The sequence below is a fragment of the Oncorhynchus masou genome, chromosome 10 (genome assembly GCF_036934945.1).
Source record: "Oncorhynchus masou masou isolate Uvic2021 chromosome 10, UVic_Omas_1.1, whole genome shotgun sequence".
Classification (NCBI taxonomy): Eukaryota; Metazoa; Chordata; class Actinopteri; order Salmoniformes; family Salmonidae; genus Oncorhynchus; species Oncorhynchus masou.
In genome coordinates this window covers 20,354,561-20,492,457 of record NC_088221.1, presented here as the reverse complement: position 1 = coordinate 20,492,457, position 137,897 = coordinate 20,354,561, and the positions used below count along the sequence as shown (strand labels likewise).

Here is a 137,897-nt window from a genome sequence, read left to right as displayed (position 1 = left end):
CTATTTCTCTATGATGTTACTAGTAAACACAATATCAATTTCACTGGCTCCGACATAACAGGTGGGTTATCGTAAGCAACATCAGGGCCCAAACTGTGGCCCAATAGCCAGACATCTTCCACATTTCTAGCCCAGTTGGGAACACTTTCACTGGCCGCCAGGTCAGACAGCATCCCTGTGTGAAAACAGAATGACCCACATATATCCCAAGCATCCATCCGTACACTTGCCATGTGGTGCTGAATGAGGCAGGTATTTGGGGTTGAGGCGAACACATATGGACCAGGCATTTTGAGTAGTACAGATGTGGCAGGTATTTTGAGTTTTGGTTTAGGGCACATATCCTGCACTATGTGTCAGGTATTTGGGGTTAAGGGGAGAGAGGAATACATAGAGTACAGTACGATATGGGGCAGGTGTGTTGTTGAGGGGAAAAAGGACTACATACAAATGTAGGATCTTAATTTTAGCCACTTTGCTACAGCAGGAAAATAATCCTGCAGCAAGAGGAAATGTGAATTATTATGATGATTATATTTAATGGACGTTTTTGTAGGGGTTGATGCATTGATACAGTCTGAAATTTCAGTTGCAATTACAAACTTCAGAAGCCTTTTCAAACGTTTTGCATGTTCTTCATTTCAGCAATGTTGTTCTGCAACAGGGTGATCAAATTAGGGACCTTAATCTGTATGGGTCATGTATTTATGGTTGGGAGAAGATAAGAGTATATATGGGGCAGATTTATCAAAGAAAAGAAAGGAGCTGATTCATCAAAGACACTGATTCATCAAACCTAAATCTAGCCCTCAGACTGCCTCAGGAGCTGCTGGACATATGTTGTCATTTTCTCTACCAGGACTGAACACATGAGAAAACACCAGACGCCTATGCTGAGGGCAGCAACTGGAGGGGTGAATGGGCTGAATCTATATGTGGTGTGTAATCTAGGAGTGTAATAACATGTTGTTGAATATTAATTAATTAATTATGTTTTGGACCATACAGAATAGATCAAGCTATATTGTTGACTCCAGTCTGTTTCTAATTTCCAAACCCACGGTCTCTAAAAGCCACTGAATACAGAGCATTCATATGACTAAATATGTACCCCTGGCAAAAACACATGCTTGTCTCTTAAATGTACAGAGTACATAATCTAATGTGACAACTCAGGGCTTGCCCTGCTAAGACCTAAGGGGATGGAAAGAGCACTTTTCATGAGAGACCGATGATGGGACAATCCCTCTGTAGCACTTGGCTGAACATTGAGTTTTTGCACCTCCGTGTGTGTGTGTGTGTGTGTGTGTGTGTGTGTGTGTGTGTGTGTGTGTGTGTGTGTGTGTGTGTGTGTGTGTGTGTGTGTGTGTGTGTGTGTGTGTGTGTGTGTGTGTACCTTGGTGATGAGAGTAGGCGTGTGTATGAGTGTGTGTATGTGTGTGTTTATGTGCCTGTTTCAAATCAAATCAAATGTTATTAGTCACATGCGCCGAATACATCAGGATAACCAACAATGAAGTTTAAAAAAATACAGATAAGAATAAGAGATAAAAGTAACAAGTAATTAAAGAGCAGCAGTAAAATAACAATAGCGAGACTATATGCAGGGGGTACTGATACAGAGTCAATGTGTGGGGGCACCGGTTAGTTGAGGTAGTATGTACATGTAGATATAGTTATTAAAGGGACTATGCATAGATGACAACAGAGAGTAGCAGTGGTGTAAAGAGGGGGTGAGAGAGGGGGGGCACTGCAAATAGTCTGGGTAGCCATTTGACAAGATGTTCAGGTGTCTTGTGGCTTGGGGGTAGAAGCTGTTTTGAAGCCTCTTGGACCAAGACTTGGCACTCCGGTACCGCTTGCCATGCGGTAGGAGAGAGAACAGTCTATGACTAGGGTGACTGGAGTCTTTCACAATTATAAGGGCCTTCCTCTAGCACCGCCTGGTATAGAGGTCCTGGTCGGCAGGAAGCTTGGCTACAGTGATGTACTGGGCCATTCGCACTACCCTCTGTAGCGCCTTGCGGTCGGAGGCTGAGCAGCTGCCATACCAGGCAGTGATGCAACCAGTAGAAACTTTTGAAGTTCTGAGGACCCATGCCAAATATTTTTAGTCTCCCTAGGGAGAATAGGTTTTGTCGTGCCCTCTTCACGACTGTCTTTGTTTGATTGGACCTTGATAGTTTGTTGGTGATGTAGACACCAAGGAACTTGAAGCTCTCAACCTGCTTCCCTGCAGCCCCATCAATGACAATGGGGGCATGCTCGGTTCTCTTTTTCCTATAGTCCACAGTCATCTCCTTTGTCTTGATCATGTTGAGGGAGAGGTTGTTGTCCTGGCACCACACAGCCACGTCTCTGACCTCCTCCCTATAGGCTGTCTCGTCGTTGTCGGTGATCAGGCCTACCACTGTTGTGTCAGCGGCAAATTTAATGATGGTGTTGGAGTCGTGCCTGGCCATGCAGTTATGAGTGAACAGGGATGGGACTGAGCAAGCACACCTGAGGGGCCCCTGTGTTGAGGATCAGTGTGATGGATATGTTGTTTATCACCTGGGGACGGCCCGTCAGGAAGTCCAGGATCCAGTTGCAGAGGGAGGTGTTTAGTCCCACGGTCCTTAGCTTTTTGATGAGCTTTGAGGGTACTATGGTATTGAAGCTGAGCTGCAGTCAATGAATAGCATTCTCACATATGTGTTCCTTTTGTCCAAGTGGGAAAGGGCAGTGTGGAGTGCAATAGAGATTGCATCATCTGTGCGGTGGTATAATCTGTTGAGGCGGTATGGGAATTGGAGTGGTTCTTGGGTTTCTGGGATGATGGTGTTGATGTGAGCTCTGACCATCCTTTCAAAGCACTTCATGGCTACAGACGTGAGTGCTACGGTTCGGTAGTCATTTAGGTAGGTTACCTTAGCGTTCTTGGGCACAGGGACTATGGTGGTCTGCTTTAAACATGTTGATATTACAGACCCGGACAGGGAGAGTTTGAAAATGTCAGTGAAGACACTTGCCAGTTGGTCAGCGCATGCTCGCGGTACACGTCCTGGCATTCCGGCCATCGGCTGCGGAGAGCATAATCACACAGTCTTTCGGAACAGCTGGTGCTCTCATGCATTTTTCAGTTTTATTTGCCTCGAGCGAGCATAGAAGTAATTTAGCTCGTCTGGTAGGCTCTTTTCACTGGGCAGCTCTCAGCTGTGCTTCCCTTGTAGTCTGTAATGGTTTGCAAGCCCTGCCACATCCAACGAGCATCAGAGCCATTGTAGTACGATTCGATCTAAGTCCTGTATTGACGCTTTGCCTGTTTGATGGTTCGTCGGTGGGCGTAGTGTGATTTCTTATAAGCTTCCGCTCTTTGAAAGCGGCAGCTCTAGCTTTTAGTTCAGTGCGGATGCTGCCTGTAGTCCATGGCTTCTGGTTGGGGTTATGTACGTACAGTTACTGTGGGGACGACGTCATCGATGTTCTTATTGATGAAGCCAATGACTGATGTGGTGTACTCGTCAATGCCATCGGAGGAATCCTGGAACATATTCCAGTCTGTGCTAGCAAAACAGTCCTGTTTGTATCTGCTTCCTCTGACCCCTTTTTTATTGATCTAGTCACTGGTGCTTCTTGCTTTAAGTTTTGCTTGTAAGCAGGAATCAAGAGGATATTATGGTCAGATTTGCCAAATGGAGGGCGAGGGAGAGCTTTGTATGCGTCTCTGTGTGTGGAGTATAGGTGGCCCAGAGTTATTTGTCCTCTGGTTGCACATTTAACATGCTGATAGGAATTTGGTAAAACTGATTTAAGTTTCCCTGCATTAAAGTCCCCGGCTATTAGGAGTGCCACCTCTGGGTGAGCATTTTCTTATGGCAGAATTATTTTACCTTGATTTATTTTACCTTTATTTAAAACCTCTTTGGGCTAGGGGGCAGTATTTTGATGTCTGGATGACAAGCGTGCCTTAAGTAAACTGCCTGTTACTCAGGCCTAGAACCTAGGATATGCATATAATTGGTAGATTTGGATAGAAAACCCTAAAACTGTTAAAATAATGTCTGTGTGTATAACAGAACTGATATGGCAACCGAAAACCCGAGGACACACCATCCAGAAGAAAAAGAAATTCAAGCCACCATTGATTCCTTTGGCTTTCATCTTTAATGAAGGGAACACCTCCCAGATTGCAGTTCCTATGGCTTCCATTAGATGTCAATAGTCTTTAGAAATAGTTTCAGGCTTGTTTTTGGAAAAATTAGCAAGAATTTGTAGTTTTTCTAAGTGGCTCCCATTTTGGCTGTAGTGTTTTTTATAGGTTCTAGTGAATGCTTTGTTGTTTAATGACAATAACGATTCTCCGTCTTAAATTTGATCGTTTATTTACATATTATGGTACCTGTGGTTTAATTATAAACATTGTTTGACTTGTTTGGAGAAGTGTATTGGTTTGGGATTCAACATTTGGGATTCATCTTGTATGCATTTTGAAGGAGGGAAACCAGTGAATTATTGAATGACGTGGGTCAGCTAAACTGAGTTTTGGGGGACATGAAGATGGACTTTATCAAACAAAATGACCATTTGTGATGTGGCTGGGACCTTTTGGAGTGCCAACAGAAGAAGATCTTCAAAGGTAAGGGATTTGTTTTTTAACTATTTCTGACTTTCGTGGCGCATCTGCCAGGGTGGAAAATGTTTTTAATGCTTTTGTGTGATGGGCACTGTCCTCAGATAATCTCATGGTGTGCTTTTGCCGTAAAGCCTTTTCGAAATCTGACACAGCAGCTGGATTAACAAGAAGTTAAGCTTTTAATTGATGTATGACATTTGTATTTTCATGTATGTTAAATATGACTATTTCTGTCATTTGAATTTCGTGCTCTGCAATTTCACCGGAAGTTGTCGAGATGAGACGCTAGCGTCCCACTGATCCGCAAGACGTTTTTAACTAGGCAAGTCAGTTAAGAACAAATTCTTATTGACAATGAAGTCCTAGGAACAACTGCCTTGTTCAGGGGCAGAAAAACAGATTTTTACCTTGTCAGCTTGGGTATTCGATCTAGCAACCTTTCAGTTACTAGCCCAACCCTCTAACCACTAGGCTACCTGCCGCCCCATTCACTGCTATCTCTGACTGTGGTGGTATGTAAACAGCTACAAAGAATACAGATGAAAACTCTCTCGGTAGGTAGTGTGGTCTACAGCTTATCATGAGACACTCAGTCGAGCAATAGCTCAATATTGTGCACCAGCTGTTGTTTACAAAAATACATAGACCGCTGCCCCTTGTCTTACAAGATGCCGCTGTTCTATCCTGCCGGTGCATCGTATAACCAGCAAAATGTCTGTTGATGTTGTTGTCGTTCAGCCACGACTCCGTGAAGCATCAGATGTTACAGTTTTTAATGTCTCATTGGTAGTTTAATCTTTTGTGTAACTCGTCGATTTTATTGTCCAAAGATTGCACATATGCTAGCAGGATGGAGAGATCGCCTACGAATTCTCAGAAGGCAGCACAATCTTCGGCCCCTCTTTCTCTGCTTTTTCTTCTCTTCCCATGGAAGCAGTGTATCCTTCGCGTCGGGCTCGTCAGAGTCGTGAAAGGAAAAAAGGGATTCTGCTAGTCCACGGTGAGTAATCGCAGTCCTGATGTCTAGAATTTATTTTCGGTCATAAGAGACATTACGGGCAACATTATGCACAAAATAAGTTTAAAAAAATAGTTACATACAATGCACGTAAACAAACAAAAAAAACACAATCTGCCATCTTCTCCTGGGTGCAATGTTTGCCTGTTTGTGTGGGAACCTTGGTGACTTGCATACATTTGTGTGTTTTCTCTTCCTTCTCTCCTCTCATTAAGATGGTATTAGGGCCCCATTCACTTTTCACAGACATCAGTCTGTATGAGTGGAGTGACCTATTCCCCATGGGCCCGATTCAGACAGAAATGTACACCTTCCCTATGCAAACCTTTCCTAAAAGCGTCTCAGTAGTGGGTATTCAGACTTACCTTATGCAGGTGAGTAATGGGTTTTACAGACATGGTTCCCTTACGTGTGTTGAATACATGTAGCCATTTCCTGCCGTCAAAGGACCAAATCACCCTCCATGGCATCATGGCTGTAATGTTAATAATATTTTTCATAATTTCATAATTAATACACTTTTTTTATTATGCAGAACAGCCAGTGTTTCTATGTCAAACGGCTTTGTTATATTTCAGTCATCTGTGATGTACGTAAATAAAGTGTAATTCTGGGATGTAAACTCAAAATGTAATACATTGCAACTCTATATCTGACATGGTACAGGTCTTATTTTTTAAGCCCATAACCATGTGTGTGTGGTGTATACGTATGTTGCAATGTAGAGTTGTTTAAAACTACCAAGAAACACTCTGTGTGACTCTGATTTAGCCCACTGCAGTAAAATGTTAATTAAACAGTTGAAAACCCTCCAACTTGCTGGCAAACAGATTTTCTTATGGCGTTTTCATTCAGTATGGCTTTCAGTACATTTATCTAAAGCAATACCTCTAAATGGGAGTAGTTTCAGGAAACTAGGCATATGTCGCATGTCACATGTTCAAATGCACAGGAGAGGCATTTGAACATAAACCTTTTTTTATGTATTTTTTGGCAGAAATGCCTTCTGGAACATGTGAACTTTCATGTGCCTTAATCACACATTTAAATTCCATCTGTAAATACAAATACAATTGTTTACAAGCCTAGTTGCTCTAGCCACAGAAAAAGCCAGGAGCCTTCACGCTAGCCCTGATTGGATTGGCCGGATATGCCGAGAGACGAGTTCGGATAGGTCTGCCATGTAGCATGCTTCTGTCTATAACATGAGCTGCTCATTATGTGTAGGTAATCATTTCTAACGCAGCTTTTTTTTTTTATATATCACAAATAACTGCAAAAGTTTTTAGAAATCAGTGGAATACCTGGTGGAAGCAGAGAATGATAGCTAAGGAGATTTAGAACATTCTGGCGTTTGATTGCAAATATGCGGAGGGAGTCAATAAGAGAACACCTGTCTCCGGATTACATCTTCCACGGCAACCGTGGCATCCATGACAGAGAGGAAGAAGCGTTCCTCCATGTATATGGGTAAGCGAGTCTAGCTAGCTACATTTTCAGATCTTATACATTTTCAGTGCAAGTTAAACGTGTCTAGCATTATGTGTATGATCTGTGGAGTAATATTATTTATATCTCATAAAGCCATTTGCATTGCTAGTTATAGCCTAATGTTAGCTAGCTAGCTAACATTAAACCTAGTTGGTTAGCTTTAGCTTCCTGCAGATTCATGCAGGGTAGTAACGTTATGAGTTGGGATTATGGATCATTGTTTAGCTAGCTAGCTACATGTCTAAACAAAAGACTCCCCTATATAAGTAAACATTTCACTGTAACATTTACACCGTCTGTGTCCTGTTCATGTGACAAATAAACAGATTTTATTTGATATAGTGTGTGTTTACCAGAGACGGTAATGTGAAGAACATGACCTGCACCAAAGTCAAATTAGGATATAACGTTAGGCCAATGAGACAGTGTCCAAGTTCTAGAATCCTCTGGTAGAATGCCCTGATTTTATTTTCATCACACTCAACAGTCAGCTATTTTCTTTAATTATCTTGCCATTAACTTGTAAATAATGATAGTGTTGTTAGTTTATTTTCCTGTAATAATGAATAGAAATTAGCTCAAATGAAGATGTTGTCAGCTATGATATGATCATTATTTAAACTGGCCAGCCAGCTAACAAGCTAGAAACTAACCAAAACATTGTTTAGAAAGTTGCTTTTAGTTGCCTGGTTTGCTAGACTGACATGTAATAAATTCATTTTTAAATGGATGGGTTTATTGCCGTTAAAATACACAAGTTATGTTATTTTGGACCCCCAGGCTGCTGATGTCATGCACAAACATATTAATCTCATTTTCAGCATCGATTGGTAGATAAAAGGACTGCTGGCCCATGTTGTCTCCAATGCTTCCCACAGTTGGCTGGATGTCCTTTGAGTGGTAGACCTTTGGTTGGTGGACCATTCATGATACACACGGGAAACTGTTGAGTGTGAAAAACCCAGCAGCGTTGCAGTTCTAGACACAAACCGGTGTGCCTGGCACCTACTATCATACCACGTTGAAAGAGATTTACATTTTTTGTCTTGCCTATTCACTCTCTGAATGACACACATACACAATCCATGTCTCAATTTTCTCAAGGCTTAAAAATCCTTCTTTAACCTCTCATCTACACTGATTGAAGTGGATTTAACATTAACAAGGGACATCAATAAGGGAGCATTGCTTTCACCTGGATTCACCTGGTCAGTCTGTCATGGAAAGAGCAGATGTCCTTGATGTTTTGTATACGCAGTGTACATGGAGATAGTTTAGTGCCTAAAATAAGGAGTTAAATACATGTTTCCTGATCTTTCTTATATCGCTCAGATATAGACAAGACACTTCAGAACAAACGTCCTTTAGATTTTTTGTTGTTGACTATCTGTTTATCCATGTTTGAAGCTGTTATTCAATGTTTTTCTATGGACTAACAGCAATAACGACAAATTAAAATTGTCATCAAATAATTTAAAAAAAATTAAAAATTTGATACCTTAAGGGGTCCTAAAACTCCAAATCAAACAGCTAAATGATCCTTGGTATGACCATCTTAAAACAATTCCATGTTAGCTTTGTAAATTACAGTGCATGTTATTTCTATCAGAAAGAAAGAGAGTAGATGTTGTTCCACTTGGAACCCACAGGTTGCTCGACCTTATTGATCATTTCATCACGCTTAAAGGTGGTGGAATGATGAGGGAATTAAATCAAGGTCAGAATATGGCGTATCTGTAGACACACTTCCACCACACTTTAATTTCTTTGATCTCCACACCCAACAAATAGTGGGTGAATAGCACGATATTCTCATTCTTAAGAGTAAAACGAGGAACACTGCAACATAGTAAAATCTTGAACACGTTCAGAAGTGTTATTTTAACACCCGTACAGTGTGACTCATATGTTCACTGAAAATAGTGTACATTTGACACTTTCAGAGTTAAAGGTACACCATTGATGTTTTTCTGTGTGGGGCTCTGGACTGGCCTGGGCAAACAGATCATACTTAATCCGCCTCAAAGTCAAACTGTCATCCTTCACCGGGATTGTTTTAAGACTCTGGGAAGAGAGTGTGTGTGTGTGGTGCAAGCGTGTGTCCGTGTGTATGTGTGTGTTTGATCCCCTTCAAAGTAAACCTGTCACTGTCTGATGAGTCCTCAGTTCACACCAGACAGGAAGAGAGTGTCAGTCAGCAACCCCCTTCCTCTGAAATGGTTAATGTGGTCGTTTCTATATAATGTAAATAATCTATATTTATTCTATATTTGACATTCCTTTTGAACGTTGTGGCTATGGTGGAAGGAAAACACATGAAGCAACAAGCAAATATATGAGCATTTTAACAAGTAGCCAACATACGCTTGGTCAACATACGGTTCTGTAGAGAGGGTGAGACTTTATATTTTCACATCCTTTACACACACCCTAAAAATGTTTACTTTTACTGTGTTTTTAGTTTGTGTACCCAGGCCCTGCCAAGCAAATGCTACTGAGAATAAATAGGCACTCTGAAAATGGCTGCTGTTATTGTTTCTCTGGCACACACATAAACACCCTTACAAAAAACACACGAAAAGAAACATGTGCAAAAATCATGTGTGAAAAAGCTTGTTAGAAACAACATGTGGTTTACAAATCACGTGAAAAAAAAGATTCACGATGAAGAAAAAAAGACACGTATGAAGTTTCACATAGATTTTTTTACATGCGAACAAATCACTTGATGAATGTCATTTGGAAAAAACTTTACATTTTTTTCACAAGTCAGACATGTGGTTTTCCGAATGTCAAGAGCCGTGCCTCCTCCAAAACACAACCCAGCCAAGCCACACTGCTTCTTGACACAATGCCCACTTAATCCGGAAGCCAGCCGCACCAATGTGTCGGAGGAAACACCATGCACCTGTGTCAGCATGCACGGTGCCCAGCCCGCCATAGGAGTCGCAAGTGCAAGTGCATGATGGGACAAGGACATCCCAGCCGGCCAAACCCTCTCCTAACCCGGACGACGCTGGGCCAAACACGAATCTGACCATCACCCATACTGAGACAAAACCGCTGCTCGTCAGTGAAGAACACATTTTGCCAGTCCTGTCTGGTCCAGCGGCAGTGGGTTTGTGCCCATAGGCGACGTTGTTGCCAGTGATGTCTGGTGAGGACCTGCCTTACAACAGGCCTACAAGCCCCCAGTCCATCCTCTCTCAGCCTATTGCAGACAGTCTGAGTACTGATGGAGGGATACTGGTGTAACTGGGGCAGTTGTTGTTGCCATACTGTACCTGTCCCGCAGGTGTGATGTACCGATCATGTGCAGGTGTTGTTACACGTGGTCTACCACTGCGAGGACGATCAGCTGTCCATCCTGTCTCCCTGTAGCGTTGTCTTAGGCGACCTGTTCACCGGACGTGCTACCTGTCCCAGACCTGCTTTTTTCAACTCTCTAGAGACAGCAGGAGCGGTAGAGATACTCTCAATGATTGGCTATGAAAAGCCAACTGACATTTACTCCTGAGGTGCTGACTTGTTGCATCCTATACAACTACTGTGATTATTATTATTATTATACCATGCTGGTCATTTATGAACATTTGAACATCTTGGCCATGTTGTGTTATAATCTCCACCAGGCACAGCCAGAAGAGGACTGGCCACCCCTCATAGCCTGGTTCCTCTCTTGGTTTCTTCCTAGGTTTTGGCCTTTCTATGGAGTTTTTCCTAGCAACCGTGCGTCTACACCTGCATTGCTTGCTGTTTGGGGTTTTAGGCTGGGTTTCTGTACAGCACTTTGATATATCAGCTGATGTAAGAAGGGTTATATAAATGCATTTGATTTGATTTGATAATAGCACAATTGGTTAAGCGCCCGTAAAAATGCTGCCAATTTCTTCTGGCACCATTTTAATAAATATAGTTTTCCTGAATAGTTTTTTTTGTGTCTTGAAAGGTGGTCTGTTTGAACATTGGCCAAAAAATGCTTGGAAGAGGTCAACATGCTATATGCTCTGCAGGAAAGGTTTTTGTTGTTTTAATAACATTTTTAGCATGGTCTGTATTTTAACCTCTTTCAACCCATCTGTTTTATAGTGTAATAAATATTTATAGAATGTTGACAATGTTTATCAGTCCAGTTATTCTTATGTGCACCAGGCACAGCCTGTGAAACTCCATATCTGTCACCTTCTGACCTTAGTTCCTTTGTTTTTGTCTTTGTTTTAGTATGGTCATGGCGTGAGTTGGGGTGGGCAGTCTGTTTGTTTTTCTATGTTGGTTTTTGAGTTCGGACTAGTATGGTTCTCATTCAGAGGCAGCTGTCAATTGTTGTCCCTGATTGAGAATCATACTTATGTAGCCTTTTTCCACCTGTGTTTTGTGGGTGTTTATTTTCTGTCTTTGTGTTACGTGTGTATGTCACCAGACGGGAATGTTTTGTTTCATTCATTTTGTTATTTTTGTATTGATTCAGTGTTCAGTGCTTTCTTTAATTAAAATGATGAACACTTACCACGCTGCACTTTGGTCTTCCTCTCCTTCCCCAGACGACACCCATTACAATATCCAATTTTCTGTTTTGCATGTTTTTCTTTTGTAAGGGTACACACATGCATACACCCTCGGCGATGACCTGTCAAGAAGACAGAGGTGAACTATGAAACATGAATGAGCAACAGACAGGCAGAGGCCAGCTACCAGGTCCTCCATTTGTCTTCCCATTTGTGCACAAGCCCAGACCGAAAGTTTCCAGACCGAAATGAATTGGAGAGGGATAAGCAATAAAGCAGAAGATCTCTAACTCTTATTGGAAGGGTAAGTGGAGCATCACCATTGTACTTACACCGATCAAGTTCTTTCATAATTACACACACTGACCAATGTCATGAAAAAGTAATATCCTAAGTGGTCAAGTGCACAAGTGGCCAACGACTGCTAAAAATGTCTAGCTTACTATTCCATATGGACTGTGTAAACAACCTCTCACTATATGTGGCAACATGCTTGTGTGTGTGTGTGTTACTGTGAAAGTGGCCTGTAGGTTGGTGGTTATTGGGGTGTCCGTGGTCAGTCCCCCAATAGCTGTGCATGCAGGGAATGTTATCCTTATTCCTGGCTGTGGAATGTCCTGTTTAAACACTGTAGTCCATAGGTACGTAAACACACAGACACCCGTGTGCGCACACACGTATGCAAGTTTTAAATACTGTCATGGTTTTGGAACTCTTCAAATGTCCTATTTCAATATTAGTTGTCTTTCAAGGTGGTCTTTACATCTGACCAGTGAGTACAGATCTACCACAGCTGAAAATTCCCTCTCGCTGTAGGCCATTCACTCTAATGACATGATATCTGTCTCAAAGAACCAAGTCCTCCTTTGCTTCTCCCAGGTCCACCTCTGAATTCTACAATGGGTGGGTCAAAACAAGCATTGTGATTGGTTGATACGCTCTCTAAGCCATACTAAAAATTATGTTTAATACGGGTAAGCCTATGATGCAAAAATTGGCATTTTGTTTTCTGTTCCATCGGAGAAATCCCTGAGCATCCACTGTCCTATCAGCCCAGCTAGCGAATTCATTCATTTGATTTACACTGTAAAAAGCATCTGGACATTATTTCCCCTTGATGAAATGCAGCTACTTTGCTGTTATTCGAGTTGCACGGTTTGACGTGACTGTGTTAGCCGTAGTTGGCTATCTAGCAAGCATGAGATAAGAGCGTTGCCAGTCAGCATGGCAACGGAACAGTTAGAACCAGTTATTGGGTTGCGTCCATAGATATTGAACAAAAATACTTCACAAAAGGGTCGCGTCTCTGGCAACCTAACCCCCAAAAAATGAACGGTCAGCTGGCTTGGCTAGCAACCATTGGACAGATGAAATAGTAGCTTATGAATACATTTATCAAAATAACATTTTTATTTAATTGGTAACCCATTGTAGAAAAGCAATTGTACACTCAAGGTTGTGCAAAACAATTATTTTTTTAGCATGGCTGTACGGATCTACGGTACTCAGCTCTGCCTCGTACCTATGACCTATGACCTATGACCGCAGCACAGCCTTGTTAAAAATGTATTTTTAGCTCACCCTCTCAATTGTGCCACCTGTCAATAATTTTAGAAGGCTATGGCTTCACTGTCCAGATCCGTCTACACTTCTACAATATCCTGACACCATGCATGCCCGAATACCTCCAGAGTTGGTCAAGAAGATCTGATCACAATGTGTCTTTTAATGGTCTAGACCTGTCTGACAATGTGGGCTCAATCAGAATGTGGATAAGATCAGACCAAAGGATGTATGTTCGAACCAGGCACAGTGCCTTCAGAAAATATTCATACCAATTATTATTCCACATTTTGTTGTGTTACAGCCTGAATTCAAAATTGAGTTTTCTCACCAATCTACACACAATACCCCATAATGACAGAGTGAAAGCAAGTTTTTAGAAATGTTTGCATATTTATTGAAAATTAAATACAGAAATATCTAATTTACATAGGTATTCACACCGCAGAGTCAATATGTTGTAGACCTTGGGCAGTGATTACAGCTGTGAGTGTTTCTGGGTAAATCTCTAAGAGCTTTTCACACCTGTATTGTGCAACATTTGCCTATTATTTCCAAATGCTTTAAGTTCTGTCAAATTGGTTGTTGATCATTTCTAGACAAACATGTTCAGGTTTTGCCATCCAGTAGATTGAAGTCAAAACAATTAGTGAAAACAAAAGGTGAATTCATCCCTCAGTGTCTGGTGGAAAGCGGACTGAACCAGGTTTTCCTCTAGGATTTTGCCTGTGCTTAGGTCCATCCCATTTCTTTATTATCCTGAAAACTCCCCAGTCCTTTAAACAAATGTTTTTTTTTAAATGTTACCTTCATTTAACTAGGCAAGTCAGTTAAGAACAAATTCTTATTTTCAATGACGGCCTACCCCGGCCAAACCCTAGTCCGTTCGACGCTGGTCCAATTGTGCGCCACCCTGTGGGACTCCCAATCACAGCCATTTAGAAACAGCCTGGAATCAAACCAGGAACTGTAGTGACGCCTCTAGCGCTGAGATGCAGTGCCTTAGACCGCTGCGCAACTCAGGAGCAAACGATTACGATCCTTAACGATTACAAGCATACCCATAACATGATGCAGCCACCACTATGCTTGAAAATATGGAGAGTGGTACTCAGTAATGTGTTGTATTGGATTTGCCCCAAACATAACACTTTGTATTCAAGACAAAGGGTGAATTGCTTTGACACATTTTTTGCAGTATAACTTTAGTGCCAATGTTAAAAATAGGATGCATGTTATAGAATAGTTTTTATTCTGTACAGGCTTCCTTTTTTCACTCTGTCAATTAGGTTAGTATTGTGGAGTAACTACAATGTTGTTGATCCATCTTCAGTTCTCTTATCACAGCCATTAAACTCTGTAACTGTTTTAAAGTCAACATTGGCCTCATGGTGTAATCCCTGAGCGGTTTCCATCCTCTCCGGGAACAGGGTTGGGAAGGACACCTGTATCTTTGTAATGACTGGTTGTATTGATACACCATCCAAAGTGTAATTAATAACTTCACCATGCTCAAAGGGATATTCAGTGTCTGCTTTTTTAATTGTTATCCATCTACCTATAGGCGTCCTTTTTTGCGAGACATTGGAAAACCTCTCTGATCTTTGTGGTTAAATCTGTTTGAAATTCACTGCTCTGCTGAGGGACCTTACAGATATTTGCATGTGTGTTTTGAGAGAAGTGAGGAGTGGGGAGAAAGAAAGAGAGAATAAAAGAGGGGGGGTTGTAGCTAAAGAGCGACCGTATGGATTGAATAAAATAATCACTGAATATTGGACACAGACTGCGACATTGATTGGGGTTGGTTAAGATTCCTCTCTCAAAATTAGGCTACTTTTGAAACTTCCTCTCAGCTTTTGGTCCAGCGGCATGGGCAGAGGGAGAGAGAGAATTGGGTACTACTCAGTCATGCTTTGTGGTGGAAATCAGATGGCGTTTATGAATAAATGGAAATGTTTTACAGTGAAATCATACATCATTGAGAGAGAGAGAGATTATTGCCAGTAAGAATCTGATAGCTTTTAGCTGCTAACAGTAGGCCTAATAACAACACATATTCTGTCACGCCCTGACCTTAGTTATCTTTGTTTTCTTTATTATTTTGGGTCAGGTCAGGGTGTGACTAGGGTGGATGTGTTAGTTTTTGTATTGTCTATGGTTTTTTGTATATCTAGTGGTTTTGTAAGTCTAGGTATATGTAGGTCTATGGTGGCCTGAATTGGTTCCCAATCAGAGGCAGCTGTCTATCGTTGTCTCTGATTGGGGACCATATTTAGGAAGCCATTTTTCCATAGGGTATTTGTGGGTTCTTGTTCTATGTTTAGGTGCCTGTCTGTACTACTCATATTAGCGTCACGGTTTGTTTTTGTTAGTTTGTTCAGTGTTCTTTCTTTATTAAAGAAGTATGTACACATATCACTCTGCGCCTTGGTTTCATCCATACAACGACCGTGACATTTCAACTAACAATTTAGTTTTTCCCTTCAGTTTCCTCTGTAAACGCAGACATGGCTGTCTGCTGAGGATCATTAGTAACAGTTGATCATATATTAAAATATTAAAATATACTAAAAGACAAGTAGGCTAATTAAATCGTTATGGAGCGCAGAGCAGCGCAGACCAGTTCGAGCCTGATGCATGGGGCAATACTTGGCTGTGTCATCACACAGTTCCATGGTTAGTGCAGGCAGTAGACAAGTGTATAGCCTACTATTGTACACTATTCTCCCTATTATAATTCTATATACACGAATCCAACATTACCATGGGTTGAATAACTGAATGTGGCAATTTTCAGAATAATCAAAGAACCGTTTTCTTTCTTTAGTGTGTAAAGGCTCTCCAAACCTGTTTTTTATGATTCATAGCTACTTTCCTGAAGCTAAATTATCGACATGATCAGAGTATTTTCAAATCTACCAATTGGTGCTGAAACGGAGACGAATATGCATCTACTGTGTTTAGATGGCTTTCTTTCATTGGTCCCTACTATTCTGAACCCGTTCTCTCGAATATATTCTATTGAGTCTGTCGATAAAATTCTAACTCAAAGGTACACCTTATTTTAAAGGGATGCCTTAAGATAAATGTACTGAAAACCCTATTGATTGAAAACTCCACGAGAAAGTCTGTTGGCAGCAAGTGGGAGGGTTGATTTATTCAGCGTGCTCACGAGAACCACGCCTGCAAAGCCTGCTCCTTCAGAATTGTATTATTATAAGGAATACATTTTGATTTGATATGTGTTTGGTGAAATATGTATAAAAGAAGAGTAAATGCCCATAATTCTGCACCTGTGGATAGATGTACTTCCAATTTTGATCTTCTTGTTTCAGTGACTACAACGAAGATGTATTGATCTACTGGGATTTAACTAACTTTCTGTTTTGTCTGTTAGCACTTGACAGGCAGTCCTGTCATTTTCATTAATTGATTTGCAATTTTGTCTGTATAATATAGTTCTGATGAATGTATTTATGTTTTGAGAAGACCCAACTACATTTTTTAAACTAATTTACTGTTTTGCAAAAGGCCACAGAGTTCTGTGTTTTGTGGACTCACCTTGACCTCTGACCCCAAAATGCCATCAACAGGTTATGGTTATGGTGGTCAAAGCCACAGGCTTCTTTACTGCACTCAGTATTTTTCCACCCAGTAAAGGTGGTGAGGGGAGAAGTCTGTGTTGGCTTGCTCCTGGTCAGGAAATTGCCCTCTGACCATCTGACCTCTTTATTGATATTAAAATGGAAACAAATAAAAGGGAAGAAATCCATGTGTCCTGAACTATAGTCACCCCAAAACCCTGAACGTGGTTAACACATTTACAGAGCTTTAAAAGAGCCCTACTAAAAAGTATTACACTCGTATTCAAACAACTAACAAAGCAGTCCAACCTGGTACTTCTTTGGCCTCTCTGACTCCAACTAGAGCACAGTTTCCCAAACTCTGTCCTCGGGACATCAAGGGGTGCACTTTTAGTTTTTTTCCCCTAACACTACACAGATGATTCAAATAATCAATTAATCATCCAGCTTTGGTAATTTGTATCAGCTGTGTAGTGTTATCAGCTGTGTAGTGTCCCCAGGACCGAGCTTGCGAAACGCTGAGCTAGAGAGCTCTAGCTATACAGTGTGTGTGTGTGTGTGTGATGTGTGTAGGACCCCAACCAGACAGTTTATGAGTTGGTAAATCTGACCACAATTCAATCCTCCTGATTCCTGCTTACAAGCGAAAATTAAAGCAGGAAGCACCAGTGACTCGGACAATAAAAAAGTGGTCAGATGAAGCAGATGATAAACTACAGGACTGTTTTGCTATCACAGACTGGAACATGTTCCGGCATTCCTTCGATTGCATTGAGGAGTACACCACATCAGTCACTGGCTTTATCAATAAGTGCATCGAGGACTTCGTCCCCACAGTGACTGTACGTACAGTGGGGCAAAAAGGTATTTAGTCAGCCACCAATTGTGCAAGTTCTCCTGCTTAAAAAGATGAGAGAGGCCTGTAATTTTCATCATAGATACACTTCTATGACAGACAAAATGAGGGGGAAAAATCCAGAAAATGTAATGAATTTATTTGCAAATTATGGTGGAAAATAAGTATTTGGTCACATACAAACAAGCAAAATTTCTGGCTCTCACAGACCTGTAACTTCTTCTTTAAGAGGCTCCTCTGTCCTCAACTCTTTACCTGTATTAATGGCACCTGTTTGAACTTGTTATCAGTATAAAAGACACCTGTCCACAACCTCAAACAGTCACACTCCAAACTCCACTATGGCCAAGACCAAAGAGCTGTCAAAGGACACCAGAAACAAAATTGTCATAGTTGAAGTGTACCTATGATGAAAATTACAGGCCTCGCTCATCTTTTTAAGTGGGAGAACTTGCACAATTGGTGGCTGACTAAATACATTTTTGCCCCACTGTACATACCCCAACCAGATGCCATGGATTACAGGCAACATTCGCACTGAGCTAAATGGTAGAGCTGCCGCTTTCAAGGTGCAGGACTCTAACCCGGAATCTTGTAAGAAATCCAGCTATGCCCGCCGACGAACCATAAAACAGGCAAAGCGCCAATACAGGGCTAAGACTGAATCGTCCTACACCGGCTCCGACACTCGTCGTATGTGGCAGGGCTTGCAAACTATTTTAGACTACAAAGGGGAGCACAGCCTCGAGCTGCTTGCTGACACAAGCCTACCAGATGAGCTAAATCACTTCTATGCTCGCTTTGAGGCAAGCAATACTGAGGCATGCATGAGAGCATCAGTTGTACTGTACAACTGTGCGATCATGCTCTCCGTAGACGACGTGAATCAGACCTTTAAACAAGTCAACATTCACAAGGCCGCGGGGCCAGACGGACTATCAGGACGTGTGCTCCAGGCATGTGCTGACCAATTGGCAGGTGTCTTCACTAACATTTTCAACATGTCACTGATTGAGTCTGTAATAGCAACATGTTTCAAGCACACCATCACAGTCCCTACGCCCAAGAACGAACACTAAGGCAACCTACCTAAATGACTACAGACCCATAGCACTCACATCCGTAGCCATGAAGTGCTTTGAAAGGGTGGTAATGGCTCACATTAACACCATTATCCCAGAAACCCTAGACCCACTCCAATTTGCATACCACCCATACAGATCCACAGATGATGCAATCTCTAATGCACTCCACACTGGCCTTTTCCACATGGACAAAAGGAACACCTACGTGAGAATGCTATTCATTGACTACAGCTTAGCGTTCAACACCATAGTATCCTCACAGCTCATCACTAAGCTAAGGATCCTGGGAAAAAACACCTCCCACTGCAACAGGCACAACTCCAACACCACCATTAACTTTGCAACGACACAACAGTGGTAGGCCTGATCACCGACCATGACGAGACAGCCTATAGGGAGGAGGTCAGAGACCTGGCCCGGTTGGTGCCAGAATAACAACCTATCCCTGAACATAATCAAGACAAAGGAGATGATTGTGAACTACAGGACAAGGAGGACCGGACACGCCCCTATAGAATAACTATCTTCAAAGTAATGACTTGGGACGTCGGGTTTGATATGAAAGCTTCTTTTAGTAATAGTACTTGTTCACGTTACATTTAACAGAGCAATGAAAGTAAGTTGCTAGCTAAAAGTCAGGATAATCACTTGTCACTTGCACATAACTGGCGCATTCTCTCTCTACATCCTGTCGCAAGGCATTCTGGAACTTGCCGTCAAAAGCGTAATTCAATACTAACCAATACAACAAAATATGTATGTAGTTCTCTCAATCTCCAACACACATATTCTAAAACAATTACATATGTAAATAACTGTAAGGAAAATATCTTTAGATACAGCTCAATGAATTAACTTAAACATTAACTCTGTAACCCATTAAAGTTACAACAGCCCCCACTGTCGTCGACGGGGCTGTAGTGGAGCAGGTTGAGAGCTTCAAGTTCCTTGGTGTCCACATCACCAATAAACTAGAATGGTCCAGACACACTAGGACGGTCTTGAAGAGGACACGACAAAGCCTATTCCCCCTCAGGAAACTAAAACGATTTGGCATGGGTCCTCAGATCCTCAAAAGGTTCTACAGCTGCAACATCAAGAGCTTCCTGACTGGTTGCATCACTGGCTGGTACGCAACTGCTCAGCCTCCGACCGCAAGGCACTATAGAGGGTAGTGCATACGCACCCAGTACATCACTGGGGCTAAGCTGCCTGCCATCCAGGACCTCTATACCAGGCGGTGTCAGAGGAAGGCCCTAAAAATTGTCATAGACCCCAGCCACCCCAGTCATAGAATGTTCTCTCTACTACCGCATGGCAAGTGGTACCAGAGCGCCAAGTATAGGACCAAAATGCTTCTCAACAGCTTCTACTCCCAAGCCGTAAGACTCCTGAACAGGTAAATCAAGGGCTACCCAGACTATTTGCATTGTCCACCCCCCCCAACCCCTCTTTTATGCTGCTGCTACTCTCTGTTTATCATATATGCATAGTCACTTTAACTACACATTCATGTACATACTACCACAATTAGCCTGACTAACCGGTCCCCCCGCACATTGGCTACCCGGACTATCTGCATTGTGTCCCGCCACCCACCACACGCTCCCCCCCCCCTTTTACATTGCTACTACTCTCTGTTTATCATATATGCATAGTCACTTTAACCATGCCGACATGTACATACTACCTCAAAATCAGCCTGACTAACCAGTGTCTGTATATAGCCTCACTACTGTTATCTTTCACTGACTTTTTACTGTTGTTTTTATTTCTTTACTTATCTATTGTTCACCTAATACCTATTTTTTGCTTAATAATTGCACTGCTAGTTAGGGCCTGTAAGTAAGCATTTCACTGTTGTATTCAGCGTACATGACAAATTAACTTTGATTTGATTTGTTGATCATCTGCCTCACACATCTGCTGATAGTAGTTTCAGAGGTGTGCGTGTGTGTGTGTGTGTGTGTGTGTGTGTGTGTGTGTGTGTGTGTGTGTGTGTGTGTGTGTGTGTGTGTGTGTGTGTGTGACTACAACCCAAGGTTAATAATTTCAGTGATCTGAAGTCATTATTCGATCTGTGCAGCAACATAACTATTCTCCTGGGCATAGACACAGAATGCCTAGAATTAATATCACCATTTGGGGAAGCGTTTGATTGACTGTAAGCCTAAGGGCCAATTTCAATGGAATAAATTGGATTCCAACATTGTCTGGACAATGTCTTTATTTTATTCTATTCTAGGATTTTCATTGTGCCACCTTGACTACCAAGCCCTTAACACCACACATGGAATATATCCTGTAACTACAGTATCTTTAGTAGTATTTCTATACCAGAGAGATATCCAGCAACAATAACATTCTCGTCCTCTTCCTTATTCCCACTTAATGGAATTCAGGAATTGTCCTTCCATGTTTTGAGTTACGGATCATAACATTAGTGTAAGTATTTTACACACATGCACAAAACACACACACACAACAAACACACACAAACACACACACACACAAACACACACACACTTTGTTTGAGAGACGGATCATAACATTTGTTTTTTCTGTTTTCCTCCAGCTGTATTACAGTGGCCAGGGGAGGTCATTCAGATGACACGGTACTTAACTAAGTTATTCCTCTGTTATTGTTTTTGGTTTTACTATCCTTGTGGGGATCGAAGTCCTCAAAATGATTGTAAAACTAGGAACATTTTGACATTTTGCCGTTCCCCACAAGGAAAAAGTAGCGAGGCTATAACAATAGCGAAGCTATATACAGGCACAAGGTTAGTCGGGTGAATTGAGGTAATATGTACATGAATTTATACTTAAAGTGACTATGCATAGATGATAAACAGAGAGTAGCAGCAGCGTAGAAGGGGGTTTGGGGAGTGGCGGGACGCACAATACAAATAGTCCCGTAGCCATTTGATTACCTGTTCAGAAGTCTTATGGTTTGGGGGTAAAAGCTGTTGAGAAGCCTTTTGGTCTTAGACTTGGCGCTCCGGCACAGCTTGCCATGCGGTAGCAGAGAGAACGGTCTATGACTGTAGTCCACAATCATCTCCTTTGTCATCTCCTTTGTCTTCCTTTGTCTTGGCGTTGGTGTTCCTTTTGTCCAGGTGTGAAAGGGCAGTGTAGAGTGCAATAGAGATTGCATCAGCTGTGGATCTGTTTGGGTGGCATGCAAATCTGAGTGCTTCTAGGATTTCTGGGATAATGGTGTTAATGTGAGCCATTACCACCCTTTCAAAGCACTTCATGGCACCGGACGTGAGTGCTACGGGTCAAGGTCTCAGCTTGGAGAGAGGAAGCCTCGTGAGGTATTGGTCAGTCATATGCATGAACCAAACGTTAATGATGAATTAATGATTAATAATGAATCATGTAAATCATGCAAATATAACTTACCTGTGTAAGCAGTATATAAGAGAACTAACGGGACTGCCCCGGCGGAGCTCCCGACCGACGTGTGCTATGGTGCATTAAGTTTGTTGGTACCAGCTTGCTGATAATAAAGAACGATTCATTTAAGATTGACTGGTGATAATTTCCATGACAGTAACTAAATGGGTTATACCTAATGTTCTCCTGTCTCCTAATTTCTCCTGGTTCGCCTATTGTATGCCAAAAGTTGTTACATTGTAACTACAAAGGTTGTTACACTATAAATACATAGTCATTATAATGGTTATACCTTACTGGGTTTCACTTTACATTCAGTCGCTTGATCCTGGGGAGGTACATGATAATTACAAGTAGATCCTATGTAACTGCATTGTCCTTACATTACACTTGATTTGGTATAGCCTTTGAGCCAGGTCATAACATAGATATAAGATCATTGAAAATGACTGTTGTGTGCCTTGTTACAATTGTTGTTACCAGATCCTAGCCTATTTATCAACCCTGGTATTACATGTGGATTTGACGGTAGAGTTGTCAACATGGTAATTCACAGGTGACTTTCAAACGTGTAATTACAAAACATGAATTACATTAGGAATATACTGTAAATTAGATTACAGTAACATTTTTGGTAACAATACCATAAAATGGATTACAGTAGCTGTACCCGTAAGATAAATTACAGTAACTAACTGGCAAATTGCTGCCAGTAAGTTACTGTACATTTAACAGGAAATGTTTTACAATGTGCCTTTCTTTCAATCCTAACAGTATTGAAACATTCTCCAACGACACACCTAGCAAACGTTCTTTCTGTGTCTTCAGCCGTTGTTGGAAAGATGTATGTTAAAACACTCGTAGGTCTAAGTTGAATCATTATCAGGAAACCGGGCACAGAACCCTTACAGACACTTAGCAAACACACACACATACAGTATGCATCAGTAACTACAGCTAATGAAGTCACTGAAACCATTAACAAAGAGTTGCAGTCTGTTTGGGAATGGGTGGCCAGTAATAAACAGGTCCTGAACATCTATAAAACTAGGAGCATTGTATTTGCTACAAATTATTCCCTAAATTCTAGACCTCAGCTGAATTTGGTAATGAATGGTGTGGCTGTTGAGACTAAATTAGTTGGTGTTACCTTACATTGTAAAGTTTAGATTGATGAGGAAAAAAAACAATTTAATCAATTTTTGAATAAGGCTGAAACATAACAAGATGTGGAGAAATTAAAGGTGCCTGAATACTTTCCGAATGCACTGTATACACACACACACACACACACACACACAGCTGTTCTGTGTTCCCACATGAGGTCATCTGCAGAAGTGGAAAAAGTGTAACACACAGATTGAGTTAGAAAAATAGGGCAAGATTACTCCGATGAACAATGTAGAAAGTGAGAGGGGGGGAAGAGATGAAGATAAATATATGGAGAGCGAGAGAAGGGGGAAGATATGGAGAGAAAGATATGGAGATACAAAGAAAAAATAATGAGAGAGAGAGATCCCCCTTGATCTTTGGAAATTCCACAGATGTCTAAATTGATCAAACTGTGCAAATTTCTAATATAAACCAGAATGTTTAATGCTGAGATCTACAAAAGGATGACATATAGAAAAGACCAGGGGGTATTTATTTAGAAATGCATACATTTATTTTATTTCTTTAGTTTATAAATTATATATATAAATGTATAAATTTTTTCTCTTCATTTGTATTCTTTTTTCTTTTTTGGGTGGGGGGTAATCTTGCCCGAGACCCGACGACTTGTGTTAGCACCCCAAGCTAATGCCTGGGCTTTAGCTCCCCGGGCTAACACTGTCATGTGGTACGCATGTGACCCTGTTTCAAACCCAGTCAATCGCACAATGCCCCATTGTAGGTGGATGATGCAGTAAAGTATCTTTGGATGCAGACAGCAGTAAAATCTGGATAACACACACACACACACATTTAACAGCAGGCAGACTGGCACTATAAACGGACTGATAATTTTACAGGGTAAATACCCATCTGTACTACTCACTGTTATAGCCCGGTGAGCTGGAAAAAGCTGCGTTTGTGTGTTTTATACTGAAAGTAGTCCCCTCTTACTGATGTGCCAGGGGTCAGGTTGGACAGCAGGAGAGGTCAGGGATTAAAGAGTGAAATGAAAGTTCATAATGTATATGAAAGAGACATGCTGGGTCAACAAAACCTAATTACTGCTGTTGATGTGTTAGTGCAGATCACTGTGGATAACTCAAGCTGATTGGACACTAAAAAAGTCAACATGTCGCTGGCTGCTTCCAAAATTACATCCTATTCTCTATATAGTACACTCAATTCCATTTCAGAAAGTGAGTCTGTGGATAGCAAGTCAACCTTGACACAGGCCAGAAGGCCGTATGTTTGATACAATTACGGGACAACCCATATGAAAGCTTTCATGTTGCTGTGCTGACCTGTTGAAAATCCAAAAGCCAGTTTCCTTCCTCCTCTTTAGAATCAAACATACGCAGACCATCAGGAGAACTCCCCATGCCTTACTCTGTAATTACAACCAGCATGTAGTCGAGAATCGCTGGGTTTTCAGCCCACTAAAAAAGACTGCAAACACACCTTGAATCAGCCTATATCGACTCCAACTGAACGACTCTGCTCAAAAAATAAATAAAGGGAACACTAAAATAACACATCCTAGATCTGAATGAAATATTCTTATTAAATACTTTTTTCTTTACATAGTTGAATGTGCTGACAACAAAAATCACACAAAAATGATCAATGGAAATCAAATTTATCAACCCATGGAGGTCTGGATTTGGAGTCACACTCAAAATTAAAGTGGAAAACCACACTACAGGCTGATCCAACTTTGATGTAATGTCCTTAAAACAAGTCAACATGAGGCTCAGTATTGTGTGTGGCCTCCACGTGCCTGTATGACCTCCCTACAACGCCTGGGCATGCTCCTGATGAGGTGGCGGACGGTCTCCTGAGGGCTCTCCTCCCAGACCTGGACTAAAGCATCTGCCAACTCCTGGACAGTCTGTGGTGCAAAGTGGCGTTGGTGGATGGAGTGAGATATGATGTCTCAGATGTGCTCAATTGGATTCAGGTCTGGGGAATGGGCGGGCCAGGGCGGAATGGGCGGGTTCCTACAAGCCTGCCTCTTGTAGGAACTGCTGACACACTCCAGCCACATGAGGTCTAGCATTGTCTTGCATTAGGAGGAACCCAGGGCCAACGGCACCAGCATATGGTCTCACAAGGGGTCTGAGGATCTCATCTCAATACCTAATGGCAGTCAGGCTACCTCTGGCGAGCACTCCGTCTCATGCTCCCACTAGAGTGAAAGCACCGCCAGCATTCAAAAGTGACCAAAACATCAACCAGGAAGCATAGGAACTGAGAAGTGGTCTGTGGTTATCACCTGCAGAGAACCACTCCTTTATTGGGGGTGTCTTGCTAATTGCCTATAATTTCCATCTGTTGTCAATTCCATTTGCACAACAGCATGTGAAATGTATTGTCAATCAGTGTTGCTTCCTAAGTGGACAGTTTGATTTCACAGAAGTGTGATGGTCTTGGAGTTACATTGTGTTGTTTAAGTGTTCCCTTTATTTTTTTGAGCAGTGTATGTACTTGAATTCCCATCCAGTCTTTATTACAGAGGTTACAAGCACACACACAGCACATGCATGCGCATACACACATGCAAACGTGAATATGTACACAAAACATAGGGCTGGAAACAGATGGATCAAGAGCTTGAGCAGAGGTTTAGGGACTGATTCCAGACTAGTAGTGCATTGGCTACTAGTTCAGACTAGTGTACACACACACTCACACATGCACATGCACACAGGCTGACCAAGCTTGGAAAAGGCCAGTCAGCATTAGTCCAAGTCAGGAAAATAAAGGTGTTACCTCAGCTTGACCTCAGATGAACTCTGACCCCTAGTGAGCTGAAAGACAAGATCCACTTCGAACTCCGACGTCCATCCAGGTACCCAGGACATTGGGAGATACCTTCAAAACTGGCAACTAGAGGCAACGGGGAGCGCAATTACCATCAAGAAGGCTTGGGTTTTGCTAGGGCGTTGTGGATGCAAGCTCCATCTCCGAGGGTTGAGTGTTCAAGCTCAGTGATAGGGCTAAAACTAAAAAGAGTGCCTATCACAAACCTTAATCCTTAACTTACCCGTTTAGATTTAATGCTAAAACTAAACTACAGAGTTGTTGTTTTTAACCCTATCCCAAACCTTTAATGAGATTCGCTGGTACTTTTGTATGCTTTTTAGCGAGTAGTTCTAAAAGTAAAAGCATTGCTGTGTGTGCATCTTGCTAGCAGATGTTTAATCAGTCATTTGAAATAAAATAATTAGGCATTAATCTATGGTTTTCACATGACTAGGAATACAGATGGGCATCTGTTGGTCACAGATAACTTTTTTTTAAAGGTAGGGACAAAACCAGTCAATATCTGGTGTGACCACCATTTGCCTCATGCAGTGCGACACATCTCCTTCGCATAGAGTTGATCAGCCTTTAGATTGAGGCCTATGTAATGTCGTCCCACTCATCTTCAATGGTTGTGCGAAGTTTCTGGATATTGGCCAGAACTGGAACACAGTGTCATACGTCAATACAGAGCATCCCAAACATGCTCGATTGGTGACATGTCTGGTGAGTATGCAGGCCATGAAAGAACTGGGACATTTTCATCTTCCTGGAATTGTGTACAGATCCTTGCAACATGGCTGAAACATGAAGTGATGGAGGCGGATGAATGGTATGACAATGGGCCTCAGGTTCTCATCATGGGATCTTTGTGCATTCAAATTGCCATTGATAAAATGCAATTGTGCTCGTTGTCCGTAGTGTATGCCTGCCCATGCCATAATACCACCGCCACCATGGGGCACTCTGTTCACAACGTTGACATCAGCAAACCACTCACCCACACGAGTTACTAAGGTAACCTGCCTAAATGACTACTGCCATCTGTCCGGTACAGTTGAAACCGTGATTCATCTGTGAAGAGCAGACTTCTCCCACGTACCAGTGGCCATCAAAGGTGAGCATTTGCCCACTGAAGTCAGTTACAACACCAAACTGCTGTCAGGTCAAGACCCTGGTGAGGACGACAAGCACGCAGATGAGTGGTTACACGTGGTCTGCGGTTGTGAGGCCGGTTGGACGTACTGCCAAATTCTCTAAAACGAAGTTGGAGGCGGCTTATGGTAGAGAAATTCAATTAATTAAATTCTCTGGCAACAGCTCTGGTGGACATTCCAGCAGACAGCATGCCAATTTGAGACATCTGTGGCATTGGGTTGTATGACAAAACTCACATTTTAGAGTGCCTTTTATTGTCCCCAGTACAAGGTGCACCTGTGTAATGATCATGCTGTTTGATCAGCTTCTTAATATGCCACACCTGTTAGGTGGATGGATTATTTGGCAAAAGAGAAATTCCTACTAACATGGATGTAAACAAATTTGTGCAAAGAAATTGAGAGAAATACGTTTTTTGCGTGTACAGAACATTTCTGAGATCTTTTATTTCAGCTCATGAAACATGGGACCAGGACTTTACATGTTGTGTTTATATTTTTGTTCAGTGTACATACTAGTCACCAAAGTTCCGGAGCATGTCTTTAACTTAACCCTTTGGAATAATGCCACCCATGGTCCAGCAGGAGGAGCAACCCAGGGTGTCCAACTACGAAATGTGACTTTAGGAGAAACGTGGACAAACATCGGAATCTGAAGTAAAATCTGTCAAACCAGTGAAGCCAGGGACATGGCATGATTATCTTTCATTGGTTCCGGGTCAGGTTCTCTAGGTAAAGTCTTTAGAAATGGAGTGAAACAAGAAGAGACCATCTGAACTTCTCTTATAATGTCAGACTGTGTGCGCAACTGGTTAACATGAGTCAGGTGCAGGAGAGCAGAGATGAGTGAACAGGCACACTTTAATTGGCAGAAGCAAATCAGTCGGACGCAGCAGCATCACAACACTCCAGCCAAAGGCAAAAGTGAATAACGCACTGGTCACACAAAATACAATACCACGGGTTCAAAATACACAATACAATACCACAGGTTCAAAACGATACCCAGAAAGAAACAGCTTGACGAGTCACACAACAAACGTAACAAACAATTACACACACAGACATGGGGGGAACAGAGGATAATATACACGTAGAGTGAAGAGGGAATGTAAACCAGGTGTGCGGGAAAACAAGACAAAACAAATGGAAAATGAAAGGTGGAGCGGGGTTGGCTAGAAGACCGGTGACGTTTACCGCCGAGCGCCGCCCGAACAAGGAGAGGAACCGACTTCGGCGGCGTTTTCCATTGTGAAACGTTTTGCTACGGTGTGCCCAAATGAACACTACCCTGTAATGCTTCCTTTCCTGCTATTCTCTTACATCTCGGTGTGCTCTTTACATCTGTGTATGTTCTGGTTGAGATAATGTAGGTGGATGAAGACAGTATTTTGGTTGGCTTCTCTCTTCTACAAATCCTGTGTTAGAATCAAACTGTTCCCTACTACTGACACCACACATAAATCACACACACCACCATCTGCGCTTCTGATGTTTTACTCAGGGTCTTTCATGTGTGTGTGCGTGCTTGTGTGTGTGTGCGTGTGCATGCGTGTGCGTGCTCGTGCGTGCGCGTGCGTGCTGACATCCCCAGTTCTTGCTTAGATTTAGTGCTGGTGTATAAAACTGTTAGTCAGCATACTGATAGTCTCCATTCATATCCTCTATAAAACGTTTACACTGGTCAGCAGAGCATGGGGTGTGTGTGTGTGTGTGTATGTGTGTGTGTGTTTATGTGTGTGTGTTTATGTCGGTCTTGGCTCAGTGGATGTAAAGGTGTGTTTGATGTGGACCACAAGATCAGGTCCCCTCTCCTTTCCAACCCTTAAGGAATGTGTGTTTTATGTTTACTTATACTGGACTGGGAACACATTGGGTTATAGACTGTACATCTGAGGTTTAAGAGTAAGGATGGAGTTTGGTGGTTCAGTGTGCTATCCATAGTATAGATGTTTCACCAAACTACATTATCACATCATAAGTAACCTTGCTTGAGAACCAAGGACTCAATGATAAAGTGCTCTATATTTTCCCGTTGCCCATCCATCTGTGTGTGTGTGCATGTGTGTGTGTTTGTGTATTGAGGTTCAGAGTGGTCATATTGGGGTATATGTTTGGCCCATATCAAACAGTTCACTGGGAGAGTTTTAATTAGTTCAGCATCAGTGGAAAAGACAGGAGACTAATGTTCATCATTCCCAGCTGCTTCCCCCTTTGTCACGACAATGAGCATCGGAATTCTTAAACAGATAAAGTCCTATTACTATTATCAGGAGAAATAATGATAGTGAACATCTGCCTATGTGTTTGTACTGAGGTCAATAATTGTGTTCTTTGCTATAAAAACTCTGTTGCTCTTTTATACTGTCTGGTGGAACAGGTTATGGAAGTATAGATGGCTATAGTCAAATTGCATATCTAAGGGATTTGTGAGAAGTAAGGCTAAGCGTGGCTACAAATCCGGTTGTTCAATGAGCTGAGCGGTTGGAAAAATGATTGTGGAGTAAATGAGAATCATATAAAGAGGTTATAATGCACTGTAATGATACTTTATCATAACTATACAACTTGACTCGGTGTATGCCTACAGCAATAATGTATACCGTTTAGACGAGAAAAGATGAACTGCCAAAGTTTCAGAGTCTAAACTTACCACAGCTTTCAGTTCTTAGATGACCCAAGTCCATCCAACTTTAATGCATCGCTTATTTATTATGCTACCATTTGGAACAAGTCCTGCAAGGGGAAAGCACCGGCTATTTTGGAACATTTCAAAGGGAATGGATGTTGTGGGCAAGGGGAGGGAATTACAAGCTGTTCCTTGTTAGAGTTTATGGGAGGAACTTGACTCTGAGATTTGTATGGAAATCAAGTGATCCTCTACTGTTGTGACTGTGGAAGAATCAAATGCATTATTATTTGAATATTGAAAGGGTGTGGGAGACAGAGAAGGGATGAGTAGGCCTTTGGAACAGAGTCTTGCAGGTGCTGGAGATGGAGGAGGTGGGAGCATGTGGGTCTGGGCAGGGGTGATGTCGTTGATGTTTGTGTGGGTCTGTCTGTTGCCTGTTGTCTTTTGTCTGTCTATGTTAATATTGTTTGGAAAAATAAAATCATACCAAAACAAATAAATTGTTTCTCTATGGTCAGTTATCTTCCCAGAGAGCTTTCTCCAGTGGGGTTGCCAGTTGTGGTAAAGTCCCAAACTTTAAATTGAATTAAATTTAGCAATAAATGTAAACTTAATTCATAAATTAGAAATTGCATTTTGTGTATCATTTGGTGTTTTATAAAAGTAGTTTTTTAAATTAAGGACTTCCTAAAAGACTAAAAGAAAGACTGCAACATTTCCAGTGAATGGAATTTAGACTGCTACTGGCAACCAGGTGTCCAGGGGCTGGTCCTGTATAGCCAACCTGGACTCATGGGTAGATGTAATATAGTAAATACATAGCTAAATATAAATATATAGATACATAGTATACCCGGAACACTCCAATTAGTATGATATGTTACCATACGAAACGTATGTATTCATTTTTGGACATCCATCATCCATTTTGTATATGTTACTAATTACAATTCATATGGTATATTACGAATTTGAAAAATATATGCTTTTTTACAATTCCCTTTTCGTTGTGGCTAACGTTAGCTAGTAGCTAACGTTAGCTAGGCTACGGGTTAAGGGTTAAGGTTAGGGTTAGGGTTGGGGTTAGAAGGTAGGTTAAATGGTTAAGAGTTAGGGGAAGGGTTAGCTAACATGCTAAGTAGTTTCAACATAGCTAAAAAAGTAGTAAGAAGTTGAAAGGTTGCTAATGAACGAAAATGCTAAATTCCATGATGAGATTCAAACTCACAAACTTTAGATTGCTAGAAGTTCATGTTATCCTGTTACGGCTGCGATACCTGTACAGGCATCAAAATCAGCAAAATTCCAGAACGCCAACTAATAGTACTCCATACAACTCAAACTTTCATTAAAACACACATGCCGGGTACTCAATTAAAGCTACACTCGTTGTGAATCTAGCCAACATGTCAGATTTGTAAAATGCTTTTCGGCGAAAGCATGAGAAGCTATTATCTGATAGCATGCAGCCCCCAGAAACACACGAAGGGGACGTAAACAAAGTAATTAGCGTTGCCGGTGCTACACAAAACGCAGAAATAAAATATAAAACATTCATTACCTTTGACGAGCTTCTTTGTTGGCATTCCTATATGTCCCATAAACATCACAATTGGGTCTTTTTTTTGATGAAATTGGTCCATATATACCCAAAATGTCCATTTATGAACACCGTGAAATCCAGGAAAAAACTCAGTTTCCAAACGCAACGTCATTTTTTAAATTAAAAAAGTTGCCTATAAACTTTGACAAAACACTTCAAACTACTTTTGTAATCCAACTTTAGGTATTAGTAAACGTTAATAAACGATCAAATTGATCACGGGGCGATATGTATTCAATAGCAACAAGTTTGGAAATCGTCGTCCACTTTCCCCCTTCCATAACTTCCTGCTGTGTACCCGACGACAGGATGTGTCTATTACTCATCTGACCAAGGATTAACTACAATACAATTCACAACACTGGCGACATCGTGTGGAAGCTGTAGGAACTGTAAACCGGTCGCTATCTATTTTACTTTGTCATAGACAACACAGAGACTGGCAGATTGATATTTTTTTCTTCAAAAATGTGAACAGGTTTCCTTGGGATTTTGACTCCGAAACACGTTCTGTTATAGTCACAGACACCATTTAACCAGTTTTAGAAACTTCAGATTGTTCTCTATCCACACATACTAATCATATGCATATACTATATTCCTGGCATGACTAGCAGGACGTTGAAATGTTTTGCGATTTTTTACAAAAAGCTGCGAAAATTCGCAGCATCCTTAACAGGATTTATATGCTCTGACCAACCACCCTACTTTCGTTTTTGCCTTATGTAACCATAACAAACATAACATATTATATGTGATCGCAAGTACATACCCCAACCAGAAGCCATGGATTACAGGCAGCATCTGCACTGAGCTAAAGGTTTGAGCTGCCGCTTTCAAGGAGTGGGACTCTAACCCGGAAGTTTATAAGAAATCAAGCTATGCCCGCCGACAAACCATCAAAAAGGCAAAGCACCAATACAGGACTAACTTCGAATCGTACTACACCAGCTCTGACGCTCGTTGGATGTGGCAGGGCTTGCAAACCATTACAGACTACAAAGGGAAGCACAGCTGAGAGCTGCCCAGTGACACAAGTCTACCAGACTAGCTAAGCTACTATGCTTGCTTGGAGGAAAATAACACTGAAACATGCATGAGAGCACCAGCTGTTCCGGAAGACTGTGTGATCACGCTCTCCGCAGCCGATGTGAGTAAGATCTTTAAACAGGTCAGCATTCACAAGGCCGCAGGGCCAGACGGATTACCAGGAAGCGTAATGGGAGCATGCGCTGACCAACTGGCAAGTGTCTTCCCTGACATTTTCAACCTCTCCCTGTCCGTGTCTGTAATACCAACATGTTTTAAGCAGACCACCATAGTGCCTGTGCCCAAGAACACTAAAGTACCCTGCCTAAATGACTACCGACCCGCAGCACTCACGTCTGTAGCCATGAAGTGCTTTGAAAGGATGGTCATAGCTCACATCAAAACCATCATCCCAGAAACCCTAGACCAACTCCAATTTGAATACCGCCCCAACAGATCCACAGATGATGCGTTCTCTATTGCAAGCCCTACTGCCATTTCTCATCTGGACAAAGGGAGCACCTATGTGAGAATGCTATTCATTGACTACAGCTCAGCGTTCAAAACCATAGTTCCCTCAAATCTCATCAATAAGCTAAGGACCGTGGGACTAAACACTTCCCTCTGCAACTGGATCCTGGACTTCCTGACTTACCACCTAGGGTAAGGGTAGGTAACAACACATCCGCCACACTGATCCTCAACACAGGGGCCCCTCAGGGGTGCATGCTCAGTCACCTCCTGTACTCCCTGTTCACTCATGACTTCACGGCCAGGCACGACTCCAACACATCATCAAATTTGCCGATGACACAACAGTGCCTGATCACAGACAACGATGAGACAGCCTATAGGGAGGAGCTCAGAGACCTGGCCATGGGGTGCCAGAACAACAACCTATCCCTCAACGTGATCAAGACAAAGAAGAAGATTGTGGATTACAGGAAAAAGAGGATCGTGCACATCCCCATTCTCATCGACGGGGCTGCAGTGGAGAAGGTTGAGAGCTTCAATTTCCTTGGTGTCCACATCACCAACAACCTAACATGGTCCGAGAACAGCAAGACAGTCATGAAGAGGGCACAACAAAACCTATTCCCCCTCAAGAGACTGAAAAGATTTGTCATGGGTCCTCAGATCCTCAAAAGGTTCTACAGCTGCACCATTGACAGCATCCTGACTGGTTGCATCACTGCTTGATATAGCAACTGCTCCCTTTGTCCAACTGCTCGGCTACAGAGGGTAGTGCTTACAGCCCAATACATCACTGGGGCTAAGCTTCCTGCCATCCAGGACCTCTATACCTTGCGGTGTCAGAGAAAGGCCCTAAAAATTGTCAAAGACTCCAGCCACCCTAGTCATAGACTGTTCTCTCTGCTACCGCACGGCAAGTGGTACCGGAACACCAAGTTTAGGTCCAAGAGGCTTCTAAAAAAATAAAGGAGAGCCGCACACTCTAGGAGCTCAGATGCAAAAAGTATTTACGTCCAACGTTTTGACAGACAAGCTGTCTTCATCAGGGTATAATGACAAACACTGCGGGATGACTCATTTATATAGTGTAAAAAGACACACAGGTGTCTGTAATCATGGCCGGGTGTGACCTGGTATCATTGGTTGATTCTCATATTAAAATAGCATACAAAAAACATAAATGGATAGCGTATGATCATAGATACATTTTGGCTACATAAGCCTATAAACATTCTAAACAGCTCCAACCCCCAAGCCATAAGACTCCTGAACATCTAGTCAAATGGCTACCCAGAGAATTTGCATTACCCCCCTCCCCCTCTTTACACCACTGCTACTCTCTGTTGTCATCTATGCAGAGTCACTTTAATAACTCTATATACATGTACATACTACCTCAACTAAGCAGTGCCCCCGCACATTGACTCTGTATCAGTACCCCCTGTATATAGTCTCCCTATTGTTATTTTACTTTCTGCTCTGAATTACTTGTTACTTTCATCTCTTATTCTTTTCTTTATGTTTTTTTTACTGCATTGTTGGTTAGGGGCTCATAAGTAAGCATTTCACTTTAAGATCCACAACTGTTGTATCTGGCGCATGTGACTAATACAACTTGATTTGATTTGTCTTGATGTTACACAAATGTTTGTCACCTAGATTTACATTTACTATGTTACGTCTAGTCTATGAGACCAGGCTGGTATAGCGCCACTGCGCCAGCGAGGAGAGTCTGAGGCAGGGCAGGCTTAAAGGTGTCGACATTACTAGCTTCTGTAGTTTAGGTTGGGGAGTCGGGAGAAAGAAGAGGGAGACGCATTTCCCATACAGAAGAGCCACTCTGTGCAGGTTTTCCTCTTGAAATCGGACTAGGTTTGCTATGCGTAAAACGCCCTGCCTTTAAGTTGGATTACTTTGATAGTTGGAAAAAACTATATTTTTAAATAATGGTCAGGTCCGAGAATAAAATAACACGGATTTGTTTTCGAGACCGTGCTGTATATCTGTTTACTTGTGGATGTTAAAATGTCGCGTACACTCGGAGTTTATAAATGGTATGACATTTTTTTCCAGAATTGCCAAAGTCTGCGTATATTCCTAATTTGTGTGGTTATTTTGAGAGCTGAAATTGGAAGTTTGGATTAACGGTTTCTAAATACCCCGAATGTTTTTCAGGAATTGCTGACTCCGTCAATTGGTGCCTGGTTTGGATATTTTAGAACCTCTCTAGTGAGTTTTCCTGTCTGCGTTTTCACGCTTCTCTCAGGTTGATCGCAGGCTGGTGAAGTGGGGTTTGGCTGGTGTTCCACTGCAAAAAGTAAAGGCATGCTTTAAAACACAATAATAAAGTGTTGGCCTCTCTCTTGCACTCTGTTTTTTTTTACTGCGCTGGACTTTATTTATTATTTATTGAACATAAATGCTCTAAAGACGCACACAGGTCCCATGTCCACTATTGGATATTCTTCTCTCTTTCTTGTTGTTTATTGTAACTAACAGTTTACAATAATGCGGGGAGAGTTTGTCCTGGGTCTGTCCCTGCTGTGTCTGCTAGCGTGGGCAGTACATGCCGACAAACAGGCCCACCTCAGACGGTTTCCCTTGCGCCAACGCACCAAACTCAATACCGGGCGTCTGCAGCTCGGCGCAGCCGGCAGAGAGCGCACTGTCGGCGTGGGAGGAACCCGCCCAGGACCCGGCTCCCCCTCGGTGCCCTCCGGGATCAGCGCCAGGCTCGACGAGGACATGCAGGCGGACCAGGTCTCTGTTCTTCAGCCCAGGACTGGGTCTGGACAGGGCAGGAGAGGTGGAGCGCTGGCAAGGGCAGCAGGGAGGAGGGTAGCTGGGAAGATGGCTCCCCTCCAGTCTGGCATGCTTCAGGATGAAGGCACTCCCGGGGCGAGGGCCAGACAGACTCGAATGCCAAGCAGCGCAGGCTCGCCTAACCTCCTGGCAAGCTTTGCAGGGAAAAACCGAGTCCTGGTGATTTCTGCTCCACATGACTCAGATGGTTACTACCGGCTGATGATGGCACTGCTGAAGCCAGACGTGTACTGCGAGCTGGCAGAGAGGCACGTGCAGCAGATCGTGATATTCCACCAGGAGGGGGAGATGGGTGGGAAGGTGAGGCGGATCACCAGCGAGGGGAAGGTGATGGAGGAACCTTTGGACAAAGTGCTTATCCCCCGCCTCATGACCTTCCTCAAACTGGAGAAAGGTAGGCTTGGCCCACCTGGAAACATCCCCTAGCCCTACTCCTTCAGTGTTAGCTGATCTGAGAGAATCTCTGTGGGGGGCTAGATTGAACCTGCTTGGTGTTAGGAGTGGGGGTTATGGGGGTACTTGGTGTGATGTTGGCTATTTGTATGTTTACTGCATGATTTATGCTGACAAGCAGTGAAAATGAATTTGTGAGGGCAATAACATAAATCTGAGTCTTTACAGTTAAGTTTGGGATGCTTACAGCGTGCTTCGTGAGTTTTTCTCATTTCGGCATGTTGCTTGTGGCCAAAGCCATATTAGCTAGTCTACTTTACTCAGTAAATTAAACCTGTCACCCTGTTCTGTCCAGGTAAGTTCGGTATGGTGCTCCTGAGGAAAACACTGCAAGTGGAGGAGAGGTACCCCTATCCAGTCAGGCTGGAGGCCATGTACGAGGTCATCGACCAGGCACCAATGAGGAAGCTGGAGAAGATCCGACAGAAGGGATTCGTCCAGAAGTGTAAAGGGGCAGGTGTAGAGGGCCAAGTGGGTGGGGGGGGTGGAGACTCAGGGATGGAAGTTGAAACAGGTGGACAGGTAGACCCGACCCCAGAGAGGAAGCCGCCTGCGAGGAAGCCAATGAGGAGACCCACAACAACCACCACCATTGCCACGAGGTCAACGACAACGAGGCCAATGACAACTTCGATAACAACAAGACCCACGACGACCACGACAAAAGCCACCATGACAACAACGAAAGCAACAACCACACCAAAGCCCACAACAACCACAACTAAACGTCCTGTGACCACACGACAGACCACCACCACTACCACCAGAACCCAGAGACCCACAAAAGCCCAAACCACCCCTCACTGGCTGCCTGCCCCTAGGACCACGCCTGAGCCCTATAACCGCAGAGACAAGGGGAGAGACAGGGCGAGGTACCCACCCAAGACCACCACGTCTGGGGACAACCGAACAGACAAGGAGGGGAAGGACCACAACAGCCGTAAGCCGGCCGGAGTGATACCCACCAAAAGGAAGCATGGGAAGGTATGCAGTTATTTTTATTTTACCTTTATTTAACTCGGCAAGTCAGTTAAGAACAAATTCTTATTTTCAATGATGGCCTAGGAACAGTGGGTTAACTGCATGTTAAGGGGCAGAACGACAGATTTGTACCTTGTCAGCTCGGGGATTTGAACTTGCAACCTTTCGGTTACTAGTCCAACCACTAGGCTACCCTGCCTCCCCAAAAAGTTGACTTATTACATTGATGTTGAGACAGAATGTTGCTGTATGTTGTTCTCTGTTGCTTTTGTTGCACCAGGCTTGATTTTGGTGATCAATAAAGTCCTCTTCTCTCCTATCCTCTCATTTTCTCCTCCCTCCTCTCCTCTTCTCTTCTCTCTTCTCTCCAGGTGTTGAATAATGAGTATGAGGAGAATTATGAATCAAGCCGGCCCACCTCCGGCAACCCAGAGACAGAGGTCAACACAGAGGTCAGCCCAACCAAGAGGGGCAAGGGAAAACACGACAATACTGAGAAGAAGAAGAAAAAGAACAGCAAACCAGAAAAGGCCACCAAGAGGGGCAAGGCAGAGAGGAGAGGAGCGAAGGTGGGGAAGGAGGGAAAAAACAATGGGAAGAAGAACGGAAAGAAGGCGTTGAAGAATCACGAGAAAGAGGCGTACCACAAACCCACCAAGAAGCCTCCGCCTCCTAAGGGTTCCCTGGCATCCTTCCTGGACTACTTTGAGAACAGGAGACGACTTGTGGTGAGTACCAGTGTTTTGCAGCCTGTCTAGATTCTTATCACAGTAGTGTTGCAGAGGGCAGGGTAGTAAAATCAGTCCCCCATCCTCTCCCTCCCCGCTGTCTATTATAAACACAATCGCCACAGCAGTGTGTGTGAGTGTGTGTAACACAGTCTAACCCAGTCTCTTTCTGTGTGTGTGTGTGTGACTCCAGATCATAACAGCCCCCAGTGAGGAGAGCACTATGTATGTGCAACAGAGGGATGAGTACCTGGAGACGGTGTGTGAGATGGCCATCAGGAAAGTCTCCATCATCACCATCTTTGGCTCTGTCAACTCCACCATGAAGATAGATCACTACCAGCTGGGTATGTACACATCTCTACTAACACACTATTGCAGGAAAGGAAAAGTGTAAGTGAATTTGGGTCCTTAAACTCTATATAAATGCAATGTATTATTATTGTTACGACACGTAGCCTGTACAGGACAGAACAGTCCGCATCAGCTACAGTACACTTGAAATTGAAAGGTCATTTCTGATTTAGCCCACATATACCTGTAAATGCAGTCTCCGCGAACGTGGGAACATTGCCTTTAGATTTCAAACGCGCTATAGCCCTGAACTTCGGCGATACGGATTGAATTGAGCCCTTAAGTTACAGTAGGTGTCCTGTATTGCTGTTACTGCCCTGTCCTGATTTTACCCCTGCTATCCTAAACTCCTCTCTCTGATAGAACAGAAGGCTAGCAGGTGTCTGGAGTGAGTCTGCAGCAAACAATGAGAGGCTCGAACAATAACACTGTGAACAGGATGACACAACCATTGCAATGACATTTTGGTGAGACACAATGACAAAGCCTCCTGAGTCCCAGATATGAAAGTTAATGGTGCACAAAGGCTTTCACAGCTTCGCCATGAGTGCTTCGCGCATGTGACCACACGGATCGGGGGGGCTTTGTGTTTGTGAGAGTCTCACCTTTCCATAGAGGGGGCATAATAATTTATTGGCCAAACCGTTCGATCGCTACAGCCGTTTTCATGAGAAAAAGCTACAGAGAAACACCTCTGTAGCTTTGCAACCTTCCACCACCGATGCGGAAGTCAGACATCGGCGTTTGCCGTGGATTAGGATCCAGCCCATGCACATCTCTAGCTTACACAGACAGCTTTTGAAGGGGATTTTTATTATTATGTATGTATTATGCCTCGAGCGGAGCATGAGGGGGGCCTCAAGCAGAGAAACTATTGTAATATTTGTATATATATATTTATTTTTATTTTTTATGCCCAGGTCATGAGGCCCCTTGATAATGTGAGACCTGAGGCAATTGCCTCTTCTGCCTAATGGTAAGTCTGCCAGTGTGTATGTGTGGTGTGGGGCGATCCCGGCTGAATACCTTCCGAGTTTATCATTGGTGAAAAGGGGAAAGTCTGCTTCCTCTGCAGCTAATGTGTAAGCTAGAGAGTTAGGTCACCTCTTTCACTCACACACACACACATGTGTCTTGGGTTAGCTTACATGGCTTATCTTCAAGATGAATTAGAGTCTCCCTTTTGTTGATTTTCTTCAAAGCTACTTATTCAGATGGCTCAAGATTACAAATGCGTCTTATGAGATTTGCTTTGTAAATTGGGCTTGGCAAGCGACAATATTTGTAGTTTTATGGAGATTTGAATCGTGCCTCTAGCCTATAGTTAGGATGTGTTAATGTCAGGACACAGCCCTACTGTATAAAATGTTATTATTCTCTCTGATTCTACACAACGACATGTTCCAGAGACGGAATGCCAGAAAGTGATGAGGTGATGTCACACACACCCATGTTATGAACCAGACGGTGGTTAGTCTTATGTTCCGAGCATCGCTCCAAGGGTTAATGTGTGTTCGTGCGGGTGAGCGTGTGTTCGTGCGGGTGTGTGTGTCTGTGTGTAAATGGTCTTTTCACAGCTGTATGCTGGAAAAAGGTTCCCTGTGTTGGATGACATCATCCTTACCTTTGAGTGTAACGTGCTTCTGTGTGAATTTCAGTACTTCAGCATAACTTTTTCTGCAGGTTTCCTCGTGGTTCTATTTAAAGAAAACATCCCATAAAAAACATTAGTAACTTTCAAAGAACATTCTAAGAATGTTATTTAAAAACATATACCTGTACATTCCGTTCTAAGTGTCAACAAAACTCTCTCTATCCTCTGTGTATCTTGTTAAGTGTTTCCAGGTGTGTTTGCCGCGCCCACTTATTGGCCACACCTGATCTTAATGAGTGCTTGTTCCTTTGACATTGGTTCCGTTTGAATAGACAAAAATGAAGAGCTTTGTATCAGTTAAAAGAAACATGGCATGCTAGCTTCATCCTGGTGACGTAGTGGAGTATTTCCATGAATAGAGAACAGACGATTGTATGTTTGTATCTCACTGAGGCTTTGATACAATAAAAAATACATGGGTTTGCATGATTAATCCCTAAGTTAATGAATTTCCATGTGTCCTAACTGTGCTTGGAGTTCAAAACAGTTAACACAAATTAAGCTAGCAGTGTGTTCTCAGAACGTTATTTAATTACCTTCAAATAACTAAGCATTTTCGTCATCAGAATATTAAGAAAATTTCTCAAGAAAACCTTCAGGGAACCATAGTGAAACGTTCTCAGAACCTCCTTGCATCCTAAAAAGTCAGGAAACTTATGGCTTCATTCTCAGTACAAATGGAAAACCAAAAACATACGTTCCCACAACTTCCAAGGAACCAAATGTGCTAGCTGTGTTAGCTCCTCTAAGCCATGTGATCAAGCCAACTTCCTGCCTGAGCATATTCCTGTTCAGGATAGATAGATGGATCACCGCTTTGCCTTAGAAGCCATGGTGCTACAGATACTGTATATGTAATCCATAGGAAGACGCCATTTGTTTTCTGTAGAAAGGAGGATGGTTGTGGATTGAAAACATCTTCATGTATGTTGCTGTATGCTTTCAAAAGGTGACCAGTTCTCTTTATAGTACAAAGCAGACATGTGGAGTCCTTATCCTCTCAATCACATCAGGAAACATTGGGGTTTAAAAAATAATCCTTGTTGTGTAGACTGATGGGTTTCCAGTCAAAACATACAGTAAGTCAACAAATGGCCTCTGTCATTACCCTCATGTTGAGGGAAAACAGAGCGAGATCTGGAATGCAGTCTGAGATGCAATCCGGTCTGCCTCAACAAGCATTCGGGAATCAGGAGAAAATTATGGTTGAATGTTTTTTTTTAAAACATTTTTTTTAAAGGAATATCCATGTTGAAAGGGAGTGAGACATTCCAAAGAGTTAAAGGAAATAAAAATAAGACAAACAATCTAGATTGGCTTCTTCCTCCTCAGCCATTTCCCTCTCACTCTGTTTGATACAGATTATTGCCAATGTTTGGTAATAAAGATGGCCTCAGTGTGTGTGTGTGTGTGTGTGTGTGTGTGTGTGTGTGTGTGTGTGTGTGCATGCGTGCACACTCGTGTGTGTGTGTGTCTTCTCAGAGGAAGCAGTAAGCCTAGAGTAAACACACCATTGCCCTCATTTTGGGTGGTAGATCTATTTTACCTCAAACAGACGCTCGCCCAAAATCAACCGTCGATTCCCCCAGTAGTCCCCTCCTTACCCTACCTCTATGTTGGCAGAACTGAAGAGACAGGGATAGGTGTAACCAATAACAACTAATAAGGCCACGACTCCACCTCTCCTAAATATTATGAGGGAAACACGCCTTCTGGTCGTCAGTCATGTGTCAACCCATTCAGTCTCTGGTAGGAAGTGGGATGCCCAATCCCTGTTTCCCCATGACTGGTTGTACTATGCAGTTGTTTTAGCTTCCTTATCTGAAAATGCACTCATTATTGTAAGTTGCTCTGGACAGGAGTCTGTTAAATTGTACTAAACAACATTTTAATTGGTTGTCTGTTTCTCAATTTTCTCTCGCTCTCTTCTTTCCCTTCTCTTTCTCTTCCCCTCCCAGAGAACGACAAGCCTATGACGGGTCTTCGCCAGGAGGACCTGGTGAACCAGGATCTGATCACAGAGCTCAGGAAGGAGTTTTATATGACATTTAACGACTTCTACATGGTTCTCACTGACACTGACATGAGAGCCAAGGTGAGTTTTGTCTCTCTCTCTATTTTTTTCTCTGTCTCTCTGTCTTACTAGGCGTGCATTATTTTGCAATCTGACACACTGGATTGTAGGAGGCTGCACTTTTTGGACCATTCCGTTTAGAACTAAAGTCTACAACTCAACCCAACCATTTTGCCAAGTGAGCTAAATGGAGCACAAACACTTAACCTCTCTGTTTGGCCAATTAGACATAGACTCATGTTGCCTGACCTGCCTTCGCCATACTGTAAACATCCTGCCGTGATTAAACACTGGTTTAATTCACACATCATGACGTTCTCCCAACAGCTGTGTTTGTGTGTGTGTGTGTGTGTGTGTGTGTGTGTGTGTGTGTGTGTGTGTAAACCACCAGGCTGTTTTCAGACAGATTAAACAAAGACGCCAGTGTGCAAGCAACCCTCTAATGCTGTCAGTACAGACAGGAAATTCTATTAACATTACAGGGCACATGGAGGGAGGGAGGAGTGACAGGGAATGCAAAAAACAATGAGGGAGACTGTATCCATGGCAGCAGACCCTCACCTGATCCATTAGAAAGTTTGTGTGCCTGTGCTTCTGTGAGTGTGTAATGCTGCATTGGGGAATATCACATTCTGGACTGAGCAAATTTGAGATCAGAATTTTAATGCCCACAGTGTTAAATGCAGCACTTTCTTAGTGTGTATATGACTAACACTTTTCAAAGTGTTGATGAACTAAGACCCCAAGAGTGTTGGGTCTCCTAACATTATGGGTGTTGCAAATTTGGACTTAAATTAACACTTTATTAGGGCAGATGCTGTTACACTTCCTCAGTGTTAGGGCATTAACACCTGTGGTGTTACCGTAACTATTTTTTGTTGTGATATAAGACTGTGGGGTGTAAAGCCTTATTTACATATTTATTTCACAGGGTGCCACTCAAGTTAATTTTAGAGGTACCTGTACCACCCATGACTGTGTTTGCTAGTGACAGAGACATGATTTTTGCATTCGATGGCTTTCAGTCCCGTAGCTTTCAGTGAGTGCCTACATTTATATTTTATCATCCAAATGTCATTATTTATCACAATAAATGACTTTTTTTGACTATACCATACTTCAACATTCAAGTTTCACCCGAACACAGTTGTCTGAAACTCCTGGTTTGCAGGCCACATCAACAAGTCATATTATGCTGGCTTCCAAAGTGTTACATAATTCCTATTCAAATCCAGCCATAGGCTATTGAAGAATTAGAACTTTTAATCCCCCGCAACCAGCAGTTAAAATGACTGCCAAGGTAGGAAAGGTTGATCAATGAGACTACCTAAACCATCTCAATAACGGGTTAAATAAATCCAACCACTTACAGATTGGATTTGCTTAGAAACATTTGTTATTTATCTTTGTGTAGTATAAGATCAATTAATCAATCATTGTGCATGCAGAAACATAGATATTAAAACTATTCTAAAAAGCAACCTGCAACAAAGCATGCTGGAAAATATAATGTCCCATGTCTTTTTCACTCTGAGGGAATTAACGGAAATGAACTCAACAGTTGAGTGACAACACCACCTGGTTAACACTTAATTTATTAACCACAGGTGGTGTCAATTTCAATCCCATTTATTCACTGCAGGTGGTGTCAATATCAATCCCATTTATTCCCTGCAGGCGGTGTCAATTTCAATCCCATTTATTCCCTGCAGGCGGTGTCAATTTCAATCCCACTGGTGTTAACCCCACTCGAATCAGATATAACACTCACAACACTTTTTTAAAATCTCAACTCCAATAGTTTAACACCCACAAATCTGCTGTGTGTGAAGGGACTCTGATTGTCATCGAACACATGGCTCAGTGTCTTGTTTCATTTGCATTCAGATTTTTTTTAGGAATAAAGGATACACAATTTTCTAGGAATACTGGGATAGGTATAACAAAGGAGTAGCATTTCTTATGTTTTTCTCCTGACAACTTAAAGAATCGAATAAGGATTGTACACTCAAATCCTCCAATGCTTATCTTTTTGGTCCATTGTCTTTTTTTCTGTCTTGATGATGTGTGTTTGTCCCTCTAACAGCAATCCTACGAGGTCCCGATCGCCATGAAGGCTGTGTTTGATTACATCGACACCTTCTCCTCTCGCATCAGAGAGATGGAACAGCAGAAGAGAGACGGAGTTGTCTGCAAGAAGGAGGACAAACCCAGATCACTGGAGAACTTCCTCTCCAGGTAGTGTGTGTGAACGTTACTCTTGCTGATGGCTGTGGCAGCGTCTGGAATTTTAAACAGTCATTAGCTCATAGCCAGTGAGAATATTGTCTCAAACCAGGCAGGGGTCTTGTTGAGGAGGCTGTAGTCAGAATTTGTAGTCAACATGAATATTCACACTAAATCACCTGCACCACAAATTCAACAGTTCTTTATGAGCTAAACTTGGCTCTGATGGTGGACAGCATGCGCAAGCCTGTACTTCTAGTACTCTACGTTAACACCATTGTCTTGGATTGATTGACTATGGTCCTATATTTCTATCTTTAACAGATTGACTGTGGTTTGTTGCAATAGAGACTAAATTCCAGTCTGATGACAGTGAGCCACAGGGTCTGGAGTTTGGACAGAAAGTGACTTGGTTGATGACATGACTGTATAATCTTCCTAGATCTTTCATCCTAGTTCCGTCTTTGGGTTCTCAGGTTCCGTTGGAGGCGTCGCCTGTTTGTAATCTCCGCCCCCAACGATGAGGAATGGGCCTATCAGCAGCAACTCTATGCACTGACCAGCCAAGCCTGCAACCTGGGTGAGTATAAGAAGGAATTGTTGAGTTATTATCATATTCCTTAAACAATATTTATCCCATCTACAGGAAGTGACTAGTCTAGTACCTAGGGGTTGTTACACACACACACACACACACACACACACACACACACACACACACACACACAGTGCTCCCTGTGGTTCAAAGTTTGTGTAAATCATATTAGATTTACAACAGCCTCCACTCAGACCCGACCTCATACAGAAGAACATTAGGCTCTCTATCCATTTGTTTCATTTTAGATTGATAGGTAAACACCTATACTTTAGTAGTCATAATAAAAGTGTTGGCAGTCACTGAGATTGAGGAGGACCATTATAATTGTTTCTCACAGACATGTGCATACGCATTCACGACCTGACCGTAGACAGACTTTTTTATTCTCTATTTGATTAGGTCAGGGTGTGACTTGGGTGGGCAAATCTATGTTTCTATTTCTTTGTTGGCCTAGTATGGTTCCCAATCAGAGGCAGCTGTTTATCATTGTCTCTGATTGGGGATCATACTTAGGCAGCCCTTTTTCCCACCTTCAGTTGTGGGATCTTGATTTTGTTAGTTGCTGTATATCCTGCAGAACTTTACGGTCGTTTATCTTTTGTTGTTTTTTTGGTGTTAATCAAAATAAAGAAAGATGTACGCTTACCACACTGCACCTTGGTCTCATTCCAACAACGGATGTAACAGAAGATCCCACCACAAACGGACCAAGCAGCGTGTTCAGGAGGAGAGGACACAATGGAAACCCGAGAGGCAGCCCCCCCAAAAAAATGTTTTTGGGGGGGCAGATGACGTGGGCGTCGGTGCTGAGGGGTGAGTCCGAGGAGGAATTCTTGGACCGTTTGAGGGAGGAGTGGTTGGTAGTAGAGAGGGACGAAAGAGTTTGGAGGGGTTTTAGTCTGTAGCAAGACAGTCGCTTTGAGGAGCGTGTGATCCTTCAGGCACCATGCTTTGCGTTTACACGTACTGTGTCTCCGGTACGCATCCACAGCCCGGTGCGCTCTGTGCCAGCTCCCCGCATTTGCCGTGCTAGAGTGGGCATTCAGCCAGGACGGATTGTGCCGGCTCAGGGCTCCTGGTCTCCGGTGCATCTCTTCGGCCCAGGGTGTCCTGTGCCAGCTCCACACACACGGTCTCCTGTGCGTCTGCCCAGCCTGGTAAGCCCTGTGCCAGCTCCACGCACCAGGCCTCCAGTGCGTCTGCCCAGCCTGGTAAGCCCTGTGCCAGCTCCACACACCCGGTCTCCTGTGCGTCTGCCCAGCCTGGTAAGCCCTGTGCCAGCTCCACGCACCAGGCCTCCAGTGCGTCTCTCCAGCCCGGTGCGTTCTGTGCCAGCTCTATGCACCCGGGCCTCCAGTGGTGATCCATGGCCCGAAGCCTCCAGTGGTGATCCATGGCCCGAAGCCTCCAGTGGTGATCCATGGCACGAAGCCTCCAGTGATGATCCATGGCACGAAGCCTCCAGTGATGATCCATGGCCCGGAGTCTGCGGCGACGGTCCCCAGTCGGGAGCCTCCGGCGACGATCGGTGGTTCGGTCCCGCACTGGAGCCTCCACCGAGATGAGATGCCCAGCCGGACCCTCCCCTATAGGTTCAGGTTTGTGGCCGGAGTCCGCACCTTTGGGGCGGGGTACTGTCACGCCCTGACCTTAGAGAGCCTTTTTTATTCTCTGTTTGGTTAGGTCAGGGTGTGACTTGGGTGGGCAAATCTATGTTTCTATTTCTTTGTTGGCCTAGTATGGTTCCCAATCAGAGAGAGCTGTTTATCGTTGTCTCTGATTGGGGATCATGCTTAGGCAGCCCTTTTTCCCACCTTCAGTTGTGGGATCTTGATTTTGTTAGTTGCTGTGTAGCCTGCAGAACTTTACGTTTGTATATCTTTTGTTGTTTTTTTGATGTTCATCAAAATAAAGAAAGATGTGCGCTTACCACGCGGGCGTAACAGTGTGTCCAAATTTTTGACTGGTAGTGTATGTCAGGCTAGGAATGACCATGCAAAAACGTTTTTCTGGGATGCATGAACAAATCAAATCTAACTTCATTTGTCACATGCGCGGAATACAACAAGTGTAGACCTTACTGTGAAATTCTTATAAGGGTCTGTAAGGGCTTACTTACAAGCCCTTAACCAACAATGATATTTTCAGGGATTTCGATAACAACCTATGGCCAAATGTTCAAGACAGGCTTGATTTCAAAATGTAATCAAATGAAAGAAACAAAGTTTAGCCAGTATTAGTTTATACTTGTTTAACATTGTTTCTTTCATTTCTTTCATTTGATTACATTTTGAATGATGTATTCAATGATCACACCTTTCATCACATATAAGATGGAAATTATGGACATTTGATGTTGAGTCAAATATGATGGGTAGTGCAAGTGTATTGCCTAATGTGAAAAGTGTAATGTACTGTAATTTAATGTTCTTTAGCATACTACATTCAAAGGGACATTTTGAAACATGGGTCTTAAATGTGTTGCTACTGGGCTAACTGGTTGGTAAAATAACTACATTGAGAAGATGTCATTATGTTGTGTTTTGGTGATTCAACCAATGTACTCATTATATTTTTGGTGTGTGGTGAAACATGCCTGCAAACAAAATTAATGCACAATGAAAGGTTTTGAATGTAAGACACCTGAAACCCCACCTCTTCAAGGAATACCTAGGATAGGATAAGTAATCCTTCTCACCACCCCCTTAATGATTTAGATGCACTATTGTAAAGTGGCTGTCCCACTGGATGTCAGAAGGTGAATTCACCAATTTGTAAGTCGCTCTGGATAAGAGCGTCTGCTAAATGACTTAAATGTAAATGTAAATGTAAGATTGGCTGTGTTACCAGTTTGGAGTTTTGTACTAAGAGTTTTGAAAAATCACCACATGAAAATAGCACCAAAGCGATTTAAAAAAATGAACAATCAGGGGTGCACGAGAACTTCAGTATTGGTGTTAATAACCAGAGTTGATTGTGAGTGTGTCAATACTCTGTGTAGAGTAAAACACTCAAAACCATGCACATCATTATCATATTTCCCAGCAAGCTCTATTGTAGGTTGATTTTCAGAATTGTTTGTTTCAATATCTGTGTTTTTGCATGTATATTGATTGGTTGATTAATCTTAGACTACATAAAGATAAATAACATACATTTTTCTAAACTAATCCAATCAAATTGTATTAGGCACATGTGCTGAATACAACAGGTGTAGTAGACCTTAAAGTAAAATGCTAACCAACAATGCAAGCCCCTAACCAACAATGCAGTTTAAAAAATACAAATAAGATATTTTTTTTTAAAGGAACAAGTAATTAAAGAGCAGCAGTAAAATAGCAATAGCGAGACTATATACAGGGGGTAACGGTACAGAGTCATTGTGAGGGGGCACTGGTTAGTCGAGGTAATTGAGGTAATATGTACATGTTGGTAGAGTTATTAAAGTGACTATGCATAGATAATAACTGAGAGTAGCAGAGTCAAAAAAGAGGGGGTGGGCAATGCAAATAGTATTTTGTTGTTCTAATGCGCTATTATGTACTCTCTGCTGTTTGTTCATCTATGTGGTGGTGGTTTCCATGGTGACCCAGGCCTGAGACACATCTCCGTCCTGAAGCTGGTTGGCATGGAGGCAGTGGACCAGGGAGGAGTCCTAGAGCTCTATCCAATCAACGGTAAGAACCCTGTTGTCTCCACACCACCTATATGTACAGTTGAAGTTGGAAGTTTACATACACCTTAGCCAAATACATTTAAACTCCGTTTTTCACAATTCCTGACATTTAATCCTAGTAAAAATGTCCTGTCTTAGGTCAGTTAGGATCACCACTTTATTTTAAGAATGTGAAATGTCAGAATAATAGTAGAGGATTTATGCTGATTTATTTCAGCTTTTATTTCTTTCATCACATTCCCAGTGGGTGTAACGGCGTTCTTCGTTTGTCGAAAGAGAGTCGGACCGAAATGCAGCGTGTTGGTTACTCATGTTTTTAATGGAACAAATGACGATACACGAAATAACTTATAAATACAAAAAAACAACAAACGGAACGTGAAAAAACCTATACAGCCTGTCTGGTGAACACTAACACAGAGACAGGAACAATCACCCACGAAATACAAAGTGAAACCCAGGCTACCTAAATACGGTTCCCAATCAGAGACAACGAGAATCACCTGACTCTGATTGAGAACCGCCTCAGGCAGCCAAACCTAAACAACACCCCTACTCAGCCGCAATCCCAAATACTACAAACCCCAATACGAAAATACAATATATAAACCCATGTCACACCCTGGCCTGACCAAATATATAACGAAAACACAAAATACAATGACCAAGGCGTGACAGAACCCCCCTTAAGGTGCGGACTCCCGGACGCACCTCAAAACCATAGGGCGGGTCCGGGTGGGCGTCTGTCCATGGTGGCGGTTCCGGCTCGGGACGTGGACCCCACTCCATAAATGTCATAGTTCCTCCCCTTCGCGTCCTGGGATGATCCACCCCACTGAACTGCCGCCGACCATGGCCGAATAGTCCTCACCCAGAACCCCACTGAACTGAGGGGCAGCTCGGGACTGAGGGGCAGCTCGGGACTGAGGGGCAGCTCAGCACAAAGAGGAAGCCCAGTACTGAGAGGAAGCCCAGTACTGAGATGAAGCCCAGCCAGGCAGTTGAATCCGGCAGATCCTGGCTGACTGGCGGATCTGGAAGAGTCTGGTTGACTAGCGGATCTGGAAGAGTCTGGTTGACTGGCAGATCTGGAAGAGTCTGGTTGACTGGCAGATCTGGAAGGGTCTGGTTGACTGGCAGATCTGGAAGAGTCTGGTTGACTGGCAGATCTGGAAGGGTCTGGCTGACTGGCAGATCTGGAAGGGTCTGGCTGACTGGCAGATCTGGAAGGGTCTGGCTGACTGGCAGATCTGGAAGAGTCTGGCTGACTGGCAGATCTGGAAGAGTCTGGCTGACTGGCAGATCTGGAAGAGTCTGGCTGACTGGCAGATCTGGAAGAGTCTGGCTGACTGGCAGATCTGGAAGAGTCTGGCTGACTGGCAGATCTGGAAGAGTCTGGCTGACTGGCAGATCTGGAAGAGTCTGGCTGACTGGCGGCTCTGGCTGCTTCATGCTGACTGGCGGCTCTGGCTGCTCCATGCAGACTAACGGCTCTGGCTGCTCCATGCAGACTAACAGCTTTGGCAGCTCCTTGCCGACTGGCAGCTCCTTGCCGACTGGCAGCTCCTTGCCGACTGGCAGCTCCTTGCAGACTGGCAACTCCATGCAGACTGGCAGCTCTAGCTGTTCCATGCAGACTGGCAACTCTGGCTGCTCCATGCAGACTGGCAACTCTGGCTGCTCCATGCAGACTGGCAGCTCTAGCTGCTCCATACAGACTGGCAGCTCTGGCTGCTCCATGCAGACTGGCAGCTCTGGCTGCTCCATGCAGACTGGCAGCTCTAGCTGCTCCATGCAGACTGGCAGCTCTAGCTGCTCCATGCAGACTGGCAGCTCTAGCTGCTCCATGCAGACTGGCAGCTCAGGCTGCTCCGAACAGGCAGGAGGCTCCGGCAGCGCTGTAGAGGAGGAAGGCTCTAGAAACGCTGAACAGGCGGGAGACTCCGACAGCGCAGGAGAGGGAGAAAGCGCTGGCTGCGCTGAACAGGCGAGGCGCACTGAAGGCCTGGTGCGTGGCACAGGATGGACTGGACCGTGAAGGTGTACTGGAGAGCCTGAGAGCAGGACTGGCACAGGACGTGCAAGGCTAGGTAGGTACACAGGAGGCCTAGTGCGTGAGGCTGGCACATTTTTCACCAGCCGACTAACACGCACCTCAGGACTAGTATGGAGCGCTGACCCAGGTGCCATTAAATCCCCGACACGCTCCGTCGGACGAATCTTATACCTAAAGCACCAAACTAGCAACTCCCTCATTACTCTCTCCTCCAATTTCCCCATTAACTCCTTCACAGTCTCTGCTTCGCTCACCTCCAACACCGGTTCTGGTCTCCTCCTTGGCTCCTCACGATAAACAGGGAGAGTTGGCTCAGGTCTGTCTCCTGACTCAGCCACTCTCCCTCTGAGCCCCCCTCCAAGAAATTTTTGGGGCTGATTTTCTGGTTTCGCTCTGCGCCGCCGTGTCACTCTTTTCGACTCCATTCTCCTATAGCCCTCTTCGCACTGCTCCAGCGAATCCCAGGCGGGCTCCGGCACTCTCTCTGGGTCGGCCGCCCACCTGTCTATTTCTTCCCACGTCGTATACTCCAATCCTCTGCTGTCCATAACGTCCTCCCTTCGCTGCTCCAGCTGCCTGTTAACACGCTGCTCGGTCCGTGTGTGGTGGGTGATTCTGTAATGGCGTTCTTCGTTTGTCGAAAGAGAGTCGGACCGAAATGCAGCGTGTTGGTTACTCATGTTTTTAATGGAACAAATGACGATACACGAAATAACTTATAAATACAAAAAAAAAAAAAACGGAACGTGAAAAAACCTATACAGCCTGTCTGGTGAACACTAACACAGAGACAGGAACAATCACCCACGAAATACAAAGTGAAACCCAGGCTACCTAAATACGGTTCCCAATCAGAGACAACGAGAATCACCTGACTCTGATTGAGAACCACCTCAGGCAGCCAAACCTAAACAACACCCCTACTCAGCCGCAATCCCAAATACTACAAACCCCAATATGAAAATACAATATATAAACCCATGTAACACCCTGGCCTGACCAAATATATAACGAAAACACAAAATACAATGACCAAGGCGTGACAGTGGGTCAGAAGTTTACATACACTCAATTAGTATTTGGTAGCATTGCCTTTGCCTTTAAATCGTTTAACTTGGGTCAAACGTTTTAGGTAGCCTTCCACAAGCTTCCCGCAATAAGTTGGGTGAATTTTGGCAGATTCCTCCTGACAAAGCTCGTGTAACTGAGTCAGGTTTGTAGGCCTCCTTGCTTGCACACACCTTTTCAATTTTCTATAGGATTAAGGTCAGGGCTTTGTGATGCCCACTCCAATACCTTGACTGTTATCCTTAAGCCATTTTGCCACAACTTCGAAAGTATGCTTGGGGTCATTGCCCATTTGGAAGACCCATTTGTGACCAAGCTTTAACTTCCTGACTGATGTCTTGAGATGTTGCTTCAATATATCCACATAATTTTACTTCCTCATGATGCCATCTATTTTGTGAAGTGCACCAGTCCCTCCTGCAGCAAAGCACCCCCACAACATGATGCTGCCACCCCCATGTTTCACGGTTGGGATGGTGTTCTTCGGCTTGCAAGCCTCCCCCTATTTCCTCCAAACATAACAATGGTCATTATGGCCAAACAGTTCTATTTTTGTTTCATCAGACCAGAGGACATTTCTACAAAAAGTACTATCTTTGTCCCCATGTGCAGTTGCAAACCGTAGTCTGGCTTTTTTATGGCAGTTTTGGAGCAGTGGCTTCTTCCTTGCTGAACGGCCTTTCAGGTTATGTCGATTTAGGACTCGTTTTTACTGTGGATATAGATACTTTTGTACCTGTTTCCTCCAGCATCTTCACAAGGTCCTTTGCACTTTTCACACCAAAGTACGTTAAACCCTAGAAGACAGAACGCATCTCCTTCCTGAGCGGTATGACGGCTGTGTGGTCCCATGGTGTTTATACTTGCGTACTATTGTTTGTACAGATGAATGTGGTACCTTCAGGCATTTGGAAATTGCTTTCAAGGATGAACCAGACTTGTGGAGGTCTACAATTTTTTTCTGAGGTCTTGGCTGATTTCTTTTGATTTTCCCATGATGTCAAGCAAAGAGGCACTGAGTTTGAAGGTAGGCCTTGAAATACATTTACAGGTACACCTCCAATTGACTCAAATGATGTCAAGAAGCTTCTAAAGCCATGATGTCATTTTCTGGAATTTTCCAAGCTGTTTAAAAGCACAGTCAATTTTAGTGTATGTAAAGTCAAACGACTTTACATACATTGCTAAGTCAAACGACACCGCTGGTTCTGCTCACACTGCCCTACCCTGTGCTCTGACCTCTTTCTCCCCTCTCTCTCCAGATGAAATCTCGCTTCTTGTGACGGCCGGCCGCCCAACAACCTGCCCGCTCGACCCTATCCCCTCCTCTCTTCTCCAGACCATTTCCGGGGACCTTCTCCCTTACCTCACCTCGCTCATCAACTCATCCCTGACCGCTGGCTACGTCCCTTCCGTCTTCAAGAGAGCGAGAGTTGCACCCCTTCTGAAAAAACCTACACTCGATCCCTCCGATGTCAACAACTACAGACCAGTATCCCTTCTTTCTTTTCTCTCCAAAACTCTTGAACGTGCCGTCCTTGGCCAGCTCTCCCGCTATCTCTCTCAGAATGACCTTCTTGATCCAAATCAGTCAGGTTTCAAGACTAGTCATTCAACTGAGACTGCTCTTCTCTGCATCACGGAGGCGCTCCGCACTGCTAAAGCTAACTCTCTCTCCTCTGCTCTCATCCTTCTAGACCTATCGGCTGCCTTCGATACTGTGAACCATCAGATCCTCCTCTCCACCCTCTCCGAGTTGGGCATCTCCGGCGCGGCCCACGCTTGGATTGCGTCCTACCTGACAGGTCGCTCCTACCAGGTGGCGTGGCGAGAATCTGTCTCCTCGCCACACGCTCTCACCACTGGTGTCCCCCAGGGCTCTGTTCTAGGCCCTCTCCTATTCTCGCTATACACCAAGTCACTTGGCTCTGTCATAACCTCACATGGTCTCTCCTATCATTGCTATGCAGACGACACACAATTAATCTTCTCCTTTCCCCCTTCTGATGACCAGGTGGCGAATCGCATCTCTGCATGTCTGGCAGACATATCAGTGTGGATGACGGATCACCACCTCAAGCTGAACCTCGGCAAGACGGAGCTGCTCTTCCTCCCGGGGAAGGACTGCCCGTTCCATGATCTCGCCATCACGGTTGACAACTCCATTGTGTCCTCCTCCCAGAGCGCTAAGAACCTTGGCGTGATCCTGGACAACACCCTGTCGTTCTCAACCAACATCATGGCGGTGGCCCGTTCCTGTAGGTTCATGCTCTACAACATAAGCAGAGTACGACCCTGCCTCACACAGGAAGCGGCGCAGGTCCTAATCCAGGCACTTGTCATCTCCCGTCTGGATTACTGCAACTCGCTGTTGGCTGGGCTCCCTGCCTGTGCCATTAAACCCCTACAACTCATCCAGAACGCCGCAGCCCGTCTGGTGTTCAACCTTCCCAAGTTCTCTCACGTCACCCCGCTCCTCCGCTCTCTCCACTGGCTTCCAGTTGAAGCTCGCATCCGCTACAAGACCATGGTGCTTGCCTACGGAGCTGTGAGTGGAACGGCACCGCAGTACCTCCAGGTTCTGATCAGGCCCTACACCCAAGCAAGGGCACTGCGTTCATCCACCTCTGGCCTGATCGCCTCCCTACCATTGAGGAAGTACAGTTCCCGCTCAGCCCAGTCAAAACTGTTCGCTGCTCTGGCCCCCCAATGGTGGAACAAACTCCCTCACGACGCCAGGACAGCGGAGTCAATCACCACCTTCCGGAGACACCTGAAACCCCACCTCTTCAAGGAATACCTAGGATAGGATAAGTAATCCTTCTCACCACCCCCACCCCCCCTTAATGATTTAGATGCACTATTGTAAAGTGGCTGTTCCACTGGATGTCAGAAGGTGAATTCACCAATTTGTAAGTCGCTCTGGATAAGAGCGTCTGCTAAATGACTTAAATGTAAATGTAATGTAAATGTAAACTTCTGACCCACTGGAATTGTGATACAGTGAGTTGTGAAATAATCTGTCTTTAAACAATTGTTGGAAAAATGACTTGTCATGCACAAAGTAGATGTCCTAATCGACTTGCCAAAACTATATTTTGTTAACAAGAAATTTGTGGAGTGGTTGAAAAATGAGTTTGAATGACTCCAACCTAAGTGTCTGTAAACTTCCGACTTCAACTGTATCAAACTGCATACGGGAAATAGCTGTATGAAGATTAAACCAAACAAAACAAGACAAGTGGAAGGTCAATGGGGCTGTATGTGTTATGTTTAATCTTCAGTTCATACAGCCACGATGTTGAATTTCGGATGTTGTTTTATTGACACAGCAGGCAGGTATGCCAGCCTCAGCCCTAACTCTTGCTGTCTCCCCCAGTCCAAGTCCCTATCGCCCAGCTGCGTCTCCTGTATTCTCCCCATGCTACCTGTTTGATGTCTCCTCTGTGGTACGGGACCCAACCCCCAAAAACTTGCTGATGCTGCTGCCTACACCACACACGGCCCTCCATCCATTCACCCCTGACTGCTGCACAAGCACGCAGACAGCTCCTGTGGCCGGAGTGTTAGGGAGGAGATATGTAAACCCTCCCTTTAATTTCTCTAGCCTGCCAAATAGTTTCCTTGTGTGCTCTTTCTGGACTTTTCCTTTAGTGATGGGTCGTTTGCGAACAAACAGCTCTTTTTGACCTGATCTTTTTGGTGAACGTCGGGAAACGACTCGCATCTGTGAGAGCCATTCAATTGGCTCCCTTATTTACATACTGTTACTACTGGTTTTTGAGCTCCCGATAACGATTATCTTTCTAGCTCTAGAGAGGCAGCTTGGCCATGGAGCGAGAATGCCTCTTTTAAGTCAAAGATATCAAACACACCAAAGCCTATTGACTGACTCTCTCCCCCTTTCAGGCAGCGCCACGGTGGAACGTGAGGGCCTCTCGGCCGCCTTGGTCAAAGACATCCGCAACTACTTCCAGATCAGCCCAGAATACTTCTCCATGCTGCTGGTTGGAAAGGACGGTAACGTCAAGTCGTGGTACCCGAGCCCTATGTGGTCCATGGCCAACATCTACGACCTGGTGGACTCCATGCAGCTCCGCAGGCAGGAGATGGCCATCCAGCAGTCACTGGGCATGCGCTGCCCCGAAGACGAGTACGGGGGCTACGGATACCATCACAATGGCTACGACGGTTACCAGGACGCTTATCACCAGGGATATGGTTACTAAAGAGGTCGTTGAGAGGGTGTCAATGGTCAATAGTCTATCAGCAATGATATGGTTACTAAGGAGTATGTTGCCTTATCTCATAGATGCTTTTTGATGGCCCTTTGTAGATTTGAATGGATCAGATAGGTGTAAGCAAGCCCTCTGGTAGTCTAGATGGGATTGTCACCATGTTGCTTGAATCAGATCTACAAGTTAGCAGTAAGTATCTAGAGCTATGGGAAAGGGATTGAATTCAAATTGGGCATGTGTGTGTGAGGGGCATGGGTATAAACTTTGTCTCGCCTCCTTATTAGTGGATTGTGTTTTCAGGAAGTTTATGCACAGGGTTAAAGGGTAAGGGGTTAGCTCTGTACTTCCTGGTTTTGTACTAGAAGGAAATAAAGGATTGGATAGCGATGTCATCAATCTCAATATTTCTTTATATCAGTCTTGTTCTTGTGTATTAAGAATTACAATTGAAAACACTTCAACATTTCACATTTTCCATCAGTCTACTTCAATTTCATTCCTGACCAAATGTTAATTTTCACTGTCACAGTCTGGACCTTATTGTAGATACAAGTGTAAAGATAAGTCAAAACTTTTGTAATTATTGGATTTATTATTTGAGGCGGTTTTATTTGAGGCTATCAAAATCAGAGCTATAACTGTCTGTTTCTAAGATGAATTTTTAACTCGTTTGTAAAGTTTCCTGTTGCTACACAGTTCTTATTTATACTCTGTGGTGCTTTATGACAAATAAAACTTTGTTTACTATCAACAGTTTCTCGGAGTTAATACACATCTCAGTAATTTGTATAAATGTCGAGTCAGAGGTTCTTTATGCACACAGTAACCATTTGTTATACTACACCTCCCCCTGTTGGTTCAATTCGAACATTACAACAGATCAACAGAATGGAAAAAATATGGTCAGTAAACTAGACAAAATATGGTATTTCTGGCAGTTTTTAATGTTCATTTGATATGTTGACTGTTTAAGAAATTGTAATTATGCACTGTCATGAATAATAATAACGAACCAGGTGTAAATTGCCTTAAATGCATACAGAATAACATCATTTTGTTATGCATAACATGATTTCATAAACATAACTTCACAAGAAGCTTTTTTGAATACATGATAGAAGTGTAAATTATATGGCACAATAAGCATGGACAGGAGAGGAGTAACACCGTTGAACACATATAAACCACTAGAGAAGCTAATTCTTTTTCAGTGAGTAATGTGAAACACAATCTTACATGTTTTACCGTCAGATTGGGTTTTCTGTACGTAACATGGACTGAGACCAGAAGAAATCACATGGTCCGTGTGCTAGTACTGTATGGTCTTTGTGAGTACGTAATAACGTTAAGACAAACCGAGTAGTTGGCCATTAGAAAAACTAATTTAGCTCCCAAACATCCAACAGCCTTGAGTACATTTCTTAATAGACACCAACATAATGCAAACAAATGTATAATAAAAACAGAGACCATACCGGCAGATATCAACTTCTCAACATCTGACAGCTATAACCCTTGCCACTGTGTCAATGACAGCAATAGCATTATTTTGAATACAACAACATCTACAAAATTTAGCATTTATTCCATTACAATATTATTTGTATATCATTTCATACACAAACAAGCACATTTCTGAATAGATGTGGTAAAGAGGTCAATGGAACGCAGACCTTGGGGGAAAGAAGGATGCCGGATTGGCGCACATTCAACAAGTCTGATCTAACAAAGTGAATATTTGTGGACAGGCCCACAATGTGGCTACTTAAATTTGATTTTGATATATTTGCCAGTTTTCGCAGAATAACATTTAAAAGTTGTTTATTTTCAGGTTAAGAAGAAGTGACTGCTAAATGCTAACTCCTGTTCGTATAAGCGCATAGCTAGCATATAGAAATCGGTCATGGTAGTCAGTCGTTTTTAACTGTAATGCAGTTGATTGGTGTTGACATGAACATGTATTGGGGTTGACATCCATACACGCATTATACTCAACATACCGTAGTGTGGAATACACATATAAACAATAGCCTAAATGTAGGATCATTTTGCTGGGGGGCAATGAAGAGACTCAGGATCTTTTCCCCCATGCATTTCCATGGCATTTCCATGTTTGTGTCGAGTTCCATTGACCTCTTTACCGCATCTATGATGTACAATAAATTATGACAATCACAATAGGCCAACAACACCACAGGCCAAGCCGCTCTGATGTCATAATACATAGCATGTCCATTCTGATGTCACAGGCTGATGATGTCACAGGCCAGGTTATAGCAAGGACTGACAGTTTGTCCATTGTGATGTCACAGAGTCAGGCATTCTGATGACATCACAGGGATGAGTCATTGTGAGGTCATAATGGGAGGCTAGACAGACTCCTCCTCTGATTCACTGTCTGTGTTTGGCTTGGTCAGCCTCTCCAGCTCCTCCCCATCCTACACAAACACAAAGGAAGCATGGTGGAGATTAGAGAGGAATAACACCAGAAAGATGAACGTCTTTCGACACCCAGCATTTACCTGCTGGGTGTCGATGAACAACGGCGATTAAAAACCATGTAGAATCTAGGGAAGGGCATTTTATATTATTTCACTATTCAAATAATATCAGGATATTTTGGGGAATATCCAGACAATTATGGATGACTCTCTTGATCAATTAGAATGAAGCAAATGCAGAGGTAAAACAACAGAAAGCTGTTTTTCTCCGTAGTTTGGGGTTCAAAACAACAGTAAAAGAGACAATAGAACTGATTGTCTTACAAAAAGGTTCTGGTGAGTGTTTTGCATTGATCTGTGTCAGTTCTTCTGGAAACTCTTAGGGCCTCGCCAGTAATTGCTATTTGAAGTGGCGAAAAGTGGCAACGCACAGTTATAAGAACAATATTCAAAAGTTTATTTTATTAAGTATTTAAAATGTCATGGTATATCCTTTACAATAAATAAAACATGTAAATGAACACTCACTCAAGTAATCGAATGCTAACGTATGTTCAGATATCCTGATATTCGATTAAATTGTGCCCATCCTTAATAGAATCGACAGGAAATTAACGGCCAGAGGCAGTGTTCTGCAGTCAGGGGCGATAGGACAGCCACACACTGTTTTTAAGTACCCTAACCGTCCGTTACTCTGGTGTGCTTCCCCTCTTATGGGGGATTCTCCCAACACAGTCTATGTAATGTCACTATCTTTTCACATTTCTGACTGCGTTTACCTAATAGCCATTTCCACACTAAGAATTTGAGGAAGGTTTGCTGATCCTAGATTTATGTCTACAGGCAACTTCCACACAGAGCCTCCAAAGACCGACAACCTCCTACTTATCATCATACTCTAACCAACCTAATTTAATACATCTATGTACCTACTGTAATGCAGTTACCCAGGGCTAAGGCTGTGGTGGGAATCTAAACTCTGTTCATTACACAGAATCACATTGGTTTCCCCACAGTCTAAATCATTATTACATACAAATGAGAATCATGGTTGCCCTCAGTGTGCATGTGTGTTTGCCTGTGTCACACTGTATATGTGTGAGAGTGGGTTCTGTCTGTCTGTACACACACACACACACACACACACACACACACACACACACACACACACACACACACACACACACACACACACACACACACACACACACACACACACACAACCGGTCAAAAGTTGTAGAACACCTACCCATTCATGGGTTTTTCTTTATTTTTACTATTTTCTACATTGTAGAACAATAGTGAAGACACCAAAACTATGAATTAACCCATATGGAATCATGTAGTAAGCAAAAAAGTTTTAAAGAAATAAAAATATATTTGAGATTCTTCAAAGTAGCCACCCTTTGCCTTGATGACAGCTTTGCACACTCTTGGCATTCTCTCAGCTTCATGAGGTAGTCACCTGAAATGCATTTCAAAAAACAGGTGTGCCTTGTTAAAAGTTCATTTGTGGAATTTCTTTCCTTCTTAATGCATTTGAGTCAATCAGTTGTGTTGTGACAAGGTAGAGGGGGTATACAGAAGACAGCCCTATTTGGTAAAATATCAAGTCCATACTATGGCAAGAACAACTCAAATAATCAAAAAGAAACAACAGTCCATTATTATTTTTAGACATGAAGGTCAGTCATTACGGAACATTTCAAAAACTTGAAAGTTTCTTCAAGTGCAGTCTTAAAAACTATCAAGCTATGTTGATACTGGAAAGGAAAGGAAGACCCAGAGTTACCTCTGCTGCAGAGGATAAGTTCATTAGAGTTACCAGCCTCAGAATTTGTAGCCCAAATAAATGTTTCACAGAGCTCAAGTGTCAGACACATCTCAACATTAACTGTTCAGAGGAGACTGTGTGAATCAGGCCTTCATGGTCGAATTGCTGCAAGGACACCACTAGTAACAGGACACCAATAAGAAGAAGAGACTTGCCTGGGCCAACAAACGCGAGCAATAAACATTAGACTGGTGGAAATTTGTCCAAAAGCCATGTTTTTGTGAGACGCGGTGTGGGTGAATTATCGGATTATCGGATTATCTCCGCATGTGTATTTCTCGCCATAAAGCATGGAGGAGGTGGTGTGATGGTGTGGGGGTGCTTTGCTGGTGACACTGTCAGTGATTTATTTATTTAGAAGGCACACTTAACCAGCATGGCTACCACAGCATTCTGCAGCGATACGCCATCCCATCTTATTTGCGCTTCGTGGTACTATAATTTGTTTTTCAACAGGACAATGACCCAACACACCGCCAGGCTGTGTAGAGGTTGTTTTACCAAGAAGAAGAGTGATGGAGTGCTGCATCAGATGATCTGGCCTCCACAATCCTCTGACCTCAAACAAATTGAGATGGTTTGGGATGAGTCAGACCGCAGAGGGAACGAAAAGCAGCCAACAAGTGCTCAGCATATGTGGGAACTCCAAGACTGTTGGAAAAGCATTCCAGGTGAAGCTGGTTGAGAGAATGCCAAGATTGTGCAAAGATGAATCTCAAGTATAAAATATATTTTGATTTATTTAACACTTTGTTTACTACATGATCCATATGTGTTACTTCATAGTTTTGATGTCTTCACTATTTCTATAATGTAGAAAACAGTCAAAATAAAGACAAACCCTTGAATGAGTGCATTAGGAAAGTATTCAGACCCCTTGACGTTTTCCACATTTTGATAGGTTATAGGCTTATTCTGAAATTGATTTTAAAAAATGTAAAAATCCTCATCAATCCACACACACAACCCCGTAATGACAAAGCAAAAACAGGTTTTTGAAATTCCTTATTCACATAAGTATTTAGACCCTCAAGATTGAGCTCAGGTGCATCCCGTTTCCATTGATCATCCTTGAGATGTTTCTACAACTTGGAGTCCACCTGTGGTAAATTCAATTGATTGGACATGATTTGGAAAGGCACACACCTGTCTATATAAAGTCCTACAGTTGACAGTGCATGTCAGAGCAAAAACCAAGCCATGAGGTCGAAGGAATTGTCCGTAGAGCTTTGAGACAGGATTGTGTCGTGGCACAGATCTGGGGAAGGGTACCAAAAAAATGTCTGCAGCATTGAAGGACCCCAAGAACACAGTGGCCTCCATCATTCTTAAATGGAAGAAGTTTGGAACCACCAAGACTCTTCCTACAGCTGGCCGCCCGGCCAAACTGAGTAATTGGGGGAAAAGGGCCTTGGTCAGGGAGGTGACCAAGAACCCGATGGTCATTCTGACAGAGCTCCAGAGTTCCTCTGTGGAGATGGGAGAACCTTCCAGAAGGACAACCATCTCTGCAGCACTCCACCAATCAGGCCTTTATGGTAGTGTCCAGATGGAAGCGAATCCTCAGTAAAAGACACATGACAGCCATGAGAAACAAGATTCTCTGGTCTGATGAAACCAAGATTGAACTGAATGCCAAGTGTCACGTCTGGAGAAAACCTGGCACCATCCCTACGGTGAATCATGGTGGTGGCAGCATCATACTGTGTTTTTTTTTTCAGCGGCAGAGACTGAGACTAGTCAAGATCGAGGGAAAGATGAATGGAGCAAAGTACAGAGAGATCCTTGATGAAAACTTGCTCCAGAGCACTCAGGACCTCAGACTGGGGTGAAGGTTCACCTTCCAACAGGACAATGACCCTAAGCACACAGCCAAGACAACGCAGGAGTGGCTTCGGGACAAGTCTTTGAACGTCCTTGAGTGGCCCAGCCAGAGCACGGACTTGAACCCGATCAAATATGTCTGGAGAGACCTAAAAATAGCTGTGAGGCGACGCTCCCCATCCAACATGACAGAGATTGAGAGGATCTGCAGAGAAGAATGGGAGAAACTCCCTAAATTCAGCCTTGAGGCTGTAATTGCTGCCAAAGGTGCTTCAACAAAGTACTGATTATATGGTCTGAATTCTTATGTAAATACCTTATCAGTGTTTTTAATACATTTGGAAATATGTCTAAAAACCTGTTTTTGCTTTGTCATTATGGGGTAGTGTGTGTAGATTGATGAAGGGAAAAAAAGGGGCCCTCACCCCTCGCGACCTCTGCAGCACCTCTCCGTTAATGACGCGCAGCTTCTCGCGCTGCAGGACGTACTCAGGGTCTTTGGGCCGGCTAGCGTTGTAGACAAAGATGGCGAGCAGCACCACGGGCGCCTGCAGGAAGAAGTCCAGCGAGGGGTGGAAGTCAAAGAGGAAGAGGGACAGGGCCGTGACCAGGACTGTAGTGATCTGGCCTGTCAGCACGTGGAACATGTTGTCTCTGAACTTCAGGATGAACGCCACCGACAGGCCCAGGGCAGCTTGGGATAAAACATTTGATATATTAATAATGTACATACTGATAATGATGGATCAATAATAATACATTTATAATAATCAACCTCAGGATGAACGCCACTGACAGGCCCAGGGAAGCTACTGATACATTTCGTAATGTATTAATAATAATGTTTATATTGATAATAATGCATTCCTAATAAATCAGCCTTAGGATGAACGCCACCGACAGACCCTAGCTGTCAGGAATAACGGATCAATATATTAGTAATGAATAGTGAATCAATAATAATGCATTAACCATATGCACAGTACATACTGTACCTATTCATGCTAATGAATGAACCAGTACTTTACATTGTATGGGGTTAATTCAACAACAGTAGCACCAGTGTGTACGTGTGTCCTACCAGTGACCAGCACCAGTCCCAGTGAGTAGACGTTGTGACCGTAAAGGAGGCCACAACGGACGGTTAGGCCCCTCGCCTCGCCCCCGAGACCCAGAGTCAGACCGTTGAACAGCATGCCAAACATGTACCTGCAACCACATACACTGATTTTTAGACAGATGGGGTGTGGGTGTTTGTGTGTAGTTCGGTGGTTATTGGGATGTTTGATAGCTGTGTGAATATGTGCGTGTGTGTCATATGTCTGCATTCATGCATGTGTGTGTGTGTGTGTGTGTGCCAACATTCACATGAGTTCTTACAGTTTGCTGTTCTGGATGAAGATGCTCTCTTGGAGTTGGTCTCCCTCCTTAAGGATCTTCTCATTGTAGATGTTGGCCATGGAGGAGATAAAACACTGGAGCACCAGGAGGATGTGACCCATGCCCAGAGAGCGCAGGGTCCCCATCAGCCTCCCCCGCCACACCTCAGCCTGTCCCGGCAGCACTGAGCTCCATGTGCTGGAGTTACTGGGAGGGAGGGAGGGAGGGAGGGAGGGAGGGAGGGAGGGAGGGAGGGAGGGAGGGAGGGAGGGAGGGAGGGAGGGAGGGAGGGAGGGAGGGAGGGAGGGAGGGGAGACAGCAGGAACACTTACTTAGACTGACTTATTGACAGGGTTAGGAGACTTGTGGTGTCATGCAGGATGTGTGAAGATGTCCTAATACAGACACTGTACAGAGGAGTGCTGAATTCCACATTGACTGCCTCCCTTCCTCCTTCCCTCCCATCCATCCATCGCTCTGACAACCTGTCGTTCCTTCGTTGCTCCTCTAGCTGTGTGTAGAGCAGGCAGCTGTTGGTGGGTGGGGAGAGGGGGCTGGGGTGGAGGCCCGGCATCGCTATGGCCCGTTGGCTTCCTCCCGACCCCGTCGTCAAGGAGACAATGGACAGGAAGAGGATGACCAGGGAGGCCCACTGCACCCAGGACAGGTGTCTCCTAGGGGAGAGGAGGGGAATAGCAGCGGTCAGAGTTGAACCCTTTGACATAGGCTGACCCTAAATGCTGATCTGAAATCAGTTTACGATTTTTCCTCAATAATGGTTAAAGCTGTTATTGTTTTTGTTAATGAAACGGAAGAGAGGTGCATCCAATATTGTGGTAAAAAAAATATATATATATATATATATATATATATATATATATGTTGTTTAAAATAACTTTTGTTGTTGTAATATCGCAAACGGTGGTGACAGTTTCACAAAGTACAGATTCCAGCTTTAAAAAGGACCAGTGCAGTCAAAAACATGATTTTCCTGTAATACTGTGAAAATGACGATAATGCCCTTTAAGTGTAATTTTTTTAATTAACTAGTCAAGTCAGTTAAAAACAAATTCTTATTTACAATGACGGCCTACCCCGTCCAAACCTTAACCCGGACGACACTGGGCCAATTCTGCGCCGCCCTATGGGACTCCCAATAACGGCTAGTTAACGCTCCCGAGTGGTGCAGCGGTCTAAGGCACTGCATCTCGGCGCTAAAGGCATCACTACAGACCCTGTTTCGATTCCAGGCTCTGTAGTGATGCCTTTAGCGCCGAGATGCAGTGCCTTAGACCGCTGCACCACTCGGGAGCGCTACTAAGATCTGTTTGAAAAGCGCCTGAAATTTCAGCCAGTTGTGGTGGGATGTAGTTTTGAACTATCTAGTGACATCATCAGGTGGTAAATTAGTTAATAGACCAATAACAAAGAGTACCAAACCTCTCTGCCAATAACAGCTAGGTTCCCCCTCACCACTCACACACAGTCCTAGTTAAATTGCTCCTTGCTAAGAAGCCATTTTTGTTTCTTTTTGACCATTTTAATAGAAAACAATCACAGTAAGGTACTTAATTGTTACCCAAGAAATGATTTAATATTGAGCTAAAAACAGATGCATTGGTTAGGGTTGTGTCAGTGTAAGCTGATCCTAGATCATTAGTTAGGGGGAAACTTTTACCTCGAGTGCCACTATCAGCTATGTAAACAAACATATAGGTCCAGTACAGAACACTATGTCCAGAACAAAACTGTGACTTACTTCAGCACAACTCTGAACAGGATAGCTGTGGTCAGGATAACAACATTGGAGAACAACACTGCCATGGCCTGTGGGGGAAAGGAATCAGAGACAACCAAGGCTTTAACATTAGCATTTAAAACACTGCAGTGTGTTATTATTAAACTCACAGGCTGTAGGTAGGTCATGACGTAGAAGATGATGAGGTTATCCAGAAAGTAAAGGAAGGCGGGGACGGACCACTTCATGAAACTCAGGAAGGCAGAGCCCGAGGAGCAGCCCAGCTCTCGACATGAACGACCGTCTGGAATACATACACTTTTATCTCACCTTCTCTCAGTTACATTCTTGCTCGACAACAACAACTCTAAACATTCTGAATTGTGACATTGGACAAGATGGCGCCCTCTCCCTCAGTGCCCATCTCTTACCTCTGACCATGACCCTCAGAGACATGCCAAGACAAAAGAGCAGCTTGAGCCCCTCTGCCAGTAGGTTGACAGACGCAGGGAGGAAGTCATACTTGTTCTCTATTGGTCAAAGAAGAGAAAAAACAGTTACACAAGACCATCGATTCAAACTGAAGTCCATGAATGATAATGTAGTACTAACGTGTGTTGGCAGAGAACTTGAGCAGCAGGATGCGAGAGGTGCCCAGGGTGACGAAGCCCAAGCCCAGAGCCAGAGTGTACGCGGAGGAGCGGGAGCAGAGCCTGGGACACAGTCTGGAGCACAGCCGGCAGCACGCCATGGTGTGGGCTCACACACACGCAGGGCTCCTGGCTCACTGAAACACACACAACAAAACCACTGTGAGCTGGTATATGAATGCAGGCCAAGAGCTGACATGTAGGCAGAGCACTCAGAGGAGGGAAAATAAGAAGGGAAAATAACAGTAAGAACAGAGAAATCAAATACAACAACAGTAAGCTAAGCCTTCAGTGTCCGCAGCACACACCCCAGTTCTGAGAGAAACTGTTCACAGCCTAATCCACCCTACTCGAACCCTGCTAGTTTCACATCACTCTCCATACAGTTGACTACAGCAGTACAATTATGCCCAGATAGTAGCCACATTTAACTCCTTCCACTTCCACAACATCCCAAACAGGTCTAACTATTCTGCTCCTCTCTAAAAGCCACAGGACATGACCTAGGCTATATACAGTAACTAGTTTTGTCCTTAAAGTAGCCACGGTTATCACCTCTTCGCAGAATCTTCCTGTTTGTCAAGCTGATTAGAAGCATGTGAGAGCCAGACAGGGCCAAACACAAGAGACACACACAGAGGGTTTTCTTCCCGAGTATAGTTACACAGTTCAACTGCAGTTATTATTACATTATCTGAAATGGTTGCTAAAGTCATGTTTACCAAAACAAACAAATGAACAAAAGGTCACATTGTGGCTATTTTAAATTATGAATAGAGGTCATGCTACATTTTCATTAAAACACCCTGTTATAGGACAAGTTGTATTTGAAGACTAATGTGTGCATGGCATGTTTGCATATAGCCAAATGCAAAGGCAATATGTAATGGCAATAGGCTTACTGTACTTTAGGACAACATGTTAAATGCAGGCAGTACTATACTAGCTAATGCAGGTGCATGGGCAAGTCATCAAACGCCTATCACAAACTAAAAGGGATAGTTAGCTAGCCTAGTCATACATACAAGTCATACATTTATCAAGCTGTATTTTGATTCACATAAACTGTCACCACAATAGAAATTAACTAGATACGTTAGTTAGTTAGCTTCCTCCAGCTGCTTGATTGCTTGGTGGTGTCTCAAGAATGTAAACAACGCACACAGCACTGCCACTATGTCACTCCCTCGAAAATGTCCACAAAAACTAACGTTTCTCTATGAAGAGTAGGCTACGAAATCCTGCTGTTAAAATTCAACCAAAAGCAAGAGCTTGTACTTAGCTACTAGAAATCGTACATTTTCTACAGCTTTCTGTCTACACATTGTAGACAGTGAAACTGCTTTGGGTTTGCTTCCTGGTAGCCTTGGACGCGCGCAAGCGCAATGGGTATGAAACGGGGATTGGCGACGTCATGTTTTAACGTATTTAGAAGATGCGCGATTCAGAAATCACTCGCCATGTCCTGGCTGCTAAAATTTTAATAGTTCACCTATTTTTAGTTTATGTGATAAAATAAGCAAGTATAGTGTAGAGAATCATTGTATAATCCAAACCGATGGCAAATATATTTTCCGTAACCAAAAATATAGTATTTTCAGTTGTTTAACGCTGGTGTACAAAACCATAAGTTAAATACGCAAAACCGAATTTTAAAAACGGGAGGGATAGAAATACCGCACATAGAACAGATCTACCGCTTTTAGTACTTGCTTTCAACGATAATGACATATCTATAACTACATTTATATGAATTTTGTTTGGTCACCCAAGAAGGTATGTATTGCAGCTTAATTGCATACTATGATTGGTATACTGAATTAAAATTCAGATTTATGCCTGTGATTATGCAAGCCCTTGTTAACACTGTGTTGTTTAGTAGGTCCCACTGTCTAGCAAGAAACAAAAATAGTTATACAAAGGTATGAGTGCAAGTTTGCCATTGTCTTTCCTTTTGTTAAAAAATATATGACTGATTATTCAACTTTAGTAAGTTCTGTATACTCATTGCATAGGAATTTGTGCAGGTAGTAACACAGGCTCAGGTATAACACAGGTATGACAACTGGAGGAGAAATCGCAGGTTGCCTTTTAGTTGAATTTTGACCTGGTTCCCTACACTTGCCATTCTTCCCTTTTTCTCCAACCATTGTTGTGCATGGGCTATTGCTGAACTATCTTGTCCCGGGTGATGAATGAACAGGTCCAGGCTTATCATGGAAACTTTTTGGGAAAGCATCTGTGGGACACCCATGGTGCACAGTAAGGAATGAAATATTATCTTAAAGTCTGAGGTCTGGAACAGTTCTGAATAAATATCAAAACAAGAGCGTCATCTCCAGTGCGTAGTAACATGTGTGAAGGAAATTGCTTCGCTCGGAGTGACTAACAGTAAATCATGTGGTTTCAATTAACAAGATTGAAAAAATACGTTGGAACACTGCGCAATGCCCTGGCTGGGACTTGTTTGTTTGTCTGTGTGTGTGTGTGTCTGTGTGTGTGTGTGTGTCTGTGTGTGTCTGTGTGTGTCTGTGTGTGCGTGCGTGCGTGCATGCGTGCTCTTGTCTGTGTCCTGTGATAAAGCACAGAGTGGACTCTTCTTGTCAGATAACAGTTTCCTGTCATCCAGAACAGACAGACTGTCCACACCTGGAGTTCCAACCCCAGATATGAGGCTTCGTTCCTGGGAATGGACCCACCGTCTCCTGCCTCTCCTGGTGCTCTTCTCGGTTCTACTGTCCCACACTACAGCAGAACAGCACTCAGACAGAAAGAGATACTACTATATTGCTGCTGTGAACATAGACTGGGACTACACATCTAATGGACCACAGAGGTAAAACTAAAAACTAGTTCATAGCTTTATATGAGATTTACTATATTCCCTTTTTTTCTGTGACCTTTTGTCTTTGTATTGGGTCCTGCATGTGAAGTTGAATCTTTTTGACCTCGCTAAAAGCAGTGTCAATTCAAGTGTTTGGCATGTGCTGTTGACTATATTACAGATTTACTGAGTTGATTTGGCTCTTGTCTTCTTGGAGGGTGTATCGTGTAATTGTTTGATCAGGTGGATAGGTCATGGCAGCACCACAGTGCTCTCTCACTTGTGTTCCATTGAATGGAACATGGGACAAAAATTAAAACGTACTGTTCTTTCTTTATATCATTATGTGTATGTCATGTATCTCCATCAATTATGTGACGAGTACAGTCTGCTTAGAAGGCAATATTGTCCTCATTGGAAAAAGTTAGGCTTTAATAATTATGTTTTCTGTTTTAATGTAAAGTCAATACATTTACAATCTCCAGCCAAGTTCTTGATTATTATCACCTTTATGATGTGAACCTAGACTAGGGAATATAAAAGGATGTACATGATAATTATGTATTTAAGTTACTGAATTATGTGTAGAATTTGTCTTTCTATATCATCCACTGTATGTTTTATTTTGGGTCCTTTTCTGTTCATTCACCGTTTGTGTTTATCCATTGTTGTCTAGGTCTGGCCCCTCCTATAGGAAAGCGGTGTACAGGGAGTATGAGAAGGGATTCAAGCAGGCCAAGACCCATCCTTCCTGGCTAGGTAAATTATGTTTATGCTTTGGCATTTTCACTATTGTCGGGTAAATTATGTGTATGAGTCTGGGCTATCCAACATACAGACTGTCTTTCATTAGTGAATGTTCCTGTTTCCCCATACAGTCACAACTCCACCTCAAGTTCCCTCATGACTGATAAACATAATAAACATGATAAGATACATTTACTCCTGTCTGCATGTACTGTATGTGTGTCTTTCAGAGTGGTTGGAATAAAGAGGACATTACATTTTCATTGGAACTTCTACTCCATCTTCTTTTCTGACCCAATGACAATGTATCATGTTGAATGATGAACTGAGTTTCTGTAATAGCACCTTTAACTGCACAGCAAAATCAATGGTGTTAATTTAACTCTGAAAGTGTCAAATGTACACTATTGTCAGTGAACTGAACTGGTATTGAAATAATAATTTAGAAATTTTTAAAGATTTAACTCTGTTGCAGTGTTTCCCATTTTACTTTTAAAGTTTTCAAAGGAACTCGATTCTGGTGTTTGCTTAGCTCTTCTGTAGCGTAATACGCAACACCTACAGTGTAAAGTATAACACTTGATTTGGCGTAAAATGGACTCCCTTTGCTAAATGCTGACTCTGTTACACTTTTTCAGTGTAAGAAATGAACACCTGTAGTTTTACAGTAAATCATTTTTGGCTGTTGTTTTAACACTGTATGGTGTAAAGCCTCATTTGCACATTTCTCAGGGTTCCTTTTCTTTTTGAGTAAATTGTAGAGTTAACACCCATGACTGTACTTGTTAGTGACAGAGACATTTGTAGAATTATTTCCTGCTAAAGGCCTGTGGTTTTCATCAAGTGATTTCCTGGATAAATGTCATCATTAAAATTAAACTATAACAATACATTACATATATCATAAGCACTTATTTATTGGCTTACTTGATTACCTAGTTTTAACACAGTGGTGTTATGAAACCTCTGGTTAACAAGCCACAGCAGGCCTGCAAGTCACATTATGCTGGCTTGTAAAGTGTTACTTAATACCTATAGGAATCCAGCCAGAGTTAAGATATCCAATGGTCGGAATTTTTATTCACCTGCAATTTGCATTCAGAACAACTTTCAGGATTGGACACACCTACTCATTCCAGGGTTGTTCTTTATTTTTACTATTTTTGACATTGTAGAATAATAGTGAAGACATCAAAACTATGAAATAACACATATGGAATCATGTAGTAACCAAAAAAGTGTTTAAAAAAATCAAATTATATTTTATATTTGAGATTCTTCAAAGTAGCCACTCTTTGCCTTGATGACAGCTTTGCACACTCTTGGCAGTCTCTAAACAGGCCAAGATAAAGCATAGCAATTCGACACATACAACAACACAGAGTTACACATGGAATAAACAAACATAGTCAATAATACAGTAGAACAAAATAAAACAAAAAGTCTATATGCAGTGAGTGCAAATGAGGTAAGATAAGGGAGTTAAGGCAATAAATAGGCCATGGTGGTGAAGTAATTACAATATAGCAATTTAAACACTGGAATGGTAGATGTGCAGAAGTTGAATGTGCAAGTAGAGATACTGGGGTGCAAAGGAGCAAGATAAATAAATACATACAGTATGGGGATGAGGTAGGTAGATAGATGGGCTGTTTACAGATGGACTATATACAGGTGCAGTGATCTGTGAGCTGCTCTGACAGCTGGTGCTTAAAGCGAGTGAGGGAGATATGAGTCTCCAGCTTCAGAGATTTTTGCAGTTTGTTCCAGTCATTGGCAGCAGACAACCAAAGGAGGAATTGGCTTTGGGGGTGACCAGTGAGATATACCTGATGGAGCGCATGCTACGAGTGGATGCTGCTATGGTGATCGATGCACGGCGATTCAGACAGTTAGCAGGCCGATGCTAACACGCTAACAGTTAGTAGAAAGGGGCTAAACAAGCTAGCAGTTAGCAAACCGAGTTAGCAAGCAAGCAGTTAGCAGGGGCTAGCAGTTAGCAGACCGGGGCAGGCAATCTAGTAGTTAGTAGACCGGGGCTAGCAAGTTAGCCTTTGGGGGACGTCGCGATTGTGGTAAGTCTGTTTTTGCCTCTTCGTGCGGTGACGTCGATAGACCGGTCGGGGAGTTAGTAGGGTTCCAAGTAGCTCTAGGTAGCTAGCAGGCCTAGCAGGTTAGCAGAATGTGCCTTCAGTGGGCGTCGCACCTGAGGGGCCTGTTGGAATCCCCGGGCAGATTATTCCAGTCATAGAGGATCGGTGAGGTTCCGTGCCCCGTACCGGCAGTAGAAGAGGTCGGATATTGTAGCCCAGGAGTGAGCCGGGAGATGGGTCTAGCATGGGCTAGCCCCAGGCTAGTTGGTGCTAGCTCCGGGACGGAAACGTTAGCAGATAGTCACCTGAAATGCATTTAAATTAAACAGTGTGACTTGTTCAAATTTATGGAAAAGCAGCCAACATGTGCTCAGCATACAGTATTTGGGAACTCCTTCAAGACTTGGAAAAGAATGCAGAGGGTGTGCAAAACTGTCATCAAGGCAAAGGTTGGCTACTTTGAATAATCTATTTTGATTTGTTTAACACTGTTTTGGTTACTACATGATTCCATATCGGTTATTTCATAGTTTTGATGTCTTCACTATTATTCTACTATGTAGAAAATAGTAAAAAATAAAGAAAAACCCTTGAATGAGTAAGTGTGTACAAACCTTTTACTGGTACTGTACATGCAAAAGCACAGATATTAAAAACAATCCTAAAAAAACTAGCTGCAGTAGCATGCTGAGAAATATAATAATGATAGGTATGGTTTTGATGGGACTGTTTTAATCTCCACAGTATAAAACAATAACTATGGTAATTAACACCAACACTGAGTATTAATGTCACTCTTACAGTGTGAATTTAACTCCTGAATGAAGACGAGAAATGTTATACTGAAAAATAAACACCAATTTGCTGTGCTATAGCGCCTTTAGTCACAAAGTGCTTTGCATTGTACGGGATGATATTGAGTCCACCACCACAAATGTGTAGGCTTTTAAAGGTCCCTCACAGCCATTCTGATTCCCAAGTAAAACAGAATTTTGAGTGACTAAAATATCACCAATAATATTGGTTTGGATAGTACTTTTTCTTCAATGGCTAACTACCAGGAAGTTCAAAAGACTGGCTGAGTGGGCAGGGAGCTTATATTCATGAGCTCTATGAGACGCCTATGTCAAGCAACTTGGATGAAGTAAGTAGTGTTGCGGTAAAATCATCATGTAAATTTGGTGATGCACAAAGCAACTCAAACATCTCCCATTTCACATTTCTCTTGTGATTCGGCTCACAGAAGCACTGACGGATGTGTTGACTTGACAACTTTTTGAATGACCCCCGCCCCCATTTGTTCCATGCTGGCTGAAGACCTAGCTAGCCAGTAACTAGCTAACACCAGACACAGATGAAGACCTAGCTATCCAGTAACTAGCTAACACTAGACACAGTTGAAGACCTAGCTATCCAGTAACTAGCTAACAGTAGACACAGTTGAAGACCTAGCTATCCAGTAACTAGCTAACACCAGACACAGATGAAGACCTAGCTATCCAGTAACTAGCTAACAGTAGACACAGATGAAGACCTAGCTATCCAGTAACTAGCTAACACTAGACACAGTTGAAGACCTAGCTATCCAGTAACTAGCTAACACCAGGCACAGATGAAGACCTAGCTATCCAGTAACTAGCTAACACCAGACACAGATGAAGACCTAGCTATCCAGTAACTAGCTAACACCAGACACAGATGAAGACCTAGCTATCCAGTAACTAGCTAACACCAGGCACAGATGAAGACCTAGCTATCCAGTAACTAGCTAACACCAGACACAGATGAAGACCTAGCTATCCAGTAACTAGCTAACACTAGACACAGATGAAGACCTAGCTATCCAGTAACTAGCTAACACCAGACACAGATGAAGACCTAGCTATCCAGTAACTAGCTAACACCAGACACAGATGAAGAACTAGCTATCCAGTAACTAGCTAACACTAGACACAGATGAAGACCTAGCTATCCAGTAACTAGCTAACACCAGACACAGATGAAGACCTAGCTATCCAGTAACTAGCTAACACCAGACACAGATGAAGACCTAGCTATCCAGTAACTAGCTAACACCAGACACAGATGAAGACCTAGCTATCCAGTAACTAGCTAACACTAGACACAGTTGAAGACCTAGCTATCCAGTAACTAGCTAACACCAGACACAGATGAAGACCTAGCTATCCAGTAACTAGCTAACACCAGACACAGATGAAGACCTAGCTATCCAGTAACTAGCTAACACAAGACACAGATGAAGACACAGATGAAGACCTAGCTATCCAGTAACTAGCTAACACCAGACACAGATGAAGACCTAGCTATCCAGTAACTAGCTAACACCAGACACAGATGAAGACCTTGCTATCCAGTAACTAGCTAACACCAGACACAGAAGACCTAGCTATCCAGTAACTAGCTAACACCAGACACAGATGAAAGGGGAAACATATAAGTATCTTTGCCAGATATGAATAATGTCAACTTTTATTTTGCTGACACCCTACAGTCAAATTTTGACACCAGTAGGGTAGCTATAGAACTATATAAACCACTTCCCTCTGCAAAGACGCATTCTCTGATGTTGGTTACAAAGTGTTACTTATTTAAATTAGGTAAGAGAATATCATGTTACCATAGGTGTATTAAAATGTCACCCTGATAATGAACCCAAGTGTTTGACATGGGGGATGGGACCAGTAACTTTATCGTCAAACTTGATCAGTTTAGAAGCAACAGTCATTTTTCATACTTTGCTCATCATACTTTGATCTGGTTTCATCCAAATATCATCCAATTTCATGAAAACACGATTTTGACTGTTCAGAAAAAATAACTAAATTAGCAGCAAGAACATCCCTCTTAACCAATGTGTTTTTGTTGTGTTTTGCAGGGCTCCTTGGGCCCACCATCCGTGGTCAAGAGGGAGAGACCATTGTGGTCATGTTCAAGAACATGGCGGATTGTCCTTACAGCCTCCATGCCCACGGGATCGCTTACGGGAAGCAGTCAGAGGGTGGGTAAACCAATGATGTCGTCTGTATTAACTGGCCTATCCGAGCTCATTGGTGGTTACTTTTAAATTGGGATTTTTTTTGACAGGTATTCCCACTAAGTATAATTTATCTGTAAATGTCCAACAATTTACAAGTCTAGCCATGGTTGTTGTCATTATGACTGTGGTAACTATGTGGAAACAGTGAGGTATTCTATCCCAGACAGATTCACCCATCCTGTGGCCTAGACAGTCATTGATGTGGTTGGAAGAGGGGGATTTAGGGCATTTTGAATGTTATTCATTCAGTTAAGTACACATGTTGTGCAACACAAGCAGCTGTGTTTGGCCTTTTCATTAATATTAACCAGGACAGACAGATTAACATACAAGCCAGTCCTAAAGTCCAAAGGATACTCCCTAAAACCTGTGGAAATCCATGATTTCCCCTAATAAAGCCTTGGGGGGGTTGAGAGATGAGTTTTGTAAATGCACAGGATGTAGTGTTATTACTCTTTAATTCATACTTAACTCAAAATTAATTGTGCCATTGCAAGGTTAGGTAACATTGTAACAAGATGGCAGTGAATAGACCTCTTAAATTCCCCAGATTTTCCTAGATTCTACCATTTTTTCTGAAGATGGTTTGCATATTTTGTAGATTAGCCATTTGTTAAATATTAACTGGGGTCACTGTAAATTGTATGTTTATTTAGAGTATAGGCGAATCAGGCCAGGTGACAAAGTTTTAACCTTGTACAACATCAAGACAAATTCTGATCATTTAATGGCAATTAAGTTATTTCTCATTCTGCTTTATTTTATTATTATGAACCAAACATGTCTCCCTTTAGGCTCTCTGTACTTTGACAACACTTCTCAATTTGAGAAGGAAGACGATGCGGTGCCCCCTGGAGGTGAACACACGTACTACTGGGAGGTGACATCAGACATTGTCCCCCGGGCCGCAGACCCCTCCTGTCTCACCTACACCTACCTCTCCCACTTTGACATTGTCAAGGACTACAACTCAGGACTGATCGGCACCCTGCTCATCTGTAAAGCAGGTATGTAAATGTAAATGTGAAATGTATGAGACCTATTCCTGACACAGTGGCATACGTACCAAAACAACCATGTCAGTAAGTAACCAGAAAGAAATCAACTGAACCACCCTCTGTACCTCCCTCCAGGTAGTCTTGACGTGTCTGGAGAACAGGTGTTGTTCCACCAGGAATACGTCTTCCTCATGGGAGTGTTGGATGAGAGTAAGAGCTGGTATAAGCCAAAGATGGACAGTGCCACTGCCACCCAAAGCCACATCAAACACACAATCAATGGATACACCAACGGATCAGTGCCAGGTCAGTCAGTCAGATCATCTCTCATCACTCTGAGTTCTGCTGATATCTACAGATAATGGTTGTTGTGCTTTAAGTAGTTTAGGTTGTCTGCTTTAGTTGTTCCATCCCAGCTGGTTATTGCTTGGAACTATTGCTTCCACCTAATCCTTTCTCAGATTCTATGGGTATAGGGCGTGTAGTGGGCTCATTCCTTCCTCAAGTCTGTCCCCCTCCCAGTCTTCTCTCCATCTCCTCCTCCTGTCCCTCCCTTCCCCCCAGGTCTGACTGTCTGCGCCCACACCTCTGTCAGCCTGCACCTGGTGGGCATGAGTTCAGAGCCTGAGCTGTTCTCGGTGCACATCAATGGGCAGGTCCTGCAGCAGGCTGACCATCGGGTCTCCTCGGTGGGCCTGATCGCTGGCACTGCAACCAGCGCCAACATGACCGCCGTCAACACGGGCCGCTGGCTCCTCTCCTCACACACCAGCAAGCACCTGGAGGGTACGTGTCAATGGCTTGATGACATTCATATAACTGAGCTACACTCTTAGAAAAAAGGGTGCCAAAACAGTTCTTTGGCTGTCCCCATAGAATAACCCTTTTTGATTCCAGGTAGAACTCTTTTGGGATCTATGTAGAACCCTTAGTGGAAAGGATTTTGCATAGAACCGAAAATAGTTCTACCTGGAACCCAAAAATATATATTTTAAAGAGTTCAGCCGAAGAACCAGTTTAGGATCTAGATAGCAAAAGAAAATTCTAAGTGTGTATTATATTTGCATATGGGTTCTGAGAATATGTGTGGTGTGAGATTTACTGTGATGGACCACAGAACAGATTGAGGATTATTCAGATATATTGTAGTGTATTGACATTTTGAAATGCACTTTGAATCAAGTTTGATTGATTGAATGTGTAATGTTCTATTCCCAACATGTTAAATCAACATGACCCTCCTGAACAAACTAACTTCTCTGCTGTTGCAGCTGGTATGCATGGCTTTGTCGAAGTGAGGAGCTGCGAAGGCTTTAACCCTCCCAAACGTAAGCTGACCATCAAGCAGAAACGAGAGAGCCAGGAGTGGACCTATTACATCGCAGCTGAGGAGGTTGTCTGGGACTACGCACCAAACATGCCAGAATACATTGACGGGTGAACAGCTTTACAGATATTTATTGACTTACTCCTTTCGCTTTACTTTAGCCCACAATTATTTATCTATCTAAACTAAATTCAGCCAATTTAGAATTGGGAACAAATTCAGCTTAATACAGTAATAGATAATACCATTGTTGTATTTGTGACATGATCGCCACTTTGACATTCTCCATTAATCTGTTGACTAATCTCAGTGTGACCTGACTCCCTGAGACATCACATCTGTTTCTCTTCCTGTTTCTCTCAGAGACTTCAAGTTCAAGTATCTGAAGCGAAGCCCAGAGCGTATAGGCCAGAAATATAAGAAGGCAGTGTACACGCAGTACAAAGATGCCAAGTTCACTGAGAGGGCCGAAAACAAACAGAGGAAGATGGAGGTGGGCATCATTGGCCCTGTCATCAGGGCGCAGATCCATGATGTCATCAAGGTGAGATAAAAATGTTCTATTTTCAAATGCCCACTTTTTTTATGTGCCCAATTCTTAAGTTGTTAAGATGTGTATTCTACCTTCTTCTCCATGCATGAACACTAAACTGTGTCCACAATTGTCTTTTGCCAGTGCCTTCTCAAGCAACTGTTCCCCACATTCACAGATTGTCTTTAAGAACATGGCCACACGGCCGTACAGCATCTACCCACACGGACTGACCATCGACAAAGTAGCAGAGGGGGCCAACTACCCGGCAGGAGGTAACCAGACCCATGGGGTTCAGCCTGGCGAGACGCATACCTATGTGTGGCAGGTGATCGAAGAGGATGAACCTTTGGCGGGCGACTCGCAATGCCTGACCCGTATGTATCACAGTGCTGTGAACACACCCCGAGACATCGCCTCAGGCCTAGTTGGACCTCTGCTCATCTGCAAGAGCCAGTCCCTCAACAAGAGGAATGTGCAGGTACTACATTGATACAACTTCTACTCAATTACTAATACATCACTTCTAAGGAACATGCAGGTACTATACTACTGCTACTTCATTACTACTACTGCACTACTATAACATTTTACTACTACTACATAGGTACTGCAACTGGCCTCTCTCCTCTACTAATGCCAGAACAGAATTTAATACAATGTACTTTTACAGATTTTGGATGTACAGTGTTAAATGAAGCTTTGTCTCTGCAGCTGAAATCAGACAAAGAACAGCACGCCATGTTTACTGTTTTTGATGAGAATAAGAGCTGGTATCTAGATGACAACATTGTATCGTACAGTGAACCAGCAAAGGTCAAGAAAGAAGACCCAGAGTTTTATAAATCAAACGTTATGCATAGTGAGTATCACTTCCCTTCATCAAAACAATTCATACATTTTAGAGACAGGAATGGTCTGGGACAGCCAGAAGATTATTGAAATTGAGAAAATGTATCATATACTAAATCTTTCCTCCTATCTAGAATGCACTCCACATAGAAGAATCACATTCATAAAAATCAACTGCCTATCACTATCAAAAACTGTGCTTCATATTCAGAATAATAATTCTCCTCAAATCTGACCACCTCCTTTATTGACTTAAATGGTATAATTTCCTCCCCCAGCGATTAACGGTTACGTGTTCGAGAGTGGTCAGCTGCTGGGCTTCTGCAATGGTGAGATCGTGACGTGGCACGTGTCCAGTGTTGGAGAGCAGGACTACATCCAGACTGCAACCTTCTACGGTCACACTTTCGACTTGAACGACCAGACAGAGGACTTCCTCAGCCTGTTCCCCATGACTGGAGAGACCATCACCATGAACATGGATAACATTGGTGAGTCAGCGGTTAATGGGTTAACTGGCCATACACTCCTCACACTCAACTTCCAAACCTCTAACCCATAGTTCTACAAGAAGATAGGTTAGTGGTGGAAAATGCATTTGGGTCTTCAACCGTCAACTCTACAGCAGGCACAATACAGGATTAAGATGATGTAAAAAGGTTTCCTTTTGTTAGGATTCAAGGACTAAATATGGTCTGTTCTTTTGTTAGGTGTTTGGCTGCTGGCTTCCATGAACTCCCATGAGACCACCAAGGGGATGCGTGTGAAGTTCAGAGACGTGGAGTGCTTCCGAGACTACGTCTATGAATACGAAGACGAGACCATGGCGGCGACAGAGACGGATCCGAAGGTCAGCGCTGACTTCTCCATCTGGAAACCCATGGACATTAACGAGGCTAAAGATCAGGAGAAGATGGACGAGGTGAAAGAGCAAAAGAACGCGGTGGAGATTGATGATTATACAGCGGGCTGGGCTGTTTTTCTGGATCTTAGGTCAATCAAGAAAAAGACGAATGAGACGGACGTGGAGATGTTGGATCTCTCTCCGTACGACTACGATAGCGTTGACGTGCCTGATCCCGACGGAGACGCGAATGCAAACCACACCTCATCCTCTTACGATGCACCTACAAACACGTCATTGGCCGAGAGGGAGACGATTGACTGGGGCAACTTTACGACGAAGGCTTTGTTGAACAAGACCATAATTGAGAATGCAACAGAAGCGCTGAACTTTACCACAGATCAGTTAGACTCAAATCTTAACAGCTCCTCAATGGCTGAGACTGAATCAAAGAACATAACAGCTCATAACAACAGTTTATCATTTGTCGACAGCAACATCACTTCAGTAAGTACCAATAATACAGAAGTTACAGCAACCAAAGATTCACCAGGTCCGTTCAACAATAGCTCAAAGGCTGAGAGTGAGAGAGTGATGCAGATCAGAGGGGATTGGGCCACTGTGAATAGCACCTCAAAAGTTGAAGCATTAGTGGGAGAGTTAGAGGGAAAGATTACACGAGGCGATGTCTTCTCTTACTCTGTGCCTCTTCCCGACCCCTCTTCCAACACCACAGAAGAGAACAACGGGATTGACGCCAACGATATTGTACTCCTGGCCAGAGAGTCTACAACTGCTTCATCCAATGAAAACGGAACAGCTTCAAATTCATCTCAGAATATAACCAACCAATCAGAGAGTGTGGTGAGTGCTGAAGTTGCAGAGTTCATTTTTACCTTGGTGGAAGAACACAACATGACCAATTTTGACCTTGAAACTGAGGATAGTGGTAACATAACCGTGAACGGTTCATTGGACACCAACACCACCACTGAGCAAGGAAATGGTACCTATTTCTCTGACCCCACGTCCACACCTGGCAATGTCAGCAGTGTGGTGCCACAAAATGGCAAACAACCATCAGACATTGAAACATTCTCTGACATAGTGCCCAAACAAAATGGCACAGCAAACACTTCTGGTTTGAACCACTGGAATTCATCAGAGGAGACTAGTTCTGAGAGTGAAAAGAACGCCGCTGTGCCGGATGCCGTTGTAGAGTTGTCCTCAGAAAGCTCAGAATTCTCTAACGAGACTACTGACGCTAATCCTGCTGCAGCCAATCTGTCACTGTCAACCAATCAGCAGCCAGACAGCAGCTCGGAGGAGATTCTATCCCAGAGTTCTGAGAGCTCCAAGGAGGAAGTGGTAATCTACCTGAGAAACAACAGGAGTGAGGTCATCCGCACCATCTCTGTTGACCTGCAGGGGGAGCACTGGGGCTATGAGGGGACACACGGGATGGTCCCAATGGAGATGCCAGATCACATGACGAAATACATTGGAAACGAGCTCCCAGAGCCGCCAAATACTCTGGAACCAAGCCCAACTCCGGAAATGCGGAAACCCAACATCAAGGTCGTCCACCGTAGACAAAGACCCCGTAAAGGCTATGCCATGAAAACCAAGAAGAAGAAGGAGTACAAGCCCCAGCCTCCGAGAGGCCGCAGTTTCTCCCCCAGGGGTTTCAAACCCCCTCCTATCACCGGTCAAACCCCCAGAGGGACCCGACCCATTTCCAGCGAGGAGGACTTCTCAAACAAAGCCATTGTGATTGGCGTCCCACGACCCGACTTCAGCGACTATGAGATTTATGTCCAGAGTGACGGCAGTGATGACCCGGATGCTGTCCTAGACATGGCAGCGGTTAACGCTAGAGAGGAGTATGAGTACGTCGACTACATTGACCCATACAAAGAGAAGGAGGACATGCATGACCTAACTCTGGATGAGAATGCAAAATATTTCCTCAAAATGGCGGGTGATAACGTGAGGACATACTTCATTACTGCGGAGGAGGTGCAGTGGGACTACGGGGGCTATGGACAGAAGTAAGCACAATAGAGCGGATGGGGCTGAGGTGTGGGATGTGTTGGGAAAACATAATGTCCCTTGTTTATTGTTCTATGTGCTCAGATGATATTTCTTCTGACTGGAATTATGCGTACCTACTTTTTTGTTCCATAAAACCTTTTGTCCATTGTCTCTCCACAACAGGAGGATGGATAAGGCACAGAAAGCCGACAGGTCCACAAGATTCACCAAGGTAGTGTTCCGAGGTTACCTGGACAGCACGTTCAGCACGCCAGACATCCGGGGGGAGATGGACGAACACCTGGGCATCCTGGGGCCAGTCATCAAGGCAGAGGTTGGACAGACCATAATGGTAAGACAGGAAACCCTGGCGGCTACCTTTTGCATGGATCTACTGTAGGTGCGTTTTGCCCGTGATCATGAATAATGGATCATGTAATCAAACTGATGTTCCTGGTCTGTAGGTATTACGGTATTTTTCAGGAAATGAAATGTGTGTCCTTGGTCTGTAGGTATTTTTCAGGAACCTGGCCAGCCGCCCGTACTCCTTGCACGCCAATGGGGTTTCCTACACCAAGCAGACAGAGGGGTTGTCCTACGAGGACGAGTCCAAGTACTGGTACAAGTATGACAACGAAGTCCAGCCCAACACCACATACACATACCTCTGGAAGGTCAACGCCAATGTCGGGCCCACCGGAGACGAGTCAGACTGTCGCACCTGGGCCTACTACTCTGGGGTTAACCCTGTGAGTAAACACTTACCTTCTGATGGTTTAGTTAATTAATGTAGCTGACACAACATCACTATTTTCTATGTCTAAGTCCTTTTTGTGCTTCTGAAGTATTTGATGTGATAACTTTGTGTTGACGTGTGATGTCTCGTCCTCTGAAGCATCTCCTACACTAACCTGTTGTGTCTTTGTGATCTGTTGAGGGATATTCCAATAATCTAGTGTTTGATTGTTTGTTTTCTCTCGTCTCATCCAGGAGAAAGATATAAACTCTGGTCTGATTGGGCCATTGCTGGTGTGTCGTAAGGGCACTCTGAGCATGAAGGCAGTGGACATGAGGGAGTTCATGCTCCTCTTCATGACCTTCGATGAGTCCAAGAGCTGGTACTACGAGAAGAACCATGAGATAATGGAGAGGAAGAACAAACGAGCCAGGGTGATGGACCATGACTTCAGCGATAACCTCAAATTCAGCGGTAGGCACCTTCTAATCTAACACCATTTGGACTAAATGAAAGGTAATGGTGGATAACTGACTAGTGGGTCATGGCTGGTCCCTCCTGGATCAAGTCTTGATTTTGGATTTTTGGTTGTAAAATCATGATATGCGTAATGAACAACAGAGACAAATTGACAAAACAGAGATTGTTCAATCGTTAATTTGTTGGGGTTTGTGTGTATGTGGGGGGGGGCAGCCATCAACGGAATCATCTTCAGTCTGAAGGGTCTGAGGATGTACACTAACCAGACGGTCCGCTGGCACCTCTTCAACATGGGATCTCCCAGAGACCTCCACAGTGTCCACTTCCACGGCCAGACCTTCATCCACAAACAGACCAGGGACCACACCCAGGCTGTCTACCCACTGCTGCCTGGTGAGAACTTAACTGGATGGATAGATGACATGTTTTGTCACATTTAGGGCAAAACGGTTCTAATGCTATGTAAATGCTTGAGTTGAAAAGTGTTATATGTACTGTGTGTATTTGAGTAGGAAAACACTGTTGTTTCACTTAGTCGCGTAGGCTGTGAGAACTGATTAGAACCTGTTCTTGTTTGTACAATGCTTGAAAGAAGTGGCGCCAAGTCCTGCTATCTCTCGTGTAACCTTGCCTCCCCCTCGGAGAGGCAAGCAGCTCTTTGTGTAGAAGAAGTATATAATGACTGTGTGACTCTGTATCCTTTGAGTTCCTCTCCGAGTGTGATCTCGTCTGCAATTGCTTGAATAAACTCTTAGTAACTGGATAATTATCCGTAGTTGATCCTTGGAAAGAGTTTTCCTCAACACTACTAACCTGCTCTGGTTTTGTTTCCCAGGGGGCTTTGCAACTCTGGAGATGTTGCCTTCCAAGCCGGGGCTGTGGCAGCTGGAGTCAGAGGTTGGACTCTCCCAACAGAGAGGGATGCAGACCCTCTTCCTGGTTCTAGATAATAGTACGACCCACTCAAAAGCACTTATGCTAATGGTACCAATTTCTCAATGCCACATGTAACAGCAAAGGTGTGATGTCCATCTCAACTCCCAGAGAGTCGTTTTTACTGCTAGTGTCAATGCTTATTGAGTGAATTGACTCAATCCAAGTCATATCAACGGTCATTATCCCAAAGAATCAGTCCCATAATAAAAATCTATTTGTGTTTTCCAGAGTGTTACCATCCACTGGGTCTGATTTCTGGGAGCGTCAAAGACAACCAGATCACAGCGAACGACAAAAGAGGTATCCTTACACTCAGTATCCCTCCGCCCTCTAGGGTGCCAAATCAGAAATAGTACTACCAACTGACATCTAGCCTTCCAAGTTAGATGTCCTTCAGTGATGTTTTAAATTTTACTGTTGCAAAAGCAACATTCCAAGTATAAATACAGTATAAATACTAAAGGATTTTTTTTTTAAGTGTTTTGAGCAAAATAGTGTTTTTTAGACACTTCAAGGAATTGGTCTGAATCCATGATGTCATCAGCCTCCCCGCTTGCTTGAGGAACAATAGATCACAAAAGAGGGATTGCCCATCCCCCACTTGTGCCATGACATACCTGGACCACCTATTGAGATGTGCCTTTTGTTTAGTAAATGGGCTAATCAGGGTCACACTTAGTAGTCTTAAACAAATCTACTTTGAAACAAAAGTGAACACCTCACACACATGGTTATGGGCTTAAAACGAAGACGACACCTGTATCATATTAGATATGGAGTTGAAAGGTATTACATTTTGAGTTTGCATCTCAATATTACACTTGATATACATCACAGAAGACTGAAATGTAACAAAACCGTTTGACACAGAAACACTGGATTTTCTGCGTTTTATTTTATGTTTACTAATGATGAAATTATGAAAAATATGAATAACATTCCACCCATGAGGTCACTAGGTCATTTGACTGCAGGAAAGGGCAACATGAAGTGAAAATGAGTCTGGAGTGCCACTTAAACAGTTGCAGTGTTTTACCCAGAGGATGCTGGTGGGAGGAGCTATAGGAGGACGGCCTCACTGTAATGGCTGGAATGGAATAAATGGAACGGTATCAAACTCATCAAACATATGGAAACAACATGTTTGACTCCGTTCCATTTATTCAATTCCAGACATTATATTGAGCCCATCCTCCAATAGTTCCTCCCACCAGCCTCCACTGGTTTCACCCTCTAACTAACTTGTTTCTCCTTATGCAGGCTACTGGGAGCCCCATCTGGCCAGACTGAACAACCAAGGCAAATACAATGCATGGAGTACAGACAAGACAGGCAGCTGGATACAGGTACATAACCTCACCTCCCAGGGAATACATGTGGTGTCTGCAATATTATGTAGCTGGTGAGCAGTGAGCATGCATTCCTCAGCGTTTCCTCCAGGTGGCAGCATAATCATATCATTACAGCGTCTTTGTGAGGATACACTCTGTTGATGTGGGGTGACATGAGTGTCATGCCTTGGTCCTGAGTATTTCCTGACACTGTAAACTCGATAGGTGAGGTGTTATGTGTCTCAACTTAAGCCTGGGTGGTGATACCTATTTGGTGACACCTGTAGTGATGCCTACTGTGACCATTGACCTGTAGGTAGACTTTCAGAGGCCCGTGGTGATCAGTCAGGTCGCGACACAGGGCGCCAAGCAGATGTTCTCCTCCCACTACATGGTCAACTACACCATATCCTACAGCACGGACAAGAGGAAGTGGATCTACTACAAGGGAGACAGCAACGAGTTCAGGATGGTGAGGAGTACGTCTATAGAACAGCGTGGTTGGAGAGCAATGGAACACGTGTGGCGGGATTATGTGTTTACATACTAACATTGCTGTTATTCTAGTTATATGCACTGCGTTATATTTACATTGTCAAAAATCAGAGCTACTTCTGGTAATCTGAAATTATACTTTTGATAGATACTTTTGAATTTGTTCATTGCTATGACTGCTAAATATACAGAGATACAGTACATATGACTATATATGTTTTTTAATCCAAATGTTTTTCTTCCATTCTCCAGACATTCACTGGTAACGAGGAAGCTCATCAGGTGAAGGTCAACACCCTCTTCCCTCCCCTGATTGGTCGGTTTATCAGACTTCACCCTCTCCACTCCCACAACTCGCCCATGGTCCGCATGGAGTACTACGGCTGTGAGCTGGACGGTGAGCGATGAGAATGTTGTTGTTGTTGTTGTTGATGATGATGACGATGGCAATGATGATGATAATGATGACAGGTAGCATTCCTAATGTTTAATGTTATGTTAGCATCCAAGCCTATGTTCGAGCACAAATATTTCCCAATAAATGTGCAATAAAGTGAAAGTATTCTAATTCCCTCCATCAGGTTGCTCAGTGCCCCTGGGTTTGGAGAGCGGGCGGATAGAGGACCATCGTATCACTGCCAGCTCTACAGCCTCCAGCTGGTACTCTGGTTCCTGGCAAGCCTCACTGGCACGACTCAACACACAGGGCACCATCAACGCATGGCAAGCCAAGGTACGATAACACACACAGATCCATGTAGGCACATGTGCGCGCGCACACACACACACGCACGCACGCACACACACACACACACACACATATATATATATATACTAATGTGGGCACACTCACCATTCCAGGTCAATCATCCCTCTGTCCCGCCTGTCTCTCCCCAGAATAACAACATGAACCAGTGGCTGCAGGTGGAGCTGGCCCAGGTAAAGAAGATCACAGGTATCATAACGCAGGGGGCCAAGTCCCTGGGCACAGAGATGTACGTCATCTGCTACACTCTGGAGTACAGCGATGATGGACTACACTGGATGAAGTACACTGACGATGATGACAACATGTCAAAGGTAGGAAAAGTCAGGCAAAAGGGTTATGCGATGGTATTGAGGGTTATTTTACAGTCCTGCTGTTACTTCTCTACCCAAGCTATCGCTAATAAGTATTCATCTGATAATACTATTACATGAAGAGTTCAAAATACTGACATGCTGTCTGTCTTCCACTCTCCCGGCAGACTTTCCCCGGCAACACGGATAACAATGGCCATGTGAAGAACTACATTTATCCTCCAATCTTCTCTCGCTTTATCAGAGTCATCCCTCAGAGCTGGAAGACCTCCATCACGCTCAGGATAGAACTGCTGGGCTGTGACTTTGAATGAGGGACACACACCCATCCAAGATGCACAAATCACATTTCTACTTTAAGATCTTCATGCACATCCAAACGTCAGGTGCGTGCAGTATTCATAAATGATGAATTGATGTCAAAGGGAAATTTAAGGGAAATTCGAGGGAGATATGAGTTATGTGCACATTTCTTAGATTGGGATTCAGCTCTTAGCTCATATAGGATACAGACAATAATATGGCTTTATACATAAGAAAGTAGCCAAAAGCTTAGCAGATAGAGCAATATACATTTTACTATGTCTTCTTTATACTTTGTATGTTGTATCATAATTGAACATGAATGTAATGTAAATAATGTAAGTAGTACTCAGAGTATTTAATTAGTTTTTGTCAATAAAAAAATCTATTATTGCTCACATTTTGTCAGTCACTGTGCCTCATTCTAGGATTGTGGCACGTGGTATGAAACTGTGGAAGCATAAAACATACAGTACCTCCTATATAATAAAACATGCTTTTTTCCAAATACTACATTCTACCATGCTATCATTTGGTCAAATTCTGAATTGACCCCGACCCTGAGGGAGTGAGTAGACAGAGAAAAAAGGTGGATGGTAGAGGCTCCCTGTCATTGTAGGCGTGTGAACAGGAGAGATCTCCCAGCCCAGTGGGGTGAAGGTGTCACCTTTTGCACCTCTGATAATCCCCTCGGTGGGGGTGTATGTCACACCTCGGAGCCCCAGAGTCAACAGCCAAGTGCAGCTGCAAACACAGGGCCTGTTTGTCCGTTTGCCTGCCTGCTAAAAGAGACACCAGAGGTGTGAAAGTCTCAGCAAGAGCTGGGTCTGCAAAAGAACCCGACAGGAGAGAGCTTTGTGAATGTCCAAATCAAATTGTATTAGTCACATGCTTCGTAAACAACAGATGTAGACCAACAGTGAAATGCTTCCTTTACAGGCCCTTCCCAGCAACGCACAGAGAAAGAAAATAGAGAAATAATAGAAAAGTAATAACCCATAATAATAAAAGTAATAATAAATACATAATGAGTAATGACAACTTGGCTATATACACAGGGTACCAGTACCTAGTCAATGTGCAGGGGTACGAGGTAATTGAGGTAGATATTTACAGTACATATAACTAGGAATAGAGTGACTAGGCAACAGGATAGATGATTAACAGTGTGTGTTTTTGGAATACTTCATGTGATATTTCACATGAAGTTTCACGTTGATTAAAGCATGAGATTTCACAGATGATACCCTGCAAACAAAAAGCTGTTATGATACACACAGTGTTTTCAACTTAAAGATTTGACTACATCGTGCATGTTTTTTAATTCAGTAATTATTATTCAACATGTCCTTACCTGGGATTTGAACTCACAACTCCATGGTTCACTGCAGTCAAATTGTCCTGCTACGCCACAATGTCTGTGTCAATGACTAATTTCAGCTGTATTCCTACACATCTCAGCTTTATTAAAAATACACTCAAGAATAACGAGTATATTTATCGTAGTGATCCAGGTGTAACATTAAAGCAGAATAATATGCCCCAACAACATTAGACAGAAAACACTCAAATTGCTGAAATAAGTAAATGTAATCAATGATGAGAGATTAGTCAGAATAAAGTTTTCACTATATATTTTATCTCTTGGTGATGTCATTCGGAAATATAATGTTAACGTCACTGCTATTCGGATGATACACAGCTGTACATTTCGATGAAACAGGGCGAAGCCCCAAAATTGCCCGTGTTTCAGACATAAGGAAGTGGATGGTGGCAAATGTTTTACTTTTAAATTTGGACAAAACAGAGATACTCGTTCTAGGTCCGAAGAAACAAAGAGATCTTCTGTTGGATCTGACAATGAATCCTGACGGTTGTATAGTCGTCTCAAATAAAACTATGAAGGGCCTCGGCTTTACTCTGGACCCTGATCTCTCTTTTGACAAAAAAAAATCAAGAATATTTCAAGGACAGCTTTCCCCATCTTTGTAACATAGCAAAACTCTGAAACTTTTTGTCTAAAAATGATGCAGAAAATCCATGATTTTGTCACTTCTAAAATAGACATCTGAAATGCTCTACTTTCTGGCTACCCGGATTTTTTATTTTTTTTATTTCACCTTTATTTAACCAGGTAGGCTAGTTGAGAACAAGTTCTCATTTACAACTGCGACCTGGCCAAGATAAAGCAAAGCAGTGTGAACAGACAACAACACAAAGTTACACTTGGAGTAAACAATAAACAAGTCAATAACACAGTAGAAAAAAGAAAAAAAATAGTCTATATACATTGTGTGCAAAAGGCATGAGGAGGTAGGTGAATAATTATAATTTTGGAGATTAACACTGGAGTGATAAATGATCAGATGATCATGTACAGGTAGAGATATTGGTGTGCAAAAGAGCAGAAAAGTAAATAAATAAAAACAGTATGGAGGTAGATAGGTAACAGAGGTAGGTAAATTGGGTGGGCTATTTACCGATGTACTATGTACAGCGATCGGTTAGCTGCTCAGATAGCAGATGTTTAAAGTTGGTGAGGGAGATAAAAGTCTACAACTTCAACGCACACCCACTTCTGTTTAGCAGCTAGTGCTAAAATCACAATCCCAGTGGGTCAGAAGTTTACATACACTCAATTAGTATTTGCTAGCATTGCCTTTAAATTGCTTCACTTGGGTCCAACGTTTCCGGTAGCCTTCCACAGGCTTCCCACAATAAGTTGGGTGAATTTTGGCCCATTCCTCCTGACAGAGCTGAACCGAGTCAGGTTTGTAAGGCCTTCATGCTCGCACACCCTTTTTCAGTTCTGCCCACAAATTTTCTATAGGATTAAGTTCAGCGCTTTGTGATGGTCACTCCAATACCTTGACATTGTTGTCCTTAAGTAATTTTGCAACAATTTTGGAAGTATCCTTGGGGTCATTGTCCATTAGGAAGACCCATTTGCAACCAAGTTATAACTTCCTGACTGATTGAGATGTTGCTTCATTATATCTACATAATTTTCCTCCTCATGATTCCATCTATTTTGTGAAGTTCACCAGTCCCTCCTGCAGCAAAGCACCCCCACAACATGATGCTGCCACCCCCGTGCTTCACAGTTGGGATGGAGTTCTTCAGCTTGCAAGCCTCCCCCTTTTTCCTCCAAACATAACGATGGTCATTATGGCCAAACAGTTCTATTTTTGTTTCATCAGACCAGAGGACATTTCTCCAAAAAGTACGATTTTTGTCCCCATGTGCAGTTGCAAACCGTAGTCTGGCTTTTTTATGGCGGTTTTGGAGCAGTGGCTTCTTTCTTGCTGAGCGGCCTTTCAGGTTATGTCGATAAAGGACTTGTTTTATTACTGTGGATATAGATACTTTTGTATCGGTTTCCCCCAGCATCTTCACAAGGTCCTTTGCTGTTGTTCTGGGATTGATTTGCACTTTTCGCACCAAAGTACGTTAATCTCTAGGAGACAGAACACGTCTCCTTCCTAAGCCATATGATGGCTGCATGGTCCCATGGTGTTTATACTTGCGTACTATTGTTTGTACAGATGAACGTGGTACCTTCATGCATTTGAAAATTGCTCCCAAGGATGAACCAGACTTGTGAAGGTCTACAATGTTTTTTCTGAGGTCTTGGCTGATTTCTTTTGATTTTCCCATGATGTCAAGCAAAAATGCACTGAGTTTGAAGATAGGCCTTGAAATACATCTACAGGTACACCACCAATTGACTCAAATGATGTCAAGAAGCTTCTTAAGCCATAAAATAATTTTCTGGAATTTTCCAAGCTGTTTAAAGGCACAGTCAACTTAGTGTATGTAAACTTCTGACCCACTGGAATTGTGATACAGTGAATTATAAGTGAAATAATCTGTCTGTGAACAATTGTTGGAAAAAGTACTTGTGTCATGCACAAAGTAGTTGTCCTAACTGACTTGCCAAAACTATAGTTGGTTAACAAGAAATTTGTGGAGTGGTTGAAAAACGAGTTTTAATCACTCCAACCTAAGTGTATGTAAACTTCCTACTTCAACTGTATGGGTAATCCATGTCGTTGTTCAGCCACGACTCAGAGAAACATATTACAGTTCTTCAGGTCCCGTTGATAGGATAGTCTCGAACGGAGCTCCTCCAGATTGTTCTCCAGTGATTGTACATACGCCAATAGAGTGGAGGGTAGAGGCAGATTATTTATTAACTTAAGGTTATTTTGTCAGGGTGCCCACACGTCGGCCTCTCTTACATCGTATTTTCCTTTTACGGGTTTTGGGGATTAGAAGCTGGTCTGTTGTGAGCAGTGTATCATATGCTGCCGACTCACTGAAGTAGAACATTATGTACAAAAAAAGTTAAGATCAGTGCAAAAAAATACACAAAATAGCAGAATTGGCCAGGAACCCGTAAAACGGCAGCTATCCATTGCAGTGTCATTCTATATACAAGCCTCAGGGGCGGACTGGGACCAGAAATCGGCTCTGGCATTTTTATTACACCGGACCATTTATTTCCTTGAGGCCCCACAATGGCCCATATTTTTCTCAAGTCCCCCACACCAGCCAATGTTATTTGTTCAGTCCCACATTATTATCCAGATAATTATAATTTTTCTAAAAAATACAAGTAAGACAGGCCCACTAGGCTAGAAATGGATCAGCCCATCTAGCATTTGCCTGAAATGCCAGATGGCAGTCCGCCCCTGGTCAGCCTGGAGATGACAGGGAGTTACTATAGCACAGCTGTCTAGTTTGCATGGCTTGGGCTCTGGACACAAGGCCAGATTGTGACATCATTTCCTTAGGCAAGCTCTCAGAAATCATTTGACATGAAAGGGAAATAGGATCAAATCAAACCGTGATACAAAACATAAGAAACCACAAAGGAGAGTTTTTGTCAAATGAGAGCCTAATTTAACAGAAGAATAGCTTGGCACACATAAAACACTTTAATAGGCAGACCGAACATGTTTTTTCTCCTACATTATCATAATTGAAATCCCGAATTCTGTTTGAGAAACAGTTTATTGCAGGTTTTTCGAAGGACAGCGTTTGCCAAGAAAGTGAAAGTCTGTAAGGCTTAGTGAAAGTGAAAGTGTGCCAAACTATTTGAGAGCTGCCATAGAAGCATATGAGCGTACAGAAAAATATTGAACACATTCAGAACCATGGTAAAACTGTGTTTCTTTTGGCTTTTTCTTTCATTTTACACCATCATAAACGCAGGTAAGATTAACTTTTTAATTCTCTGTCATATGTCATTTAGTATTGATTCTAGGAGCAGTGTGAGCACCAGCGTAGGTGGTGTTTAGTACCATACTGTAGAAAGTGCACCATTTTGGAAAAACGAGTCAAATATGTTCAGGAGCTTTTCAGACATTGTAAAAAATATTCACTGATCTTGTTTTCACCTTCACTCACATTCAGGATCTCATTCTCTGTGGGCATTCGCAACTTGTATCTCAGGAGAAGCACCTTTCCCTGAGTGTAGCGTTGTGTTGATGCAGGATGACATTCAAGTTGGCTACTTTGACTCCAACACGGAGCAGTTTATTCACAAGGGACCTTACGCCCCAGACGAAACAGAGGTTGACGTAGCCCAAGATGCAGCTAATGTGTTTGGACACATGTTCCTCAGCATGAAAAGGCGACTGTCAGACCTGAGGTATCGCTTTAATTCCACAGGGAGTATAGATGTTCAGCAGAGAATAGCTGGCTGTGAGATGTTGGATACTGGTGAACCCGGCCGTATTCTGTCCACAGATGCTTTCAATGCAATTTTAGCTGATTTAATATATTACAACATGACACATTATTCATACAATTCCGGAAACCTACTGACGCCATGGAGTGAGGTGCATCAAACATATGCAAAATGGCGTTATCAGACCATTTACCTACCCATTTGCATAAAAACATTGAAGATATTTCTGGAGAGATTGAAGAACTTTGTGAGGCGTAAAGTGCGTCCCAGAGTCAGGGTCACACAGAAAGCCATGTCTGGAGGAGCCCGTGTGAGCTGTCTGGCGTATGGTTTTTACCCCCGCCACATCAATCTGACCCTGCTGAGAGACGGCCAGCCAATAGTAGAACAGGACATGACTGGGGGCCAGTTGCTGCCCAATGGAGACGGGACCTACCAGCTGAGAAAGAGTCTGGAGGTCAACACAGAGGAGCTGAGAGAGAGACACAACTACACCTGCACCACTTCCCACCTAAGTCTGGACAACAAGCTGGATGTCAGCTGGATACCTGAGTCTGGGATCGACAGAGTGGGTCTTTATGTCAAGTCAGGTCTACTGGGCATTGTGGCCATAATTATTCTACTCAGCATTTTCGTTTGTGTAAGGAGGAGAAACGCGGCTGGCTCCCAGACATTGTCACAGCTCTCCAATGCTAATGATGCCCAAGTGGCTGAGCAAATGAGCCTATCTTCACATTCTGAGACCTGATATATTTGCTGCTGCCACTCATGCAAAGACTTCAAAGTGAAAAGCCAATACAATGAATGCTGATCTAAATTATACAGTATATAGCCTAATAAAGACAAGTCTTTTTATGATGCAGTGGTGTATAAGCAATCCGAAAATGTGTACTGACAGTGCTATGACGTATGCATTGATTTGATATGTAAAAAAGTGTTTTGTACTGTATTAAAGATCCATAAAAAATCACCATGACACAAAAAGATCATTGGAGTTTGGTTAAGTACAAATGAGGAGCCAGATACCATAGGATATGAATATTCGGTCAGATTCTTGATGTACTGTATTTTATTAGAGGGGCAGCAGACATCAGCCAGCTCCAGGGGCTGCAACTCTACTTCACACCACATGGTGTCGCTCCATATTAAAATTAGCCTACTACCAGAAACTCAATTAGGTTGCCGGATTTATGTGTAATTCCAGTTCCCAGTCCATTCTGACATAGACTACACAAAGATATTGAAAGGGGATATCGCACAGAGACAGTAGTCTATTTTATGAATAAATTTCATGCTATGATAGGCTACAAGATGAAACTTTTTTTTAAACTTATGAATGAGACTATTAACAATTATTGAATAAGTTCGGCATTGTCCACATTTCAAATAATACATAGTTAAATACATGGTTAATTAGTTTAATTAGCTAACAATGTTTTACCACATTCTGTTCAAAAACTGCCCAGTGATAGAAGACGGAAATATCAGGGTCAGGGATATAAATAAAACGTAAAAGTATTACACGTACTGTATGCCCGGTAAGCATTACATCGCTGACCGTTTAGAGACACACACAAGTTGTTTACAAACACATAGCTACCGGGCATGACGCCAGCCAGCGGAGCATCATCCTAGGAATAGAAAACGGTCAATGATAGGCCCTTACCGTAAAATCATGCACAGTGCGTTTTCTCAATTCATTTCAAGGTGCTTTATTGACATGGGAAACATATGTTAACATTGCCAAAGCAAGTGAAGTAGATAATATACAAAAGTGAAATAAACAATCAAAATGAACAAACATTACACTCACAGAAATTCCAAAAGAATAAGAATTTCTCTCTCCCTTTCCCTCTCTCCCTCCTCTCTCTCTCTCCCGCCTCCTCCGAGTCACCGCCCCGGCTGTGGGACGGGGAGACTTTAAAACCAGTCTTGAGACGCCGGACACTGTCAGAGGGACAGCGCTTTGGCTTTAGCAGACTAGTAGCGGACAGAGCGCGCAGAGTGCAAACACGTTGTTATTGGAGATACCCGCGGAGTTTACTTCGTCCCGAACAAGTTCATTATACTGGATACTTTTGAGATTCACAAGACACGAAAAATGAAGTCTCCAAAGTTGAAGTCTCAAGGCAAATGTAAGTTAGACCATCTCATTTGTTGTTCTGTCGACTTCCACTGGACAATGCACTGAACAACTGACCAGGCATGGCGTTATTGGACCTTTCAGAAAGGGAGCCATGAAGTTGTGAAACTGTGCAAGTGTGGTTCTTATTCAACAGCTGTTACAATGTAAAAAAAATTCAATTTAACATTTGTGTTGCGCATATTTCAATGGCACAAAAACAGACTGTCGATAGGTTGCATGGGATAGGCTAAATTAATAGAGAGCTATTTATTTTATTAAGTGAAATTAAGTAAAGAAAAATATATTTTGACTGAGAATGGTTGTGGGATAGGCATACCAGTCCAGTATAGTATAGTAACACATGCTTATTCCCTCCGTTATTTCAGCTAAATTCCTTGAGGAGGATGATCTGTCTGACGTGCTGTGTGAGTTCAACGCGGTGATCGAGGATTTCACTTCCCCGATGGAGAAGAGACACTTCCAGTACGACGAGCACCTGAAGACCGTGAAGAGACGGAGCAGTGCCAGCGTCAGTGACAGTGGCATCAGCGACTCAGAAAGTAAGTGAACCTTGCACGCACAGACACACACGAACACACACACACAGTTGTCCTAATACCCGAAAGACAGTGTAGCAATTGTGCTGGAATGCCTGCAACAGGGTTTGAACCAACGACCTCGCAGCTACAACAGAGGCTACAATTACATAGCCTACAGGGCGGCAACAGTAGCAGTACACACATTCTCAAGTAGTGACAGTACCTATCAGTAGCCTAGATATGTTACTGTTTGCACTTTGAGGCTCACAATTCCTTTTACTCCGTATAGTGCCTGACATAATTGCCATTCGTGCTAGATTATACATTGTCATGTGTCCCACAAGTGCTCTTCCCGGTCTGCTGAAAACCTATAGCAGGCGGGAACACACACACACACACACACACACTCCCTACAGCCACACACTCCCTGATAAGCATCAATGTTTGACTTGGAACTGGAAACCTTCAATTTCTCAGACAGACCATGCCTCGGTGGATGCCTCTGTCTCTGGAAATGCTTTCTCTAACCCTAACCATCCTCACTCAGTGCAACTGAATGAGTGGTCTCTCTCTCTCTTTATCTCGCTCTGTCGCTCTGTCGCTCTCTCTTTCTCTCTCTCGCTCTGTCGCTCTCTCTCTCTCTCGCTCTCTCTCTCTCTCTCTCTGTCGCTCTGTCACTCTCTCTCTCTCGCTCTCTTTCTCTCTCACTCTCGCTCTCTCGCTCTGTCGCTCTTTCTCTCTCTCTCTCGCTCTGTCGCTCTCTCTCTCTCTCGCTCTCTCTCTCTCTCTCTCTGTCGCTCTGTCACTCTCTCTCGCTCTCTTTCTCTCTCACTCTCGCTCTCTCGCTCTGTCGCTCTTTCTCTCTCTCTCTCGCTCTGTCGCTCTCTCTCTCTCTCTGCGCTCTCTCTCTCGCTCTGTCGCTCTCTCGCTCTCTCTCTCGCTCTCTCTCTCTCTCTCTCTCTCTCTCTCTCTCTGTCGCTCTGTCACTCTCTCTCTCTCTCTCTCTCGCTCTCTTTCTCTCTCTCTCTCTCTCTCTCGCTCTGTCGCTCTCTCTCTCTCTTTCTCTCGCTCTCTCTCTCTCTCTCTCTCTCTCTCTCTCTCTCTCTCTCTCTCTCTCTTTCTCTCGCTCTGTCGCTCTCTCTCTCTCTCTCTCTCTCTCTCTCTCTCTCTCTCTCTCTCTCTCTCTCTCTCTCTCTCTCTCTCTCTCGCTCTCTCTCTTCCCAGATCAGAGTGTCTGCCAGCCTCTCCTCATGTTCAGAATGCCTTCTCACTAACCGACATCACAGACTGACAGTTCTGCTATTGTTGCCCACTCTGGGGTGCAGCTCTCTTTCAGCCATGCATCCATCCATCAGTCCTTACACACAATAGCTCTCCCCTGCATGAGACAAGTCACTCGTCAATGGACTACCATGGAGAGGACAGGACCCACACAGGAATCCTGGACCTAACGTTTTCACACTCGTCTGTAGATAACATGTTCTGGTAACCCTTCACATTAGGTTCCTCTCAAAATCTGTGTACAGTAGTTATGCTATAGTTATTCTGTAATTACTCAATTAAAAACGTTAAATGGACCTATTATTACGTAGTCTTTTAGTTGTTACTAAAACAGAGAAAGGAAATAGTAACTCTCTCTGTTAATGCCAGGCCCCGGTCTTAAACATGCAAAACTGGACACTACCCTTCCTAACTCGTTCTGAGGACGTGAAGTTTGTCGAACACACTACAGAGCACCATGAAGTTATCCTTTCACCTCTTCCCACAGAAATCCCAACCCACTCACATGTGGTTGGGAAATTAAATCAATGTTCACTTGGGGAGCGGGAGCATATTTCTGTCGATGTGTAACTGTGTGAGGTTATCACATTTGGGTTAGGGCCCGAGGCATAGCGCAGACACACACACACAAACACCCCGTATGCTAATGCACAGCTTGATGTCTGGGACACTTCATAGCTGCTTATGACAATGAAGCCTGTACGCCAGGGGTGTCAAAGTCAAATGGACGGAGGGCCAAATAAAAAATTTAGCTACAAGCCGAGGGCCGGACTGTTCGAATGTTCATTGAAAAAATTTTAAATGACGCATATAGTCTAGTGAACCTAATTGAACCTACTGAAAACCTAACAAATATATTCCAATATGATCAGATAAATAAAGCAATATTTTCTTATGGCTCTGTCAGTAATCTTTAATTTTCAACAGACACAAAAGACAAATTTCCTTTATATAAAAATCCCCATAACATGAACATTAAATGAAAGAAACCGGTATTCAAGGCACCATCAGTAGCCTATATTTTCTATTTTAGCAAAAGTGGGCTAAATTTACTTCAAAGAAAAAAACAATAATAGCAATTTTCTATCATCCACTCAACTGAAATATTTTTAAAATATAATTGGATTGAAATACCTTGTGATTTGGCTTTTTTGAACAGAGCCTGTCGAGATTTGAGGCCTCGTTTTAATTCCTCTGCCTTTTGTAGCCTTTGTTCCATGTCCATATTCTTGTTTTTGTCCGCGTGTTTCGTTTCATAATGTCGTCTCAGATTATACTCTTTCAGTACCGCCACACTTTCTCCACACAGAAGACACACAGGTTTTCCAGCTACCTCCGTGAACATATACTCCGACTCCCACCTTGTTTGAAACCCCGGTTCTCAGTGTCCACCTTCCGTTTTGCCATTTTTGATGGGTATCTGAAAGTTAATTTTACTGTGATGCTGACGACTGCTGTGCCAATAAATATTGAAATGAAGCAGCCTACTGCTCGGTGCGTCACCGTTGCATTGTGGGAAATGTAGTATTGGTGCGTGTAAAAGATCTGCGGGCTGCCGGCTTGCTGCGGTCTGCGGGCCGGTTCTAATAATAAATCAAGATCATCCCAGGGGCCGTAAAAAACCTTCTCGCGGGCCGGATGTGGCCCGCGGGCCTTGACTCTGACATATGTGCTGTACGCGCTTAGATTATCACAGAGACATGGCTGGCTTGGAATATGGGGGCTTGTGTGCCAAATATGCAGCAGTAGCTCAATCTAAATCCAAGATCTCTGGACCTAGATCAAGGTTTTGTGTGTGTGTGTGTGTGTGTGTGTGTGTGTACTTGAATGTGGTGCTGAGAGGTGGAGGTCAGGGGTTACTCTAGGTATGTGCTGTACATCAGAGCCACTCTGTCAGGGTCCAGTGGAACTCTTGAGTGAGGAGAGAGAGAGAGAGAGAGAGAGAGAGAGAGAGAGAGAGAGAGAGAGAGAGAGAGAGAGAGAGAGAGAGAGAGAGAGAGAGAGAGAGAGAGAGAGAGAGAGAGAGAGAGAGAGAGAGAGAGAGAGAGAGAGAGAGAGAGAGAGAGAGAGAGAGAGAGAGAGAGAGAGAGAGAGAGAGAGAGAGAGAGAGAGAGAGAGAGAGAGAGAGAGAGAGAGAGAGAGAGAGAGAGAGAGAGAGAGAGAGAGAGAGAGAGAGAGAGAGAGAGAGAGAGAGATATTTTGAGGTTGATAAGCTGCTTATGCTATAGTAGTTAGCCTCTTACTCCTAGTCAGACCTGTCAAGAGTGTTAATACAAGGATTAAGTAGCAGACCAGCAGACCTCAATCTAAGCAGGATTTGAGAAAGGGGTTCCATTACCTTTGAATTGGAGACTGCACAGGGAAGTGGATTCATTTCTGTTGAAAATGGCCACAATAAAACAACTCGTTTTTGGGACATCCATCCATCTCCAGTACCCATCCTGACTTTATAACATACTTTATAGTCGGACAAAACTCAGCTGTGTAGAATTGAAATGAATTCCACGGTACTGCCCATTTCTATACTGTACGGAGGAGAAACAACTGTTCTCTTACTCTCTCCTTCTCCCAACACCATTCCTTTCCTGGAAAAAAAACAAACAGTGATACAGATCTGTCGTGTTCTGTGGCCGGCTGAAATATCTACTGGCGGAATCAAAGTGTTCATTATGTCACTTATGCAATCACACAGCCAATGCTTTGACCACATAGAGCCTGACTTACCCAGTTTTACCACTGTGGGGGAATGCAGGAGTGAGGGTGGTAACGTGTGTGTGTTTGTGTACTAGACGTGGCAGAGTTAAATCAAGCACACACTATTTATCACACAGGAGAAATATGTCCCTCTCTGAGTTAGGGTTAGGGCTACATCTCAATAGTTATAGAGAGAGCCAGAGAAAGAGAGAGAGAGAGAGAGAGAGAGCCCAGCTGTTAAACAGTGGTATTTTGTTTTGTCCCTGTTTGAGGGGCCCTCATTGACTTCCCACCACCCTCTACTCATGTCCCTGCTCTGACCCTTTCACGCTAACCAGATGACTTCTGTCAACTTATGAGTTAGGGAACCCTGTGTGTGTGTGTGTGTGTGTGTGTGTGTGTGTGTGTGTGTGTGTGTGTGTGTGTGTGTGTGTGTGTGTGTGTGTGTGTGTGTGTGTGTGAGCATGTGTGTGTGAGCATGTGTGTGTGAGCATGTGTGTGTGTGTGCAAAACATATGGATGTGGCAATAGGCCCTACAGCTACTTCGGGCATATAGAAAGGTGATCAGTCTTTTAATCTCTCCCTTTCTCTCTCGCTCTCTCCTCTCTTTCTCTCTCAGGCGCTGGGTCGCTCAACAGGAACAGCTTCAGTTTCAGTGATGAGAGACTGAACTCTCCCAATGTCTTTTCTCCCTCTCCCACCTCCCCCCCACCTCTCACATCACCCAAAGGTGAGCCTCGACACACACACATATGCACACACACACACAAAAATGCAAGCGTGCACACACACAACCATCAGCATTCTCACGTCATTCTGCCTACAACTTTTCTATACTGTATGCAAAGTCTTGTCCCAGTTTGACAACAGGAGACATTTGCCAAAATGCAGCTCAGTATCACTCCTGTTTAGACAGAAGGATAGATGCAGGATTAAACATGATGTGTGTTTTAGGAGAATGTTACAATAGGCAGGCTTATTGCCTTAGGCTTAGAGCACTTCAGCTATCCTCAGCTATTCCAATACGTCACCTATTAACTAGTTAGCGTTCAAGTGACTCACTCTTCTTGTTTACTATTGTAGTAGGTATGTATATATTTGTAGTAGATAATGCCATGTAATGTTCGATTCACATAATATATGATGCATGTTCATTTGATGTTATGCAATTGCAGGTGGACAATACAGTTCTACTCTGTTCTATTCTATCATCTGACCCTCTTTCTATGTTGTTTACAGCCAAACTGGGAGACACTAAAGAACTGGAGGACTTCATTGCTGACCTTGACAAGACGTTAGCAAGTAAGCGCTAATAGCTTACACCATTCACAGTACACTGTAAAAAGTAACTCATTAAAGACATTAGGTAGTGGCAACTCAAACCAATGGTCAGTAGAACTCAAATCATAAAAGTAGTACGAACTCAGATATCAAAAAGATTTGTTATCACTTCACGTTTTTGAGAACTGTTAACGAATATTAGGGGATTGAGAGAATATAACCGCATTTATTTATGTTCCGCTAATCTAGTTATTCCATTTCTAGAAGTTATTGTGATTTAATATTTTAAAGTCAATATAACATTTATTCAAAACTGTAAGTTGTTCTTACTTGATTCTATTATGTTTTACGTCTTTACTTCAAATAATAAAGTAATAGTCAGACACATTGATATTTGCGTAAAAAACACAATTTATCTGTGTTGTGCTGATATTGTCACGGCTTTCGTTGTGGGAAGGAGGAGCGGACCAAAATGCAGCGCAGTTGTGATTCATTTTATTTAATAAGGAAACTATACACGATAAACTAACAAAATAACAAACGTACGAAAACCGAAAACAGCCCTATCTGGTGCAAAACACAGAGACAGGAACAATCACCCACAAACACACAGTGAAACCCAGGCTACCGAAATATGGTTCCCAATCAGAGACAATGACTAACACCTGCCCCTGATTGAGAACCATATCAGGCCAAACACAGAAATAGACAAACAAGACATCCAACATAGAATGCCCACTCAGATCACACCCTGACCAATCAAAACATAGAAACATACATAGTAAACTATGGCCAGGGCGTGACAGATATAGAATGACTACGTTTTTGCAAGTTATGAATACTTCATAGTGCCCCACGGCTTTGTTTTTAGAGGATTTATGATACTTGCACACAATGCTGTAGGCACGTTCGAAGAAAGAAAAATATATTTCTAGTATATAGTATTAAGCATTTTTTTGTGCTACGAGATGTAATTGATCATGATGAACAGATATCAAAGCCGTCGGACAAATTGAGGTTCAATAATGAGACAAGCCATTCCCACCATTAACGAGGTCATGTGCGCCGGTCTTAATGACAGAGGCGAATGCAGCATCCTGTAATGCTTACAGCTCTATATCCAGTTACTGCTCTGAGTACTTGTGCTCAACAATGCTCATACTCATGTTCAAGTAACTGCAAGCGTTCTAGTTCAGAATACATAACACCATTTAATGCCAACAAGCTCATAAAACACAAAACAGTTAAGTATTTACAACATAAAAAGATAACAATATGGGCGGTGATGATGTGACTTTATTACGTTAAGTATTGAACACTGAAATACTTTGAGTTGGTTTTAGGCAACGGGTTTCCACAAAACAAAAATGTTACAACAAATTACATTATTTTTTATTTTTTTTACAATTTACTCAGTCAAGGGTGTGTGTTCTCTATGCTAACTATGTTAGATATGTTAACCACCACATGATTGTCACGCCTTGCTGTTTTTCCGAAACAATAAGCTCTTAGCTGTCAGCTCTAAAGAGGGTTGGGGTATGGGGATGTATGCGGATGTATGGATAGACCATGTAAGGCCTCGAGGGAAAGGGAAGATATCCCTTTCAGCTGTCACTCATGTCATTATGTCTTGACACACACACACACACACACACACACACACACACACACACACACACACACACACACACACTCACACTCACACTCACACTCACACTCACACTCACACTCACACTCACACTCACACACATACACACGGAGCAGCCTATGTACGAATGTAACCAGAGAGAGAGCCTAGTTTATGTGGCGGGTACAGACCAACATAGCTCAGTTGATTTGTTTTGGACCAATCCTTTACTACAGTAGTCCAGGGTGTTGGAACTTGCATCAGGGCGGTTACATTGGAATGTGCCAGCGTAAAACCTGGGGTGGAATATCAACTGTAAATGTCAGCTTCGGAATTGGAATTACCAATGGAAGTGTTATGATGCTTTTCTTAACAGAGAAGGCCAGGCGGTTAGAGTACTGAATGTTCCTCATTCAAACCAATGGGACGGTTATTCATTCAGTCACATCACGCGATGGGACAGCAAGTCACGTAAAGTAAAGGGACAGTCAGTTATTTGTCATTCAGGTTAAGCAGAGCCTGGCATTTTTATTAGGGTCTACAGTGTTAATGATGGCAACCAAGTAAAACTGCCCCACACCTCCAAACTAAGAATAGTGTTGGACTGCCAAGGAGCCAGAGAGGCTATTGCTAAGCACTGTGTGTGTGTGTGTGTGTGAATTTGTCTATCCGTCTGTCCTGAGGTACGAAGAAGAGTCTACAGTCCATTACTAATCAAACGTCTGTCTGTCTCTCCTTAGGCATGTGACACGGAGCCGAAGAGAAGTGGCAGAGACCCTTTTTTGGAGAGTAGCCATCGTGAGGAAAGGACACCCTGTCCAGCAACCCAGAACACACACACACACCAGGAGTGCTGTGAACATAGCACAGGGAGAGTCACAGTGACCGTCAGACTTGCTGAGCAACTTCTGTGTCCCAATATTATAAGACAGCGTCATCTCCTTGTCTCCTTTCCCTCTCGTCGTCTCATTTCCCTCATGATCTGAGCTGATTGGACTGGATAGTTTTTTCTAGGTTTGCACGGTAAGAATGGGCTAATCTGAAATGGAACCTCATGTTCTATTGCACTATATGGCATAGAGTGATATTTCGTACGCAGCCCCAGTTTATAAACTATTAGCAGTCATGGAAGAGAGGAGACTAGGGGAGGAGATTAATAAGGAGACAAGGAAAGGAAGCTTTGTAACAGTATTGGGACACTGTTAGACAGACAAACACCATCTCACATACATGGGACAGGCTGTGCGTCCTTTATACATAACTTGAGCTGGAAGAGTATTTTAAGAAATGTCTTTTTACAATATAAGTATATTTGTAATTGTATAGAGCTGGTCATTGTAAATGTATCAATGCTACTTTTTTGTGGAATATATTTTTGTATCTGTGTAAATAATAATTGTTTCAAATTCTATTGCCTTGGTATTAAAAAGCGTATGATAAGTTTAAGGTTTGGCACACGTTGACTGAAGTTGAGATGTTTGATATTTCTAACGAATGCAAACTAAAATCTGGATTAGCTCTGAAAAACTGGAATGCAACAAAATGTATTGAATACAGCTAATATAAATTGCCTACCAGAGAATATTAAAATGAAATATTGTTTTAAAATATCTCTTTTCGTGTTTACCCCCTGCTTGCTTTATTGGTCTCCCTTTTAACAGGGCTATATTGGGGGGAGTTTGAGTGACAGCTGGTCACTGGCCACCGCCTTGGCACTGAAGGACTGTGTCCCTCTGTGTCCCTGTCTCTATGACTTCTATGAGTGGTAGTCAGTGACCTGCTGTTGGTGTCTGTGCAGCTCTGTACACAGCTCTGTGGGGCGTAAACAGACATACTGAAATAGACATTCCAATTCCCAGGGCTCTTGTGATCATTACTCAACCCTTCAGCAAAGCCAGTGGTTATGAAACTATGGCTATTTATAGACTGAGGTTGGTGAATGGCAGGTGGGGTTAGGAGGTGTCTATAAGGGATGTCCTGTTGGTCAGGGTCACAGGTCGTTGAGAAAAGACAGACTTCCCCCCCAGCGGCTCCACAGTAACATTAGAGCTAGCGATGATGAGGAGTTCACCTCTTTCTACTGGGATCTTTTGGCTAATTTTGTTTTCATATCAAATGACTCACGAAAGACCAGAGTTAAAGAGTTTGGAGACTCTCCTCTGACTGCCATCCCGATCTGCATGTTACTGAAGCAGCCAGATATCTACCAGTCTGTGTTGCTGCAACCATGTGAGCAGGAAGCTGGCAGAGACCCACCCTCCATTTTGTTTCTTTAGTACAGTTGGCACAGGGCAAAGCAGAGCCCACTACAGCCCAGCCGCAGTCCACCTGTTGGCATTGTCCTGTGCCAGGGAGAAACTGGGTCCGGGTAGACATGTTGACACAACACATGATCCCTCGGGGCCCGATGGTCTCTTGGCTTCTAAAACAACGCACCCTGCCGGCAGCGTCGGCCGCCTTTTTGGCTAGCATGTTGGAAATGGCGCTGCATGGGCTTGGCAGTTGGCAGTGGATCCCAGAGAGATGCCAGCCGCATCCAGGGGCACTGGGCTGGAAGTGTGGGAAAGACGAGGGACATGGATCAGGTAAGGGGGCAGTGGGGTAGATGGCAGGGTGTGGACGTTGGGCAAGCAGAGGTATTAGTTGGGTAGAGGTCTCGGATGGTTATTCAATGGGGGATGGTGGTGAAATAGGTAGGAGGAGGAGATGGCAACATTTGGTCTCTTACAGTTCTCTACAATGATGCATGGGGAAGCGTCAGCTGGTTTGGACTGAACTGAGAAGTCTAAACCATTCACCTTATGATTATGCAAGTGTTTTCAATGCACCTGTCAAAGCCAGTTTGGTCATTGATGTTTCACTATGAATATGCACGCACATACACACACACACGTTGTTTTCATCAGAAGAGAAAAGGTTGCAAATGTGTTCAATGCTTCCGGTAATCAGTACATAATACTACTCAAAATTGTATATAGTAGCTTTATCTGTAGTCAATCAGGTACATTATAGGGAAAGATCTAGGCAACAGAGACTGGCAAATCTTTATGATTTTTGACAACATTTGGGCATGCAGAGATGCAGAGAATGAAGTTGGGTTACTTCTACGTCATCATATCCAACATTGTGACCTTCCATTATAGAGCTTTCCTTTGGTGTGGATTGAGGTGTATACAATCGTGGCCAAAAGTTTTGAGAATGACACAAATATTAATTTTCACAAAGTTTGCTGCTTCAGTGTCTTTAGATAATTTTGTCAGATGTTGCTATGGAATACTGAAGCATAATTACAAGTATTTCATAAATGTCAAAGGCTTTTATTGACAATTACATGAAGTTGATGCAAAGAGTCAATATTTGTCAATACAGCAGTCCAATCCTTGTACCTTTTGCTGAATATCAGTCTGTCCCTGATGTTTTTCCTGGAGAGAAGTGGCTTCTTTGCTGCCCTTCTTGAAACCAGGCCATCCTCCAAAAGTCTTCACCTCACTGTGCGTGCAGATGCACTCACACCTGCCTGCTGCCATTCCTGAGCAAGCTCTGTACCGGTGGTGCCCCGATCCTGCAGCTGAATCAACTTTAGGAGACGGTCCTGACGCTTGCTGGACTTTCTTGCGCACCCTGAAGCCTTCTTCACAACAATTGAACTGCTCTCCTTGAAGTTCTTTATGATCCGATAAATGGTTGATTTCAGTGCAATCTTACTGTCTTTATTCTTGCCTGTGAAGCCCTTTTTGTGCAACACAATGACGACGGGCACGTGTTTCCTTGCAGGTAACCATGGTTGACAAAGGAAGAACAATGATTCCAAGCACCACCCTCCTTTTGAAGCTTCCAGTCTGTTACTCGAACTCAATCAGCATGACAGAGTGATCTCTACTAACCTATGAGACCAGTCTTTGTAATGAATACATGGAATTGGAGTGTGATGATACCGATGAATGATTCCTGCACACAATGTGTTTATTTTCCATTTTCTTTTTGACCAGGAATTCTATTTGATTTGTTGTAGGAAATTGTTTGGTGAAAAATGCATAAAATGAGAGTAATTTCACATAATTCTGAACCTTTTGATAGTTGTACTTTCAATTTTGATCACCATTATTTAGTGACTGCAAAGAAAATCTATTGATCTACTGGAGAAAAAAAAAATGTTAAATCGAACTTTCTGTTTTGCCTGCTTGGACTCGAGAAATGTATGTTTGTGTTAATCTTTTTGCAGATAGCCGTGTTCTTGTGATTAATGTATTTTTGACAGTATCATACAGTGTTGATGAATGTATTTATGTTTCGAAATGGCAACTACATTTTGAAAATGCATTTACTGTTTTGCAAAAGGCCACAGAGTTCGGTGTCTTAAGAACACTGTTTTGAAAATCGACAACATTGCTCAAAGAAGTGCTTGTATGCGATCTAAAAAAACTGCAACATGATATCTACAAATGCAAAGCAGTTCTTTCTACAGTTATTCAGTTACCGTGTCCTACTGTGTAGTTTCTCACGTTTCACATTCATTATGATGAAGCCATGTTCTTTTAAGTCAATTTGACAGACCTATGACCTAACAAGACATCTGTGTGACTATCATGACTCACTCTGCTATGAGGAAATGATGATGCAGACAACTACTGCTATGTTTTGTCTAAAATGGACAATTAGCTAAAGATTCACCTCATATTTGTCGACGAATGGATATTAGTCAGCATGGCAAGAGATGGAGAATACTCCAATGAAAGGAACCCACCCACATCTCCAATCTGATTTCACACAATCCCAAGACTCCAATGACCTCCCACACGCACGGACACACACACACATACACACACAAAAAAACACACACACGTCTTACTATACTTGTGAGGAATGTTTGGGGACCAACAATTGATTCTCATTCAAAATCCTATTTTCCTTAACCTCTAACCCTAAATCTAACCCCTAACCCTAACCCCAATTCTTACCCACTAACCCCTAACCCTAATTCTAACTCTAAACCTAACCCCTGAACCTAACCCCTCCACTAATATTGGCACCCTTGGCAAAAACAATGTCTTTGCTGTTTATCCTCTTGGTCTTTCATTCAAAATACTCACAAAAATCAAACATTTAATTGAAGTAAAATAAAATAAAAATTTTAATGTGAAAAAAATGAAATAAATATTTTTCTCAAAAAAATATGTGCCACATATGTGGCACCCCTAGAAATTCTTATGAGTAAAATCTTACTTATGTATATTCCCATTCATATTTTATGTTTTTAAGTTCACCTGAGTGATTCGGAACACTTAAGTGGTAAGCCATTACTTCCTGTTTCACAGGGGTATAAATATGAGGTCACACACAGGCCAGGTTCACATAGTCTTCCATCACTATGGGAAAGACCAGTAATGATGTGCGGCAAAAGGTTGTTGAGCAGCACACATCAGAAAATAGCTCTATGGTTGAAAATGCCCATTTCCACTATCAGGGCAATAATTAAGAAGTCTAAAGCAACTGGAGATGTTAACAATCGGCCTGGAAGAGGACATGTGTCTATATTGACCACACGCACAGTGAGGAGGATGGTTTGAGTGAACAAAAAATCTACAAGGATCACAGCTGGAGAATTGCAAATGTTAGTTGGGTCTTGGGGTCAGAAGGTCTCCAAGACTACAATCAGACGCCACATACATAACCACATGATGTTTGGGAGGGTTGCCATAGAAAAAGGCCTTTGCTGTCATCAAACAACAAACTCAAGTGCCTGCAGTTTGTCAAACTTTACTGGAACCTTCAATGGGACTGGATTCTATGGTCAGGAGACCAAAATAGAGCTTTTTGGAAACAAACACCAGAGGTGGGTTTGTCGTAGACAGAAAGATAGTCATGCAGAAAAGGTAATAAATTAGTAATACCAAAAGTTTACCTTGACTTGGAAGAGTTGTGTTGTGTTGGAAAGTCATAGCCAGCTAGCTAACATAGCATCCCTTTGTTTGAGTAGGGTGTTTCAGTAGGCTAAACTAGCTAGCTGCATTTGCTAGCTAAGTTAGTGAAAATCATGTGAAATGCATAGATTAGAACCTAATGAATGTATTTAAATTGACTGATTTCCTTATATAAACTGTAACTCAGTAAAATATTTAAAACTGTTGCATGTTGCATTTGTGTTTTTGTTCAGTATATTTCTCATGTATTTTTGTTCTACTTTACTTTTTTCATACAACTACTGATATTGATTACTGCATTGTTAGGAAAGAGCAAGCAAGAAAGGCATTTCACTGTACTAGTGCACGTGACAATAAAATATGTATCCGTCCTGGTGTCTATTATTCCTGCTGACCTCTTGCCAGGTCGGCCTCTTGCCAGGTCGGCTCCAGGTCTGCCTCGTAAAATATGTTTTTAGCCTCAAGGTTATTTCCTCGTGAAATAAAGGTGACATGAATATCTTTCTTAACCTCTTGAAACTCTGGGGGCGCAATTTCATTTTTGGATGAAAAACGTTCCCGTTTTAAACAAGATATTTTGTCACAAAAAGATGCTCGACTATGCATATAATTGATAGATTTGGAAAGAAAACACTCTGAATTTTCCAGAACTGCAAAGATATTGTCTGTGGGTGCCCTAGAACGGGAGCTACAGGCAAAACCAAGATGAAACGGCAACCAGGAAACCAGCAGGATTTTTGAGGCTCCGTTTTCCATTGTCTCCTTATATGGCTGTGAATGCGAGAGGAATGAGCCTGCCCTTTCTGTCGTTTCCCCAAGGTGTCTGCAGCATTGTGACGTATTTGTAGGCATATCATTGGAAGATTGACCATAAGAGACTACATTTTCCAGGTGTTCGCCCGGTGTCCTCCATCAAAATTGGTGCGTCTTTTTCATCTGCTGGTATTTTTCCATGCGATTCTGAGGGGAAAGCAGGCTTCCACGAACTGCATATCAATGAAGAGATATGTGAAAAAACACCTTGAGGATTGATTCTAAACAACGTTTGCCATGTTTCGGTCGATATTATGGAGTTAATTCTGAAAAAGTTTGACGTTTTGGTGACTGAATTTTCGTTTCGTTTCGGTAGCCAAATGTGATGTACAAAACGGAGCGATTTCTCCTACACAAAGATTCTTTCAGGAAAAACTGAACATTTGCTATGCAACTGAGAGTCTCCTCATTGAAAACATCCGAAGCTCTTCAAAGGTAAATGATTTTATTTATTTGGTTATCTGTTTTTTGTGAAAATGTTGCGTGCTAAATGCTACTCAAAATGCTAAGCTAGCTTAGCATACTCTTACACAAATTAGTGATTTGCTATGGTTCAAAAGCATATTTTGAAAATCTGAGATGACAGTGTTGTTAAGAAAAGGCTAAGCTTGAGAGCAGGCGCATTATTTTCATTTTATTTGCGATTTTCAGAAATCGTTAACGTTGCGTTATGCTAATGAGCCTGAGGCATTATTCACGATCCCGGATCCGGGATGGGGAGTATCAACCATACAAACATTGACCTATATGTTTCAGCTTAGCCTTTATCACGTGTCACCTGCTAGTCTCAAATGGTTGCAGGTCAGCAAGTGTATCAAAGTTATTTTGCTGAAATGGCCATTACCTTGGTGCCGCATTGGCAGACAAAAAAACACATAATTTCAGACACTAACAGTTGAAATATCAACCTGATTAGTAAAGTAAAGATCGTTCCCTCTCCCTCTCTTTTCAATAAAGATATAGAGTGTGATGTGTAGGTATGAATTTGCTAAAAGGCAAATTCAGAATGGCTCTAGGCCTACATTGGTGATAAAAATAATTTCAGTGTCACGCTCTGACCTTAGATATCTCTGTTTTCTTTATATTTTGGTTAGGTCAGGGTGTGACGAGGGTGGGTATGCTAGTTTTTGTATTGTCTAGGGTTTTTGTATGTCTAGATTTTTGTAGGTCTATGGTGGCCTGATATGGTTCCCAATCAGAGGCAGCTGTTTATTGTTGTCTCTGATTGGGGATCATATTTAGGTAGCAATTTTCCCTTTTGTGTTGGTGAGTTCTTGTCTATGTGTAGTTGCCTGTCAGCACTCATTTGTATAGCTTCACGTGTCGTTTTGTTATTTTGGTTAGTTTGTTCAGTGTTGATTCTTAATATAATAAAGATTCATACGACGAACATGACATTCAGACATATTCACCGTTCTGATGTATACGACACTGATGTGATAATAATTATCTCCACATGTCTGACTCTCAATTATGGTGGTAAGTATGTGTGAGCCTGTTTGCCTGCATGTGTGTGTGTGTGTGAGCGTACCGTGCGTGTGTGTTGGTATCGAATGCTTCCCTCAGGCCACACAGCTTGGGCACAGTGATTTAAAGTGATGGGACACAGAGACTTCGGCCTTTCCTCTTCCTTCAGTTCTGCCATTGTGATTGTATCCCCCTCCCCTCTGAGCCCCAGTGTCATTAATGACCTCTTACACAAAAAGGCCAGCACAGGGGGACAGGGCTAAGAATGGGCCAAATCTTCAGACTAGTTTCACAGCCAAATGTATGGCAATAGTGTATCCTCCCTATCTATATTCATACAGTATGTACAGCTTTAATCTATCTCCAGCTTCTCAGGCCTGGGAGAAAGCCAGTTATGAAGACTGTAAGCATCACATCATTATCCAAGATGGGTCTATGCTGTGGTGACCACTCCTCTCCTATTGTCAGCTAAGACTGTCTGTCTGGATTCCATCTGTTGCTTCTGCTGCCTGCTGCATAGAGGATGTCCACCTTGTCCATCATTCGCTTTCTCAGTGCCTTGACTCGGAGATAGGCCTGGTCCTGCCCTGTCTCCTTAACAGTAGTGCCACAAACTTGGGCTATGGGAGTTAGAATAGATTGGATGAGTGAGGTTGCATTGTTTTAATGCATTGTTTAGATGGGTGACAGGAGCCGAGCTCTATAAAAGTGAAAGAAGGGTTGCAAATGTGAGTCCCGAGAACTGAGACTAGAGATAAGCCCCTTTAGCCGATGCTTACCTGAGAGAAAGAGGGAGAGATAGAGATTGAGACAAAGAGAGGCAGAAAGAGACAACTATACATGTTGAATCAGCACCGTTCGCCGACACCCAGCAGGTGATCGCGAACACACCACGGCCACCCACTGCTTTTAACCGTTCTCCGGCGTCTCATGTTTTTGCATTTTTACATCCGTGACCAGAGTCTGTGACATGAAGGGCGTCTTGGTTTACATCTAAACGTAGCAGCCCATTGGCCTGCCGCCACAGAAAGAGAAGATGTCCTCTGCACATGTGTTTTTATCTCTGTATTTACCGCCACAGTCTCAGCTCCGAGCCCCACTCCAGCTCCGAGCCCCACTCCAGCTCCGAGCCCCACTCCAGCTCCGAGCCCCACTCCAGCTCCGAGCCCCGCTCCACTTACGGCAGAACAAGGCAGCCTCTTTCATTTCTGGTAAAGAACCGAGTCTACAACTCACACAATGACAAGGGTGTGGGTGAGAGAGAGTGGGAGAGATTGAGAGAAAGAGAGAGAACGAGTGAGAAAAAGAGGGGGGGGTGGAACAACAAGTCAAATGAAACTGTTCCCCACATTAAAACCCCCAACAGAATGGGAAATATGTAGCCCAGTAATTGAGTTAATAGCGTTGGTGAGTGTAAAATTGCTGTGTAATCTCTTCAAGGGCAGATAAATGTGTGTGTAATGCGAATGAGATGTGAACATTTTTGCTAGACGAATTCAGCTAACAGCTTTAGTTCACTACCCAGCGAGCGATGAGGAATCGGCCCAGAAGCAGCCCTCTGGGGGGGCCGGAACTGATTGGATCGTCCCGGAATCGGGTGTCGGACTCAGCCCGGAATCAAAATGAATGACTGCCAGAATCGGCCCAACTACATCAGGCTGTTTCCGTCTACCAGAATTCAGCCGACTTTGCAGGGATCTTACCAGAATCCCCCACAGAAGCGGCCCGATGCAAATTTTCATAAACACACACAAAATTACCAGATTTAGTCATTTTAAATACTACTATTATACATTGTATACATACAAATTATACCCATCCTCAAAAAAACATTTTGTGTCGGAGGAAACACCATACACCTGGTGAACGTGCACATGCTTTAAAATGAATTCTGTTTGCGAGTTTGACATTTCCTGTCAATTTAGGAGCATATTTTAGGTTACTAATTACATTTCTCAAAGCACAGGGCACTAAATGTGCTAATTCAATGAAAATTTGAAGAGGTTATTTTTAACTACAGATTTTTGTGGGACATACAGCTACTTGGTCAGACAGAACGAATCAGCGTTAATTCTGAGGTTCTAACAGATAACAGATAAAAAGGACAACAGCCTGGTCCCTTCTCTCCAATCCTTTCAACTCCATGCACCATCCCTTTCTTTCACCATCTTCCCGATCCTCTCACTAATTGGATCTCTTTACCCTTTCCTCTTCGGTCTATCCATCTTCCCCAACAACCATCCCCCTGGCTAGGCTAGGGAGGTGGGTCTCCCTCCCTCCCCTACATCTTTCCCCCCATCCCTGTGGCATCAAGATCAAGAGGTGTGTTGGCTGTTGTTTACTTTGGCATCAAGCCCCTTTCATTTAGTTAGTCCTGGTTCAGGCGTGACTGGAGTCTCTGTATCTCCTGGACCCTAGAAGCAAGGAAGGTCTCACTCACACACACACACACACACACACACACACACACACACACACACACACACACACACACACACACACACACACACACACACACACACACACACACACACACACACACACACACACACACACTCTTGCGCAGCTAACCTTGTGGGAACATACAATTCAGTCCCATTCAAATTTTCCATAACCCCTAACCTTAAACTGTAACCTTACCCTAACCCTAACCTTAAGCCTAACTCTAACCCAAAAACCTAACCTTATCCTAACCCTAGCTCCTAACCCTAATACTAATTCTAACCTTAACCCTAAACCCCCTAGAAATAGCATTTGACCTTGTGGGGACTAACAAAATGTCCCCAGAAGTATAGTTAAACACGTCCAAGCACGCACGCACGTGCGCGCACACACACACACGCACACACGCACACACACACACACACACACACACACACACACACACACACACACACACACACACACACACACACACACACACACACACACACACACACACACACACACACACACACACACACACACACACACACACACACACACACACACACACAGTGTCTTGCTTTGGCATGGCTGGCCCTGCTGTCTGCTGGTGTGTCTCTAATGTCTCTAAAGCTGTTAATTCACTGTAATCACTACAATATTAGGGGGGGCGGTTGTGACTGACTGATGAAGCTGGCAGATAGAACCAGCATGCAACCCTTGCCAATCCTATCCACACTCTCCCCTATAAACCCCTAACCCTTCACTCACCCTTCTACCAATCACACCCCTGCCCCCCTGTCCCACTCGTCCATTTTGCTCACATTCATATCCCTTATGGCTCACAGACGAGCCCAACCCTGATAATTGCTACCTGTCAATAAAGAGTTTGGCCAAAGAGTTTGGCCATATGGAGCCGAGATTTTAGAATTGTGATGGCCACCATGTTGGCATCAGGGAAGTAGTGGAAGAGAAATACTCCATGCAACAATGTGTCTTGCAGCATCATGTAATGACTACTAATACTGTGCCAAAACACAAGGTTATGGAACTCCATTCTACTCCGTTCTCCCTCCATTTAATGTCCCAATGCCAAAACTTGTCTGTTCAAGTTTGGAGAATGGGCACTAGTTCACCCCCCTCCGAACCCTCTGAGCACCCCACAGGAGCCTCTTTCATCTCTTTCATCCTGACAGAGCTGCAGTACGGGTGTAAATGACCGTGTCTAATTGCTGCTCAAACACAGTCAGTGAAAACAGGCCAAGTGGTGTCTCTCTTTCAGACAAAGGAGGGAGAGTTTAGGGTCCTTTGTCGCTGATGTGTGTGTGTTTGTGTTGTTCAAGAAGCTGTAGTTTCCTGCGTGACCACGTCCATAAAACCAGATTTATGGTTGTTCAGTGAAGTGATTTCGCAAACAAAAATGAATACAGGGAGGGAGAGAGGAGACATGGGTGTGTGAACCTGCTGTGATTAAAACATACAACGACAAGAGTTCTGTGTGCGTGTGTTGGGCACGAAGAAAATATGATTTGAAGCATCTCCTTGCCCCTGGGTCATATTAAGTAATTAAGTAAAAAATACTTTAAAGTACTAGCTAAGTCGTTTTTTGAGGTATCTGTACTTTACTTTACCATTTCTAAATGTGAAAACTTTTACTTTTACTTCACTATATTCCTAAAGAAAATTATGTACTTTTTACTCCATACATTTTCCTTGACACCCAACAGTACTCATTACATTTTGAATGCTTAGCAGGACAGGAAAATGATCCAATTCACGCACTTATCAAGATAACACATGGTCATCCCTACTGCCTCTGATCTGGCAGTCTCACTAAACACAAATGCATTCTTTATAAATGATGTCTGAGTGTTGGAGTGTACCCCTGCCTGTCCATACATTTTAAAAACAAGAAAATGGTGCCATCTGCTTTGCTTAATATAAGGAATTTGAAATTATTTATACTTTTACTTTTGATACTTAAGTATATTTTAGATTACATATACCTTTGATACTTAAAGTATTTGGTTCTAAATGTACTTTAGACTTTTACTCATGTAGTATTTTACTGGCTGACTTTTACTTTCTATTAAGGTATCTAAACTTTTACTCAAATATGACAATTGAGTACTTTTCCCACCACTGTCATTAGGGCATGTAGCGGAAAACCTTATAAAGAGGTTTGCAACAGAGACAGAAATTCAAAGTCTCTTATTGGACAAGCCTAGGTAGTCCCTCACTGTTTCAGTCCGTTGTCTTGCATTTGGTGCCTAATGAACACTCTACTACTATCCCCCTTTCACTATGTTTTGTTTGCACTTTATCAAGTATGCTCAATCTAATGTGCATGTTAAACATTATTACCCCCTTATTTTGTTGATGTGTTTTCCCCCTGGTGTAAAATGCAATTCAAATAAAACTTGATAGATTGTCCTCTCCTCCTCCGTGATATGAACACAGAGAGAAAAGAAAAGACCTGTCACTGTCAGAAACATCATCCTTCTTCCCCCCTCCTCTGTGGACCCAAACAAGTCTCTGCAGGTTCCAGGACCATGTTGGATCCTCAGCTTTTGTCATGGAAAGCAAATGATCCTATAGAGTTGATGTTAGAGATCTATAGCTCACCTGAACACAACACAACACTGAAAGCTGCATCGGGAGAGCCCTCAGAATAGACAGATTAAGAAGGTCTATCAATCTGTATTACAGGTCTAAAAGAACTAAGGCCACTGACAGTGTTGTGTGTTAGAAGAATGCAGTTTGCTCTTATTTTCTCATAATACATAGATCTTCTAAAAGAAGCTAAAGGTCAAAATTGGTCTAAAAACTAAAAGTAAAAGCTGCCCTCGCCATATTTTGAAATATAAGTGCAGATCCTAATTTCAGTCCAAAATCTGGACTACAGCAACCACAGCAGAGGTAGAAGCATGGTGGTGTTTTGATCTCCATTTGTCATACCCACTGTTCACATTCCTCCAAACACTGCCTCCCAGAGAAACACCACAGGACTGGAAAATGCGGAGTGTGTATTTGTGTGCTAGAGGGTGTGTTTGTCATGAACTTTCACACACATGTGACCAGGAAGTGCACTTGAGGCTTAGTGAGCTGAACTGAACCTGTTTTGGAAAAACAAGGGAAGATGTTTTTCCTTTCCTCCTTCCTTCATTCCCTGGAAATGGTTCTATGGCTATAATCAGATCTATAGAAGCCACGTGGCTTCCTCTCCTCTAATCACAACTGATCATATTATTTAACTGGCTATGACTTTACTTTAGCTAATTTAAGTGATAATGCCCGCTAAGCCGGTGTTTGGAGGATATATTGGCACGGGTGATGTTAGGCCCTAGATGAAGTTATGGGCTGGCAAACCGTGCCAATATGTTCTTCAAACAACATAGTCATAGTCAGCATAGCTAATAGAACTAACAAGTTAGTAAACCCGCTACAATTATGCAGTAATATATTTTTCTCAAATATATGTGTGCCACAATTATTTGCACCCCTTCATTCAATACTTTGTGCAACTTCCCTTTGCCAAGATAGCAGTCTTCTCCTATAGTACGTAATGAGGTTGGAGAACACATGGCAAGGGATCTGAGACCATTCTTCCATAGATAATCTCGCCAGATCCTTCAGATTCCGAGGTCCACGCTTGTGCACTCTCCTCTTCAGCTCATCCCACAGGTGTTCTATGGGGTTTAGGTAGATGTTGGTATGTTATAGTGGGTGAAATATGTTGCTGTCTACTGTCTAACAATGTTCAACCATTTGAGAAGCTGCACACACACCTGGGGGAGACAAAGAATTACAGACAGACAGACAGGGAAGCATGCAGACAGACAGACCGACAGAGGAGCATGTTTGCGTGGCTTTCTGGCTGAACAGGACTGAGTAGTCCTGTGTTATCACATCAGAGAAATGCATTAAGGGTGAACAGTGATTTCTATTAGACAGCACAGTCAGCACTATCCTTGATTGAACAACTGGAATACAGCTGGCTGTCCTGGAGCTCAAGGCTGGCTGTGAGCGAGGGAGGGTGGGAGGGAGGTTTGGTCAGGCCAGCTGGACATGGGGGTGTGAGAGAGAAAGAGAGGGAGGAAAGAAATTGTGAGGTAAGGGGAGAAAGGGGGAGGGGAAAACAGAACTGAAGAACCTGCTAAACAGATGGGTGTCTTTAACTCTGTACAACAGGGATGGCCAATTGTCGGTCGAAAGCAGCCCGCAGCCCCCCTTTTATAGGCCCGCGGATCAATAAAAAAAAAACTCAGTTGAGTTCTCAACCTACCAGTCAGAGTAGTAGAATACACAAGGTGCAAGTTGGTTGCGCATCAGCAGTATTTCTCTTGTTTATGTCAGTCACTGACATTTTTTGTTGTTGATTGGTAATAGGCCAGCTATCTAAACTTGCAGTAATCATGGTCAAATTACCGCTCGGGGGGCCCTGTTGTTTTGTTGGGAAAATGCTGTTAAACACTCATCTGTTTAGCAGGTTATTCCGTCCTGTTTTCCCCTCCTCCTTTCTCCCCTTCCTCACAATTGTAAGAAGTGAGTAACTGGCTGCAGGGAAGTCAGGGGCAGGAGAGCAGAACTGGGTAATAACCGAAGCAGTTCAATGAGGCAAAACCAACGGTACCCAGAACAACAAAATATCGGTTGAAATAACCCGTCGCAAACCAGTCTGGAGTGCATATGCACTTTACAACAAACAATTCCACACACAGACATGGGGGGAACAGAGGGTTATATACATGTCAAGTAATGAGGGAATGTAAACCAGGTGTGTGGGAAAACAAGACAAAACAAATGGAAAATGAAAGGTGGATTGGAGAGGAACAAGGAGAGGAACCGCCTTCGGCGGAAGTTGTGACAGCGAAACGAGTTCTGGGTAATCTCTGCCCAGGACATGAACGCCACCCACTCCCCAGGCCGGTCCTGGCAATAAGACCGCAGAAACCTACGCACATCCTGGTTAACTCTCTCCACCTGCCCGTTACTCTCGGGGTGAAAACCCGAGGTAAGGCTGATCAAGACCCCCAGACATTCCATGAACGCCCTCCAGACCCTCGAAGTGAACTGGAGAACCCGATCAGACACTATATCCTCAGGCACCCCGTAGTGCTGGAAGACGTGTGTAAACAAGGCCTCCGCAGTCTGTAGGGCCGTACGGAGACCGGACAGAGGGAGGAGACGGCAGGACGCCACGACTGGGATCGTGGTGTTACCCTGTGAGGTAGGAAGATCAGTAAGTAAATCGACCGACAGGTGCGACCAAGGCCGATGTGAAACAGATAAGGGGTGTAGCTTACCTCTGGGCAGGTGCCTAGGAGCCTTACACTGGGCGCACACCGAGCAGGAGGAAACATAAACCCGCACGTCATTAGCCAATATGGGCCACCAGAACTTCCCACTCAGACAGCGCACCATCTGACCGATGCCTGGATGACCAGAGGAGGGTGACGTGTGGGCCCAATAGATCAGCCGGTCACGGACAGCAGACGGAACGTACAGACGCCCAGTGGGACACTGAGGGGGAGAGGGCTCTGCACATAACGCCTGCTCAATGTCCACGTCCAGCTCCCACACTACCGGCACCACCAGACAGGAGGCCGGGAGTATGGGGGTGGGATCCATGGGCAGCTCCTCTGTGTCATACAGCCGGGACAGTGCGTCTGCCTTCACATTCTGGGAACCTGGTCTGTAAGAAAGGGTGAAAACAAAACAGGTGAAAAACATGGCCCACCTTGCCTGGCGAGGGTTCAGTCTCCTCGCTGCTCGAATGTACTCCAGATTGTGGTGGTCAGTCCAGATGAGAAAAGGGTGTTTAGCCCCCTCCAGCCAATGTCTCCACGCCATCAAAGCCTTGATGACAGCCAACAGCTCCCGGTCCCTCACGTCATAGTTTCGCTCCGCCGGGATGAGCTTCCTTGAGAAGAAGGCACAGGGTCGGAGCTTCGGTGGCGTACCCAAGTTCTGAAAGAGCACGGCTCCTATCCCAGCCTCGGACGCGTCCACCTCCACTGTGAACTCCAAAGAGGGATCCGGATGAGCCAGCATATGAGCCGAGGTAAACAGAGCCCTCAGGTGACCAAAAGCCCTGTCCGCCTCAGCCGACCACTGCAAACGTACCGGGCCCCCCTGCAGGCCAATTCCCAACGGACGTCCTTGCGCAAACTGCAGCAGTAGTGGTCGATCAGAGCCCTGTCGTTCCATCCCGCGCCGGCGGCCAGGTATCCGAAAGTCCATCGCGTACTCCTGGGCGCTCCTTGTCCCCTGCCTCAGATGGAAGAGACATTCACCCGCCACTCTACCCTCGGGCGGGGGGTCGAAGACCGCCCGGAAGCGGCGGGTGGAATCCTTGAAATGGTCCAGTGCCGCAACTCCTCCTCCTCCACACGCCGTTGGCCCACTCCAGGGCTTTTCCCGAGAGGCACGAGACGAGGGCGGACACCCTCTCACGGCCCAAAGGAGCCGGGTGGATGGTTGTCAGGTATAGATCCAGCTGCAACAGGAAACCCTGGCAGCGTGCAGCCATTCCATCCCGGGGAAGAGCGAGACGAATCCCACTGGGACCGCGTGCAGGGGGGCGAGTAGTGGAGGAACTCCCTGTCTCTCCCAGCGATCCATGGTTTGGACAACGCGGTCCATGGCGGCGCCGAGATGGTGGAGCATCGCCGTATGTTCCCGGATGTGCTCCTCGACCCCTATACCAGGGGCACCTGCTCCTGCTGACTCCATATTCGGGTGAGGAATTCTGTAAGAGGTCAATATAACTGTTTATGAGTAACTATTTATTATTGAGTCAGTCCTAGCTCGCTCATTAATGTCTTCATCAAAATTACAGATTACCTCATCTGCTCGTCGTCCCCTTATGCCATAGTTTGTACAAGTTGTAACAAGTTGTCCAGCATAGCAAATTCTCACTGGTACCCTAGTTTATGGAAAGACCACTATACAAGCATGCTGTGGAATAACAATGTTATGGTGTTGTCTAGGAGTATTATCGTCACATTTCAGAGAGATCTGTTGTGAAAACCTGTTGCAAAACTAATATTGGATTTTTTTTCTCTCCATGTGATGAGTTGGTCTCTACGTGTTACAAAAACAGCACGCTTAGTGATGACAGATTAATCTATGCGAGCATGCAGAGATGTCAAGCTATGTTGATGTTGTCAAGGACAAAGTATTATCAACACATAGTAACACTGTTTGTTCTGATGTTTAAAATAACAGTTGTCATATTGTCAGGGACTTCTCTATTGTCGAACCATTACATCATCTGACACTTTAAGATTGTCACTTTGCGCTATTACGAAACTGACAACTGAGAGCTATAGGTCCACAGAGATATAAGGTTGTTTTGATGTTGTCAAGGACAACGATCCTATCTAATCCACACAGTGGAGGAACTGCAGAAACACGGGGGCAAACCACATCCTCCGGTTGATGCAATCGACAGTACGACAACAGGAACAATAAGCTACACTTCTACAGGCACTTCACTTATACTGTTGGCTTAATTCTTATACTAAAGTTCAGCGTACGATAAGTCAATACACACCGATAAGGTTGCGTAAATCACACATACTGTAAGGATGTTTCATTTATAAACCTGCAGTATGGCACACAGAGCCACACAAGCATCCACCCTTAAATGATACCCTATTCCCTGTATAGTGCACTACCTTTGACCAGAGTGGTATGCCGAGCCCTAGGTAAAATGAGAGGTGGGTTATCATGTAATGCGGTTTTGATGTCGTTGAGGACTAAAATAGAAATCTTCTAATCTTTTTTAATGGAAATACTTATCTATCCAAGCAAGATAAACAGCAATGTTCAAATCAAATCAAATATTATTTGTCACACGCTTTGTAAACAACAGGTGTAGACTAACAGTGTGATGCTTACCTACGGGCCCTTCACAACACTGCAGAGAGAAACATTTGAAAATAATAGAAACATAATAACACAAGGATAAATACACAATGAGTAACAATTTGCTATTTACATGGGGTTGCAGCACCGAGTTGATGTGCAGGGGTACCAGGTAAGTGAGGTAGATATGTACATATAGGTAGGGGTTAAGTGATCAGGCAACAGGAAGATAATAAGCAGAAGCAGCAGCATATGTGATAAGTCAAAAGAGTTAGCGCAAAACAGTGTCAATGCAGACAGTCCGGGTGCTATTTGGTTTATCCTTCTCAGGGCTTGGGGGTAGAAGCTGTTCAAGGAGCTGTTGGTTCCAGACTTGGTACATCGGTACCGCTTGCAGTGCAGTAACAGAGGACAACAGTCAATGACTTGGGTGCCTGGAGTCTTTGACCATTTTTAGGGCCTTCCTGTGACAGCGCCTGGTACAGAGGTCCTGGATGTCAGGGAACTCGACCCATGTGATGTACTAGGCCGTACACTCTACCCTCTGCAGTGCCTTGCAGTTGCCGTACCAAGCGGTGATGCAGCCAGTCAAGATGCTCTCAATGGTGCAGCTGTAGAATTTTTGGAGTATCTGAGGGTCCATGCCAAATCTTTTCAGACTCCTGAGGGGGAAGAGGCGTTGTTGTGTTATCTTCACGACTGTGTTGGTGTATGTGGGCCATGTTAATTCCTTAGTGATGTGGACACCACTACAGCCCTGTTGATGTGGATGGGGGCATGCTAGGCCCTCCATTCCCTGTAGTCCACAATCAGCTCCTTTGTCTTGCTGACATTGAGGGGGAGAGGCACCACACTGCCAGGTCACTGACCTTCTCCCTATAGGCAGTCTCATCGTCGTCGATGATCAGTCCTACCACCGTTGGGTCATCAGCAAACTTAATTATGGTGTTTGAGTCATTGCAGCCACGCAGTCACCACCTGGGGGTGGCCCGTCAGGAAGTCCAGGATCCAGTTGCAGAGGGAGGTGTTCAGTCCCGGGGTCCTGAGCTTAGTGATGAGCTTGGAGGGCCCTATGGTGTTTAATGCTGAACTGTAGTCACTGAACAGCATTCTCACATATGTGTTCCTCTTGTCAAGGTGGAAGAGGGCAGTGTGGAGTGCAATAGAGATGACGTAATCTGTGGATCTGTTGGGGCGGTATGCAGTTGTTTAATTTTGATTTAATTTATATTTAAAATTTTACTCCCCAATTTCGTGGTATCCAATTGTTAGTAATTACTATTTTGTCTCATCACTACAACTCCCGTACGGGCTCGGGAGAGACGAAGGTCGAAAGCCATGCGTCCTCGAAACACAACCCAACCTAGCTGCATTCCTTCTTAACACAGCACGCCTCCAACCAGGAAGCCAGCCGCACCAAAGTGTCGGAGGAAACACTGTGCACCTGGCTACCTTGATTGGCGTGCACTGCGCCCGGCCCGCCACAGGAGTCACTGGTGTGCGCTGAGACAAGGATATCCCTACCGGCCAAACCCTCCCTAACCCGGTCGCGGCCGGCTGCGACAGAGCCTGGGCGAGAACCCAGTCTCTGGTGGCACAGCTCGCGCTGCGATGCAGTGCCCTAGACCACTGCGCCACCCGGGAGGCCCTTTGGGCGGTATGCAAATTTGAGTGGGTCCAAGGGGTCTGGGATGATGGTGTTGATGTGAGTCATGACCAGCCTTTCAAAGCACTTCATAATTACAGATGTGAGTGCTATGTGGAGATAGTCATTTAGACAGGTTACCTTGGCGTTCTCGGGCAAAGGGACTGTGGTGGCCTGCTTGAAATGTGTTGGTATTACAGACTGGGTCAGTGAGAGGTTGAAAATGTCAGTTTAGACACTTGCCAGCTGGTCAGCACATGCTCTGAGTGCACGTCCTGGTAATCCGTCGGGCCCCACGGCCATGTGAATTTGAACCTGTTTATAGGTCTTACTCACATCGTCTATGGAGCGCGAGATCACACAGTCGTCCGGAACAACTAGGTCTATAATCAATAGCCTAACAGTTAATATGCATTGCTTTATAAATCATCCATATATACTATATCTACAGAATCAAGACAGATCCTTCCTCTGTTGCCTGTTTGTTTGTTTAATAATACTGATTCCGTGAGCACCAAGCCTCATGCACCCGCAAAATGTTGGATAAAGCAATTCCACAAATTTGTCTGTTTTAATCTTTGCTATAACAATGGCTTTACAATTGTTTCTTGTTAAAACAGCCTCTCTGGTATGACTTATCATTTACTGAGTGTTGTTTAAACTGTTCCAAATGGGTAGAAAAAGGATATTGCAATCGAACAGCACTTGTTTGCCATAATATGCATGGAGCTCTCACTCCCATAACCTTCTTTTTATTGATCTCTTTCTTATTGTTATTAGTACAATTATTATTCATATCATCATTATAATGTCATTATCAAATCAAATTGTATTGGTCACATACACATATTCAAAATATGTTATTGCGGGTGTAGCGAAATGCCTGTGTTCCTAGCTCCAACAGTGCAGCAGTGTCAAACAAGTCACAACAATACACACAAATCTAAAACTAAAATAATGGAATTGAGGAATATATACATATTAGGACGAGCAATGTCGCATTGACTAAAATACAGTAGAATACAGTATACAGTGCATTTGGAAAGTATTCAGAACCCTTGAATTGTTCCACATTTTGCTTTGTTACAGCCTTGTTCTAAAGTGGATGAAATCGTTTTAACCCCTCGTCAGTCTACACACAGTACCTCATAACGACAAAGCAAAAATACGTTTTAGAAATGTTTGTTCATTTATAAAAAATGTAATATAAGAGTTACATAAGTGAATCCTAGCGTCGTCCGGGTTTGGCCGGGGTAGGCCTTCATTGTAAATAAGACTTTCTTCTTAACTGACTTGACTAGTTAAATTAAAGTTAAATATAATATAAATACAAATAAATTAAGTATTCAAACCATTTACCCAGTACTTTGTTGAAGCACCTTTGGCAGCAATTATAGGACATTTAGAGACTTGTCCACAAAAGCACTCCTGCATTGTCTTGGTTGTGTGCTTAGGGTCGTTGTCCTATTAGAAGGTGAACCATCGCCCCAGTCTGAGCGCTCTTGAGCAGGTTTTCATCAAGTATCTCTCTGTACTTTGCTCCGTTTATCTTTCCCTCGATCCTGACGAGTCTCCCAGTCCCTGCAACTGAAAAACATCCCCACAGCATGATGCTGCCACCACCATGCTTCAAAGTAGGGATGGTGCCAGGTTTCCTCCAGACGTGACACTTGGCATTCAGGCCAAAGAGTTCAATCTTACTTTCATCAGACCAGAGAATATTTATTCTCATTGTCTGAGAGTCCTTTAGTGTCTTTCGGCAAACTCCAAGCGGACTGTCATGTGCCTTTTACTGAGGAGTGGCTTACGTCTGGCCACACTACCATAAAGGCCTGATTGGTGGAGTGCTGCAGAGATGGTTGTCCTTCTGGAAGGTTCCCCAATCTCCACAGAGGAACTCTGGAGCTTTGTCAGAATGACCATCAGGTTCTTGGTCACCTCCTTGACCAAGGCAATTCTTCCCCCGAATGCTCAGTTTGGCCGGGCAGCCAGCTCTAGGAAGAGTCTTGGTGGTTCCAAACTTATACCATTTAAGAATGATGGAGGCCACTGTGTTCTTGGGGACCTTCAATGTTTCAGAAATGTTTTGGTACCCTTCCCCAGATCTGTGGCTCGGACAATTCCTTCGACCCCATGGCTTGGTTTTTGCTCTGACATACACAATCAATTGTAGGACCTTATATAGACAGGTGATTGCTTTCCAAATCATGTCCAATCAATTTAATTTATCACAGGTGGACTCCAATCAAGTTGTAGAAACATCTCAAGGATGATCAATGGAAACAGGATTCACATGAGCTCAATTTTGAGTCTCATAGCAAAAGGTCTGAATACTTATGTAAATAAGCTATTTCTATTTTAATGTGTTATACATTTGCTCAAATTTATAAAAACCTGTTTTCGCTTTGTATCGTGTGTAGATTGATGAGGGGGAAAAATTATTGAATCCATTTCGGAACAAGGCTGTAACGTAACAAAATGTAGAAAAGGGGAAGGGGTCTGAATAATTGTACTGTACATATGAAAATGAGTAAAGCAGTATGAAAACATGATTAAAGTGACTAGTACCCAATATTAAAGTGACCAGTGATTCCATGTCTATGTACATAGGGCAGGAGCCTCTAAGGTGCAGGGTTGAGTAACCGGGTGGTAGCCGGCTAGTGATTGCTATTTAACAGTCTGATGGCCTTAGAAGAAGCTGTTTTTCAGTCTCTTGGTCCCAGCTTTGAGGCACCTGTTCTGATCTCGCATTCTAGATGATAGAGGGGTGAACAGGCCATGGCTCGGGTGGTTGATGTCCTTTATGTTCATTTTGGCCTTCCTGTGACATTGGGTGCTGTAGGTGTCCTGGAGGGCTGGCAGTATGCGCCCAATGATACGTTCGGCAGACCGCACCACCCTCTGGAGAGCCGTGCGTTTGCGGGTGGTGAAGTTGCCATACCAGGTGGTGACACAGCCCGACAGGATGCTCTCAATTGTGAATCTGTAACAGTTTTGGTCTTAGGGGCCAAGCCAAATTTCTTCAGCCTCCTGAGGTTGAGGAGGTGCTTCTGAGCCTTAGTCACCACACTGTCTGTGTGGGTGGACCATTTCAGATTGTCAGTGATGTGTACGCCAAGGAACTTGAACTTTTCCACCTTCTCCACTGCGGTCCCGTCGATGTGGATAGGGGGGTGCTCCCTCTACTGTCTCCTGAAGTCTACGATCAGCTCCTTTTGTTTTGTTGACGTTGAGATTATTTTCCTGGCACCACTCCGCCAGGTTCCTCAGCTCCTCCTTGTAGGTTGTCTCATCATTGTTGCTAATCAGGCCTACTACTATTGTGTCATCTGCAAACTTGATGATTGAGTTGGAGGCGTGCATGGCCACGCAGTCATTGGTAAACAGGGAGTACAGGAAGGGGTTGAGCATGCACCCTTGTGGGGCACCTGTGTTTAGGATCAACATAGTGGAGTTCTTGTTTCCTACCTTCACCACCTGGGGGCGGCCCGTCAGAAAGTCCAGGACCTAGTTGCACAGGGCAGGGTTCAGACCCAGGGCCCCAAGCTTAATGATAACCTTGAAGGGTACTATGGTGTTGAAGGCTGAGCTATAGTCAATGAACCCCAGTCTTACATAGATATTCATCTTAGCAAGATGGGATAGGGCAGTGTGCAGTGCAATGGTGATTGCAACATCTGTGGATCTATTGGGGCGGTATGTAAATTGAAGTGGGTCTAGGATGTCAGGTAAGGCGGAGGTGACATGATCCTTAACCAGCCTCTCACAATGATGTCAGAAATGAGTGCTATGGGGCTCTTGTCATTTAGTTCAGTTACCTTCGCTTTCTTGGGAACAGGAAAAATGGTGGACATCTTGTAGCAAGTGGGGACAGCAGACTGGTATAGGGAGAGAATGAATATGTACGTAAACACTCCAGCCAGCTGGTCTGCGCATGCTCTGAGCCCACAGTGCTTGGGAACGGGCCGTGTTGGTGGCACTGTGTTATCCTCAAAGCGGACGAAGAATGTGTTTAGCTTGTCCGGGAGCAAGATGTCTGTGTCCGCGACATGGCTGGTTTTCCTTTTGTAATCTGTGATTTCCCGTAGACTCTGCCACATATGCCTCGTGTCTGAGCCGTTGAATTGTGACTCCACGTTGTCTCTGTACTGATGTTTTGCCCGTTTGTTTGCCTTACGGAGGGAATAACTACACTGTTTGGTCCGGGTCTACCATATTCCCAGTCAGTAATAAGCATCATCAACAGGCGGAACATATTGGGTGTACGCGGATAAGCTGTAGAAAGAATATATGCATTCATAAGACTTGTCCATAAAAAATACAATGTTCATAAGAAGATTACAATGGGAACAACATTCCCAATATACACTTCCTGACGAACTCAATCACTGTGTCCGTGTATACGTCAATGTTATTCTCAGAGGATACCAAGAAAATATCCCAGTCCGTGTGATCAAAACAATCTTGAAGCCTGGATTGGTTAGACTAGCGTTGAATTGACCTTAGCACAGATACTTCCTGTTGAGTTTCTGCCTACAGGAAGGGAGGGGCAGAATGGAGTCGTGATCTGATTTGCCGAACGGAGGGCCTTGTAGCCATCCCGGAAGGGGGAGTAACAATGGTTGAGAGTTTTACAGGCATTGTGTTAATAGAACTTCGGTAGCGTTTCCCTAAAATGTACATTGTTAAAATCCCCAGTTATAATAAATACGGCCTCAGGATATGTGGTTTCAAGAGGGCCATTGTTATATTGGCTTGAGGGGGAATATACACGGCTGTGACTATAACCGAAGAGAATTATCTTGGGATGCAATACGGTCGGCATTTGATTGTGAGGTACTCTAGGTCGAGTTCCTGTACGTTATAACAATCACACCATGAGTAGTTAATCATGAAACATACACCACCGCCTTTCTTCTTCCCGGAGAGTTCTTATTCCTGTCTGTGCGATGAACTGAGAACCCAGCTGGCTGTATGGACCGGGACAGTATATCCGGAGAGAGCCCTGTTTCCATGAAACCTAGTATGTTACAGTCCCTGATGTCTCTCTGGAAGGAGATCTTCACCCTGAGCTCGTCTACTTTATTGTCCAGGTACTGAAGATTAGCGAGGAATATACTCGGAAGCGGTGGATGGTGTGCATGCCCCCTGAGTCGGACTAGAAGTCCACGCAAAATACTTCTTCTCCACAATAGCGTCTTGGAGCAGCCTCTGGGATTAGTTCAATTGCCTTGGGGGTGTACGAACAAAGGATCCAATTCAGGACAATTGTAATGCTGGTGAACACTGGTGAGTTACCACCGCTCGGATATCCAAACATTCTTATCATTAGTAGGCTTCGCATAGTAATAACCTTGTATAACCATAATAAAGCTGTTGGCCTAAGAGCATGACCTGTTTTGTCGTAATACCGTAACTTACTTAGGCCTATATTTCAATATATAGGCTACTGTATATCAATCAATCAATCAGTTATTCATTAGTTAATGTCATCACAGCGCACACAAATCACTCATGCTTTGAAATGCCATCAAGCGTTTTAGTTTTAAAAGTAAATAACAAAGGGAGCTTTGAATAATTAGCCTAAACAATAAATAAACCGCAATTTACAAATGCATGCAACTGTTTTTAGTCTTTGCTGTAATAAAGGCTTTATATTTTTTTTAACTGTATAAAATATATATATATATATATATATATAACCGTATATATTTTTTAGAACTGTACTCTCTGGTACAGTTATAATTTATTTAGTGTCGTTTCCACTGTTCCAAATGGTCGGAAAAATAATCATATTTTAATTTAACAGCACCTGTTTGGCACACATAATACTCACGCAATTTGAGACCGTTTGCTACAGCACACAGCAAATTTGCGGGTGTTAAAATCTCAGTGTTGAGGAAAAAGTGTTATATCTGAGTTTTGATTTGAGTTAAAACCAGTGGGATTGAAAGTGAAACCTGCGGTGAATAAATGAAGTGTTATTTGAATCACAGTGCACCACTGCATGGTGTTGTTGTTACTCCACCGTGTTGAGCTAATTTCCATTAACTCTCTCAGAGTAAATAAGGCATTGGAGAGGCCTCATTATCATATTATCCAGCATGCTTTGTTGCAGGTTGCGTATTAGTATAGCTTGTTTTAATATCTGTTTCTGCATGCACCTTGATTAATTGATCTTATGATACACAATGATAATTAACATACATTTTTCTAAAGTAATTAAATCTGTAAGTGGTTGGGCTTATTTCACCAGTTATTGACATGGTTGTTCCAGTTTAGATACTTTACGTAGCCTCATTTATCAATCTTCCCTTCCTTGTCAGTCATTCTAACTGCAGTTGCTGGTGACTAAAAGTTCCAATTGTTAGCTCTCCTAACTCTGGCTGGAGTCCAATTGGAATTATATAACACTTTGCAAGCCAGAATAATGTGACTTGCTGATGTGGCAATGTGAGTTTCAGACCACTGTGTTAGGTTAAAAGTAGGCGGTCAAAGTATGATATTGTCCCCCAAAAAGTTATGTATTGTCATAAATAATGACATTTGTATGATAAAATATTAACTTAGGTACTTTGTGAAGGCAACTGGACTGAAAACCATTGAATATAGAATTTTTCTCATTTTTAGTTGCTGAGTGAGAGACTTATCTATTCAAGCAAGAGAAACCATTTTTCCATGTGATGAGTAGGTCTCTACGTGTTACAAAAACAGCACGCTTAGTGATGACAGATTAATCTATGCGAGCATGCAGAGATGTCAAGCTATGTTGATGTTGTCAAGGACAAAGTATTATCAACACATAGTAACACTGTTTGTTGAAATAACAGTTCTCATATTGTCAGGGACTTCTCGATATTACCATCTGCAACTTTAAGATTGTCACTTTGGGTTATTACGAAACGGACATATATATATATATATATATATATATATATATATATATATATATATATATATATATATATATGACAACTGGACAGTTTTGCACAGAGATATAAGGTTGTTTTGAGGTTGTCAGGGACAATGGCCCTATTTAATTCACACGGTGGAGGAACCCCAGAAACAGAGGGGCAAACCACACCCTCTTGATGATGTAATCGACAGTACGGCAACAGGAACAATAAGCTACACTTCTACAGGCACTTCAAAGGTCAAATAGGGGGTGCTGATATGTGTTCTGTTTCACTGCATGTACAAGTGGGTAACCTGCACGAGTGTGAGGTGTGAAATACACACCGATAAGGTTGGGTAAATCACACATACCCCCCCCAAGGACTGCTTATTATAGAGCTACATCATCAGTAGGCTACATGGTTGTTAGGGTAAAGATTTGAGTAGAGTATAGACAAAGATATGTATAACTACCCAAAGATAGACCATCTGTGTCTTTTTCAACGGGAGATAATGAAGCATAGTGGGCAGAACAAGCAAGGAAGTGGGCAGAGCCAAGTACGAGCTAGCAAGATCCTATTGCCGCGTTCTAGTGAATGCCTTCGCTGTGATGTGCGTGTGTAATAACTCAATTCGCCCTTGCACTCCTTGTAAACAATGCAAGTTTTAGAAACCTTGGCAAAGAGTCACGTCTACAAAACTTTGTGCACTATGTTTGGAACAGATTTTAGTTTAGGGAACAGAAAGCTGTATTGAGATCGGGCTTTTCTTTGATGAGATAATCAGCAGAATGTCGGCCCAGTTCCAACTCGCTCCATCTTCTCCCACTGCCGGCTACTGGGCTTCCTCTCATTACCATATTTGGTGGGGAGTGGAAATTCCAACCAGATTCAGATTTATACATCCAAGTGTAACATCTGGCTCCCTGTTATGTCGGTGGTATAGGGATATATCATCAGTAGGCTACATGCTTGGTAGGTTAGGGGATCTGAGGGATGTGCTGAAACCTGATCTGATAATCTGCTTACTAAGGCGGTCAGTCTGTCAGCAGTCTGTCAGTAATAGTCTGTCTGTCTTTAGGCCAGTCTGTCTGTCAACAGTGTGGTTCATTAGATTCTCCTCAGACTGCACTGTAAGGTCTCTGTCTCTCTGTCAGTTTGTGTGTGTGACTTCACAGTGAGGTGAAGATCTCAAAGAGAGCCTGTCAGAGGCAGGTGTCAGGTGGGTTGTGTGTCATACCTGGCTTGGTGTGTGTGTGCATTCTCACAATTAAGTATACTGTACATCTCAATGAGTCTTTCAGACATCAAGCCACCTACATGTGAGATCATCAGCCAGTGCCAGGTGTCAGCAGGCTGTGTGTATAGCCCCCCCTTCCATCATCAGTCTGCATGGTGGGGTCCCAGCAGCAAACACCTGTGGTGATTAGTGAGGGCTGCTATAGCAGAGCTGTCATTACTGCCTAATGAAGCAGCCATAAAACACTGGGGCTGCTGCCTCCTGTCTACACAGCCTGTGTGTGTGTGTGTGTGTGTGTGTGTGTGTGTGTGTGTGTGTGCAATGATCAGTAATAAAGTTGCCCCGTCCCTTGTCTGTGTTCACAATTGCAGGGAAAGCCTTTATGGGTCTCTGTGTGTGTGTGTATCTGCATTAGAAGTGTTTTTACAAAGGTTTTCCCAGAATCCCGTGCCTGCACCTCTGTGCCCTGGCATGTGTTATTGTTTGACATCATCACTTCCTCTCCATTACGAGCTTCCTGTTCCCCTGGTTTACACATTTTCTGGGGGTGTTTAACTTTGATTTAACTAGGCAAGTCAGTTAAGAACACATTCTTATTTACAATGACGGCCTACCCAGGCCAAAACCGGACGACGCTTGGCCTCCCTATGGGACCCCCAATCATGGCCGGATGTGATACAGCCTGGATTCAAACCAGGAACTGTAGTGACGCCTCTTGCACTGAGACACGGTGCCTTGGACTGCTGCGCCACTCGGGAGCCTCATTACCATCAGGAAATATGTGAGACATTTTTCCACTATGGCGGACAAACAATTAACTGTCAATCTAGCTCTCCTATTCTATGGTAACTAGTGATCAATCAATTAACCACGACCAATCAATCCTGATTCCTGTTCAATGGCACTGCACGTTCACAGCAGTGTATAGTCCATAGAAGACAGGTCACATTGTGTGTGTATGTTCCGGGACTGTACTCATTCATGTCATTTGAGCCCTGGAGCATAGAAAGCTCACAACAACAAGAGGTCAGACTATGTAACTAACCAACTGCTCCAGTTCTAAAACAGATTCAGGTCAAATAGTCACACTATCGAAGAGCAACTTCACTACAACCTGCGAGTGTTAAGTGATCCTAGTTGTTCTGTCATTGGAACTGGCTGTATTCCAGTGTGATCACTGTTGTGTCTATGGCTCTGAGAGTCTGAATAGACAATGACATAGTGTATCTCTATGGACTAAATGACCCTCGGACACGGAGCCCTGTGACGTGTGTTCTGGGGAAGCCCAGAACCTAAACAGTTGTCTGAATGGCATCTCATATACAGACAAACACAGCTATCAGCGATTGACTCACAGAACATCCCACACGTCTCTCTCCACTACAGTCTGGGAGAGGGGTAAAAACAGCAGGCCCAGGGGAATTATTATCGTAGCGTGTGTGTGTCCTAGTCAATTTGTCATTGTTCCAACAGCGATGGTGATAAACAGTGGATCAATCAAACAGCTTGTAAAGGAAGCAGACAGGACCATGTCATTGCAAACAACACACTCCAGGGAGATTCCTCCCCTATGAATAGAAGTTCACCCTAACTACTGATTCAGGGTCAGGTTTATGTTGACCCCCTTAATGGTTAGTTATGATTGGGGGTAGGGTGATCTGATCGTAGATCGGTTGTCTCCATCTTACTTCCAGAAGCAGAGTGGGATGGGGTAAGCCTTGGCCTGAGGCGGGGGAAGCTGTGTTACCCTAAGGGGAGACAAGGGTTTTCTTGTACAAGGCTAACAAGGATTGTAACAGTGCATGGAAAAAGTGACCAGAAAGAAAATACAAAAAAAGATCCAAACAGCTGGCACGCACGCACGCACCCTGTCGTGGAGGCATTCCAGGAACTCCCTCAGATTCTCAGAACAGGGCTAATGGTCTTCGCTAGCACAATTGGGTTCAACCATGACACATTACCCACCAAAGCCAAAAACAAACACAGGACATGACTGATCATTTATGAGTTTATTCCAACTTTGTACATATCTACACCATTTTATTCCATTATAATCAATGACAAACAAATCAACAAACAGCATGAAACAGATGGATCAAACACAGCAGCGATGTCAGGAATTACTAGAATCATAACGGAAGAGATCTGATATACAGAAGTGTTTAGACAGGCCACAGTTCAATCATGCCACTTCAGGTCGGTCTGTAGTCAATCTAGTCAGACACGTCCAACACACAGATAGCAGAACACACGCACCAACAACCAACCCTACGAGAGAGAGAGCAACAGAGTCAGAGTGGAAACAGGGCACTATATTCCTCCATCACGCCAGGGAAAGAGAAGGAGGTCAAGCTACTGAGTGAAGAGATAAGGAGTTTGCACGTGTGCACTGTGCTGCCCAACACTGGCGAGGCAAGCTTCGGAGAAATGACAGATGATACCTCTCTCTTTCTCAGTAGTTGTTTTCCCCCTTCCCTCCCTCCTGTTCCTCCATCCCCTCTATAGAATCTCTCTGCATCCTCCAAGAGCTTCTATTAATCACACACTTTCCCCAGCAACACACATCACTGTGTGTGTGTGTGTGGGGGGGGGGGTCCTGTAATGAATGCTCAGATTCCTGGGGGGGCTGAGAAGAACAGTGAGCGTCACAAGGTCTGGTGGTCAGGAAGGGAATGAGCAGTGCTTGATGATCTAGATAGAGCACGGGAACCCCCCACCACCCACACACACACACACACACACACACACACACACACACACACACACACACACACACACACACACACACACACACACACACACACACACACACACACACACACACACACACACACACACACACACACACACACACACACACAGAGAGAGATGAAGGTGTTGCTCAACATTTAACTGAGCGTGTGCAGTCAGACGGGAAATTCCCCCCCCACAGTCCCGGCATTCTACAGGAGCCAAGTTAGTGCTGGACACCCCGTGTGTGTCTCTGTGTGTGTCAGGTCAAAGGGCACAAGACAAAGGAAGTCCAAAAACAAAGATGCTCTCTCAAGTTCACTTCCGACCGACATTGGACAAACACAACCGTGTGTGTGTTTGTGTGTACCAGGGCACCAGCATCTGCCCAACACACCCTAAAACAACATCCTGGACCTCACTGTCTTGACCTTAGTCTAGGTGCCTAAGAAATGTTAATAAGCAGCAATGTTAATAAGCAGCAATGTCACTTCAATGTAAAGTTATAACTCAGGGTTATGAGCTGTGGCAAAACAACTCAACATTCATATATTTACATTTTAGTCATTTAACAGACGCTCTCATCCAGAGCAACTTACACAAGTAATTAGGGTTAGTCAGTTTGGGGATTCGAACCAACGACCTTTCGGTTACTGGCCCAACGCTCTTAACCGCTAGGCTACGTGCCGCCCTACATATCAGACATTCATAAAATCGTACATAAAAAAACAACAACATACAAATTTATGTCAGTAGGACATTCTAATGGATAGTACTGACAGCCCATTCACTGTGTGGCCCTGTAGTCCTGAACACAGTCATCTGAAGGCCATTGTCATTATACTTCACACACTGTCCTGATAAGCCAGAAATTATGAGGTGTCACTGAGTTGGCTGTGTGTGTATGTCTCACTCTCAGGCACTGGACAGCATGGTGGAGGTGAAGATCTGTTGCAGGATCTGAGGGATGTGCTTGGTGTCCATGGCAACGAATGACCGCCCAGCCGGCAACGTTCTCTGGAGCCTGGAGAGAGAGACAGAGAGAGAGAGACAGAGAGTAGGAGAGAGAGAGAGACGGGGAGAGAGAGAGAGAGAGAGACGGGGAGAGAGAGAGAGACAGGGAGAGAGAGAGAGACAGAGAGTAGGAGAGACAGAGAGTAGGAGAGAGAGAGAGAGACGGGGAGAGAGAGAGAGAGACGGGGAGAGAGAGAGAGAGACGGGGAGAGAGAGAGAGAGAAAGAGAGAGGGAGATGGGGAGGGAGAGAGAGAGAGAGCGAGGGAGAGGAGAAAAATTACAAAAAGCCAGAGAGAGAGAAGAGCGAAAGAGAAAGAGAGCGATAGTGACCTTCTACTGTCAAATGTCTGAACAGAAATAGATGGCAAGTTTCAACCCACAGTGTGTTCAGTAGCTGAATGTGGACACTCCATTGAGAAAGAGACCCCACTTTCCGAGGACAAATGTTCCAGATGTTCCAATGAGCCAATGAATGAACACGAGACAATAGCTGTCATTGACAGGCAGAACTGGGAAGAGGGAGATGTGTTGGTCAAAGTCAGTAAGATACTTTCACTGACTTTACCCCTTTCTTTTGCTCTCTCTCTCTCTCTCTCTCTCTCGCTCTCTCTCTCTCGCTCTCTTCCCAGAGTTAGCTGTGTCCCTAAATCCCCCCCTTCCCTCTTTCTATTCCATTTTATTCCGGTCATTGTGTCATGATGATCACTGCTTTTTAGGCCATGGCAGTGACCAGCTTAGAGACACCACAGCCACAGAAACAGGGAGGAATATACTGCCACATATAACTCTCTGTCTTCTCAACCCCCTTGCTCCCTCCCTCTCTCTAACTGGGTCCTAAGCTATAGAGAGACCACAGAGAGACTGAGACGGAGGTTAAAGCCACTCATTGACATTCTCCAGCCAGAGGCCGGGACAGAACGACAAAACAATATGGCCTACACCATTCAGACTTCAAAGGACACGCGACGCCAACCATACAAGCCATAACACAGGCGAGACAACACTGGGCGTGTGTATGTGTCTGGGACAGAGAGAGAAGGATAATTAGGTTTAAGAGAGCACATCCTTCTTGGTCCTGCATTTAGAATCTCTTTAAACTGAGATTTCATTGAGAACAAACACTACAAAGGACTACTGAGCAGCAGGCAGCACACTGTATGGGTAGGATAAAGTACTGGTCAAACTATACTGTTCTCTCCTCCAGGAAGTGCTTGATGTAGGAACCTACTTACTTGAGCCACCTGTTACGATAAACAATCATCACGTCTTGACATGCACACTACCCTCCACCTCTATCTTCTCACCTGTCGGCCTGGTCGCCCAGCGAGCCGATGAAGATGGCAAAGGCGTTGACCTGGGGGTCGGAGGTCAGGGCGCGGGCAAATCGTTCGGGCGTGATGCCGTAGCGCTCCAGGTTGGCATCGCTCAGCACCACCACGAAGCGCTCGTCAGCATCCTCGCGTGCCAGCTCCCTGATGCCAGCCTCAGTGCTCTCCAGGGTGTAGTCTCCACTCATACAAAACTGAGAGTGGGCATGCATGTTCTGGAGGGGGCAGAGAGAGAAAGGTGAGGACACACACAGGGGAAGAGAGGACAGGAGACAATAAGAGGGTAGAATGGGTAAAATAGATAGAATGAGGTTGAGTGGGGTAGAATGAGATATAGAGTAGGGTAGAGTGAGGTTGAGTGGGGTAGAGTGAGATATAATGTAGGGTAGAGTGAGGTTGAGTAGGGTAGAATGAGATATAGAGTAGGGTAGAGTGAGGTTGAGTGGGGTAATTTGAGGTTGAGTGGGGTAGAGTGAGGTTGAGTAGGGTAGAGTGAGTTTTGAGTAGGGTAGAGTGAGGTTGAATGGGATAATGTAAGTTTGAGTGGGGTAGTGTGAGGTTGAGTGGGGTAGTGTGAGGTTGAATTGGGTAGAGTGAGGTTGAATGGGGCAGTGTGAGGTTGAGTGGGGTAGAGTGAGATATAGAGTAGGGTAGAGTGAGGTTGAGTGGGGTAAAGTGAGGTTGAGTGGGTTAGAGTGAGGTTGAGTGGGGCAGTGTGAGGTGAGTGGGGTAGTGTGAGGTTGAGTGGGGCAGTGTGAGGTAGAGTGAGATATAGAGTAGGGTAAAGTGAGGTTGAGTGGGGCAGTGTGAGGTTGAGTGGGGTAGTGTGAGGTTGAGTGGGGTAGTGTGAGGTTGAATTGGGTAGAGTGAGGTTGAGTGGGGTAGTGTGAGGTTGAGTAGGGTAGAGTGAGGTTGAGTGGGGTAGAGTGAGGTTGAGTAGGGTAGAGTGAGGTTGAGTAGTGTAGAGTGAGGTTGAGTGTGTTAGAGTGAGGTTGAGTGGGGCAGTGTGAGGTTGAGTGGGGTAGTGTGAGGTTGAGTGGAGCAGTGTGAGTTTGAGTGGGGTAGAGTGAGATACAGAGTAGGGTAGAGTGAGGTTGAGTGGGGCAGTGTGAGGTTGAGTGGGGTAGTGTGAGGTTGAGTGGGGTAGTGTGAGGTTGAATTGGGTAGAGTGAGGTTGAGTGGGGTAGAGTGAGGTTGAATGGGGCAGTGTGAGGTTGAGTAGGGTTGAGTGAGGTTGAGTGGGGTAGAGTGAGGTTGAGTAGGATAGAGTGAGGTTGAGTAGGGTAGAATGAGATATAGAGTAGGGTAGAGTGAGGTTGAGTGGGGTAATGTGAGGTTGAGTGGGGTAGAGTGAGGTTGAGTAGGGTAGAGTGAGGTTGAGTAGGGTAGAGTGAGGTTGAATGGGATAATGTGAGATTGAGTGGGATAATGTGAGTTTGAGTGGGGTTGAGTGAGGTTGAGTGGGGTAGAGTGAGGTTGAGTAGGGTAGAGTGAGGTTGAGTAGGGTAGAATGAGATATAGAGTAGGGTAGAGTGAGGTTGAGTGGGGCAGTGTGAGGTTGAGTGGGGTAGTGTGAGGTTGAGTGGGGTAGTATTGGGTAGAGTGAGGTTGAGTGGGGTAGAGTGAGGTTGAGTGGGGCAGTGTGAGGTTGAGTAGGGTAGAGTGTGGTTGAGTGGGGTAGAGTGAGGTTGAGTAGGGTAGAGTGAGGTTGAGTAGGGTAGAGTGAGGTTGAGTGGGGTAGAGTGAGATATAGAGTAGGGTAGAGTGAGGTTGAGTAGGGTAGAGTGAGGTTGAGTAGGGTAGAGTGAGGTTGAGTAGGGTAGAGTGAGGTTGAGTAGGGTAGAGTGAGGTTGAGTAGGGTAGAGTGAGGTTGAGTAGGGTAGAGGTTGAGTGGAGCAGTGTGAGGTTGAGTAGGGTAGTGTGAGGTTGAGTAGGGTAGTGTGAAGTTGAGTGGGGTAGAGTGACGTTAATTTAGGTAGTTTGAGTGGAGTAGTGTGAGGTTGAGTGAAGTTGAGTGGGGTAGTGTAAGACAGAGTAGGGTAGTGTGGGGTAGAGTGAGCTTGGGTAGTGTGAGGTTGAGTGGGTTAGTGTGAGGTTGAGTAGGGTAGTGTGAGGCTGAGTGGGGTAGTGCGGTGTAGAGTGGGGTAGTGTGAGATAGAGTGAGGTTGAGTGTGATAGTGTGAGGTTGATTGGGGGTAGAGGCAGAATGAGTGGGGTTGAGGAGGGTAATGTGAGGTTGAGTGAAGTGGAGTTGGGTCCATACCTTGAGGACCTTCAGTCTCTGTTTGTTGTTCTTGGGGACCTTGTCTGTTCTGACCAGCTCTATGTCATAACCATCACCAGAATGACCCACAATGTCATACTGGAGAAAAGAGAGAAAGGGGGAGGAAAACGGAAGAGAAGGGAGGAGGTCATCACTCAAGCTGAGGTAAAATAACTTACGACTTATAATTAGCAAGTTCTACAGCTGCACCATTGATAGCATTTGACAGCATGCCAAGCGGGGCTGCATCCCCACTTGGTATGGCAACGGGTTGGCATCTGACCACAAGGCTCCATAGAGGGTAGTGCGTACAGCACCATCCAGGACCTCTATACCAGGCGGTGTCAGAGTAGGGCCCTAAAAATGGTCAAAGACTCCAGCCACCCAAGTCAAAGACTGTTGTCTCTGCTACCGCACAGCGGACCAAAAGGCTCCTGAACAGCTTCTACCCCCAAGCCATAAAACTGCTGAACAGTTAATCAAATGGCCACCCTGACTATTTGCATTGACCCTCTTTTTTTGATGCACGGACTCTCTTGCACCAGCTCAATGCACACTCTCTGGACTCTACCCACACACACTACACTGACACTCCAACACACACAC

The 137,897-nt window shown here is 43.6% G+C and overlaps 6 protein-coding genes across 10 annotated transcripts in view; 4 read left to right on the top strand and 2 right to left on the bottom strand.

Moving 5' to 3' along the window:
• The first annotated feature begins 34,729 nt into the window (after positions 1-34,729).
• On the top strand, positions 34,730-56,645 carry ccdc80 (coiled-coil domain containing 80). The gene is made up of 10 exons (XM_064976151.1): positions 34,730-35,025; positions 35,147-36,188; positions 36,543-37,231; positions 37,600-37,956; positions 38,150-38,303; positions 41,923-42,059; positions 44,125-44,276; positions 44,741-44,844; positions 48,456-48,539; positions 55,572-56,645. Exons 2-10 carry the CDS (start codon positions 35,480-35,482, stop codon positions 55,889-55,891), a joined length of 2,706 nt encoding a protein of 901 aa, XP_064832223.1. The 5' UTR covers positions 34,730-35,025; positions 35,147-35,479; the 3' UTR covers positions 55,892-56,645.
• A 176-nt stretch (positions 56,646-56,821) lies between these two features.
• Positions 56,822-67,145, bottom strand: slc35a5 (solute carrier family 35 member A5). 5 transcript variants are annotated; one of them, XM_064976152.1, is made up of 10 exons: positions 67,066-67,145; positions 65,730-65,904; positions 65,549-65,647; positions 65,288-65,421; positions 65,139-65,206; positions 63,793-64,053; positions 63,380-63,586; positions 63,081-63,208; positions 62,425-62,693; positions 56,822-58,338 (listed from the first exon to the last, which is right to left on the bottom strand). In XM_064976152.1, the coding sequence occupies exons 2-10, from the start codon at positions 65,866-65,868 to the stop codon at positions 58,270-58,272; spliced, it is 1,374 nt and encodes a 457-aa protein (XP_064832224.1). In that variant the 5' UTR covers positions 65,869-65,904; positions 67,066-67,145; the 3' UTR covers positions 56,822-58,269. The 5 variants fall into 5 exon arrangements, with proteins under 5 accessions (XP_064832224.1, XP_064832228.1, XP_064832226.1 ...); XM_064976156.1 differs by having other exon boundaries at positions 63,865-64,053; XM_064976154.1 differs by lacking the exon at positions 67,066-67,145 and adding an exon at positions 66,323-66,475.
• A 1,218-nt stretch (positions 67,146-68,363) lies between these two features.
• On the top strand, positions 68,364-86,837 carry f5 (coagulation factor V). The gene is made up of 24 exons (XM_064976150.1): positions 68,364-68,603; positions 69,268-69,350; positions 74,328-74,450; positions 75,284-75,496; positions 75,623-75,793; positions 76,052-76,273; positions 76,759-76,924; positions 77,178-77,358; positions 77,525-77,827; positions 78,061-78,208; positions 78,477-78,689; positions 78,909-81,093; positions 81,260-81,428; positions 81,589-81,825; positions 82,067-82,286; positions 82,506-82,685; positions 83,128-83,244; positions 83,457-83,528; positions 84,489-84,574; positions 84,876-85,031; positions 85,307-85,451; positions 85,636-85,787; positions 85,952-86,134; positions 86,302-86,837. Exons 1-24 carry the CDS (start codon positions 68,437-68,439, stop codon positions 86,446-86,448), a joined length of 6,039 nt encoding a protein of 2,012 aa, XP_064832222.1. The 5' UTR covers positions 68,364-68,436; the 3' UTR covers positions 86,449-86,837.
• A 102-nt stretch (positions 86,838-86,939) lies between these two features.
• LOC135547300 (class I histocompatibility antigen, F10 alpha chain-like) lies at positions 86,940-92,883 on the top strand. Its single transcript, XM_064976157.1, has 2 exons — positions 86,940-91,654; positions 91,856-92,883. The coding sequence occupies exons 1-2, from the start codon at positions 91,597-91,599 to the stop codon at positions 92,878-92,880; spliced, it is 1,083 nt and encodes a 360-aa protein (XP_064832229.1). The 5' UTR covers positions 86,940-91,596; the 3' UTR covers positions 92,881-92,883.
• A 1,287-nt stretch (positions 92,884-94,170) lies between these two features.
• Positions 94,171-103,290, top strand: rgcc (regulator of cell cycle). The gene is made up of 5 exons (XM_064976159.1): positions 94,171-94,267; positions 94,644-94,817; positions 99,392-99,502; positions 100,012-100,074; positions 102,421-103,290. The coding sequence occupies exons 1-5, from the start codon at positions 94,234-94,236 to the stop codon at positions 102,426-102,428; spliced, it is 390 nt and encodes a 129-aa protein (XP_064832231.1). The 5' UTR covers positions 94,171-94,233; the 3' UTR covers positions 102,429-103,290.
• Positions 103,291-131,949: 28,659 nt separating this feature from the next.
• vwa8 (von Willebrand factor A domain containing 8) overlaps positions 131,950-137,897 on the bottom strand; it is a 110,933-nt gene continuing 104,985 nt past the window's right edge. Inside the window, 3 exon segments of the mRNA XM_064976148.1 lie at positions 131,950-133,709; positions 135,005-135,243; positions 137,292-137,390. Of these exon segments, the coding sequence (XP_064832220.1) occupies positions 133,601-133,709; positions 135,005-135,243; positions 137,292-137,390 (447 nt within the window). The 3' untranslated portion in view covers positions 131,950-133,600.

What these genes read in the sequence shown, in the direction of transcription:
- ccdc80 (XM_064976151.1), top strand. Translation starts at nt 35,480, where the DNA reads ATGCGGGGAGAGTTTGTCCTGGGTCTGTCCCTGCTGTGTCTGCTAGCG. An exon ending in CCAAAAGGAAGCATGGGAAG is followed by an intron (nt 37,232 to 37,599) that starts GTATGCAGTTAT and finishes TCTTCTCTCCAG; the next exon opens with GTGTTGAATAATGAGTATGA. An exon ending in GATAGATCACTACCAGCTGG is followed by an intron (nt 38,304 to 41,922) that starts GTATGTACACAT and finishes TTCCCCTCCCAG; the next exon opens with AGAACGACAAGCCTATGACG.
- slc35a5 (XM_064976152.1), bottom strand. Translation starts at nt 65,868, where the DNA reads ATGGCGTGCTGCCGGCTGTGCTCCAGACTGTGTCCCAGGCTCTGCTCC. An exon ending in TCATGACCTACCTACAGCCT is followed by an intron (nt 65,207 to 65,287) that starts GTGAGTTTAATA and finishes TTTCCCCCACAG; the next exon opens with GCCATGGCAGTGTTGTTCTC. An exon ending in TGCTGCAGAGGTCGCGAGGG is followed by an intron (nt 58,339 to 62,424) that starts GTGAGGGCCCCT and finishes GTGTTTGTGTAG; the next exon opens with GATGGGGAGGAGCTGGAGAG.
- f5 (XM_064976150.1), top strand. Translation starts at nt 68,437, where the DNA reads ATGAGGCTTCGTTCCTGGGAATGGACCCACCGTCTCCTGCCTCTCCTG. An exon ending in ACTACTCTGGGGTTAACCCT is followed by an intron (nt 81,826 to 82,066) that starts GTGAGTAAACAC and finishes CGTCTCATCCAG; the next exon opens with GAGAAAGATATAAACTCTGG. An exon ending in AGACAGGCAGCTGGATACAG is followed by an intron (nt 84,575 to 84,875) that starts GTACATAACCTC and finishes ATTGACCTGTAG; the next exon opens with GTAGACTTTCAGAGGCCCGT.
- LOC135547300 (XM_064976157.1), top strand. Translation starts at nt 91,597, where the DNA reads ATGGTAAAACTGTGTTTCTTTTGGCTTTTTCTTTCATTTTACACCATC. An exon ending in TTACACCATCATAAACGCAG is followed by an intron (nt 91,655 to 91,855) that starts GTAAGATTAACT and finishes ACTCACATTCAG; the next exon opens with GATCTCATTCTCTGTGGGCA.
- rgcc (XM_064976159.1), top strand. Translation starts at nt 94,234, where the DNA reads ATGAAGTCTCCAAAGTTGAAGTCTCAAGGCAAAT. An exon ending in GTTGAAGTCTCAAGGCAAAT is followed by an intron (nt 94,268 to 94,643) that starts GTAAGTTAGACC and finishes CCGTTATTTCAG; the next exon opens with CTAAATTCCTTGAGGAGGAT. An exon ending in ACCTCTCACATCACCCAAAG is followed by an intron (nt 99,503 to 100,011) that starts GTGAGCCTCGAC and finishes TGTTGTTTACAG; the next exon opens with CCAAACTGGGAGACACTAAA.